At 41.9% G+C, this 120413-nt stretch overlaps 9 protein-coding genes across 14 annotated transcripts; 4 read left to right on the top strand and 5 right to left on the bottom strand.

The window, feature by feature from the left end:
- The first annotated feature begins 660 nt into the window (after positions 1-660).
- LOC125894003 (high-affinity choline transporter 1-like) lies at positions 661-12607 on the top strand. The gene is made up of 8 exons (XM_049585050.1): positions 661-931; positions 2962-3075; positions 5461-5616; positions 6089-6237; positions 7865-8008; positions 8982-9135; positions 10430-10647; positions 10733-12607. Exons 1-8 carry the CDS (start codon positions 748-750, stop codon positions 11288-11290), a joined length of 1677 nt encoding a protein of 558 aa, XP_049441007.1. The 5' UTR covers positions 661-747; the 3' UTR covers positions 11291-12607.
- Positions 12608-14346: 1739 nt separating this feature from the next.
- On the top strand, positions 14347-19530 carry ttc9c (tetratricopeptide repeat domain 9C). Its single transcript, XM_049585052.1, has 4 exons — positions 14347-14504; positions 16425-16779; positions 17060-17242; positions 18936-19530. The coding sequence occupies exons 1-4, from the start codon at positions 14496-14498 to the stop codon at positions 19091-19093; spliced, it is 705 nt and encodes a 234-aa protein (XP_049441009.1). The 5' UTR covers positions 14347-14495; the 3' UTR covers positions 19094-19530.
- A 2397-nt stretch (positions 19531-21927) lies between these two features.
- On the bottom strand, positions 21928-43601 carry si:ch211-168f7.5 (mucin-5AC). Its single transcript, XM_049585049.1, has 4 exons — positions 40065-43601; positions 28492-28711; positions 25773-26021; positions 21928-25553 (listed from the first exon to the last, which is right to left on the bottom strand). Exons 1-4 carry the CDS (start codon positions 40320-40322, stop codon positions 23002-23004), a joined length of 3279 nt encoding a protein of 1092 aa, XP_049441006.1. The 5' UTR covers positions 40323-43601; the 3' UTR covers positions 21928-23001.
- A 1257-nt stretch (positions 43602-44858) lies between these two features.
- map1lc3cl (microtubule-associated protein 1 light chain 3 gamma, like) lies at positions 44859-46378 on the top strand. Its single transcript, XM_049585053.1, has 4 exons — positions 44859-45013; positions 45100-45155; positions 45250-45356; positions 45585-46378. Exons 1-4 carry the CDS (start codon positions 44956-44958, stop codon positions 45772-45774), a joined length of 411 nt encoding a protein of 136 aa, XP_049441010.1. The 5' UTR covers positions 44859-44955; the 3' UTR covers positions 45775-46378.
- Positions 46379-49883: 3505 nt separating this feature from the next.
- ehd1a (EH-domain containing 1a) lies at positions 49884-66293 on the bottom strand. Its single transcript, XM_049585051.1, has 6 exons — positions 65493-66293; positions 60024-60121; positions 54094-54335; positions 53265-53435; positions 51417-51581; positions 49884-51064 (listed from the first exon to the last, which is right to left on the bottom strand). Exons 1-6 carry the CDS (start codon positions 65879-65881, stop codon positions 50531-50533), a joined length of 1599 nt encoding a protein of 532 aa, XP_049441008.1. The 5' UTR covers positions 65882-66293; the 3' UTR covers positions 49884-50530.
- Positions 66294-72142: 5849 nt separating this feature from the next.
- Positions 72143-78840, top strand: ubxn1 (UBX domain protein 1). Of its 3 annotated transcripts, none has more exons than XM_049586479.1 (10): positions 72143-72191; positions 72750-72814; positions 72947-73000; positions 73844-73971; positions 74725-74806; positions 75043-75234; positions 76469-76520; positions 76660-76773; positions 76963-77146; positions 78195-78840. In XM_049586479.1, the coding sequence occupies exons 2-10, from the start codon at positions 72756-72758 to the stop codon at positions 78233-78235; spliced, it is 906 nt and encodes a 301-aa protein (XP_049442436.1). In that variant the 5' UTR covers positions 72143-72191; positions 72750-72755; the 3' UTR covers positions 78236-78840. The 3 variants fall into 3 exon arrangements, with proteins under 3 accessions (XP_049442436.1, XP_049442437.1, XP_049442438.1); XM_049586480.1 differs by lacking the exon at positions 72143-72191 and adding an exon at positions 72352-72494; XM_049586481.1 differs by lacking the exon at positions 72143-72191 and adding an exon at positions 72416-72474.
- Positions 78841-81281: 2441 nt separating this feature from the next.
- Positions 81282-92323, bottom strand: si:ch211-114c17.1 (pre-mRNA-processing factor 39). The gene is made up of 15 exons (XM_049585358.1): positions 92239-92323; positions 89877-90136; positions 89547-89672; positions 89335-89453; positions 88990-89157; positions 88560-88743; positions 88343-88447; positions 87975-88092; positions 87726-87880; positions 87476-87602; positions 85260-85531; positions 84853-85037; positions 84677-84751; positions 83967-84129; positions 81282-81822 (listed from the first exon to the last, which is right to left on the bottom strand). The coding sequence occupies exons 1-15, from the start codon at positions 92297-92299 to the stop codon at positions 81751-81753; spliced, it is 2190 nt and encodes a 729-aa protein (XP_049441315.1). The 5' UTR covers positions 92300-92323; the 3' UTR covers positions 81282-81750.
- Positions 92324-95163: 2840 nt separating this feature from the next.
- On the bottom strand, positions 95164-111921 carry ganabb (glucosidase II alpha subunit b). Of its 4 annotated transcripts, none has more exons than XM_049585354.1 (25): positions 111786-111921; positions 110766-110867; positions 110548-110656; positions 110026-110153; positions 109037-109216; positions 108809-108874; positions 106134-106194; positions 105929-106010; positions 105726-105822; positions 105429-105609; positions 105154-105307; positions 103902-104137; positions 103556-103682; positions 103291-103370; positions 102265-102405; positions 101825-101921; positions 101618-101719; positions 100729-100972; positions 99998-100062; positions 99260-99336; positions 98457-98531; positions 98245-98358; positions 98031-98140; positions 97719-97819; positions 95164-97632 (listed from the first exon to the last, which is right to left on the bottom strand). In XM_049585354.1, the coding sequence occupies exons 1-25, from the start codon at positions 111875-111877 to the stop codon at positions 97523-97525; spliced, it is 2931 nt and encodes a 976-aa protein (XP_049441311.1). In that variant the 5' UTR covers positions 111878-111921; the 3' UTR covers positions 95164-97522. The 4 variants fall into 4 exon arrangements, with proteins under 4 accessions (XP_049441311.1, XP_049441312.1, XP_049441313.1 ...); XM_049585355.1 differs by having other exon boundaries at positions 106134-106191; XM_049585356.1 differs by lacking the exon at positions 108809-108874.
- A 1849-nt stretch (positions 111922-113770) lies between these two features.
- ints5 (integrator complex subunit 5) lies at positions 113771-119305 on the bottom strand. The gene is made up of 4 exons (XM_049586576.1): positions 119085-119305; positions 117295-117541; positions 115107-117083; positions 113771-114939 (listed from the first exon to the last, which is right to left on the bottom strand). The coding sequence occupies exons 1-4, from the start codon at positions 119159-119161 to the stop codon at positions 114220-114222; spliced, it is 3021 nt and encodes a 1006-aa protein (XP_049442533.1). The 5' UTR covers positions 119162-119305; the 3' UTR covers positions 113771-114219.
- Between the last annotated feature and the right edge of the window lie 1108 nt (positions 119306-120413).

Genomic DNA, 120413 nt, shown 5'->3' with positions numbered 1-120413 from the left:
ACTAGTCTGACCAGACAAGTCAGACTAGTACAAGTACAAGACGCATACAAAGTTGCAAGTGTAACAACTGAAAAATCGTCATTCAAAGGCCATGTGCCAACACACACACCCTTGGCATTCCTGTGGATGCCACTTGACACATACTATCCACCGAAACACTGTTACAGACCAAGAACACCTCCTAACTGCAACTGCACTTCCTTATGGTTGTTGGTGCCAGATGGGCTGGTCTGTCGGGAACTGCTGCTCTACTGTGATTTTCACACACAATCATCTCTAGGGTTTACAGAGTATGGTTCCAAAAAGAGAAGGTATCCGGTGAGCTGCAGTTCTCTGGGTGAAAATGTCTCGTTGATGCCAGAGGTCAGAGGAGAATGGCCAGACTGGTTTAAGTTTGCTCTGCTGTATCACAATGTCATTAATGAATGAAAGGATTTTTTTTTTCAAAAATGTAAATGAAAGTACTTTCTACAGTGTGGTTGATCTTGAAATAAACTTACATTTCGATTAGGAGGTAATTATAAAGCTGTAGGCTGCTGTGTAAAAAAAAAAAATCGACCTTCTCCACTTCTCCTGATAGGTTTGCTTTTTCCCCCTCCTCAGCTGGTTTTATTGAGTCACACCATCCTGGTCCTCCATCTGGAATCCAGTCATGCTTGTTTCAACTCGTTAACAGTGAGTTTGAGGAAGGCAGTGGGAGGCACCAGTCAGTCAGTCAGTCAGTCAGTGTCTGTCAGTCAAGGCAAGATGAGCCTCAACGTGCCAGGTCTGGTGGTGATGGTGTTCTTCTACCTGCTGGTGCTGGGCATCGGCATCTGGGCGTCTGTGAAGTCCAAGCGGCTGCACAAGAGGAGCCAGGCGGACCGGACAGAGGTGGCTCTGCTGGGCAACAGAGGGATCAGCCTGGCGGTGGGAGTCTTCACCATGACAGGTGAGTGCGGGCGTGGGGGGCTAAGGAGTCACATTTAAATCAGAGTAAGTAGAAGAGTTTCGGGGTAACATCTTTATGAACTTTTTTTTTTTTTTTTTTTTTTTTTTACATCAAAGCCATGATTGAAGTTACAGCAGAAATATATAGGACACGTTGCGCGCGGACCTGCTTGGAGCGCGTGGTTGCCTCAAGCTTTACTGTGTGTTGTTTATGTTAAATCTCAACAACGTGATTATAATTATAGTTGTACAATACCGTCACGTTGCAGCTTACACCGTTTTCAAGCAGCGTCTTCTCCGGTCTGACTCTTAATTTATTGGTTAAACCAGTAACTGCATTCAGCAACTAAAGGCTATACATACAGTCACCAAGATGAAAAGACATTTTGACTAAAACTTTTCAAGTGTTTTACTAAAATGATAAGTTTTACCCGTTTTTGCAACATTTCCCCCCTCAGTTCAGTGGCGTTCACTATGTCTTTAGTTTCTGATAATCATTATTTCCCCCCTCAGTATATAGTTTTTTTGTACCATAAGTAAAATAATAAAAAAAAAAAAGTTTCTAGTGAAATTAACACGCATGCACACTCTTGTCGGGATGGCCCACCAGCAGATGGAGACATGAAATATAACTTTTTTTCCAGTATGTTTAATATTAATTCATTGTGCAAATTAAGAAAAAGCATGTTGGCCAATTTTGATAGTTCATTTTAAAGCCGATATCGGTCAACACCGATGACGTGCCGATATTACCGTGCATCTCAAGCTGAAATAAAATATAAATCTGAAAAGCAGAGCCCTCCAGTGTAAGAGATTAGACTTCATATTCTTTAGTTTTATGTGGTGTTTCAAATGTACAATAAGTTATTAATTATAAGGGAGTGTTCTTTACTTTTTTTTTTACTTTTTTTGGTTTGTTTTTGACCCTTCTCAAAGCTCAACTCAACTCAACTTTCTTTATAGAGCACTTTAAAAACAACATCAGCCGAAACAAAGTGCTGAACATAAACATACAAACATAAGACATAAAACAAACAATTAAAAACAATAAAAACACTAAAACAGCTATACAAATATTTTTCCTCCACTCCCTTTGAAGATGAAAAAACATTTCCTCCTTCCACCAGTCAGTCCAGCCTGTGTGACTTGCAGAAAACGGCGGAAATGACTCCACTTTCTACCATGAATTATTTAATTTTTAGAATGGACCCTTTGACATTTGAAAGTTAAAAAGTAAAAGTTGAGGATGAAATCCTGGAGTTGAAAAAAGTTTGTGCAATTGTTTTATATTATATTTGGCCAAATTTAAATTTTAAATGAGACAATGTAGTTTTGTTTTGTTTGTTTTTTTAAAGATATTTTTAGGGCATTTTTGCCTTTAATTGACAGGATAGTGAAGTGTGTGTGTGTGTGGGGGGGGTGGGGGGGGGACATGTACCAGAGGGCCACAGGCTGGATTTGAACCCGGGCCGCTGCGGCAACAGCCTTGTACATGTGATGCCTGTTCTACCACTAAGCCACCAACGCCCCTGTTTTGTTTGTTTTTTTTTAATTGAAATATTACTATTTCAAGCTCAGATTGGGTTACAATCGTTTTCTGATGGTGTGTCCAAAGACTGTCGGAAATTTGAAAATCAAATGATTAGCGAAAATAAAAAGTGCGTGCCCAATACTTGATAAAAAATTAATTACATTAATTAATCAAAAAGTATTTGACATGCCCCCCCGTCCAATAAATAACAAACAGTCCCTTACTGTTGGATGATGAGTAATTAACTAGTTTATTTCTGAAGTTATGAATAAGTGGACTAATACAAACTGTATAAAAAGATTAACTGGTTAAAGGACACTTTTTTTGTATGCTACAACTTATTTTTTGGACATGTTATATTTCTCAGAGGTTTGTTTAGCTTAAACAACAGAGGATTACAGTGTGATTATTTTAGCATTACCTGGTCTGTTTCCTGTAGTTGCAATATTCATCTATACAGTAGGTGTGTTTGTGTTTATGTTTGTGCGTGCTTCCTACAGCTACATTTGTTGGAGGAGGCTACATCATCGGTATGACAGAGGCAGTGTACACTCCAACCATGGGACTGACATGGGCTGTCATACCTGTGACAGCAGCGTCGTCTTTCATCATTGGTAAGACAGTATTTCCATCATAATAAGCGTCACGTGTTTAGTTTGTTTGCTCAAATTGATATTAAATATAATTATTTTTTCCAACTTGAGACACAGTGAGGGGCATTTGTGACATCACACTGTCCTTCAGTATGATGTCACAGTTGAACAAATATGTAAAAATCTGAAATATTGAACTTTTCTCAGTCAGAGTTTGTAGCAGAGATTAAAGCTGTGCTCTGAATCACTTGCTTCTTTTTACTGTCAGTAGGTACTGCAGCTGCCCTTTCAAAGTATGTACTGCTGCAGGCAGTATGCATACAATTAAGACTTTGTTATTACAGTGCATGCTGAACTTTGCCCCTCTTGCATATACATCAATTACCATGGAGATAAAAATAAAACACCATTTGCTGAGCTTGTCAGATACAGGCTCTTCTGTTGTTACTTCAATGCATGTAGTTTTAACTTTTAAGTTATAGATTATAGATCCTGCCATATTATATCAATTAATTACATATGCATTTTTCTCCATTGTTATTTTTATAGTTATGTCCTTTTGTTGTTGTTAATCTTTATGATTCATTTGGTTCACTGAAACAGTTAATGATCCTGTTAGTATTTGACTGGTGATGGTCGGACAGGTCTGTGTAAGACATCTACCTGAGGCTATGTGCATCATTTGAATATACGTTAAAGAGGAACTTCAACAACTGACACATGAATTTACATACTACTGTATATGCTATAAGGAAAGTTAATCCTTTTGAGGCTCCTGTGTAAAGTCTGATAAATTCAAACAAGACAGAAGACTACAAATTTGGCAATGAAAAAGAAACCTGGGGGCGTAAAGTTAAAAAGAAACGGGGCGTCTGTAGCCCTTTCCTCATCTCTGCTTGAGGCTACAGTAGACGGCTGCAGGGATGATGTTTATTATAGGCCAGCATGGAAGTTAGTGTCACCCTGGTTCCCTCAACAAAAACCTTGTGGGATTTTTGCACTGGATTTTGGATTACAGAAAATATGCTCTGAGGCAAACAAACATTTAGGATACTTGCACATTTTGTTCAGCGAGATAATCCTCACAAATGGACACCACTAATATGATTTTTGAGGCCTAAATGAAATCACCAGGAAAAAAAGCCAACGTTAGGCTATAAACACATGTTTATGCTGCGGCTGAGTTCTTGGTAAAGTGATCCTATCTATCTATCTATCTATCTATCTATCTATCTATCTAAATGAACGACAGCACGGTTACATGACTTCAACTTCGCAAGCTGAGTTAAGCACAGTGAGGTGTGATGACGCTCCGTTGTCTCATGTAACCACTTGTTAGCAACCGTCCCTTTTAAAGATGGCTTCATAATTTACGAGCGGCATTTTTATTAATATATTTTATGTTGTCTCTTAAACTTCAGGCATCTAACCACAAACCCAATCAAAAAGTGGCATATTTATTGACTTATTTTATGTCCTCTCTTAAGATGTGTTAATCACAGACCTTATTTCAGGCATCTATCCACAAACCCAATCAAAAACAACAGACAGAGATAACAGAACTGGGAGTGGTAAAATGTGAACTCACTTCTTTGTTTTAGGACTCAGTTCTGGAGCAATTTATAGCATTAATTTGTAATTTGTCCTTTATCATGTAAAGATGCAGTAAAGTGGAATGGCTGGTGCTTGTGTTATGGTTTTTAAAAACTTTTCCACTGGTGGCAGAGTTGTTCGTCCGTGTGAACACATGCTTGCACCTACATTCCTGAAATGGTTGGCGTTGCAATGTTTGCACATATCCATATTACTGTCATACTCAGAATAATAGTTGAATATTAGTATACATGTAAACATAGCTGCTGTGGAGACTTATTGAATAAGAAAGTATATGCATGTCATCATGTATAATAATAGGAGTTGTATAAACGTATGATTTATCCATGGTCACACATGGGGAGAAAATAAGTAATTTATTTTAACAAAAATTCAAGAATAAACAATATAACCAAGATAATGCAAAACTAAACTATACAAAAACTAAGGAATGAAGTAAATGCAGTCAGCACAGCATGATGCCAGGGGAAAAAAGAAGAGACACCAAGTTCCCAGGAGGGCAGGTTTTAAAGGGCTGAAGACAGTGGCCAGCTGCCTCCAATCCCCGGGACCAATCAAGCCACCAGCACTCTGAAACAAAAGAACACATACGCCAACAACACCAACACCAAACCCTAGTGGAGACCCTGGGGCCGTCACAATGCAGACACGTGAAGAGGCTCCAGGTGTCTAAAGATTAAGATACTATAAGATGACCTTGTAGATATTTAGGTTTCGATGTTAAACAGATCTGTATGGCTGGTGAAATACACTACATAATGCTGAGTCATTGTTCGTGATTAAATTCTTTAGGTGGACTTTTCTTCGCCAAGAAGATGAGAGACAAAAGATATATGACAATGATGGACCCGTTCCAGACCAAGTATGGAAATGGTATAAGTGGAGTTCTGTCTGTGGCACTGCTGATCTCTGACATCATCTGGGTTACGGGAACTCTGATTGGATTAGGTAAATCACACTGACGTCGGTTTTCTCTTAAGCCCTGTTTCCACCGAGCAGTACGGTACAGTTCAGTTCGATACACTTTTTTTCTGTTTCCACAGTGAAAAGTTGTGGATGGTACCAATGGAACCGTTCTATGCTTATTGCACCGTGACGAACATTCACGATCCATTAAGTCATAAATATCATTAATCTGAAACATGTAACAAACCTGCATTTAATCACTACCAGTAAACTGACACACCCGGTGTTACGCACTTACGGGAAAGAAACAAGCGTCTTGTGTTTAGGGCAGAGATGCTGAAGCATGTTTCATGATAGGATAAAAAGATTTCACAGTTACACTGATCTCTGTCATGGAGTACTATAATATGAGTAATCAATCAATAAATGAGGTTGAACAGAATAAGCAATCATTTAGAAATGTATATAATGTGTATGTAAGTCTGCATGTATGTGGTTGTGTTATCTTTTATAGGTGCAACAATGAGTGTAATCCTGGATTTGCCCTATACGGTTTGCATTTGGATCTCTGCCGCCGTAGCCATCATCTACACACTTCTGGGAGGCCTCTACTCGGTCGCCTACACAGACATCATACAGCTAACCCTCATATTCTTCAGTTTGGTGTGTTCCTTCCTCACATTAAAGATAATTTCTTCCGACATTCAGCTAAAGCATCGTGAAGCTTGTTATAGCCTACCCTGCAGTTTACCCTAACTGCACACAATTCAAGAAAACTTTTCCTCCAATGACAACATGAATCAGGGGGCGAAAGAGGGCTTTTGATTAGAGGAAAACATCACCATGGAGTCCAGTAGAGGGTGGAGCCTGAGGGTTACAGTATTGTAACCTTCGTTCTTATATCTTATTGAATTTCTCTGTGGTGCCTCTCCAAGGTATCCAGCTAATCCCATAAACATCTGCTCATCACACCTTCGAGACAAGGCAGGTTTATAATAAATGAGAGCAACAGGAAAATTCAAAGTGCTCCAGATACAAAGGGCATTTAAATACAATTTAAAAGCGCGGAAGCGTTAAAGCGCCAAGAGAATACACAATAAAAATGAGCTGAAATAGAACAAGACAGGTGTAAAATACAGCAATAAAACACTACAGTGCAGTGTAAGAAATGACTGACAGATTGGGTCAACAAAAGGCCCTTTGAACATCACTTTTGATTTTTGAAGTTCAAATGCAATCACAAGAAGTAGAAAGCCTCAGTTCGTCAAGAATTTTATCAATTCTTTGGATTCTTTGTCGTACGAGAAAAACTTTCTTGGGGAATTCAACCGAACATGGGGGAGTGGTTGATGTATAGATGGTCGTTTTTTGGGTGAAGTATTCCTTTAAAGAGAGAATAGATTAATAGGGTGGTGGGTTAATGAATACCTTGAAGTCACGTATATAAAACATCACATTTTACTTTGATATCAATGCAGAACAACGTGATATTTTGTAGCTTAACAACTGTGGCTATTTTATATTTTGCCAAATTGTATTAAATTATCAAGGAAGAAATGACTAAAACACTACAGTGCAGTGTGAGAAACAAATAATTATTTGCTTTTGTTTCAGATCTCTTCTCCATAAAAAACTGTGCGCTGCTACCCCATGTTTAGTTTTGACGCTGGGGACAGACGATCTCAGAAAGTAAAATCTGTGGCAAACAAAAGGTTATGATACTAAAACATTCGTTCAGCAAAATAATCTTTACAAAAGAACACCAGTTTTATGATTATTGGAGCATAAATGCAGTCATAAGAAGTAAAACGTTAACTTTATAAATGAAATACACCACAGTCACATGACTTCAGTCTCAGCACCACAAGTACATAACTGTATGACTTTATTTAGGGTGGTAACACTCTGTTCAGCCACTTGTTAGCAGCTGCCTTTTTTAAAACACGCACAAGCTTAAAAATTCATGAGTGGGGTATTTACTAACATATTTTATGTCATAGAAGAAAAACATGACAATATCTTAACCACAGACTTAAAAAAAAAAAACATTGACTTCAAAACGAGGGAACCAGGAGTGCTAAAATGCTAACTCATTTCCAGGTTTTAGGATTTATTCCTGCACCACTCTATGCAGCAGAAGATCGGGCATGTATTTTAGCCCTAAACCATTCAGTTCTTTATAAACAAACAGAACATACCAGAATGGATAGTCTGACACACAACCTTGCTTTCTCAGATGAACATACATGTTTGAAATGTTAAAGTCAGTGGTTCATTGACTTTTCTGCAGTGGTTATGTGTCCCCTTCGTCCTTGTGAACCCCCATTCAACTGACATCACCAAGACTGCCTTCAACTTCACCTACCAGGCCCCCTGGATTGGTTCAGTGGATGAGGAAAGAGCATGGAGATGGATTGATAATTTCTTAATACTGGTAAGGACTACATTTTGATATGTCACAGTTTCAAACATGTGCATCAGCATTTCTATTGGCCGACAGAGCACATCCCTAGCGTGCCGTAAGGGCTTCAATAGAAATGAATGGGAAACTGAGCCAAAATTTTTAGGACAAAAGTGTGATGTGACCATACCTATCAAAAAAGCATGTGTGCCTGAATTTATTTATTTTTTTTTACATTTGAAATGCATAAAGGTGACCAAGAATAGAGAATACAATGCACCTGTGTAAACCTCTATTTGCCTAAACCTAACCTACATACCTTCCTATGCCTAAACCTATCTTACGGAACTTTACTTCCTTACACCTAACCTACGTAACCTTACTTGCCTAATCCTAGCCTATATTACTTTACTTGCCCAAACCTAACCTACATAACTTTACTTCCTCAAAACCTAACCTACATAACTTTACTTGCCCACACCTAACTGACGTAACTTTACTTAGCAAAACCTAACCTACGTAACTTTACTTGCCCAAACCTAACCTATAACCTGCACACCTTTATTTGCCTAAACCAAACCTACGTAACTTTACTTCCCTAATCCTAACCCACATAACTTTACTTGCCCACACCTAACCTACGTAACTTTACTTCCCAAAACCTAACCTACGTAACTTCAGTTCCCAAAACCTAACCTACGTAACTTTACTTGCCCAAACCTAACCTGCACAACTTTATTTGCCTAAACCAAACCTACATAACTTTACTTCCCAAAACCTAACCCACATAACTTTATTTGCCCAAACCTAACCTACGTCACTTTACTTCCCTAATCCTAACCCACATAACTTTACTTCCCTAAACCTAACCTGCTTAACTTCACTTGATGATACATTGTGGAAGATACACATCTGCTTAAGGTCAGGATGCTGCACACAGGACTTATTTCCATTGTTGTCCAGAATGTACAGAGTGTAACAGTTGCTTTTATTTATTTTTTCTAAGTCTCTGGGTAACCTTGGATATCAGGACTTCCACCAAAGGACCCTGTCAGCTGCTTCGTCAGCCACTGCCAGGATCACCTGTTTTATTGCAGCTCCCATCGTGTTCATACTCGGAATCCCATCTGCACTGATTGGAGCAGCCGCAGCATCAACAGGTACACCAGTAGAATTAAACAGAAAACCATAGAGAGACTATGCCAATTCCAGTGTTGGGTAAGGGTTACTTTAAAAGTAATCAAAGTATGTTACTGCGTTACTTTTTTAAAAAGTAACCAGTTACTTTACTGCGTTACTCCCTGAGAAAAGCAACTCAGTTGGTTTAAAAGTACTTCCAATGTTACTCCATGAGAAAAGTAACTCAAGCACTTTTAAAGTACTTTTGAGTATTCTACATTTCCTATTGGGCAATGGACCACAGGGTGCTAAGCCTACATTTTTTGTCTCCAAAATTAAAGTTATGGACCACTTGCCCTTCACTGAGATCCAATTCTCCCATCACAGCCGTCACTTTGACCAGTAGAAACACACAACGATCTGCTGCCATAGACAACTGTATGACAACAACACCCCAGCGTTTTTAATATTTCCTCTAGGGATGTTACCACACAGAGTAAAAGGGGGAAATGATGGTGTGAAACAGCAGAGGCACTGCTGACAACCCGCTGAGTTAACGTTACTGTCATTTTATTCACCACAACTGCAGAGGCTCCCAGCTTCATTTGAAACAAACTACATTATAGACGCTCCGTTATTTATTAATCCCTCTGTGTGTTTATATATTTACTTTTTATCTGCTCCGTTGTCTTTGTAAAGTTAACATATCGCACCGTCATTTCAAACTCAACACTTGTTTCAAATTAAAAGCCCCTTATAACCTCCGCTGAGAGAATCCCCCCATTTTCTAAATAGGCTTTTATTCTGAAACATTTGTCAGAACTTCCTGTGGCACATGAATAGACACAGTGACTCAAATAATAGTGAAAGTAATAAAAACAGGACAAGAATAACCCGATGACATCACAAACGCCGTGAAAGACGACCGGGGATAATTGGTGAGTACCAGCGTGTAAAGTGTACCAGGCATAATGCAAGTCCTGAGTCTGACATATGTCTGTCAGCGAGTCCTCCTCCACCTATTTAGACTCCACCGTAGACAACGGCAGCATTTCTCCGACCATGTAGCGAGCCACAAGCTCCGTGGCTTCTTTCAGACTGATAGGTTTAACGTTATCTCCGTTATTAGAACCAAACGACAGCCGTTGCTGTTTCGGAGCTGAAGAACAGCGTTATAAAAGTAACGGAAGTAACTGATGTCTTGTTTGAAAATGTACTTAAGTATTTGATTACTCAAACAGCAAACTAACGCGTTAGGTTACTTGTTACTGCAAAAAGTAATCAAAGTATGTTATACCCAACTCTGGCCAATTCATGTCACATTTTTGGTGACAGACTGGAACATGACCGGGTACGGCTCCCTGTCCCCTTATGAGCGTGGAGAGGCTGGTCAAGTTCTGCCCATTGCTCTGCAGTATCTCACCCCACAATACATCTCCATCATCGGTATCGGAGCTATCGCTGCTGCCGTGATGTCATCAACAGACTCTGCTCTGTTGTCAGCCGCCTCCATCTTCACTTCCAACATCTACAAGAACATGCTAAGGACCAAGGTAAGAGGGGACCCAAGAGGAAGAGTAGACTTGTCTTGACCTTCCTTTGATGTTTAAGCTTACAGACTTTTTTTTCCCACTGCAGGCTTCAGATAGGGAGCTCCAGTGGGTAATCCGTGTCACTGTGGTGGTAGTGGGCGTAGCTGGCACAGCGCTCACCATCCTACACAACAGCATTATGACTTTCTGGATCCTGGGCTCAGGCATAACCTACACCATCATGTTCCCTCAACTCATCTGTGTCCTCTACTTTGACATCTCCAATGGCTATGGCTCCATCATGGGCTTGCTTGTTGCCGTGTTGTTGAGAGTGCTGAGCGGTGAGCCATCAATAGGGTTGCCTATTGTTCTCCACTTCCCAGGTTGCACTCTCAAGGATGGCGTATATGTCCAGCGCGCCCCGGTTCAGACTATCTGCATGTTGTCCAACATGTTTGCCACTTTGTTGTTCTCCTACCTGGCTTCACAGCTCTTCAACAAAGGACTGATTCCTGAGAGATGGGACGTATTTAAAGTGAAAACCCACAAACCACCACAGAACCTAACGCTAATGAGCAATGGCATCACCAGAACAGACGAGGAGGATAAACCTGAGATTCAGAATGAGTCTGAATTAATGTTGAACACAAATCAGCAGGCTTGAAAGACACGATTTAATGGGATGCTAACATGTTTTGTATGGTGCTTTATTATCATATCTCTATTTATATACCAAATACTTAATCTTAAGTGTTCATCACTTTTAAAAAGTGGATGTGTTAGTGAATTTATAATAACTGCTTTGGCAGTGGTGGAAAGTAACAGGTGTTTTCACACCTGCCCTGTTTGGTTCGTTTCAATCGAACTCAAGTTCGTTTGCTCCCTAAGTGTGGTTCGTTTGGGCAGGTGTGAATACAGCAATCGCACTTGGGTGCACAACAAAACAAGCGGACCGAGACCGGTTACAAACGAACTTTTGCACAGTTTGTTTGCGGTCAGAATGTGTTCTGACCTCGATCCGAACCAACTGCAGTCACATGACACACTGTTTGGGTTAAACATGAGCATGTTACAGTCCTGGAGGATTATTAATGTGCACCTCCTCCTGTACTGCCTTAATATGCACATTCAGCACATCCAATGCATCAAAACATTGTTTTCTAGTTGGAGCTGCGCCTCGTTTTAAAACTGTATGGTTTGACTAAAATGAACAATGACAGCAATATAGTCCACGATGAGCAGCGCTAAAATCAACCTGCGTAGTTGTCCCTCCATTGTGACATTAGAAAGTGTCTCATTTATCTTGCAAATATACTCTTTTTCAGTGTTTTGTTTGCTTCCTGGATTTTTCCCGCATGGAAATTCTGAAAAATCAAGAGCAGCTTTCTCACACAAGGCATTTGATCTGGTCCACTTGTAAATGCTGTCATGAGAACACGAACCAACTCTAGGCAATTATGCAACTTTGTAAGAAAATGAGTCACTGATTCGGACCAAAGCAAGACAACTCAATGTCTGAAAGCACCCTAATTATGTTTACTTAGGTAGTTTGAGGTGCATTATTATGTATCATTAATGATTAAGATGAGAATTTATTGATCCCAAGGGGAAATTCACAAGCATCCCAGCAGTTACCAGTTGCAACATTAAAGTGATAAACACATTAATGCATCAGTAATTATAATAGAAATGCATTCCTCTAAAATGGGTCAGTCTGCATGACAACTTTTCCTTTTGGTATTTGAGGGATATTTTGATGGTAATACTTTTGTACTTTTTCTGCAATTACTTTTTTTTATTTTACTTGTAACAGAGTATTTCTTAAGGTGCAGTATTGCAACTTTTACTTTCTAAGACCACTGTGCTTCAATCTAATTTCTTTTATTCTGCCTGATGTGGGTTGAATAAATGGAGTCCACTGAATTTGTTTCTGGTACTGATGAATTTTTATGTTGAACTATAAATAAAAGCCCAAATAAGCTTGGAGGTGAATAAATGAAAATGTGAAACTGTCTATAAATGTACAGTCAAATTAGGGATGAAAGGAATTGCTGGATAAATCTATGAACCCACACCTTCCTTTCATATGGCATGTTGGGACATCTATGCACTGGGCCTGCATATAGGTGGATGGATGCACAGGTATTTGCCCTCCAGCATACCATTTATTTTAATGGAATACATTGTGCACGTCTTCACATGTTACTGCAGTAATTGTAATATTTATTAGAGGGGTTTCACACACACACACACACACACACGCGCGCGCGCGCGAAAGAAAGCATCTCTGCCATTCTCTGCCAGATAATAACCAGCATATGCAATTATAATCATAAATAAATCTTACAAATGCCATAATTACCACTGATTATACTAATACGGTGTACTGTGGTTCTGTTTGTGCAGGTGGTGCTGCCATACCCCACCAGAAGCTGTTGCTCAACCGCTGTGGGTAGGTCAAAATGTCAAGCACTGTGCTTTCTCTCCAAATGTATTAAAAAGTGCAAAACTGAATGTAATATGAGTGTTATGTATGTTATATCATTGTCGGTTGTTATAGTTTTTATAAAGTGTCACAAAAATTAGTCATAAAACAGACAAACTGTGCTCTGTGTGGTCCAATTCTAAAAAAAAAAAAAAAAAAAAATTCTCCTGGGGGGATTTTTTTTTTTTTCTCCAAACACACCTTTGCTTATTGCAGCCAGAGAGTTATATTTTAACTCCATCGGTCCACATGACTTGTTTCAGAAAGGCATCAGGCTTGTTTGGACGATCCTTTGAAAACATCTGATTCTGAATGTTATGATGAGGACACAGGAAAGGTTTTTTCTTCTGATGAGTCTTCCATGAAAGTCATATTTGTACAGGTGTTGCTGCACAATAGAACAGTGCACCACCACTCCACAGTCTGATAAATCTAAAACCTCAACTTGATCTCTACAGTTCCTGTTAACTGCCACTATTACAGACTAAGGAAACAGCTAAAGCTTTGCTATCTTCTTAATAACCTTCTCCTGCATTGTGCATCAGTTATCTTAGTTTTCAGAGTGCTGTTCATCTGTTTAGGTGAGCCCAGGGCTGCTGATTGTTGGGACAAGGTTTCAGGAGTCAGAGTATTTATAAAGCTTTGCCATTTGCATCATCTGGTCTTTTCTAATGTTGATTATGAACAAGCCATAGCCCTAATAAGTGGCTGTGGCTCAGAGGTAGAGCGGGGCTCAGTGGTTTGACCCCCGGCTCCCCCAGTCCGCATGTAGAAGTATCCTTGGGCAAGACATGGGAACCCCAAAATTGCAGCTCCATTAGTGTGTGAGAACTTGTGAAAAGTTTATTGAATAGCAGGTGGCACCATGTATCGTAGCCTGGGCCACCAGTGTGTGAATGGGTTAATGTGATACAGTGAGTGCTTTGAGTGGTCAAAAGACTAGACAGACGCTATATAAGAGCAGTTTATTTACCACTTATTAAGGTCTGAGACTGTGGTAAAAGTTGTCTGAGAGCTCAAATGTCTTGGGGTGCCAAACTTTTGCATGGTGCCCTTTTATTATTTTCACTCTAAAATATATATATTCTAAACATTAAAAACATTAATCTTGCATTAAATGTTAAAAAAAGACTGTTTCCTCTTTAACTTCATGTCTTTTGGAGATCAGTTCATCCTCTACTCACCAAACTGTCGCTGTGTTGTGTTGGTGTAATTCCTGGTTCGGCCCTGTGGTGGCAGTAGCGCTGCATGAAGTTGAAGTTTTGACCTCTTCTAAAGAAAACAAGGAAGTGTCCGTACAGCACTGTAGTACAGCAGCAGCAGCAGCAGCAGAATGGCTGTCAACCATAAGAAGAAGTAGCTGCCCTGTGATTATCTTCCACTGATGGATCAGGTGAGCATTTCATCCATCACACTGTAACATACCACACCGTTAAAATGTCTAGACATACTAAATTAAACAGTATGAGCCTTAGCTACTGTGTGAGCAGGTGAAGTTAGCATGGTAACTTTGCTAGCTCGGTTAGCTGTTAACGTTAACGTTAGCTACAAACCGCTAAAGCTCTGTTTTAACGCTAAGTAACCGTCGTTAAAGTCCGTTAAATAAACGTTACAAATGAGTTCTGCGTACTGTCACAGCCTGACTCTGCTCTGGACTCCAACATGGCGACGGAAGATAACTTTTCACCATCTGCAGTTGGTGGTACTGAATTCCTCTTACATTGCAATTTTGATATTAATAGGATACCTGTAAAACTATCTACCATAAACAAGTATTATTATACTGGTTGATTAATTATAAACACAAATTTTCTCCACATACATGTTTATGTAAGATGGTGGATGCATCACAGACAAAAAAATGTACCAGTAGTCATCTTAGGAGACTTTGCCAGATGTCCACGATTCCCCCTGCCAAGATATTTTGGTACTCTAGACTTGTAAATACTAAATGGAACTTTGACAAGAAATATTGTGTCACCAACAAAATCAGAGAGGTCTCATCTAAAATTATACATCTGATTTATCCTGAAAACCAGATTTAGAAATGATATCGATGGGAAATATGTGTTTCGTAGTTATGAATTTAAACTATTTGCCATTTATTTTATGAATGCCTATGTATACAATTATTCTGGATAGATCTTAAAGATTTTTTTTACGATGTTGACTGGTTCAATCACTTATTTAATAGTAATAATAATAATCTTTATTTATATAGTACCTTTCATACAAGAGGGCAATGAGGGCATTATAAGCACTGAAAATAGAATGAACATCAAACAGAACTGGTACATAAAATCCTAGAATTGTAAAACTATAAATCATAAAATAAAGTATGTTTTTGAAGAGTTGCAGCAGCGTGAAGGGTAAAAGGAAAGAGTTTCAGACCTGTATCGGGAAGTTCAGAGCTAGTTAAATGCCAAAGTGAACAGATAAGTTTTTAGATTTCTTTTAAAAACATTTAGCAAGCTGGCCGCCCAAATATCTATAGGTAGTGTGTTCCATATCTTTGGGGGTGTAATCGACAAAGGCTGCATCCCTGATCTTCTTCCGGCTGTTGCTGGGAACCTCCAATAAACCAGCAGCAGATGATTGCAGAGTTTTTGGAGGCAAATAGTGAACAAGGGAATTAGCAATAGCTCTGTCTCAGCCCATGTAGGGCTTTGTATACAAGGTAGAGGAGCTTAAAATCACTTCTAAATGTAACAGGAAGCCAGTGCAGAGCAGCTCAGACTGGCCTGGTGTGCTCTCTCCTCTTGGTTCTGGTTAATAGCTGAGCTGCAGAGTTTTGAACGAGCTGAAGTCTGTCTGTGGTGTTTTTTAGGAGGCCAGTAAAAAGTGCGTTACAGAAGTCGAGTCGGCTTGAAATAAAGGCATGAATCAATTTCTCGGCATCTTCTTCATTAAGAAATGGTCGTACCTTATCTATGATTCTGAGGTGGAAAAATGATGTTTTCGTCACCTTGTTAATGTGGGACTTGAAGCTTAGATCAGAATCAAGAATCACATCAAGACATATATTAGTCTCCATTTTTAACACTATCTTTCTGAGTAAGATTCAGAGTCCTGAGCCCAATCTGACATTACACAATTGATGTTTCTGGAGTGATTTTTCTGGCGTCATGTTGGCTTAAATTTTGGTGACATTCTTATGTAACACAATTGGCAGTGCTGTACGATATATGGACATGGCCATGATCATTTTTGCTGACATCAGTGAGTCGATAACGTAATTATCGTGACAGGCCTAGTGTACATTTAACAAGGTCACTTAAACCTTGTATTTTTGTGTACTTATTAATTTCAACAGCTAACTGGCTCCACTGCAGACATGGAGGCTGGAGGAGGAGATGACAGTATGGACGTGCAGGGGGCAGCAGCAGCACCAGAGCCGAGCTTTTCTGGATGCCTGACTCCTGCAAAGCCGGTGTGGACTTTACTGGAGGAAGCAGCCCAGCTGAAAACAGAAGGAAATGCTTTCTACAGAGAGAAGAACATTCGCTCAGCCATCGGGCGATACCACCGAGCTCTGCTGGTCCTCAGAGGCCTCGACTCTGATGTGATGAAGCCAGTGAAAGGGTTTGGACCTGAGAGACCTGCTCTCACACCTGAACAGGAGGCTGTACTGAGAAACACACAAGTGGACTGCTACAACAACTTAGCTGGTAGATAAAAAAAATCACAACTATGCAAAGTCATGCAAGATTAATATATCTGTTGAATCTACTACCTAAACTATTTTGAGTATCAGTAAAGTAGTTTCATGCTAGTTTAATCATTTCAATAAGAAAATGCCCAACCAACCACTACTTCTACAATTCAGTGACGCTCCAAAGAGGTGACTTTCCTCAAGAGAGAGCTTTTTCATTAATTGGCTTATGAGGGTAACTGACAGCTGGGTAAAGTACGTACAGTCATATATATGCACAAATATATCTCTTTCAGCCTGTTTGCTGCAGAGACAGAGTGTTGACTATTCTCGTGTGCGGGACTACAGCCTGCGGGTGCTGCAGTGGCGACCAGGTGATGTCAAAGCACTGTACAGGGCAGGAGTAGCTACTCTGGAGATGGGAGATGCAGAGACTGCCAAACAGTACCTTGCCGAGGCCTGCAGAGAGCAGCCCAATGGTAAGAGAAGCACACAGGGGTCATCCACAGAAAGCTTAGTCTATCATCTGTTATGTTGTGCTTTCATAGATCATTTTAGACGGATATTGAAATCAAATGAATACTTCGTTCCTGTTGGTTGTTATTTGTGATACTTCCCTCTCTTTGTACAATGCCTACTGTACACTAGAAGACTTTTGAAAGACTTAAGTCTGACACCCTCTCACATCTTAAGACAATATGAGTTTTTAGTCACACACTATAAGGTTTTGGAGAGACTTGGGATCTTGTAGAGTCACTATTTGCGAGACTACACCTAGTTTCCTTTTGAGATTATTTCCCACCCTACTCCTGGTGGAAAATATCACACCAAACTCCCTTTTAGAAATATGACATTAACAATTCTCTGTGTGTCTGCAAGAACATACAGCTATGGAAAACAATGTCAAAGGTGACGTGTCAACACTATTCTTGTTAATTTGGCATCAATATAATCCATAAACTTAAACTGTATTTCTGTAGAAACTTTGCATTTTGGATTTTGATACCTCAACTTGCATCCAGCCTCCTCTGGGTAGGTGCGGCATATCTAAGTAAAATAAGTGCTGGTTGGTGAATTAGATAAACACCAAATTAACCACCAACTCTTGCTCACTCCACAAGTTTGTCCTCTTTTTTCACAGTACAAGAGAACCAAGACTTGTTTACGTTGTTGCTCCTCCCCTGATTTGCCTCAAGGTTTGCTGCTTCCTGTTTGGTGCTGGAGAGAGCACAGCTGTTGGGTCGTTGACAGAGTTCCTTTCTCACTGGCCAGAAAACCCACTAACACCCACTAACACCTGGCTGTCGTGTGTAATGGGAAAGATTACAGTCAGCATTCACTCCTAGGCAGATTACTGCAGTAGTAACAGGTATTTATCAGCTGTAGCTCTGATTGGCAGCAAAGGAAATACGACACCAAGGTGGAGGCGCAAATTTTCAGTCCTTTTCCATGATGCAATGATTTGTTGCCACAAATTCCATCCATCTCAGTCCAAGCAATGCTCAAACATGAATGAGTGAGAAAGAGAGGAAATAGCCACTGTTAACATCTTCAATGGCCTCCATGCTGCTTTCTACTGTTTACCAGCCTGTTTCCAGTGCATTCATGGCTCTGAACATGACACACAAGTAAAAAAAAGAAACATAGCATACTTGTGTACTGGCAGTGGGACAGGAGTCTATTGTCTGTTTTAAGAGGATTTTCTACGTTTAAAAAACATGCATATACCCGCTAATATTGGTGGGAAAAAGAGTGTAAGTAACATGCAGGAAAGGCAGTCTTGTTGGCATCATTAAGGCTGAGTCAGAGGGCGCCCCAAAGACACAACTTTAAATGCATCCTGTGTCTAAGGTCTTTAAGATAAAATATTTGATGCTCTGTAAAAAGACCAGATTGCAATCTGTGTTTCTATTTCATTGACTGATTTACCCATTACTTCATTACTTTCTGTTCATTTTTAAAAGACCAACAGTGTGACTTTTTATTTGCGCTATGCTGATTTTCACTCAAAGACATTTGGCTCTTTCACAGAGTTGCTGGAAAAATCCATACGTGTAATGTCTCTAGGATAATTCAGCAGCTTCTCTCCTAGCCCTCTCCATATTTGAACACCTGTGGGATAAAGGAAAGTATGACTTTCCAAAATTAAACTTCCTCATTTTTCTGTCTCAGATGCCAACGTGAGGAAACACCTGCAGCGAGCTGAGGAGAAACTCAGTCGGGACTTGCAGAAAGAGCGGGCCATGTACCGAGGCATGTTTTCCCTCAGCCTAAAGAGCGGCTCCGGAGAAGAGATTAACCAAACCAACAGAGCCAGTGAGGGAGTCTGAGCTCGTCGGCTCAACGTGCCAAATGAAGCCTCAAACTGACAGAGACTGTGTTCAAATCAGCTGATCACAAACCAACTGAAGAATGTTCTCACATCTTGAATCATTTTATTTTGTCTCCTTTGGGTGTTTAGGAGGTGAGCATAGGAAGTAAGAATTGTAATTTATCCAGAATACTGGGAAGCGGTCAATAGGGTACTAAAGATATCGCTGCTGAAAATAGAAATGAGAGGACGGGAAAGTTAGTTTCCTAGCAACATGGAAGCAAAGCTGTAATTCAGTTTGGGTATCTCACAGAAATGCCTCTTAAAGCTAAAGTGACACTCTCCATGCACTACTCAAAGTTCTGGTTATGCCTTCATGATTGCAGTTGTCTGGTCTGTGAATGTTGATTTCATGAGTTTTCAAGTAAAATATTTTTTTATAAATAACTTCTGAGCTCCGATGTCTCTTTCACAAACTCATTTGATTGTCACAGATACTTTTCAGGCACACTGCACAGCACAAGTTGAGTCATAGGTTCCTTTTATTAATCATAAGCCATGAGAAGCCACATTTTGTCTCAAATAACTCATCAATATTTTTTAATCATTCAATATTTATTTGAAAATCCTGAGCACAATATCAAGTTAAAGAGTATTTGCTTGGTTTTGGTCATTATCTGGCCAATGTGATTGTACTTCAGAGGCCCTGTCGCCCATAAACAAAGAGGAATATCACATTCTCACAATAGCTATAATCACTGAACAAGTCACAGAGCAGCATGCAGAGGGGGGAGTGTACACATACACATTCATACTCATGGTTACAGGAGGATTCTCCTCAGAGCCAATATCATGAGTTCATATTCATTATCTTTATATTGGGCTGTTCCTCAGCCCAGAATAGTGTTCTGTTTAGATATTAAATCCTTTAAAACGGCATTCACACCATGAAAAACTCCACTGAAACCCACACTACGTTTTTTTTAAAAGGTTTGTAGTTCTTTGCAGCCTCCAAAAGGAATGATTCACTCTTAAATTAAGTTGTCACCCATGTTTCCTTCACTGACATTTCTCCGTGGGTCACGCTGCACCCTTCAGTGCTGTTGCCTGCTATTGTAGGATGCACGATAAGGTTGTCGAAGGTATCGATACGTAGAGACTTTTTCAATACGACATGTTTGAAACAATACCATTTGTTGATTATTATATTTGATAGTAACAAAAGCATCAAAGCTATAAAATTAAAACAGATCTACAATCAGATTTTCAACGCAAGGCTGCACAAATAAAACAACAGGAAAGAAAAGCATCTGGTCCTCTACCTGTGGCTGTCACGGTATTTTCTCCAGCAACTACGCGAACATGTCACGTGTTATTTTTTCTGTATCAGCACTGTGTATATTTAATTAATGTATTTTTGCCATACTATTGAGCATCTCATTTATAATAGTATTGTATCGAAGTTTAAATTCTGTATCGTGACAACCCCCGTGTACAGTTTACAAGAAAACATTGTCAGTGAGGAATGACTTTGGGAGACAGTGAGACCAATTGGCTGCAAAGCACTGTGATTATACTGCAGAACCTGTTTGGGAGAATTCTGACATTTTGCAGTTTTTTGGGGAGGCTATAAAAAGTGTCTATGTCTTTAAAAATTTACAAAAACATTACTAAGATGAATGACGTGAGCCAAGAGCAAAATTAATAGCAGGTTTTACAGACTATGTGCCTGAGAGGAGCTTCCATCGTATTAGTAGTGGATGAAAGAACTGGCAGATATCTTATGGCCAGTATTATTAAACCAGTGTATCTGTCTGATCAGTCAGAAGCTTTAAAGGAATACTTCACTTCCCCAAATGTCTATTTGTGTATCAAGTACTCACCCTGTGTTACGTTGAATACGTGAAGAAAACTTTGCCGCCGGTGAACGAAGAATCCAAAAAAGGAGAAAATTCTTGATGAATTAAAGTTATAGGGGTCCATGTTTAACAACCGCAAAACATGTATATAAAAACATCTGTTAATAAACTCTGACGCAACTCGTGGACTATAATCCAAGTCTCATTTATCCAGTCGTATGCTCAGGACCTCCAAACAATGGGTAACTTGAGTGATAGTGAAATGTATCAGTGCTCTCTTTAAAGCCAGACTCCATTGACAAAAACAGTAATTTTAAAAGAAGGAAACAAGTTTCTGGCTCCATGTGCATTTCTCTTTTATTCGGATAACATTTGGGCCCTCAGTCCTTCTCCAAAATCAGCAGTCATACTGAGGCACACTGATCTGAATAGGATAAACCCTTGTCACACAGCTGAAAGTGATTAGATAATCTTGCTGCACCTTTAGTGTGAGCAAAAAACAATCGAGAGGCCTCTAAGAGGCCGTTTACATGTTGCCGGCTATTTTCATAAACGGACATTTCACCGTCTCCGTTTTCAAAAAGATCTTTGTTTACACTTACCCGTGTATATATACACACAAGAGCATGTAGGTGGCAGTGTAACAAGAAGCTCAAGCGTTCCATGTATCCATTGTCACCATAGCAACATAGGTCGCACTTTTGACACAGGCGCAAGTTCCGGCGCATACTGTGACGTCGACTGCCTATAACTCCGTTTATCTCTGTTTATCTCAGTTTACATGCAAACGCGCAACCAGAGTTTTCCAAAATATCCACTCTGGCTGGAGTTTTTTAGAAAGACTCATTTTCAGAGGAGAAATCTCCGTTTGCGTGTAAACAAAGGGCAGAAACGAAGGAAGATGTCTCCGTTTATCAAAATCACCGTGTACATGTAAATGGTCTCTCACAAACTGCCACAGGAGCTGCTGGTCTACTGTCGCCTTAAATGGTAGTTTAAGAAAAAAAAACCCCACCAAAGTCACAAAGTAACACAAACTAACTGATCGAGGCAGCAGCTCCTGTGTTTAGTGAGGTAAAATCACTGTTTTTGTCAATGGAGTCTGGCTTTGTAGAGTACAGACATGTTTCACTCTCAGTTCAGTTCCCCATCAGGAAGGGCTGTCTGTTTAGAGAGTACTTAGCATACGACTGGAGAAATGACACTTGGATTATACTGCACAACGTGTGTGACAGTTTATAAATAGATGTTTTGATATAAGGTGTGCTTCCATCCGCCTCTTTTTATGCGCATTTTAAATTTACGACATGAGTGGAAACAGCAAATATTTAAAAAATCTCACAAAAAGCTTGGACGAGGTGAAAAGTTTGTGTATCAATAAAAGGAAAAGGCAACTAAGTGCAGTGGAAACAGACCAAGTGAATAAATGATGATGCACAGTCGTGACGTACTATCATGGCATAGGCCACTGCAAGCTGTCCTTGTTATTGCTGGAGGCTTTTAACACCCTTATGTACTCAGGACAGTTACCAGAACTCTTCCAGGAGCACATAGCTGTACTATGAGCTGTTCAAAACTCTAATTTCATTGACCAATGTGCTCTCCTTTATTATGTATACAGTATATCAACTGTTTTCTTTCGTCTTAAGTTCAACTGGCACTCTTCTTCTGCAGTGTTATTATGGCACCTGATCAGACAATTAGTGCCACCTTCTGCAAACCTCAACGAACCAGCTTCCAGTATTTAGTAGGGGATAGAAAAACGCAAAAATTCGCATTTTGTTTTGCAGATTTTTAAAAAAATCGGGTTAAAGTTTGATGGAAACCCATCTATAGTTGTGCTGTTGTTAAATGTTTTTGGATTGTTTATTCACTGTAGGCATGTGAAAAGAAAAGCTTCACAAATTTAGTGTAACACTGGGTGAGGAATTGATACATACATGGTCATTTGGGGGAGGAAGTATTGCATTAAAATGATGGCACTTCCCTTTACATGAAATATAATACCAACCGTCACTGGTGTTTTGAACGTAACACATGGAAGATGCATTTATTTATTGTACAAGCTTCACTTCTTGGATGGCTTCCGTTTGAGACTCAGGGACCTCATGGAGCCAAACACTCTCCTCCCCAAGTCCCTCAGTGATCGAGAGCGCTGGAGGGGTGCCCGCGGAGGAGGGGATGGAGAGAAGGAAGGGGAGGAGAGAGGGGAGAGGGAGTGGCAGCTGCCCTCCAGGCTCTGAGAGCGAGAGAGGTTAAAGAGGCTGGCGGTGGAGGACAGGCGTTTGTCTTCCTCCTTTGCTCTCAGCAGTCTGAGGCCTTCGTCTTTGCTGAGGCCACCTTGCCCCACATCTAATGAGGAGACCCAGTGTGCCCGCCTTGTGGGCTCCTCGCCGTGGTTACGAGGCACCAGCAGGCCTTGAGACTCGCTCCTGAACAAAGCCCTTCTGGAAAGCCTGAGGCTCGCGCTTCGTCTCTCTCCGTCTTCCTTCCCTCTCTTCTTTGAGAAGATGGGGGAGTTCTCTACTTTCGGCCTCTTGTCGTTACTGCTGGTTGAAGCCTTCATCCTTCGATGCTCTCTCCTCCAGCTCCCAACACTGTTCCTCCTCCATCCGTAGCCATACTCCGCTCTGTCCATCTCCTCCCTTTCGCTTTCGGACTCTTTGCTCCAAAGGCGTCCCTCAAAGCCCCTCCAGAGCTTGTTGGAGTTCTTCTTGGGCGTGTGGGCTGCTGACCGCTCCCTCTCCTGCTCCTCAGCCCAGACGGAGCTATAGTCCTCTCTCTTGGCGTAGCTGCTAACTGTGGCTGCCCGGATCAACTTGTGGGAGGCGTGCTTTCCTCTATAAAGCCCCTCCCCCTCTGCCCTCTTCCACCCACCGCTACCCCCACTTCCTCCCCCACTCTGCCGAAGTGATCCACCCCTGTGTTGGATGCCGCCGTGCTCCAAAGGAGAGCTCCTTGTATTGGTGCGAGGCAGGGAGCACTGGAAGGGCGCATCCCGTCGGAAAACAGTAAGCGGTGTGGCACCCAGAGGAGATGGCTGGAGAGGTCGGGGAGGGGAGCGACCCCTGGCAGTTGGGCGGGAGGCAGGGGAGGAGGCTGTAGAAGAGGGTAGATCGGATGGGGAAGGGGTCTGCTGGTAGTGGCAGTGTGAGGAGTAGTGAGAAGGGGCAATATGGATGGACTGATAAGGGTGTATGGGGCTGCTGGAGTGTGAGAGAGGAGGGGTGAGGCTGGACTGAGACTGGGGTGAATGGGTGACGCTAAGAGACAGCTGTATTGGTCTCTGGGGATTCAGGTCGGTCAGTCTAGTATAGTCATGCGACTGATCTATCTGGGGTGTCAGGTGGGTTTTACTGTGACCCCTCACCTCGCCTGCAGTATCTGTTTGGAAGCAGTCAATATCCAGCTCCACACCTTGTTCCATCAGTCCCACCACAACAGCCCGAGAGAGGCCGGAGAGGCGGGAGATCTCCCCCACCATGGGAGAATCTTCGCTTAGCTTGGGACTGGAGCTGGACTCTTGGATCAAGCTACTGCGCTGAGACCCAGGAGCTGATCCAGAATTTGTACCAAACGCTGACGGTCCAGTCTCAGGTGGAGCACCACTGCTCCAGTCTAATGAACGACAGAAGTTAGAGGACCCGAATCCAGGACTGGGTCCAGACGCTGAAGTGACCTCCAGGGAGCTGCGGTGGCTCAGGCTGCTTGGACATGTTGAAATGCGAGGGCGAGCCCTAAGTGCTGGGGTGGGTGTAGTGGTGGAGAGTGATGTAGCAGAAGCAGTGGAAGCTGAAGTGAAGTCGCTCCTCAGAGCTCCACAGCTGCCATTTTTGGGATTGTCCGCCAGTCCCTGGCTAGAATTCAAACCTGGAGTCAGGTTCAAGTTGAGGTTGAGATGCAGGTTTATGTTCAAGTCCTCTCCGGTTGCTGAAGGAAGGTTACCCAGGTTGATTGAATTCCTAGTGGCTTTTTTCCCGGTGGTGCTGAGGCTGATTCTGGCAGAGTTTCCCAGCAGTGACTTACAGGGAGTGATGCTGCCCCCCGGCAGGGTGGAGGGTGTACTGCGGCTCTCGAAGGCAGAAAGGGACTGGGTGGAACCATGGCTTTTGCCAGGGGTACAAAGGCCTCTGTGCCTGACTTGACCAGGGGTGGCAGCTGAAGGGAGATCGGAGATGGAGGAGTTTACCCGACTGTGGTACTGGCGAGCCAGTCGAGAGATGTACTGCTCCAGCTGGGTGAGAGAAGCTTGGGCAGGGGGCTGGTGAGGGTGGAGAGGCAGAGTTGGATCAGTGTTGGATTCTTGTGGTTCATCTAGTTGGAGACCCTCAGGGCTCGGAGACGCTGATTGCTCCTGGCTCTGGGAGGTAAAGAGGGGGCTCTGGAGGGCGACAGCATGCAGGGGGCTGGGGAAGGGGTACACCTCTTTGGTCCGACGGGACACCAGGTCCGTGCAGTAGCGAGGGTCCAGCTGGGGGTTTTGAGGGAGGGTGGAGGTGGAAGTGGAGGAAGAGGGGGTGGCGTCGAGAAGCTGGAGGAGGGAAGCAATCAGGGAGTCACCAAGTCCTGAGCAGAGGTCTGTCAGGAAGCTCAGACCAGTCCCTTCGATGTCACTTTGGACTGTAAGAGACAAGAGAAGAAGAAACTTTAGACAAAACATGTTTAATTATTATAGATCATCATTCCTTAAATATTTATATATTAATCTTTTTATAGCCAGAGCACTACTATGAACCATCTTCAGTTGACCTTTTTGAACCAGCTTCAGTCAACTACTGCAAATTAATAATGACACGGATGGACTAACAAGACATGGCTCTGTTGTCTGCACCAGCTCACCTGAAGCTGGTGTCTCTTCTGTTGGTTCAGCGTCTTCCTGGCTGCTCTGCAGTGCAGGCTGCTGCTGCTGCTGCTGCTGCTGCTGCACTGCAGCCTCTGACCACAGGATGTCAGTGTTGTCAGTCGACAGAGGAAGCTGCTCCCACAGTTTCAGCGGTCTGGCCAGCGGCGCCGATCCTCCCTGAGCAGCATCACTGGACACAGAGTAGCAGGAGTCCGACAGAGAGCTCCCGCTCACTGAATAGAAACCTTAACAAGAGTGAGGAGAAGAAGTTCAGTCTTGTGCTGACATCTAGGAAACAATATCCAACAATTAATTTGATTTGATGATGGCACCTAGAGTCATTTGTCCTCTCTGGTTGTGATGTAATACACTGCCCATTATTAATTCATATTTGGTGCTGTTGCTGCTTTGTTGGTTTTCTTCTTATTCTTTGTTGGCCTGCTCACATGCTTAATTTGAATTAAATTCTGTTTTAATTCTAAATTTAAACATCTGTAAACATCACCATCTAGTCCAGGGTGTCAAACGTACTGCATGTGGGCCAGAACCGGCCTGGAAAAGTGTCCGATCCGGCCCACTGGATGACTTTGCACACCTAGTATTAATGCACTAGTGAAGGCTAAGAGGTGCCAGCTTTCAGGAGAAAGTTAAACAGTGAGTAAATACTTCAGGTGAAATGCTGCTTCAGAGACTATTCATCCTAACCAGAATACAGCTCTCTGAGAAAAGAATAAATATTTATTGTGGGCATATTTAAAGATATTAAACACTGTAAAATATTGTGAATCAGCAGATGTATCAGACTTCCATCTTAAAACAATGTTGGTGAAACCCTTTTGATAAGGCACTGCCAAAATGTCAGATTTGTAAATGTTCTGTACGGCAGGGTATAACTGGTGTGGTGATGACAGCATTACTACACAGGAGTGGAAATGTATGCACATATGAGTAACAGACTCAATGAATGTGGAAAAACTGAGACATATTGCTGATTTATTTTCTTAAGATATCTCAGGCTGTCCCATCATCTGTCTTGTAAATGGATTAATGTTTTGAGAATGTATTTCTTTACACTAAAAGCACAGGAGACAATCGGAGGTGTTGTAACGTATAGATTATTCTGCAATGGTTTTAGAGGTCCAGCCCACTTGAGATCAAATTGGGCTGTATGTTGGCCGTGAAGTAGAATGACTTTGACATATTCTGCCTTTGATCTATTAATTTATTTTATTCCATTTCATTTTATTTCATGAGTGATGTATTTTTTTTTTACATGGAATAGTACAGATCTGAATATTTTGAGCTCTGTATCTGAAAATGCAAGCCACACCCTACAGCACTATAAACTGTGGTGAGCTCACAGGGGGATAATGATGGAGTGGGGTTAGTAATGGATGTTTGAGTGTAACTGGTTCAATACATAAAACCTTCTCTGTGATGCTAATTTTTCTTTTACTTTACTGTTGCACTATTGTCTTTACAAAAAACAATGGTGACAAAACACATCCAACAATATCATACATGTTGCTCACTGCTCCTTATATTCTGTGTGGTAGGTATTTCCTGGGAAGGAAATTATGTTTTATGTAGTTTGGATGTACATAAAGAGACATTGGTATTTAAGAGGTCAGTAAAAACTAGCTCAACAAAGACTTCAGCGACAGAAACTCAAACTTCAGCACTTTAAATTCCAGGAGAAAGACGTCACAGTACAGGACTCACTGTTTGACTAACATGAAGGTACCGCAGTGCAAAAACACAACAGCTGTAAACACTGACTGTAGCTCCAAAAATATCAGAAAAATCTTCACTACAAACTAAGATTTGGGATATAAACCCCTCCATCCCCCTTTTTTATATATATGTATTTTTGTTTTTTCAATTGTGAAGAAGAGAAGAACATGATTAAACCCTGAAGGGTGATTAAATTTTAACAACCTGTTGTCATATATACACGGGCAGCCAGAGCCGTTGGAGGTTTGGTGCCTTGGCAGTGCCCAGGAGGCGAGCTGGCGTCTCTCCAGCTACCAGTCAACACACCATGCTTGGTACTTGAGCTGGCAGCCCTCTGGTTCCCAACCCAAGTCCCTATGGACTGAGCTGCTGCTGCCCTGCTTATCTCTAAGTATCTGCTAACTTTTACTTGATAATACGTTTGTCAGAGTTTCTCATTTTACCAAGAACGTTTTGTTATTTGGGACGGGAGAGATGGTGTTTGTTCTGTTTATTCAAAATGAACGAAAGGCCAATAAACATAACCTAACAAAACACAGTGAAGAAAAAAGAATTTAAGATTTGGAAGAATAAAAAGTTGATCTAACTTCTTCAGGTCTTTAGGTTTGAGTTGAATCACTTGCTAAGTTTTCAGACAGTATAGAACAGTCTAAAAGAAGGTGTGTGAGTGCGCAGCAGGGAGAGGAATGTCAGCGCTGGGTGTAGTGACACAGAGACCGCAGTCACAATGAGAGTGGATAAGAGTTTAGCAACAGAGGTTGAAAAGTTGACGAGCGAGACAGAAACAAATGAGTCAGAGCCCAGTCCCAAAGCGCAGGTCAACAAAGTAACAAGAGTTCAGTTAATGTTTAATGAGACTTCTTGTACACAAGGTGAGCTGTAGTGATACCAGAAGGTGACAAACCAGTGTGTTGGTCACTGCTCGGGTCAGTGCTGCGGACCACACACTGAACAGGAGTGTGTAGGTGTGTGTGTGTTTACCTGAACTAGGTCGGGAGTCACTGTCCAGATGGACCATACCACTGGGGTCTGGTGTTGGGGGAGAGAGCAGGTCAGAGGGGGCGTCCCAGGACAGAGTGGACCAGCGTGAGTTACTCCCCCTGCCAGATGCGGAGTGGACCGTCCCGTCCCCTGAATTACTGCCACAGTCCTCTGGGCTGCTCTGACAGGGCAACACCGCAATGTCTGAGGGAGACGGAGCCTGAGAAAAAGAAAACATGTGACATGTTAGGACTGAGCAATACTGACAATCAAATATTACAACATCTTTCACCACAATATCTAACACTGTGACCATGGTTACGTGTACGTACAGCATGACTCAGTATCAGAATAAGATGTATTAACAAGAAGGTTTTCTCTTACAAGGAATTTCCCTTGGTGATTGGTGCGTAACAATAAACACACAGTAACATATCTGGAATAAATAAAAATAAAGGCAAAGCACTTTAACAGTCAAGAGCTTAAACATAGAATCACAATTTATGATAAGAAAAGGCTGCAGAGTTTCACATTTGAAAAGCTGAAATGAGGATTTGGGACATTTTTTGCTTTAAAATGAAATGAAAAGATTTTAATGAAACGGTTCCTGATCATTTTCTGTCTATCGATTAATCAACTAATTGCTGCAAGTAAAAGGGAAGCTCTGCAGCATCAAAAGTGCTTCCCCCTCTCATGTCCTGCTTTCTTCAGCGAGGACAATTATTTCTTGAACACTGAATCAGTGTTTCAACAGCTCGGCCTCGACACCCATTCTGAAGGACAGAAGAGTTTCAGAAAAGTGTGAAAAGACTAAAAATGTTACAAACAAGTTTTCTTCTAGTTTATACAACATGCAGAATATTTAATGTGGAAATTAAAGCTGGTTCTATTTATAAAACCAGACTACAACCCCAAAACTGAATTATTTATGATATTTATACATATTTCTGCAAATTAAATGAGTTGTCTTTCCACAAACAGTATTGAGGAAGCATTGTTTTCATGTGCTGGTACCTCTCACCTCTTATTGCATATCATCTTAAGCATTATGAGGTGGATCAAGGGTGCCCTGACTATAGATACTACAGGGGTCACAAGACAAAAAAGTCAGGAACCATCGATTTAATGTTTAACAAATTATTATATTTTATGAATGTACAGTATCATGTGTTTTTTTTATGTAAAATCTTAGCTGCTGTCTATATAGTTGATAGATAAAAGCAGTGGAGTGAAAAGTGCAGTATTTCCCACTGAATTGTAGTGAAGTAGAAAGTACCTAAAAACTGAACTTAAAGGGACAGTTCACCCCAAAATCAATAATACATACATTTTGTTCACCACATGTGGTGCTATGTATCAGTCTCAATTGTTTTGTTGAGTTGCAGAGTGTTGGAGATATCGGCCGTCGAGATGTCTGCCTTCTCTCTAATATAATGGAACTAGATGACACTCGGCTTGTGGTGCTCAAAGTGCCAAAAAATGTACGTTTCAAAAACTCAACAGCAATGTCTCTTTCCAGAAATCATGACCCGCTTACTCAAGATAATCCACAGACCTAGTTGTGAGCAGTTTCATGTAGGAACTATTTTCTTTCCACCAAACTACACCCACCAAATGTATCACTGTGCAGAAGGAAGTGTGCATCTACTGCTAGCTCACCTGAGCTCAGCCAAGGAGGATGACATTTGTCAGTCCCATCAGGATTTCGCAGGCTTTTTTGGGGGATTGTTGCGGCCTAAAATGCCTCATTTCATGGCAGCTTTTCTAAACCAAAAAGTGATGCATGTTCCTATGTTTTTGCAATAAAATTGTGGGAACAAGTGAAAACTGAAAAGGTAGTTCTGGTATTTGGGTGTAATTCATTTAAAATTGAAGGAAACTTGTTTCAGTAAGAATAAAACCCCAGTGTTCTGAGTTTCTTATTTATACTACACTAATGGTACCACTACCGATGTATATCTAATCTAACTCTGAATGTTCAAGCACATGTAATAGATTTGGACGCAACAGCCTTTGTCATGGTGATTTGTCTTGTTGTTGTTAATGTGTCTCATTCTCCGGCTGTGTTTTGAGCCAATGTTAGGAAAGTGTTCGTCAGTCGATGTTTCTGTTCCACCACAACATTGCACATAGTGCAAAACAGTTATTTTTGTTGTTAAATGATAGATGTTATGTTTCATATGTCTGCGTCTTCACAGTGCAGGGAGTTTGGTGACGTTATGTGGGGGAGTGCTATGACTGGTGAAACTTACAGGAAACTACGATGACTGGTCAAATTTGCAGAAAATTGTGGTGATTGGACAAAACTGCAGGGTCACACAGAATCCAAGAAGATTGGTTGAATTTGCTTTAATTGTTCTGATCACGACATCCTGGAGGAGCTGATTAATGTTCACATCTCACGCTGTCACAAGCAAGAGCCTCTCGCCCATGAGTAGATGCACACTTCCTTCTGCACAGTGATGCAGTTGGCAGGTGTAGTTCAGCAGAGAGAAAATAGTTCCTACATGAAACTGCTCACAACAAGGTCTGTGGATTATCTTGAGCAACCGGGTCATGATTTCTGAAAAGAGACATTGCTGTTGAGTGTTTTTAAATATAGAATTTGACACTTTTTTTATTCTATTATATTGGAGAGAAGGCAGACATCTCTACAGCTGATATCTCCAACACTCTGAAACTCACACCAAAACTACCTAGACTGATAAACAGGACTACAGGTTAGAGGAAACATATGTATTTTTGATTCTCGGGTGAACTGTCCCTTTGAGTACAATGTCTGGGTAAATGTACCAAGTTACTTTTCACCATTCTCAATAAGGCCACTGCTTCAACCACACAACTGCCTGGCACTGCAGGTCTTTGTCAGACTAGAGACATGGATAGACCCGTGTGAAAGACATGTAGGGATTCACATCCACGATATCATTTACCAGACACGCTCCGGTGACGTCACACCGCTTACCGGAACAGCCAGGAATGAGGCCACACACACACACAAAGCAACAACAGCAACAACAACAATCACCCTGTCAAGAAAAGCAAAGAGCCTCCATTTCCTAGATTAGTGAGCACTTGGTGGAGTAACCCCCTCCTCCTCCAATTATCCTCCAAATCTTTTACCCCTGCAGGACAGCAGCCAAGAGGAGCTCCTGCATTAGCCTGATCGAGCCCAGACAACAGGAACACTGTGAGTGGCACTGATCAATCCTCCAGTTACTGAGGAAACAATACAGGTAGTGACTCACTGCTGGGGCGACAGGAGGGAGAGAGCGAGGGGGGGGCGCAGAAAATAATGGGAGAAGACAGATGACGTAACAAAGAGCAGCCGGAGTGGCAGAAGGGAAGGGGGGAGGAGGAAAAGGGAAGGGGAGGAAAAGAAGTGGGAGAAGGAGTTACAGACTTTGACCTGTCTTGGGCTTATCTCCCCTCCTCCTATGTGAGATTAGGAGCTTTAATTCACTCCTGTCCCCTGTTTTTTTTTTTTTCATTTCCAGTGAATCTAAAATGAGTCGAAGCTGAGTGGGTGACCAATAAAAAAAAAAAATGAGTGAAAGGGACCAAAAAAAGAGACAGAGACAGAGGAAGAGTGAGTCACTGAGTGAGTGAAGGCGGTGTAGGGAGGGTGAGGTGGGGAGGGGGGGGCTGAGTGGTTGCCGGGTGAGAGAGAAGGGCATCTTGAAGGACCCCCACCTCCCCCACACTCCCCTTGACAAATAATCCCCCCTCCCCACCCGCCCCCACCCACTTCTGTAATATCCTTCGAGCCAGCCGCCCTGTGCTCACCATAGCTACAGCTGCTCGCTCTCTAACTCTCACTCGCTTCTCCTCCCACACAGAACCACAACAGCACAACAGGCCCGGCGAAAGATTTAACTCATCCTCAGCCTGAGCACGCACACAATCCAGCGTTGTTGTGACTCTCGCTCGCATGGATGAACTATTCTCTGTTGTGCCGCACAATCCCACTCACTGCAAATTCTCCTCACTGCCATGATGGAGCTTTCTGCACTTGTAAAGGCCTCAACTTAAGTTTCGCCCCTTCCCTTCCCTTCTCTGCTATGTTTAAAACGTCTCTTGAATGTGTGCAGAAATCTCCTCCATATCATCCCCCAACAATATAATGCACTGCACATTACAGGATATAATGTTACACAGAGACCAGTGCATGATCAAATCATAGGAGGCTGACAGACATGTGAGTGGGGGTCTGCTCAGAGCTGTGTAACATGATATTCCTGCATGTGAGGGAGCAGCACAGCCCCCCTGAAACAATATGAAGCACATGTACGGGTCAGCTGGACTGTAATGCCACAGTGATCGCAGCTGCACAAAGCAACACACACCTCTTCTTTAATAAGTGCTTCACTGTGAGACAAATGGCAGCGGTTGCCACGTTGAGGCAGAATAATTTGGTCAAACAGCAGCGAGCGTTTGGTGAGAAGTGCTCGCTTGTTCTACACGGTGCAGTGTTTATTGTTTCATGCATTATTAATGTGCTATTGAAATTTAAAGACAGCCCACGCTGTGCATCTTCATCTCCACCAGCCGAGCAGAATGAGATGCGCTCCGGCTTTTTTTTTTTTTTTCTGAAACATTCAGGTGAATTTTTCAGTGCACATAAAAGTATCAGCTTTACTTTTTTTTTTTTTGTTTCGGTGAGCTCAGAAGGATCCTGAGGCAAGAAGCAAAGAGACAAAAGCTGTCTCACACCACGAGTCAGGGTAATGGCTCTCCATGTAAGATGATGCTTTCCAATACTAAACCTAATTTCAAGACAGGCTGCCTTCAGTCAGAGTGCACACAGCACTGCAGACGGTTCACAGACACATACTTTGTATTATGGCTACAACACATATCTTTAACATCTGATGATTATCTCGATTGACTGATGACTTATTTGGTCTATAAAACTGAACATAATGTCATCAAGTGCTTTTACTGTCCAACCAACAGCCCAGAACCTAAAGACATTCAGTTTACTACACTGTTAAAAGGGACAGTTCACCCCAAAATCAAACCTGTAGTCATATCTATCAGTATAGATGGCTTTGGTGTGAGTTGCTGAGTGTTGGAGATATCGGCCGTAGAGATGTCTGCCTTCTCTTGAATATAATAGCATATAATGAGATGGTGCCAAAGAAATACATTTGAAAAACTCAGCAGCAAAGTCTCTTTCCTAAAATCATGACCTGGGGTCTCATTTATAAAACAATGCGTAGGATCTGTACTAAAAATATATGTACGAACAAAAGCCCAAAAATATTTGACAATTCCTAGAATCAGGCTTCCACCTACGCGTCTGCATCGCCAATTTTCCATCTCCAAAATGTTCATGAGCATGGGTCAGAGTTTCTCCCATCACGTTTTTATACATCACAACTTTTGGGAAGTGGCGCACGTCTCTTTCAGGCCTCGTTTTGTAGGTATGCAATGTCAATAAATTGAAAAATATTATCGGATTTAATGCTCTCCACCATGAGGTTTTGCTTACAATCTCTTTCCAATAAATATGTATAAAACCTTAATGTGTAAGACAGTATCAAAAATACTACCCTCCGATGGTGTCAGGTCAGATGGTCTAAAGTATTTTCCTCCTACCGAACTACACCCACCAACTGTATCACTGTGCAGAAGGAAACGTGCATCTACTCCTAGCTCACCTAGCACCACCGAGGCAGCCAACATTACAGATGTTACCGGCTCACCCTTTTTCCCCTTTAAGGACAGTGGCCTTGTGGGTAACCTGTGAGGGTGTGACGTGTACTTTATAGCGTGTGTGGAGGGAAGCAGCTCTCTCTGGGCGTTGTGGTGAAGACAGCAGGCCGCAAAGAGTGTTGTTAGCCAGCAAAATTAAGTGTCTATATAAGCTAGGGGGTACTGTTCGACCTCATGAGAAGGCAATGTTTGTTGTCTTGTGGTGAAGACTGCAATGAAGCCATTGTTGATGAACAGCACCCCAACGCTTCGCCATCCTTCCTTCTGCAGAGTGGTCCAGACCGCTAGAAGCTAGTTACCAGCTAATAACGAGCCAAGGTAGTTAATGTTAATAAGCCAGAATGTTCCCAACAATGGTTCAGAGCCGGTACGCTGTCACTGAGAGAGGTAACACAGCTCAGCTGAGGAGGACGCCATTAGGGTTATGTAACATTCAAGTTTTTACTGGTTCTGGTACTGGTATCCTATGGTACCTTTTTTCTGTACAATACTTTCTCTGTAATAAAAAATTTTTTGCAGGGGTGACGTGGTAAACTAAAATGCAAATCTGCTCCTCTGCTCGAATCACACATAGAACTAATCTTGTGTCTGCTTGTGTGTGTGTGTGTGTACTATACCAAAATAACATAAAATATAGAGTGTACTACGCTATTACTAAAATAATATAGAAAAGAAATCAGAGTAGACACGGCAACAATTGCGGTAGATTGGCACTGCGGTGAGTTTTGGCCTGCTGCTAAGTGGACAGAGTGGCTACGGCGCTCCTTGACCAGCTCCCTGGCTTTGGGGTGCTTTTTCCCTCCTGTGTAAGGTTGAACCCAGCGGCTCTGCGGTGCTCCATGGCTGGCTTCCAGGCTGTGGGGCAGTACTTTCACCTCTCGTCTAAACCCAGGGCTCTCACCCAAATACACTCTCAGTTACCAACATTAGGCGCAGTGCAAATGTAATTCGGTTGGTACCCTTAAAAGTACCAAGTTTGGTACCCATCCCTTGACCCCATTAATGTTTATGTCTCACACTATCATGAGCACAAGCCTCTTGCCCATGAGTAGATGCACTCTTCCTTCTGCACCATAATACGGTTGGTGGGTGTAGTTCAGTAGAAAGAAAATAGTTCCTACATGAAACTGCTCACAACAAGGTCTGTGGATTATCTTGAGTAACCAGATCATGATTTCTGGAAGGGGCATTGATGTTGAGTTTTTAAAATGTATTTTTTTGGCACTTTGAGCACCACAAGCTGAGTGCCATCTAGTTCCATTCTATTGGAGAGAAAGCGGACATCTCTACAGCCGATATCTCCAACACTCTCCAACACAATCTATAGCACTACAGGTAAGAGGAGTAATATGTATGTCTGATGCTGTGGTGAACTGTCCCTTCAAGACAAGAAAAGGCAACTGGGTTTCAGCATTTTTGCTTTAATTTAAACAGATGCCGATTAATTTTCTATCAGTCAATCAAATTATTGCTGCAGCTCCACTGTTTATGTGAACGAACGGAAGCTCTGCAGCATTAGGACTACTTCCCCCACTCATGTCCTGCTTTTTTCAGCGAGGACAATTTTATTTTTGAACACTGAATCAGTGTTTCAACAACTTGGCCTCGACACCCATTCTGAAGGACAGAAGAGTTGCAGCAAAGTGTGAAAAGAAAAAGCTACAAAAAGTTCTCCTCTAGTTTACACAACATGCAGAATATTACATTTGGAAATCAAAGCTGGATCTATTCACAAACAGACTGAAACCCCAGAGCTGAATTATTCATGATGCTAAAACATGTTCATGCAAATTAAATGTTTCCGTTCCATAAAAATATTAAAGCAGCATTTGTTTTTGAGGTGTTATTACTTCTTTCAAACACCTGCGTGTGTAGCAGATGCCATAGCACATCACATGGTCGTAAAGATGTCATTTTGAATTGCATTTTTCCATCACAGATGACACCACACAGCCATAATCCCAACCTGCCAAATAAGGATTTGTACAGTGATAACTCCGGCCCTCTCTGTGCTATTAGAGAGAGAAAAGGTGAATCACATTTCAAGAGTTTAATTCCAAAATGGAAAAAAACAAAGCTGGTGTTAAAGTAGAGCGCATTATGTTGTGAGTCATCTAATCCTCGGCTTACAGAATAGTTTTATTTTTAAAAGCGGAACAACCTGCGATTGTCAAAGTCATAAGTAATGAGTTCCAGGTGAAATGAATATAATGTGTTTGGGGATGAGACCTTCACACTAAGCATTATTTCTCCACATACATGGTGGTAAATAAACATCCACCCTCTCTTCCTTTATCTCTGCCCAGCTGCTGCACTGTCTAAATAAAGCTGGTCACTTTTACAACAACTATTTGTCTCCATTTATGCAAATGTTGTCTGTGTGTGTGTTGGCGGAGGTCAGCCCGGGCAGAGGGCAGAGAGCCAGCCTGCTCTGCTACACTGGCAGCTCCCTTCAGAGGTGAGAATGAGCAATGCTGCTCGGCCTCTCCGCAGGATCTCTCAGCACCGCGGGGGGAACTACAGAGGAGATGTTGAGAGGTGGGCGGCGAGGAAGGCGGCACATTACGATCCGCACTTCCATGCAGATGCCCTCAGATGGGACTGCCATTTCTGTCCCTGCACTGATAAAAACACATTTTATTATTAGAGTTGTCCTCCTCCCTTCAGTGCAGCCTGTAAGGGATGTGATTTAATATTATTTTGTCAAATAAATACACCATTCTGCGAAAGGTGACCTCAGCTGTGGCCTGATTTACACAGAACATGTACTAATGTGCTGCAGGCTGCTGACTAATACGGCTCATTAGTATCAGGCACACATATTCACAGTGTAACAACACTCTGTGCAAAGTGACCAGGATGGAGTGCCTGTTACTTTCTCAGAATAACAATCAAATGTTAATATCTCAGCCGAGGATTTAATATCTGAAAAGCTCCCAACACCAGCAGACGCTGAACACAACACAAACCTGTCATGTCACTGCTTTGTCAGATCTGGAAATTATGTCGAGATAATCCGTGACAGACAGAATAACACGCACATCCCTGTGCTCTCTGTACAATGCAGAGAATTAGGTCCATGGGAAAAACTGAGTCAGTTGTTTTTTAATGATGTTTTAGTCTTAAAGAGGAATTTCACTGCTGGAAAGACGATTGTGTCATAAAAAGAAGGATATCTGTGTGAAGAAAGGCGTAATTATTGCTGTCAATTGTGCCCTATGGTTTAAAAAATGGGGAGAAAATGTCCATCACAGTTTCCCGGTGCCTAAGGGGACAAGATTGCTCGTCTTGTCCAACTAATAGTCCAAAACTAAAACATATTCAGTTTCCTTTAAGAAAAAATGACAGAGAAAAGCTGCAAGTCCTCAAATTAATACATTGTAACTAGGGACCGTCTGCCAATTTTTGATGTGCGAAACCGCTGTCAATTTCATCCGTTTCTGCATTTTGCAAAATATATTTTTCAACCTGGACCCTATCTCCAGATGTGTTTGTTTCTAAATGATCAATGAAAATGACTATTTTTGGAACTGGTCCAATATTGAGACAAACCGCTGCAGCTGGCAGCAGCGAAACAGGCTGGAACGTAATCCCTACGGGCAACTGTGCACTGTCAACGTACGTCCACTTAAAGTGCTTGTTTTGCCACTGACAGGCTCAGATTGTTACGTTAAGTGTCTGACAACACTGCAGAAAGGACCCTGCAGAGAAATGAAACATTTTCCTTGTGTCAAAGACTGTTTCCCGTTCAATATACTGTATGTTTCCCTGTACCTAAACCTGCACCAAACCCGATCCCTAACCCTGACCACTGAAGGAGGGCACTAAAGGAAAGTACTATTCGACAGGAGAACAGACTTCGATACACCATCTGTGTGTTTTATAATGTGTGTAACCGAGTCTTGCTCAAGGGGAAGTTTTGTCCTGACATCTTGCAGACTCCACATTGCCGAAATACTCAGCCATGACATTGAAAACCTTTTGGATAACACTAAGCTACACTCTTCCCAGCACTCCTCTCTCCAAATCTTATAAACATTCCCAACGTTGTTTTCATGCAAAAAGCCACCTCTCTTGACATTTCAGAACCAGACCTGTCCTGGAGCAAAACTTGGTCACAATAATAAATTGACCAGTGAAAGGTGAGGAAAAATGTTTAATTTCTCTGATGGGTTCTTTCCTGCAGTATTGTCAGACAATCTGAGCCTGTCAGTGGCAAAAACAAGCACTGTAATGGACATAAATTGACAGTGCAGAGTTGATTATAGGGATTACATTCATGGATGGTTCACTGAACAGGCCTACCAGACACAGGCCGAGGGGCCCAAAGTATCGGGACCTCCTGGCCTTCATCTGCAAAACGCTACTCAAAAAAACAAAACAACCACAATGAGACACAAAATGACTAAAACAGACACAAAATCACCTCAAAAAAGATGCATAACGACTACAAAGAGACACCTTTCCCCCAGACACTGCAGCGCACTGTTAAACTATCATGCCAACATTAAAGGATGCCTTTTTTCGTTGGTTTCTGTCGCCGCAAGTCACTGCCCAAGTGACGGATTTTGACAACTTCAGAGTGAGACCAGGCTCATATATCACTGCAACCCTAAGATACACACACACACACACACACACACACACACACACACAAAAGGCAAAACCACCACAAAGTCTGTGTGTCTTGCTCCTGTGTAGGAGAGGTGGTGGGGCCTTTTGCATACCTGTGCCCAGGGGCCCATTGTCTCACAATCCGCCCATGGTTACACTGCAGTTTCACAGTCTCTCTCAATACTGGAACAATTTTAAAAACTGTTCTTAGTAACTTAGACACAAAAACAGGGTGAACATCACCTACATTTCCCTTTAAGCTGTCAGTCCTCCCACTGACCAGTCAACTACATTTTCAGCTCTTGATTCAGTATTTTCTTGCCAATGCCAATTTTAGAACATTTAACACGTCTCCCATCTCTAACCAAAAAAATCCTGCACTCACACTCACCTATATCCTCTCCTTTCCAACAGATTTTTGCCTTTTGATAACTTCCCACGCTCAAATATAGTTCATGCTCACAAACAACAGTCCAAAGCACCTACAGCCTCAGGACGGGACCTGCTCACATCCTGTCCTCCTGTATTACATGTCACATTCCCCTCACTCTCAACACAAAAAGACCTGTGTGTGCATTTCGGGACAGGGCTGGTGAATGGGTTACTTTATATGTGGGTGTGTTTGAAGATCACACATCCATAACCTTTCAGTCACACTCCATTGGAGCATTCAGGGTTTCACAGTGAAGGATCAAACCTGCACTTTGAGCTCAGGTAGACAGGCAGTGATGGAGACTACCTTCATATTGTCATCACATATTGTGATCTGAATGCAAACAGTGTGCCAAAGTGACCTTTACAGCTGATGAGCTTACCGGCAAGAGCCAAAAAAAAAAAAAATCTGCAGCAGTGTGTGGTTGCTGGCTCGTGCGTTAATACCTGCACCTGATTTTAGCGCCTGTGTGTATCCCACCACATCCTCCTGTCTAACCTTGAGGCAGGGCACAGAGCCAGCCAGACAGGAGCTGGTCCTGACACCCTGACCTCAATGACATTTGCTCCATGTGACGGTCACACACTGCTGCTGTGGAAAATGCTCGGGCTGCATGCTTGGATGGTCCCTGGCACCACCTCAATCAGTTGGGTGCTCAGCCCTCGGCACAGCCATGCGCCGCCAGGCAGCGATAAAATCTGCCCACTGAGCCGCAGAGGGACTGGTTTGTTGGCAGATCACCATCATCCCCGCATCCATATTTAATAACCTCGTCATGTAGAGCTCGGTGACAGACGCACTGACTGACCTGTTGCCTGCGGGATGTCGCAGAGCCATGCTCCGCTTCCGAGGCGGCGCTCTCTGGGGTCCCGCTCCCTTCCTCCTCCGCCGCCCGCGGCTCCTCAGCGGCTCGGTCCTCCAGAGCGGCGTCCACCATCTCCAGGTGTTTGCACCTGAGCAGCTCCAGCTCCATCACCCCGGCGAGGGTCGCTTTGAGGCGCTCTCCGATGCGGACTCGCTCGGTGCCCGACCACAGCGAGTTCACGCAGCCGCGGCGGCCGGCCATCCTCGTCGGGGTGCCGGGCAGGCGGAACCGGGGCGCACCGCTGACCACCGCTCAGTCTCTGCGCAACGGGTGAGAGGAACGAGCAGGCTTAAGGTGCAGCTCCAGGTAGAGCAACACAGGTCCGGACGAGCGACAGCAGCATAGTACCCGCTTGAATTAACGCGATAAAGAAAATATAATCACCATCTCTAACGTGCCATGCAGCCACAGCTTCAGGCGGCCCTGCGCACTGGCACTGAATTAATGAGTCCACCGGCACACCGAGGAAACATCAACCAGCCATGTCTCCATTTCCTGTTGACTCGATCCTTTTTCTCTCTTAAATGTCACTTATGAGCTTCCCGGTCCGGAGGAGTTACCATGGTGCTGTGCTCCTGTACGCTGCGTCCCCAATGAGACAATGCAACAGACAGACGGAGGGTGATAACGTTACATGTGGGAGCAGGCAGCGGAGAGGAGGAGCCGCTGCACCAGCGCTGCGCACCCATTGGACGGGGAAGTTTTTCGAATAGACGCATGGAAAAATCCCCCAGACTGTCCAACTTCACTGTGCAGGATGCCAGAAGACAGACACACATTCCTACAGTGTTCCCATGGAGATAGTGAGGTCAAAAGGTGACCTCATCATGATCTGTGGTGTCATCTTGAACAGGAAACTAGTATAAAAGGCAAAACTTCAACCTTTGAGAAGGGGATTCACCATTTTCAGGACATTTTGTCACAGTAGGAAAGAAAACAGGTGTAAAAATGATGGTTTTGCGCATGAATATCGTCAGTGTTATCAGTAACACCTGTACTTGTCCTGCTATGACAGGTTAAAAGGCCTGTTGCAACACAAACAAGGTGCCAGATGTAGTTTTATTAGATTAGAAAGACTTTATTGTCCATCTCAGGGGTAATTTGTCTTTGGCTTCTCTCAAACACAGCAACAATACATAAAAAAAACACTTTTAAAAAAGTACAAAGGTGCAATAGTGCAAATAGGCAGGTAGCAGCAACATCCTCCTGAGACCTGAACCTTTGTTTGGTGTGTATTTTTAATTCTTCCTAGCTTTTTGGGATCAGTAGGACCCCATCTGTTCACAAGAATACATTTCTCATCAGTATGTGCCACGCACGGCCTGATTCAGTTCAAGGTGGTACACAGACTTCATCTCGCTAAAGTCAAAATCTCACAGATGTACCCCTCAGTTGATGACTCTTGTAATAGACGTAAAAGTTCTCCTGCCACACTAGCTCATACACTCTGGTCTTGCCCAGGTCCCACAGTTTACTGGTTCTCCATTTTTGAAGCCCTTTCCAAAATATGTGGAAAAAGAATTGATCCAAATCCTCTCACAGCAATTTTTGGTTTTCATTGTGAAGACAGTCATCACATTCACCCCCCCAGAAATACGTTACAATTTTTGCAGCTAGAAAAGATATAATTTTTTGTATACATGTTTTCTTCAATGTGGAAACTAATAAATAAAGTGGGGGAGAAAAAACTCAACATAGTCAACGATTAATAAGTCCCAGTGTCTTCAAATGAGGCAATAATGAAGTCCCAGTGTCCTCACACCAGTGCTTCTTAATTAACAGCATCTTATCTCATTCCTGTTGCTAAAATTGGTCAATTTTGTTGCCATATCAAACTACAAACATTATTAATCATAAATAAATACATCCCAACCATTAAATGTGATCAGGTTTTCGACCTTGTCCATTTTTGTGTTGGAGTCAGCTGCAGCTTGACCTGGCAGAGATGGCTGCCATCTTGTTTTTAGATTGATTAGTATATTGTGGACTTACTACCACTAGATGGCACAAAAAGCATCCACAAACAAGGACAGCAGGTCTAAGTTCAGTAGAATGAAATATAAGGTCAAGTAAACCCAAAATGTGGTGTCCTCATATGAGGACACAATGTCTGAGGAGGATATGTTTTATAAATGATAAAAGAGAGCACATCTTATAAATCAACATATGCAGCTATTCTGTGTGCAGTACCTGTATGACAAAGGGAATAAAGGACTTCTAATGTTCCCGCTGGTTGTTGCGACACTAAATCAAAGGACATATGATGGCAGCTCAAATTCTGGGTGTAATGGCTGTCAGGTATCTGCAGTTATAGGCTATGTTTCATTTTATTCTTTATATTTTACTGTATTATTTGAGTTTACGTTGAGTTCAAATGGTGCATAATCCTCATTTAAGTTGTACAGACTTGAGCTGCATTTACATTCCTTTAAACACTTCATACAAGTCATGCCATTTATGAATATCAAAGTTAAAAAAAAAGGATGATTATTCAGGTTTTATCAGCTAGACTAATTCATGGTGAAGCTGCTGGGGAAAAACATCTAATATGATAATGATTGATCAGTTATGTGTGTGTATGCTGTGAGTTTGACAGGTGCAGTGCACTTTGCCCTAGTGCCACCTTTCAGCCAGCAGAGGGTGATCTTCATCCACAGCCATCTGTTCTACAGGCTGCTGGATCCTGAACTGTAACAGGAAAAAGGCTTTTACATATTTGGGTTAAATTATGTGTACAAACAGTTGTGGGTTTATTTACAGTGGAGAGGACAGCATATGAGAAAAAGCACAATGCTGCAGAGTTCAACAGCAGCCTCCAACACCATCACACTGTTAAAACAAAACTTCTTTTAAATAGTTTCAACAAAACTGATGATTGTAACTTCTTTGAAGGTCGGATCCACAGCAGAGTTGTTGTATCAGACTGCTTTAGTTTAGCTACATTTACATTTTAAACAGGCAACTGAGTGTGCAGTGGTAGACAAAGTACTCACATCTTGTAAGCTACTTAAGTAAAAGTAGTAATACCTCCATATAGAAGTACTCTGTTACATGTTGAGGTTTTGTGTTCAAAATTGTACTAATTATGCAGAATGACCCATTTCAGATTAATAGACAATCCATTAGGTATACTATTGATTGTAACTAGTCATGCATTCATGTGTCAATCACTTTAACAGCGTCTTTGAGTGCCATGAAAAGCGCTATGTAAGTATAATGTATTATTATTTCTTTATCATTAATAACATTGCAGCTAGTAAAGATAAAGTTCATTTTTATTTCTTCATACACTACTGGGCAGCTTTTGAATCGACACAGGAGCAAGACACACAGACTTCGGTGGGTTTGCACATCTTTATAGTTGTTATGCATCTTTTTGTTGTTTATGTGTTCCTTTGCGGCCATTTTGTGTGTCCTTGTGGTTGTTTTATGTCTCCTTAAGATGATTTTGTGTCTTTTTTAAGTCAATCTGTGTCTCCCTGTAGTAATTTTGTGTCTCTTTGAGGTAATTTTGTGTCTTTTTGAAGTCATTCTGTGTCTCTTTAAGGTGATTTTGTGTCTTTTTGAGGTCATTTTGTATCTTTTTGAAGTCATTTTGTGTCTCCCTGTAGTAATTTTGTGTCTTTTTTTTGTAATTTTGTGTCTCTTTAAGGTCATTTTGTATCTTTTTGAAGTCATTTTGTGTGTCCTTGTGGTTGTTTTGTGTCTTTCTGAAGTTGTTTTGTGTCTCTTTGAGGTAATTTTGTGTCTTTTTGTAGGTATTTGGGTCTCTTTTAGGTCATTTTCTATCTTATTGGAATAAATCTGAGTCTTTTTGTGTCACGTTGTAGTAGTTTTGTCTCTCTTTGTGGTTGTTTTGCCAGTTTTTGTAATTACTATGTGTCTCTTTTCAGTGCCTTTACATCTCTTTGGTCTTTTTATGTCTCTTTGTGGTCATTCGGAGTCTCTTTCTGGTCAATATGTGTTGATTTGAGTGACAATTTGCTGGTGAAGATTAGGGGGGCCTCCTGCCCCCTCGGCTTTTTCCCAGTAGGACCATTGAGTAAACCGTCCATGCCCCTGAGGATCAATAAAGTTCTAACTTAATCTACATTTTGTTGATTATATTCTGTATTATTAATCAGATCCGTACTGATTTTGTAATCTTGTATCATTTTCCTGATCATACTCACATACTTTTACGTAAGTAACATTTTAACTGCAGCGGAGTGTTTTCACAGGGTGGTATTGGTGCTTTTACATAAGTAGAGGAGCTGAATACTTCGTTCACCACTGCAGTGTGGAATAATGACTCACATCATCACTCCAGTGAGTGTAACTATTGACTATGATTGTTCTCAAATTTGATGAAACAATAGTGTGACAACTGTAATGTGGCAGTGAGGTCAAAGGTCACGTGTCATGATGAAGATGGCAGCAGGTCCGTCTGGAGTCCCTGTTTGTCTGAACATCATGTGGTGTTTATGTTCCTCACATGGTGGGCTGCCCTCATTACACTCCTGTCTTCATATTCGTACCCCCCATTACGAATGTGTACGTGACAGTGGCGCCCAATATCACCAGTATGTGTGAGAATGCCCTGTGAGATAACTAGTATGTGTGAATCTGCATCCACACACACTGCCCACCAGGACGAGGAGTGTGTCAGTGTGTGTTGGTGTCACATGTTGACTCCTCCCTGCTCCTGTCTGCTATAAAACACCAGTGGTCTCAGCAGCTCAGTGGGGTTTGCTGATTTCCACCCGAGGGGACTTCACCGTCAGCCCGGGCAAGACCGCCGCACCGCCTCCATCACCGCTGGTCTCTGCACACCGCCCAAAGCTTCAAATTAAACATGGCTCCTTATGAGAAATCAATGGAAATGATGCCCTTTAAGCAAAGGAAATGCCTCGGTAAGTCACATTTTGTTACTTGCATGACCTCATAATGTGCTGATGCTGATTTTACAAAGTGTATAAAATACTTTACTTCTTTTCAGAAACAAGAAAAGATGAAGTGTGCAGCATTCGGACTAAATTCCCCAACAAACTGCCGGTAAGTTTCCATGCACACATAAAGCCAGTTTTAAACTTTCTATGGCATGTGAACGCACCACCAGCTGACCCCTGATGAGTGTTTCTGTGTTCAGGTGATTGTTGAGCGTTACATCCGTGAAAAGACTCTCCCCCTGTTGGACAAAACAAAGTTCCTGGTTCCCTTCGAGCTCACCTTGGGTCAGTTCCTCTGCCTGCTCAGGTAAATGATTTGTGACACCATGTGCTCGTAGAATCAACAGACTTTCTCTCAGCCAGCTTGAGTTTTCTAGCTCTTTCCTTCTCACTCCAACCCTCCCTTATCTCCCCATTCTCCCCCGAAGCTGTCAGCTCTGCTATTGTTCTCTCTCTTCCTCCCTCGTACTCCTTTGTCCTAAAATCATCTGCTGTTTTCCATCCACCTCTCCAACTGTCTTTGTCTTTCTTTCAGGAATAAGATTGCCTTGGAGTCCACTCAGGCTCTGTTCCTCCTGGTGGCAGAGAAGAGCATGTCCTGCATGTCCTCCAGCATGGGGGAGGTTTACTCCCGCCACAGAGACACCGACGGCTTCCTCTACATCACCTACGCCTCCCAGGAGATGTTCGGAGCACCTCGACCAGCAGCCAGGCCGCCCTGCTGAGCCTGAAGCACATGAAATAAACTTTATCATCAGTGGAGACACCACATGACAGAGACTTTTTGTCCAGTTTTTTGAGCCCCAAACTGCATGTCAGCCTACCTCATGAGACTTCCTGGACGTTCAAACCTTGAAACAGACTGGGATGGACAAGACTCACCCCAATGATGCTGTTTTTAAGACAGATTGATCGTTTGATAGGCAATTTATTGGCTGTTGCTCCAAAATCTTAAAGTAAATGTGAGGTTTTCTGTTTATTTATGTCCTCACTGATAAAAAAGGTCCATATCTACCCTTCGGTTACCTCCGAAACATCGAGCTTCAATGCAAACACACTTGTTGTCACATTGCTGTAATGCCAGTTCAATATGAAACCACAGCAACTCTTCTCCACGCCACACAAACGGGGTCAATGTCTTGCTGGTAATCAGACTCCTTTTTAGCACTTATCTCCCTCGTCCTCCTCTCCTGTCTTTGATTCCGTCTTCATCCTCGTCTTTCCCTAAAAATGTGAATCTGTGCTTCAGGCTCTTGAGGCAGTTATTTAAAAAGAATGGATGTCAATTGATTGTTGCTCTGATTTGTTCTGTATCCAAAAAATAAACTCTTGTCCTTTTAATTTATTGACTCTCTGTGATATTATGTTGCTGCTCGAAAAAGATGAAAATGTCACCTTCTCATGTGACTGCTGCGTTTTTTAATTTGATCTCCAGATGTTTTTAGGGTCACTGAATGCAGCTTGAGCAGTTGAGAAGTTTGTCAAACCACAGACAAACTGTTTAATCCTGCATGTTTAGTTAAAACTTCAACATTAGACACTGTTTTTTATGATCCTTTAGGGGTTTTTGGGTGGTTAAAGCTCCACTGTATTAACCACAGTTGCATCTATGGGTTTGTTACACTTGAAGTGCAATGATTTCACAGTGTACTTTTACTCATATGTACTTGTACTCGCACACACAGGTGCCTCATTCCTCACCTGTCTCTGAGAGTTTGCACTCCCTCCACATGACTGCGTTATATAAGCCTGACCCAGTCAACTACCTGCAGGGGTCAGTGTGTCAGGGGGGCTGGGTGGGGTTATTTTTAGACATAGAAGTGTGTGTGAGAGAGAAGGGGGTAAAGAGAAGGAGTCGGAGGGGAGTGACAGGGAAACAGAGGAAGAACAAAGACGCAGAAAAACAGGGGAAAAGCTGCTTGCTGTAAACATGTGGAAGAAACGGAGGGAAGAGGGAAAAAGACAGTGACGTCCTAACAGAGGACGACAGGAAAAAGGAAACACTGTATAGGAGAGACATACATGCAGTGGGGGAGTGACACAGCTATCCAAACACACACAGGGACGCACAGTCACTTCACACCACTGTGGGCATTCAAGCAACTTTCTGTCAATGTATTATCAGAGCGGAACAAGAGGAACCCTGAAGCTGCTGCCAGCTGTAAATTATCTAATGCTGTCAGTAGTAATGCTCGTCACAAACTGAAGCTGCAGCACTTATTTCCACAAGATCAGACAAAAAGGGGAAAACACAGAAGTCACTGTTTGAAATGATGCAGAGAAAGATGTTGAATTATAATGTAAGTGTAGATCACATAGTCAAGAATCTTCACAAATTGCCACCCCTGCTGGACTGTAAATCGCTTATAATCTCTAAAACACTGTGTTCTTCTTCTTCTGGCTCTCTGCATTGTTTCCCTCCTAATGGATTATTTCATTTTTGTTTGTTTTTCTTTTGTTTGTTTTTTGTTGTTGTTCTTGTTATCTGTAAAGCATCTTTGAGTATCAAGAAAAGTGCCATATATTATTATTATTATTATTATTAGTTTTTAAATTTATCTTATTTTAGTTTCTATTTATATTTTTTTTAAGTATTTTAATGTATTTTTTATTTGTCGTGTGCGTGTTTGTATATTGACATAGTTGTGTATCTGTTGTTTCTTGAAATTCTATTGAAGAAAATATATTTTTGTAAAAAGTAAAACACGATGATTTTGACTACAATTCAATGCATTAGTTTACTTATTGTTTTTCTTTAAGATACCAAACATATATATTGATACTTCAACCAATTGTAAGGTTACATAACATAACATAACGTAACATAACATAACATAACATAACATAACATAAACTACAGTAAACTACAGAAATGCTTGAAAGCATATAACATGCAACAGACAGTCAGTGCTTTACAACATTTTAACAGAAACTTAAAGGATTTCTTTATTTAAGAGATTTTTTTTTTTTGCATTTTCATGCTTTATTGATTGTTAGAAACTAACATGAAAGGGGAGAGAGAGGGGAAGACCCTGGGTCAGACTCAAACCCAGTCCACTCTGGTAAGGTATCGCCCTCCAGGATTTGTTTGTTGGCTCAGGACCGATGCTTTAGTCTGGACCTCTTCTCTCGAATTTGGGGAAAAGTCTTTTGAATGGCTTTATTTCTTTGGATGGGGGAAACCTACCCTGGCACTTTGTTTCATTGATAAGCTCTGTTTTGATGCTTATTCAAAGTTTTCAAAATACCCCAGTGAGAATCAGTTTATTCTGAGAGCCATAAACTGAGCATCACCAATCTATGGTGTAGTCAGGGGCAGTGGTATAGTGGTGGTTGATGAGGTAGGCATAAATGGGCAGAATAAGAGGTGGGTATACCCATTATACCTACGTGTACCATCCACTATGACACTGCTCATAGATTAATAAAAAGTAAAGTCACCAGATTCACACAAATAGTTTTTGCATTTTTGTGTGTGTGTGTGTGTGTGTGTGTGTGTGTGTGTATCAAAATGCTGGATAATTTCACCTCTTGAGGCTTCATGAATCCTTCAAATGAAACAATCCAAGAAGAGAAATGACACTTTGATCCACAGCTGTGACACAAGGGGATCACGAAGTATCACAACAGAGAAAGGTTTGGAAATGCTGTTATAAGTGCTGCTGCTGTTTTGGCAAAGACAGTCCATAACCATACAGTGCATAATGTTACAACTGGCCCTTACATGAGTTTATCGAAACACAATACCTGCAATAACTGATCAAGACACAAGAGAGCGCCTCTGGACTTTATCAAAGATGAAATCTGCCGCAACTGTGGGGAAAAAAACCCAGCTGGTGAGCATCATGTGTGTCTGACGCTGACTGATAACCCAGTGAGTCAGTGTGCAGAATTTTAATGAGTCTCCACGCAGGGCTGAGTGTGCTGCTGCTGAGGGAGAGACGCATGACTCTGAGTGCAGCGTGGAGAATCACATTGTGTTTTACAGAGGACGACTGGTGCTGAAAACAACCAGGTGATGTTGAGACAGAGGCACAGATGTGGGAAAAATGTAAACATACATGTAGTTTAAGATACAGTATGGGAATGTGTTTACATCATTCTTGGCCTTGCATCAGTCACCTGGCTGCTGCAAGGTTCACCATCTAACATTGAGGTGCATCTGATTTGCATTTCAGTTTCTTGCACCTACGTACATTTGAATTATGCAAACAGACGTCAGAGCAGACTTGGACTTGCTCAGGTTATATAATAGTGCAGGTTAACAAGGTGAATGTAGAGTGACGTTATAAGCAGTCTGCTAGATCTCTATTCAGACTCCAGATGTGACTTTAATAAAGCTACAGCTTCCTGTCTTTCTGTTTATGATTTGTGCTCGTCTGCTTGAGCCTGGAGTGAGTTTCTGGCTCTGTAAATTGTCTCCATGTGTTCTTAAAAAAGCTCCAGAAAAAGTCACAAGTGTCTCCCTCCACTGCTGTTTTCAATTTGCCCTCAGAAATATGCAGAGGGGACTCGTGTCATGGGCAAATGGCCTTATATGTCCCGTGGCAGGGCTGACAGTGACTCTTTGTGTCCTACAGAGGGCGTCACACTTCAATGAAACTATCACAAATGAGGACATTTCAAAATAAAAGGAATAAAAGGGATGACCTCAGCGTGACACAGTCCTTGGCGTGACCCTCACTGACAAACTGTGACTACAAATTAAAGCCACAAAAGCTCTGATTGTCCCAACTTTAATTACTGTGTCTTTCCTCTGTGCGTCAAACATGTCAATCCAATTAATGTCATGTATCATTGGAAAAAATCAATAAACATCCACATACCAAATGAGTCAGATGGTACAGTACTCCTTTTTAATTATCTGGCAAAATAATAAAAAGGGAAGCATTTGGAAAGAGTCAAAGTTAACAGTCAGGAAATACAAAAATATAGATAAAACAATTCTAACAGCTGTTTCGATTTATTTCCTCTTTCTCTCTCCAAATGGAAAAAAACTATATTTCTTTGGATCAACATATAATAATATGGACTGTATACTTAGAAGACATCTTTTACACAGGATGCACAAATCCATGTTCGGCCCCGTCATGCAACCTCCATCTATCTGTTAGTTGATGATACGGTAATGTCCTTTCAGCGGTTTGCAAATCACACCCCCCCCACCCCACCCCCCACCCCCCTCCCTCACTCTCTCCATTTATTTGTAATAGATACCTAAATATTCTCTCCTACTGCACAAAGATGGACCTCCCCTCCCCTCCCTCCCACCTCCCCCCAAACCCCTCCAGTCTCTCTCTGGTGAAAAAGATCACAGCGACACCTCCTCCTGGTGTGTCAGGAAGCCTGGAGACTCACAGCTTGATGGAGGATGACGCTGTTCATGCTTGCAGTCGGACTTTTGTCTGCCGAGTCCTGAAGGTGATGTAAAGCGTTGACATGGCTCATCTCCTTGCTGCTCCCATTCCTCCTCCTCCTCCTTTAGGCCTCCATGATTGTCCCACGTTTTGACGGGGGCACAAGGTGATCAGGCAGCGCTGACGGCAGCTCGTGGCCCTCCAGCTTCACCTTGATGAGGTGGTTGGCCAGGGCGAACTCCTCCTCGTCGAGGAGGCCGTCTTTATCCACGTCTGCTAGCTTCCAGATCTTTCCCAGGACCGTGTTGGGCAGCTTGGACTTAAGCATCTCCTTCTTGGCCGCGGCGCCGGACACTTTGCCGTGGATGGGAGAGAGGGTGTAGAAGATCTCATCATATGTAGGCTTGTCGCGACCCACCACCCACTCGAGCTCGTCGATGCCTTCGCTGGCGCCCTCTCCGTAGCCGTGACCGAAGGGGCCACTCATGGTTCCCTCAAAGGCTCCGCCCTTGACAGACTGGCTGGGCATGGCGGCCTCTTCCTGGCGCACCATGGCCATGAGGCGGGCGATGTCGTTGGCGAGCATGTCCTCCACAGCCTCCAGCAGCTTGGGCTTCAGCGATGCGAACTTAGAGAAGTCCTGACCGTTCAGCTGCTCCTGAAAGTGGAGAGAAAACAGGAATTGGTGATAGAAATAGATCAGTCAATGGCTACCGATGGGTGTAGCGTACAAGAAGCAGGATTTCCTGACAAACCAGGAAAAATAAATCTCATCCCCGTCCTGGCCCATCCTGGAGGGCAAGGGCAGGAAAGAAGGGCAGAGATGTGAAGAGAGTAAAGGTCAGAAGGTCATACTACTCTGAACCTGTATCTAACACTTTATATAACACCCCAAAATAGAGTTAAAGCTGTTATTTCATCAAGTATCTAACACTCAAAGTCTGCTGTGTATGTGGCTCCATTTATCACTCAATTTATCTTTTTTTTTTTCCTTTTAAATTTATCTCTACCTGCATCCTGGCCATGTTGGGGAAGTCACCAGGAGAGATCTGTTGCTCCTTCTCGATCCTGTGATAGATCTCTCCCAGGTTGGCTATCAGCTCCTTCTTCTTGGAATCCTTTCCAAACATACTCGGCATTTCCTTCTTTAGAGAGCTGATGATGTAGGCCTGCACCTGGACACCATAAAGGAAACAGGACAGACGTATTATGAGTGATTACTGAACTGAGCTTCTGTGGAAACTACTTCATGAACTGACTGAATAAACTGAGTTTGGTGTTCGAAGGCACATATCCTCTATGGATTTGAGTCTGGAGTAAAATACCGAAGGAGAGACCTGACTAGAGTCCCCCAAAAACAGTTCACATGTCATCATCATCTCAATCAGGGGCTTTCTGATGCTACCAAAAATAAGTTTTAAGTATCCCTCCAGTCAAAAAATGTATCTTGCTTATTGTTACTTTACTTGGATGCTGAAGCTTCACTCTATTGTTATTCTGTCAAAAATAACGGTTCTGAATATTTTTACGGTTTTAATACTCATCTTCCGCAGTATCGATACACTCGCTCTTGTTCGCTCTCTCATGTGACACAAACCGCTGCAGTTCCACATAGCACTTATATCTAAAACTAAAACAAGGTGTGAACAAAACATTTTAAATAACTGAAACTGGAAAAAAAAAAACTAGACCTTAGAAAAAAACAAAAACTAACTGAAATGAAATTGTGTACCCACAAAGCTAACTAAAATAAAATAAAAAAGTATACAGGAAAAATCTGAAGTTTTAGTCTTTGTCAATTTGGTAAAATCTGTCATCACAACAAGCACATGGAGGCATTGGTGTGTATGTTTATTAAGAATGGGATGACTGGGAGTCAACTGCCCTCATAAATTGCTGTGTTTGTATTGTTAATACCTAATTTGAACTTTAAAAATCTTCGCTAACACAAGCGTGATGTGGAAACATGAAGCCTCCAGGACACAAACAGTGAGAATGAGGACCTCTCAGTTAACTGGGAGACATCTTTTGTCCAGCAGTTAAAAAGGAGGGGTTTTTCAATGAGGTAGAAGGAGTAGATGCATCACAAGATTGTTTTGTTAATGGAAAAAACCTATCGGACATAAGTTGTACTTCAAACAGTGTCTTCAAACATGTGCGGCAGGGATTTTTAAAGTTGGGAACTTATGAAATACCCAGAAATAGCCTGGTAGCAGAAATAACAGATCATCCCTCTTCCCTTCTTGTAAGTGTTACAAGGTTATCGGTTCATCACATTTCTCTAATCTTCAGACTTATGATTGTGCTCACTTCCACCTTTAGTTATTTAGAAAATTAAATACAAACAAAGCTGAAAACAGGACATTTTTTGTGCAATCCCCTTCATGTGGGGCTGAAGGACGGGGTGTAGTGCTGAGAGAATGAGAGTGAAAATAAGATGCATTGATGCAGCTTTTTAATCAGGGTTTTTTTTAGCAACTTACCTTTGTGGTTTTAAGTGGAATCCTTCAAAAAATACATAATAGATTGCTGAGACATTTGGCTGAGACATTCATGTCCCCCTCAGGATAAATTGCAGTGACCTTTCACCTAATGCCTCCATCAGGTCAAAATGTTTATTAGTCCAATACTTAACCAAATACTTGCAAAACTAATGACATCCTCATCAAAGTTGTACTTTGTGTTTAATGCTAATTAGCACATGTGAGCATGCTAAGACTCTAAAGTAAGATGGTTAACATTATATCTGTGAAAATAAGCATGTTAGCATTGTCACTGTTAGCATTAAGCTCAAAGCACTGCTGTGGCTCACAGAGCTGCTAGCTTGCCTGTAGACTCTCAGTCTTATTAATGCCTACCTTGGCAAGGCGTGCTCGTTTGATGAGGTCATTGAGTTTGCGTAAAGCTGCGTTACGTGGCAACGACTGGATGTCTAAGAACAGGTCCTGCTCCTCGGCCTCGAACAACTTCCTGTTGTCTGGCACCAATAGGGGCTGGGCCCAGAACGACCCAATGTACACGCGTACCACCTGGAATAAAGTTTGCACAAGTTAACCTCCTTTAATCATCGCTGTTCATCAGGTTACACTTCACTGCCCACACCCACACCAGAGGAAATTCTTTCACAAGTCAAATGACAAGAATGTTTAAACAGATACAAAAATACATTTTCATACTTAAAATAGACAAACAGGATGTGTGACAACGCTGTGAGGTTGACAGTGAGGCAACAACATAAATTTAAAATGTGTTCGTTGCTTCACACTCTGTAGAGAAGCTTCACAATACAATGCACTTTCAAAGTCAATGAATAATTTTCTGCATGATCCAAAGGTTTCTCTGGGATCGGTTTATGAATATTGCAGATCAAACATTAACCAAACAGTCAGGGGAAAATCATAAGACAAGCTGGGTCACATGATATCAGGTAGCACAAGTTTTTTTACACTGTCTTTTGTTACAAGACAAACTGAGAACATTAGAAAGAATAATCTTAAAATCTGTCACTATTCAATGACGGCATCCTGGGAAAAGTCATCTGACTTCTGATCAGGCTCACCTACAAGTCACATTTTCCTAAAACATTAAGATTTCAGTCCATGATCTGACTGAGATTGAAATGTTGTCCATTTAGTTAACATTGTGGATTCCACAGAGGCACAAATGTGAGGCTCTAATGGTTTTTACCTCAGGTGTGTTAATGATTTTTCCCAAAGACCACATCAGCGCTCCGTAGACCCTCATCAGCTGCTGGGTGCTGATCTGGTCCGCCTTGTTCAGCACCACGCGCATTTTGTCCTCGTGGTTCTTCAGAGCTCGGATCACCTCTGAGAACTCGTCGGAGATGTCCAGCTTGTGGGCGTCGAACAGGAGGATAATGCGGTCCACGCGCTCTGCAAACCACTCCAGCACGGCAGCAAAGTCATAACCTGCAGAGAGAAAAGGGAAAGAGGTTGTGTGTTTAAAAATGGGAACAGCACAGACACTGCTGTGCCCTAATGGCCTGCACCACTGCTCTGTTACTGGCTTTGTTTACAGTTGAATCACTGCATTTTTCCCCTCTCTGAGCTGAATGACTGACTGACATCAGGTCAGAGTAACATTTAATCTTGTATGTATTTAGACTGGAAACAACTACCTGACATTAGCTTTACAAAATAATATTAATGAAAAACTTGCTTTACATGACTGAACCAGGATCAAAACATTTTAGGATTCACGCAAATAAAATCCGGCAAATTAAAGGTCCAGTGTGTAGGATTAATTGATATCTAGCGGTGAGGGTGCGGAACTGAAACTTCTCTCGTGTGCCAAGCCTGTACAAGAACTACGGTGATGGACACAAAAACATGAATGGCCCTATCAAGAGTCAACGTTGGTTCTGACCATTCTGGGCTACTGTAGAACAACATGGTGGACTCTGTATGCAGATATTAACAGCTTATCCTACAGTAACAAAAAAAACAATGATTCTTATTTTCAGGTGAGTATAAACTAATAAAAACATAGTAAAGAATATTATACACCATTGCTGCCAATAGATGCCCCTAAATCTACACACTGGACATTTAAGTAAATGAGGAAAGTAAATGAATTTCAGAAATAAGAATAAAAAATAAGGATAAATACTAAGAATACAACAAACAAGCTATGTTGGGAATAAACTGCCTTAAAAGGATGCTGCATTACTGTTACACAATGTGAGTGAGGGCAGGGAGTATTCAGATTTAACATGCCCTGTCATGTCAACCACTCTGTTTCTTTGTTGTCTGAGTCGGACATTTCTTTTAGTAATAATTTTGCCTTTACTTGTTTTAATGCTGTCTTACCTAACACATGTGACTGCACAGTGTTCACTGATATCTTGGGCCAATACTCCAAAGTACTTGTAAAGATTATTTGTCAATGTAATATCTTTATGTCTTGTTGTTTTGGTAATCAGCTGAGTGAGATTCAATTCAGAATGGAGCCTGTAACAGAGGAACATGTACACTGACGTACCCCACCAGCATGTGCAGTAACTTAAAATTAATTGTCATCGACACTGGACTGGAACAGTAATCAATAGATACACTGATCTTTAAGGTTTGAAAAAATGTGTATTTACACAGGCAGTTTTAGTTTCGTTAGCTCTTAATATCTTTCAAGTGTTTAATTATTTTATTATGCTGTTGTAACTGACATGGCAATGTCATAAAAATGTTTTAATAAAGATGGAAAAAAATGGATTATTTGTATCATTTAGATTTCTCTTTCTTGTCAGTCTGAAAGCATGTCTCATATTTTGCATTGGTGCTGCTTTTACAAATACTACACCAGGTATGTTAGTGTGGAAAAATACAAGAGTTCAACCTACAAAGAGTTAAATGGCTCTAATCAGTCAATAACTGTATGTGGGCAGGTTTTAATTGTGGGTTCTATGTCCATATTCCAAGTCATGTTGATCCATTGATGTTTAGATAAGAGCTTTCAAGAGGCAGGACTATTTCCCCCCAAGTTACCTATTAACTAGCTTTACTGGGACAGCATGAGAGCTGTATAAAGGTTAAGACAGTTTCAAAATCTAGTTGAAAATCTAGTCTATGTATAGCATGCATCAAGAATGAAATGACCTCATATTCCAGCAATGTGCCTGATAAGAAACAAGCTCGATTTTAATGACAGACAGAACAGGAACCAACAGAGAGCACATTCGAGACAGACAGGAGAACAGGATAAAATGCTACGCAGTGTCACACAGATGACGATTACTCTAAAATGTGTCGAGCCTGAGCTGGAGTACAGAAACTTGCCCTACTACTCACTTCCTTTGGTCATTTGAGAAACAAGAGGACTAATTCAAATGACTAAGCTTCCCTTTTCCTCAAGAAACTGAGGAAGGAAGAGAGAATTATGGTTCTGATTAACGTCTGTGTGTCATCTGATCAGAGAAGAATGCAGTTGCTCCGAGAGCTCATCTCGGCTATCGCACAATCAGCGGCAGATCTGCTGCACATGCATTCCAACATAGCTGGCTTTTGTCTGTGTCTGAGCACATGTATACAAAAGAGAGATACAGAGAGATACAGTAGATGGACAGAATCCGACTGTCATATATAGATAAAACAAGAACAGAGAGTGAGAGAATGACGGGGGTTGAGTAAAAGTGAAAGAACAAAAACAAACACCAACACAGGAAAACACCTTAGACAAACAGGAGTTTGAGCCTGTTTGTGTGCATGACAAAATGTGAAAGTAGAGGGGGATAAAGGGGGAATACTTAAAGTCCAAGATCCCTGTGGGAGCCAGCTGAGTCGTTCTCTCTCAAGTCTGTTTTAAACACAAGTCAGGGAATCAGACAGAGAGACAGCTGCTCGAGCTTAGGCTTACTTATAGCACACAGCATCAACAACTGCTGTGTCTCTACCATGTGCATAGACATGTAGGGATACAGCCGAGGACTCATGACAAATTTGGACAGGCCTCATAATAATGTGCCAATCACTGACGGACAGCAGAGAAGTTGAAATACCAGGCTGTAAAGTTACTTGTCTTGTTGAGAAATCTAAAATCTGGTAATTTTAGAAGACACATTTTCTTTTAAATAATTTAGCGTATACACTCATTCACTTCCTTGGTGAGAGTAAGATGAGAGGATCAATACCATGTCATCCCATTTAAGCGCCGTAAATATGAATCAGTCCCCTGAGAGGTGCACCAAGCATTGTAGCCAATTTTTATAGTCGCCAAACAGTGGAATTACACCCTTTTCTTGATGCCATGTGGCCCGAAAAGACTTTCCCATAGACTTACATTGTGAAACAGATGTCTGGAAATCAATGGATCAGTTTTTTTTGAGCGTCACAACCCCCCCGAAATGACTTGTTTCACTGTTAGTATTTGATCCATTCGGTTCGATAACATTTTGAATGTCCAGAAGAGCTGCATGATTGAATCATTTTATCCCCATTCAAGTTAGCAGAATGCTTAACCAGAAGTTAGTCGCACAGCCGGTGGAAGTCTCTAGTGCGCCTGCTCTATGGGCCCGACAGTGTAGAGGGAGAGCCGATCATCTGGGTAATTTCATATGCAGCAGTTGAACTTTTTTGGCTGCCAGTGCCACTGAGCAACTTTCAGAGGAATGAACAGGGCCCTGCCTCCAAAGCTGTATCCAGTTCTCTTTATACATGCAGGGTATATAGTTAGCTTAGCTTAGCATTAAGACTGGAGAAAGGGGAAAAGAGCTAGTTTTGGCATGTGTGCTTGAAAAATGACATAAACAATTACCAAATATTTGTGGATTAATTTTCTGTCGATCAGCTAATCAAATAATTGACCTTTCAGCTCTGAAAGGAATAGATTGGCGCATAAAACGCAACTTGTTGTATACACACTTCAGTTTTTATTCATAGTAAACCAACAGGATATAACATGTTAATTAGTGATTTTCATGTTTACTTGATTTCTTTACCTTCAGACAGACCAGCCAGCTGTTTCCCTATTTACAGTCTATGCTAAGCTAAACTAAGCTAAGATATGCTAAGCTAAACATCTGTGAAGGTAGGCAGCTTCATATTTAGTGTACAGACATGATGCCAAAATGTCTAACTACTACAACAATGACACAGGGATACGTTACAGCCGCAAGGTCTAGAAGTTGCAACTAAGCTTCTGGCAGCATTTTTTTCTACAGGCTAAATTTGCTGAATGGCATTAACTGTATCAGCAGCAGCCGCTATGGGAAGGTGCAAACCAGTTCTGCAAATTCAGTTTCATTATAGTTTTCAACACTTGATGTTTCACAAAGGAACAAGCGCTGAGCCACACTTGCTGACCTCATCAAAAAATGAATCCAAAATCAAAGCGTTATGCAATCACAAACCGTCCATGAATGAACAACACTATTTCAGTGTATGTGATTGTAAAGCTGTCTGCACTGACACACACACACATGCACACATGCCCGTCACACCTCAGCTGCAATCCAACCTGTCTTGTTTAAATATGACACAGTGAGTACAGTATGTCTGGGTAGTACAGTAGTGTATATGTGTTTATATAGAAACAGTTAAAAGGATAACGTGTGTGTGAGGGTGTGCAGGATTGAGAAAGACGGGAAGTGCATGTCTCTCTGTTCTGGAGAGTATGAATATTAAAGTATGTATATATAGACACAAAAATGAGGTATGAGGTATAAGATTTCACCTGCTCCTCTTTTTGAATGGGTCACCTCCACATGACAGTCTTTTCATTCATACACACTTCCTCGAGCTTCTTATCAGATGGTAATTTACACTTGCATGTTTACAGACGCTTTTGTGGCCTTTTCAGTGTCTCTGCCAGCCAACCCATACTATTTCCGTCTCGTCTTCTGCTTCTTATGAGGCTGCAACTAAATTTTTTCAGTCCAAGTTAACCTGATGACTATTTTCTCCATTAACTGATTATTTGTTAAATCTATGAAAGGTCAGAAAACAAGACAAATGCCCAAAGTAATGTGTTCAAATGCTTTGTTGTGTGCTTTAAACACTCCAAACTCTTAAGATATTTAGTTAATAGTGATATAAAACAGAGAAAGTTCGTCATTCCTGCTTAAAAAATGCCTTAAAAGATGATAATTATGTGAACAACTGTCAATTAATTATGTATTGACTGACTTTCACTTAAGCTCTATGTCTTAATATTTTTTCTCTCTCCCCCTTCTTGCTGTGTGCCGTGGGAAATCCGACTCTGTAATAAAGAGCAGATTTACTGACTGTATTAGCTGTGTGAGGCAGTGGTGGAGGAGGTGGTGGGAGGGGCGCAGTCTTGGGAAACTCTCTCCTATGTTTGCCATTTTACTCCACATCCTTTCTCTAGAGTACACAAAAAAACTTGTGCGTGTGCTTCCTCTTAGAGGGGCTCAGATCAGGTAGAAAAAGCAGAAGTTGTGTTCAGCTGTGTTATCTTCTGCCTGAGTTATGTAGCATCATCAAAAGTAAAAGAAAAACTGTGTATGTGGCAATTTTGAAGTGACCCTGTAGGGCAGAGAGTTGTTGCAACATGTGGACAAATGGATAAAAATGTGAATTGGTTTATTAACACAGGGAAATGACTCAGATATAAAGTGATAAATGATACAAATAGAGGGTACACAGCTACATGGAGGAAATGTTTTTGATTATTGTTGTTAATTCTATCTTGTATTGTAAACCTGGGTACAGGCTGATCTGAAAACAGAAAGAAAAACAAAAAAGAAGGATGTGAAAGAGAATGGTGTCATAGAAAATCACAGGTACAGTGACAGGAAATGAACTTCAATGTGGTTTGCACCCGCTGTACCTGATAGGTTGGGCTCTGAACCGCGGGCCTTAGGAGTTAAATACGGGTTTGACAACACTGTGAACTAGACTGCTACAGTTGACTTTGTAGAGTACATGCCAAACAAAAATACCAGAGCGACTTGGGCAAATAAAGAGCATGTAAGTTGTCTTAGCATGCTTCCTTTTCATATCTGAAGTTGTAACTTCCTGTGATCATTTTGCGTGCATGCAAGCTCAGTATTTCAGAGTTTCCGAGCAGAGAGGGTGTGGCTCTATGTAACAGTAGTAGTACTAGAGAGTAGATGGATAAAGTGTAGATGTTTATGTTAGGCTAACCTCTGCTTATCCTCTGTTTCTCTCCGGACAGGATTCCAGGAGTATCGATGATACTGATGCTCTCCAGGACGGGGTTAGGCATCTGGGCACACATGAACCTGCCAAGAAAATACAATGATGAGAGATGGCAGTGCATGGCAGAGGAGAAAAAGAAAGTAAAAGCAAGTGGAAAGAAAGAGAAGACAAAGAGTATGAGACATAGAGGTAGAGAGGGAGGGTGGGAGAGACGCCAAAAACCAGTCAGGTGAGAGTGTTTATACATAAGCTTAGCATTAAACAGACATTATTCTGGAGCTTTTCAGTAACAACCTTCATGCTCTCATGCATTAAGTGGAGTGCCCTTCCTGGATAAGACACACAGCTGAAACACAAAGTAGCAGTAGAGGTAAAGGAAGGTTTGGGTTCAGGGTGCTGCTGCTACCCCATTTTCAGAAGTCCTTCCTGTAAAAAAATTCCACTTAGATTTCAAAATAATAATGCCAAAGTATCAGGGTTTTCCCACATTGCACATCTGACATCTGGTGAATAATTTGACTTTGACATGAAGGCTTCAGCTAACAAGAATTCTAATTACTGATTCATCTGCCTATTAAAAGGTCCAGTGTGGAGAAATTAGGGAGACATATTGGCAGAAATGTGATATGTTAAGTATGTTTCCCCTAATGAGCCGTTTATATCTACACTGGATATGGCTCTTCATCCACAGAGTACGCCATGTTTCTACAGGGGTCCAGGACAGACAAACCAAACCCTGACTCTAGAAAGGGCCGTTCACGTTTTTGCATCAACCGCCAAAGTTAGCAACCCCTTCATGACTGGCAATGTCAGAAAAACACAGATTATTTAATGTTATACTGCTTTCTTCTGTGTTTTAACCAGTTTGACCACCAGGTCTGTTTGTTTAGGAGAGAGAGAGTCCTCTGCAGATAATTAAGCTCTTGGTTAAAACCTCCTGAACATCTGAATCTTAAGATATCAGGGGGAAAAGGGGAGCACCCATTACCAGCTGCTGGGCTAACAGCCCATCTGCTACAAGCCTAACAGCATCGAAAAAGCTGAACTAGAAACTGCTTTATTCAGTGTTTTTACCAGTTTAAATCATCTGGTCTGCTTGTTTTGGAGAGGACAGGAACTCTGTGGATAATTCAGCATCTGGTAAAAACCTCCTGAACAATAAACACTGAAGGAATCCTAAGTGGGATCTCACGTTTGGCACATGGGAGAAGTTTAAGCTGGTTACCATCAGCAGTCCTCACCGTTAGATGCCGCTAAATCCTATGCAGTGTTTCTTTAATTTCCCAAGAGTGAAAGATGACAGTCACAGTTTCCTAAGTCAAGGGTGACATCTTTAAATTGCTTGTTTTCTCTGACTAAGAATAGAAAAATGTAAGATATTCAATATGCTATCAAATATGGCACACACATTTATTGGTCTGCAACAACAGTAACACAACATGATGATTCAGTCAGATTTTCCAAACAGCAGGGGGTGGTGGGTGGCGTGCTTGTAAGAGGTTACCATTGATGTAGGAATGTTCGCGAAACACTGGGACAGTACATTATAAGTTATGAACTGTAGGCCTGAGTCATTCACAGCGTAACACAATTCACTACACAATGCTTTCCTTTAAGGCCGGGACACACAGGTTTAAACTTTAAAGGGGAGTGCCGCTCTCCAAGAGAAATCCAGCCAAGGCACACACGCTCACGCAAACACAGACAGACATACACACTATGAAGCGTGGGAGGATGAGTGGTTTTGCATAAACCCACGATGTCCCACTCAGGACAAAGAAGGGGACTGTTAAGACACCCCACAGCTTAGAGTACTGCTTCTCGCTCTGTTGCTCTTTCACTCAATCTGAACCGATACTCACAACATGAGCTCAGAGGCACAGGGTCATAAGACCGGGAGAACCGTGCTTTTACATTCCTGCTGCAACCACACTGAGGGCAGACACACACACACACACATGCGCACACATACACACCACAAACCCTAACAGAGACCCCTTACCACACGTAGGGAGGAAAAAGGAAAATCCAAGGACAATGAACAAGTCAAAGATATTTGAGAGATGGCCTCCTTGCATAGTGATCCTATGCACACTATTACATTACAATAACACTGACTGCCAAAGGTAACAAACACACAGGCTTTTTTCCACTCCCTCTCATAGCTGGTGGTGTATGATATCTAGTTGGAATTTTGGCACCACTTTTCCATTTAACTATCTATCCTGACATTTTCCACAGAGAGCTTGTAGGAAAAAATGCTCCGATGAACTGGAGCTGGAATTCTTAGAAACAGAGGACCCTGACAGACAAGGGGGCCCCCGAGAGCCCTCAGCTATCTGAGATCAATCGCTGCTTGATCATGTTTCTAGAAAGTGAGAAACCCCATCTTCTCTGTGAGGCTGCGATCCTGGCAAGAAGGCGTGGGTTAATACTTCATGTCATGTGATTGGGGGTCTGGCTCCAGCTCATGAAAGAGGGCCTTCCGCTCTTGCCGCACCACCTGACCTATGACCTTCCCTCACATCATAACCTCAACTTCCTGTAGAGAAAAGGAAACAGGGTGGCTGTAGCTGGGGCTAGGGATGTGGGCAGGGAGGTTACAACTTTGTCACTTTTCCATGCTTTCTTCCTCTAAAATGTTGTGTGTGTGTGTGTGAATAAATGATCTATGTATCATACATCTGTATCTACACACATGTGCTCATGTATTTGTTTATGTGCTCTGTAAGGCTGTGCATGTGTCAGCCCCTATCTGAGTAAAGTGCAGAGTCAGTGTCCTGGACTGAAAGGCCATGAGCAGGACAGGACAGAGCGGGACAGCATAGGCCAGGGCAGGCCAGTGCGGAACTTAAACTCTGCTGACTCAGGTTTTACTGACTAATGGCTTACAGAGAGCACAAACACACCGAGGGCCTCTGACTGCGGGGGTATTTTAACCAAAAGGAAGCAGGAGCAATGAAATATGCGTGTCTATCTGGAATTACTTTTAAGGAAGCATTTAGGATTTGCAAATCAGTGCACATGCTATGAGACACAATCTGAAACAAGGCTGCTTCAAAATAGAAATAATGATAAAGCTATAAAAATTGGCAAGCTGGCAGAGTACAGCAGCCACTGGTACTTCTGGTTTTACCAAATCCAAGAGCAAACTGTAGGTGTGTGAATCACATGGCTGATTCCTGTTTACTCTCTTCATAAATAACTGATTATGTAGAGACTAAGTCCTATCTGAGGCCGGTAGTTAAAGGCTAATCTGCAGGTTGAATGACTGTGGTTAAAGAGCGACACCGTGGAGCTACCATCGCGCTGAGCAAGACCTTGTGTGCTCCTCTGACATGGTATTTTCTCCTGCACCTTAAACACGTCAATATTTAACAGTCTGATCCTTCATATCTACATCTATGAGTACAAACACATTCAGTCAACCAGCAGCTGAAGGCCAATCCAAATACTTTTGGCCTCCTCAAAGGAAAGTGGAAAACTGGCCCAGTCTGAGCCACATGCAGCCCAGTTCCAAATGTGCGTCTGGATCTGGTTCTTGACAGACTTTTAATCAACTGTCGGACGGCTCTGGTGTATGTGCCATCACAACTGATTCATTCTTTATAAGGTCTACACACACAAAGCTGTCATCATCATACACACATATTCTGTTACATATATGATCATGTGAGCTTTCCCTGAGCCAATGAAAAACCACTCGAGCCTGAATTCAAACCACAAGTCCCGTGATATCATAGGACTGCGTCCAACAGTTTGACAAATGATGCTACAATGGACAATAGCCTTTGTTTATACACAATCTTATCTGGTTTCCCCTCACGTCTGTAATAAACTCCAGAGGGGTGAATCGAGGCCCCTGAGGTCTAACACCTCCCCACTCTTCTAAACGTTTTATCTGAAATGCATGACTTCACTTTTCCCAGTTTGACTGATGCAGTTTGACACAGGCTTACACTCATGCAAGATAAAACATATTCCACATAATTCAGGGCAAGGACCTCAATGGATTACAGGAAATAGGGCTAACAGGGGAAGTGTCAACTTGAGATTTTGTTTGTACTAATACAACATAATAACAGATTAAGATTACGTCTGTCCACAAGTCAGTCATTTGTGTATTATTTGTCCATCTGTTTGGCTTGCGATTCCTGTGCAGGGTGACACCACTGGCCACCAGGAAGAGAGGGGATATACCAACATCCTCTACAGGAAGTGACACCATCAACAAATGCATGTCAGCCATCTGATGTCATCATAAATCCACAGACAATACATTGGATTAAGATGTTTTCAAAAAACGTCACGCTGGCTCTGACTCACAGTACCTGGTTTGTGCGGTCTCACCTTGGACTCTGAGTTCTCCCTCTGTTCTATTTTTGTTTCTTTCACTTTCTCTTCTGCTTTTATTTTGTTCTTTTCTACAATTTCAAAAGTTTTGCCTTCTCATCTTGCATTAGTCAGTGAAAGCCCCACCTGTGCAACACTTATGAGTCATTTGAGTTTTTGCCATGAGAACACTTTGACATCCTGCTGAATACCAGGCCTAAGTGTCATTGTGCTCTAGACGTTTCTTCATAATCACTGGTTCATCAGTCATGTGGAACAAATTCAGATAAGCCAAATGTCTCAGTGAACACCTGCTGATTCGATGAAACAAAACTACAAGAAGAGTGACTGTCACACCAAAAACCTTTAACCCTTTGCGATAAGATTTCATAAGGCCCACACACAGGTAGAGGAATTGGCTTGTCGGCTTCTAACGATGAGGGAACACTTATATGACCATGAGGTATGAAACTTGTGGTACCTCCATCCGAGGGCAGGGCAAGGTCAGCTTGTTGCTGAGCAACACTTACAACTATTTCTATGCTGGGGCCATGCTGTGACATTGGGACAAAACGATCTGTCACCGCCAGTGGCTCTGCCAGGTGCTTCGAGGAGGAGGTGCCTGAAGAGGGGCAAGGTACAATTTTAACTGGCAGGGTTTGATCCAAAGTGAAAGGACAAAAAGGAGAGAGTGGGGTCAGGTGTTGGAAAGCACCTTCCTTCCTGCTTTGCCATACACAGAGTGGCTCTTCCACATTGCTATTGACACAAAACATTTTCTCAGGATGATGGAAGAGGGAAAGTCTTTGCGCTGAGACTGCTGGTAACATTGTGCAACAGCATACTGTGAACTTACCTGAGTGGTACATGTAAGGACATGCAGGGAGGGCATTTAAATCATGGCCATGGGTGATGTGTTGTCATGATACGGTTCTTAACAAACAGCTGTTATCTAATGACATCTCAAGGCAGCCATGACATTTACCTAACATATTCATTTAAATCACCCATTAATAAATAGCTGTAGGGCTCTAATCGCTCAGTTCCTATAATCCTAGTGTATTACATTTTTCACATAGCTCAGTGTAAGCTCTTTAATGTGGTCTGAGGACCTAGTTTTACCTGTTAAGAAACGCGTTGCCAAAAGCGTTGAGTTTGCGGAAGGGCTTCTTGGGGTCGACAACCAGAGCGTTACCCGGTATCTGCCCCTCCTGCTCGCCGTGCATCACCGCGATGAAAGAGTCCGTAGTGGGCTCGGGGCCAATCCGCATACCGGGGAAGTCCTGCTCCATGAGGTGCCGGATGAAGGTGGTCTTCCCGGTGGAGTACTGACCCACCAGGAGCACCATGGGCTTGTTGTCGAAGTCGGCATCTTCGAGTGCAGGGGAGTGGAAGTCGTGGAATCGATACGTGTCCTCCAGCGGGAACAGTTTGGTCCGGTAAAGCCGCCGCAGACCCTCCGACACGTTCTGAAACAGCTCGGGATCCTTCTTCAAGTTTTTCCTGAACATGGTTACTGATTTTTTGCCCTTAGTTGACACCACTGCGTGGGTCTCCCCTTGAATAACTGTCTGGTTTAGGTGGTGTGGATCTCTCCCACCGTCAAGAGAGTAGCTGCCTGCTGGAATGAAGCAACGGCTGGGCGAGGTCTGGGGAAGTTTTTTTGTCCCCACCCTCCTCTTCGCTAGCTAGCCACACACACTACGAGTCACTCATTCAGGGAGGACTCCCTCTTCAGCTGACGTTGCCTAATGTACGAGAGCCAACTAAAGTCCACCACAAACACTGGCAGCTGGCCGCCGTCTAATACTACAGACCTGTGACTGTATAACCGCTCCAACTCCTGTTAGCAGGGAGCTAACTCGGTTAGCATTCGAACCGACTGTCAGTTAGTGAACACCTCCGGAGATAGCTGGTTGGCACGCGGACGCCGGAAATGGTACACATATTTTTCACGATAAGAGCCGCATCGGTGACAGCCTAGTGCATGTTTATTATAACCCTCAGCCACATAAAAGGGGGCACAATGGGAAGTTTGTCGTCTGTAATCATGAATATGCTATTCACATTGTTTGTAAAAAGCATTTCCTGAATAAATACAAGAAAAAGTAGCAACCAATTAAGTTTCTGACAAAATAAATTGTGTTTAACTGATGTGCCTGTAAAATATAACAAAGCAGATGCACTTTGATTTATCTCACTGTTTCTACCCATAATTTGCTTTATTTTTTGTCAGATTACTATTATTATTATAATTACTATCATATTTTTTTTTTTATTTTATATCGATCTTTTTGTTGCGTTTTGTTTTAATGTTACATGTTATATGCACTGTATAAGAATATGTGCAGGACCCCAGGAGGAATAGCTGCAGCTAACGGGGATCCTAAATACAACTAAAACCTCTTAGTATAGTAGCATAAAAAATATTTATCAATCTTTAGTTTTAACCCAAAAATACTTTCACAGATACTTTTTTTTCTACCCTGAAACTGAGAAGATAATTGTATTGCTCTGTTCTATGGTGCCATCATGATGTGCTATGTGTTGACCTATAGCCTTTGGACACAAATGCATTCATTCATTTATTCCTGTCAGTGAAACTTCCAGTAACCCTTTACCTCTGATGGGAATTCTTAGTTTCATATTTATACATGGTTTTAGTTTTAATTTCAAATGGCTGTATCTAATTGCACACAGATGTGGTCGGTAATACCCATGGTTACTTTCTGTTTCGCCTTGACTTTATGTTGTTAATATTGTCTATCTCTCAGACGGGGTGATGTGCATCCTTTGTGGTTTGAATTTTGTGCCTCGGGAAGATTTTTAGTCAGACTTTGATGTGTCCTTTAGTTTTGAAGACATCGGTAGAATAAAACACTTGACCTGACCTATTATAATAGTCGTACAATTCATTTAAATTCAACCAAAATTTCACTCTCAACCAGAAGCTGAAAAGAGTCTTCTATTTTAGTCCTTTGTGGTGTCATTATATCAGCATGAAGGTCTTGTAATGTTTTTCAGTCTTACATGTGATATACTATGTTTTTCTCTTGCCTCTGTATGTAATGCATCTTGAAAGCCTCCTGTGTTACACTTGAATAAAAGTATTGCACTCTCTATGTACTCTCCACATTGAAACTGATAATATTACCAGTATATATACTCTGGGTTGCTGTTAAGTCAGTTTGAAATCTGTTAAAGTCGTATCTGATACTGTATTATTTAAATAACAACTAATAGTGCAAATATGTTTTGATTGCTCTCCTTTTTGTTTTCTTTTGCCTCTGTGTAAAGTCAGTAGTGTCTAAAGAACAGTAATTTACTACTTTCACTAAAACATCTGGTACATTTTTACAATTTAAGTGTTGCTTATGTAGTTTTCGTTTTTCTTTTCATATCATACACACACATAATATGTAGGCTAATGATAAAGTGTGGTGTCACTCAATGTCATTTTTTGTTTTCTGTGTGCATAAAACACAATAACAAAACAGAAAGACAGTTTCACATGATTTAAAGGACCAGTTTAATTTTATTTCGTCCAGCAACCTGTACAGAAATAAGGATAAAAAAACACATACTGTATAAATAGTAAAAAGATGTTATTGCACACAACCCACTGACTTTTGAAATGTGTGAATTGTAAGCTTCAGAGTGTCCCAGCAGGTTCTCGATGACAAGAGGTGTCCCTCCACAGATAACAGCAGCTCCACTGGAAGCCAGAGTTTTTTCCATATGGAGATGCTGTTACAGCTGGTGAGACCCACAGACATAGCACAGCTGGCAGCACCATGAGAACATGGTGGTGGTGGTGGTATTCATTTCACCACAATATTGGCTTTACATCCTTCTGCTGATATCTAACATTTCACTTAGACAAATAGATGGTGGTTACTTCAAGTGTTTGGAAATATTTATGAGGAGTGAAAGTTGTTCTTTTATGTGATTATGCCTGTTTGACAATTAAAATACACATTAAAGACACTCTTCAGGCCTTTGACGGATTATATTAAAGGATTATTGTTTCAATACCCATAAAGTTACATATCCCTGCAATGATTCAAAGATAAGAATTTCACAATGCTACACACTGAGCTGCATGACACTAGTTATAAAGTACATGTGTAATAATGCTGCCCTCTTTTGGCTGTGTTGACCACATGAAATCATTTCACTGCATTTTTATTATCTGCACGCTCATGTGATAATACTAGCCACACCTAACCTAATAAAAGGTCACTAAGATATCACCCATCACAGTCCTCTGATCTTGCTCTTTACTGCGTCTAAGAAACTTGTTACCCTTATGATGCCAATAAAAATCAGGGTCATTCACTCAATGAAAGTGTGATAGGAGTCAGGAGGGAGTGCCACCCCAGCACATGAATTTTAGCCTTTAGACCATTGAAATTAATCTTTTACAAACAGACACTGATATGACTTTGAGCACAAGCAGTAAACACGAACGTGCATCATTTCCTAATTAAGTTATGCCGACTGAGCTTTGACCTTTAACCCTGTCTTTCGATGAAAAACAGGGCCATAAAGTAATTTAAGGGTGGACTAAAGAGACCTTCACCCCTGCTGACTCCTTCGACTTTGCACATCCAGCCACACATTTTACTAGATTATTCCACTGTGAATGTGTTAGTAGTGCATTCAGAGATATCAGGAATCTAAGCATTCAAATTAGCATGGATGTATTTGTGGTGAAGAGTCTGACCTGGTCCGTACTGTGACCAATTGAGAAGAAGTATCATATTTGAACAAGGCTTAACTCAACAATAGTAGACACCTTCACTCTTGCCTTTCTGACTTTTTTGATAGGAGTTACCACAGGTTAAAATCTACAAAGTTAAAGATTGCATTTCATTCCATTTTGATGGCAATATTGCTCAAAGGATGATCTGTGGTTGACATTTCCAATCACAGATCTTCCAGTGACAGGTTGCTTACAGAGTCAATCAATACAAAATTACACGATACTCTTAGTGTAAAAGCAACTAGATCTGTCCTATGTATGTGTAACGTGGCTGATATATGATAAAATAAAACAGTGTCTTTGATTACTAAGTTACAATTCACATTTAAATGTATATAAAAAGTTCATACTCACCAAGAAAATACTGCAAATGAGGCTCATTTCAGTCATTAATTCTGAGAGAAAAGTGCTAAACAGAATAAAAAGACAGATTGAGTGCGAGAGGAAAAGCAAGCCAAAGAAATAAATGGCAAACAGGAGAGAAAAACAGTGATGAGAGGAGAGAGTAGTCAGATAGGAGTGAGCAGGCTGAGGAAGGAGTCTTTTCCTGAGAAATGGCAGACTTGTGAATGATGGCTGCTTAAGACTGCGTGGGGGAGAGCGAAAAAATTAATCATTACACTCACTGTAAATATGTAACAGACCCAACCTTCCCATAAAAGTCAGCAAATTGCACTCTGTTTGAACACCCACAGACACATGAAGACAGGATAAAAATCACACAAGATGGAGAGCAGCCAACAAGAGACACCAGCGGGCCCCAAAGCACTTCAAAATCAGCCTCCTCACACTTAGGCCTCTTCATTCACTGTGTCACTGCTTCCTGCCTCGGCTGTCACATTCTCTCAACACCATACAGAGACATACCTCATATGGGGACGACCTAATTATAATTAACTGTTTAAACAACCAAGTGGAGAGAGAGTTTATTGCAGTTGATGCACCCAAGATGCGCAAGTCAAAGTTTAGTTCTTTTTCTTTCCTTCCTTCCTTCCTTCTTTGTCTCTTAAGAGTAAACAAAGTACCTGTTGAACTTGTTTTACATTGTTTACATAATTTAGACTAACTGTCCCCCAGGATCACATATCAAAATATTTATGTTACAGCGGTGGTTGAATTTGAGCCTGCAGCTTCATTTGTCACAATTGTTGTATAACACATGTAGAGACACATATAACTTTATATATTTGTATTAAGTCTACTGTGAAGAAGACGCTACACATAAAGACAAGAATTCATGCATCACTTCGTGTGGCTTTAACTGGTGTTTAGTGACTTTATAATAAAAAAATTCATAAAACAGTTAACAAAGAGGGGGGACATCTGCTCTTTTGACGCCCTCTCGTCACCTATCTGTATATAACTCAGCCCGAGAGAGTCCACTGAAGACATCTATACCCAACCTGTGTGGAAGACACTGAAAGGGTGTTCCAGTTTGTACAGATAAAGTCCAGAGGTAGCTGCACTGGTCATTCAAACAATGCCACAGGCAAGGTGTTTGTACTTTTCCAGAGTGCTTCCATTTTATGGTGTTTTACACTTCTACATCTCATACATTTCACAGGCAGGTGTTGAACTTTATACTTTATATTGCTGCACATTTTTACAGGTTTGGCTGCTCAGCAGGACAAAAAGTCATTAAGATCTCTTAATAGCTAGCTGCTCACATTCTTGCATCAATGATACTCCAAGATATCAAATATATAATGATATGGCACTTAAAAAAAATATTAAATTCAGGATTTTTTACGTAACCTATAAGAGTATTTTTGTACTGTGGTTTTACATTTAAGTTTCAAAGGATCTGCAGACTTCTTCCAACACAGGTGAATAATCTATCGTCATATTTGTCAAGTTTATTGTCAGAGTTAAAGTTAAAGTTCTTTATCTATTATAGCCTATGCACAAAAATTAGGCAGCTGCTGGTAATGAAAAGCTCAGGCTGCCTAGAAGAATGCAAATTACATATATATAGAAGAAGAAGAAGAAGAAGAAGATCACACAAGTAAAAACAAAATGAGAATCTAAACATAACATATTGGATTTTAAAATAAGGGATTACATATAAGATAAATTAAATACAGAATAAAGTAATATAAACATACATTAGAGAGTAATTACAAATTAATAAACTGAATGCAAACATGAATGTAGTAAACCTATGGATAGTTTACTGAATGGGCCCAGGCCCAGGGTCCCAAAGAGTCAGGGCCCCTCTGGCCTTTACCTGCAAAATACTAACAATAATAATAAACTTTAGTTACAAAGTGCTTTATGAGACAAATATAATAGTAGGCACCATCAAAATAAAAACAGCAATACAAACACTGAAGTTTAGTGAAGTGCAGACAAATCAGAGTGTGTAATAAACATGAATAAATAAAGGAAAGGACAAAAGAAGGACAGAAACTAGACACCTAAGTTCCTCAGATAAAGAGAATGTCACTCAAATGAACTCATACCAGCCAGGAAAAAACTCAAAAAGACCACCAAGGGCTGCAAAAGAACTGCTATGAGACTCTTATTTTTATACAGTCTATGTATGAGACACATAATGATGACAAATGTGAAACAACAACAAAAAGAGACACAAAACCGCAAAGAGATGCATAACTACAAAGAGATGCAAGAACAAGACAAAACCAAAACCTGCCTTGCTCATATGCTGCAAAGGTGGTGGGGCCCTCTGCATATCTGTGCCCAGGGGCCCATTGCCTCATTTATATATGTACAAAGAGGTGTAAACGTTTATAAAACAGTGACCTAAGTATATATAAAGTGACTGTTACAATACATATCAATATATGACAAAATGGTAGAGTGGGAAACTTCATGTTTTGCCTGAGAATATCTGACTACTGTCAAGTGTCATTAATAACGGGTATGATGGATGTAGATATATTAATGCACAAACATTATAAGAACATCATAAGAAGACTTCAGAAGATGGTTTCAGGAACAGCCGCACAGAGAGCCCGAAAAAAAATCGCTATTCTCGTGCGGTTCTGTTTGACCCATGCGTGTTCCCGTATAGTTGAAGCGGTGTTGCCTGATGTGTGAGTAGCTAACTAACGTTGTCTCCGTGAATATATTAGCTTATGTTGCCTCTGTAGGAAATAAAATAACACACATGTGTGCCTTTACATGTAACATATGAACAGACATTATCGGATGTAGTGACGGAGAGCTCGCGAGAGTTCCGGGTCGTTTTTAATCGTGCTAGCTAACGAGGCTTCTCAGCTAGCTTTCGCAATTTGAACGTTAGCCACATTAATGCTAATTTTAGCACTCAGCATAACGACAGTTATGATATTAAATGGCTGCAACTAGCGAGCTGGGGTAAACAAGTGTGTTGTGAGGTTGTATAATATGTGTTCATACAGCGTTATATTCAGACTACAGTGGTGATACAGCTCCTTTAGACAGGACTGAGCTAAAGTAAAGTCATGAGCTGTTGTATTGATTTTTAGATAGTGTTACAAGTTTACAGAATCGTATTGGTTCAATATTGTGACTTACCCTCTGTTATCAGGAGCTAACAGCAGAGTGACAGTACATCCAAATGAAACTTGAATGACTTGTTAATGTGAAGGTATGAATACAATCTGTTTCAGGTCAAAATGGCAGAGCTAACAACACTAGAGAGCCTGCTGGAGATGGGCTTTGACAGAAACAGAGCGTGAGTGACACCATATCCAAACATTCATCCTGGTTAATGTAGTTCATAGAACTGAGATTGCTTCCTGAGACGTGAAAGTAAACCTGTGTAACACTGGAGTGGACCTGACTGTCCTTTGTCACGTGTTTTCAGGGAAAAGGCTGTGGCCAACACAGGAAACCAGGGGATAGAGCAAGCCATGGACTGGTGAGTCTTACACACACACACACACACACACACACACACACACACACACACACACAGAAGTGACCATGCTACTACCATGGCATCACTTCACTGAGTAAGGACAGTACAGACTAAGTGAAACGACGATGGAGAAAAGGAGCTAGGCATTCAATACCTGAGCTGAATGCCTGGGAAACACAGCTGACCTCCACTAACTACCAGACAAACTTCCGCTGGAGAAATCCTGGTTGACCATGCCCATAGTTTTTGGTCTTGATCTTTTATTCAGATGTTCTGGAAGGAAGTAGCAACAATCATCTCAAAAACATTCATGTCCCTTTCTCTTGGACACATCCTTAACAGACTAAGTAAAGATGATATCTATCTACTAAAGATCCTGCCGACAGCAAATAAAAATGCCATTACCAAATACTGGCTCCAGAAATACCGCCCACTGCCAGTCTCTTTATTAATACTGTTAAACACTTACATCTTCTGGAACAGATGACATATTCCATACGACATCAAAAAGAATTGGGAGAAAAACAGTGGAGAAAATGATGTGTTTATTTAGCAAGTGAGACAGACTCCACATGATTATTGTATCAAACATCCCATGACCTCATATTTGTCTTTTTTCCCTGGTGTACTGCTTTTCATTTTTCTTTTTCTTTTGTTTGTTTGTATACGTATTGAACGTAAAAAGTGTTCATAAAAAAAAAAGAAGAAGTGACCGTGCTAGTGTTGAACCACCTGTGAGCTCCTCTGTCATCACTTACCTGTGCTGCTGATTCACCTGCATATTTGTCTTGTAATCAACAAAGCTGCAGCTCTCATCTTTCCCCTGTGATGTGCTCTCCTCAGGTTAATGGAACATGAGAACGACCCAGACATTGATGAGCCCTATGTGCCTCCTGTGGGGAACGTCCTGGGAGGAGAAGCAGACAGCCAGTCGACTACAGAGCAGCCGTCGCTTGCAGACACAGCTGAAGGTCAGGGCGATGGAAGCACATCAGACACCAACATAAAAGCCATCTAGGGATGTGCAATATGAAGATATATACATACTGTGGGGAAATATATATATTATTGTGATTTTTAATATGTTGTGATATGCTGAGTATTGTAGTGAAACTGATTGCGTTATATTGCGATGTATTACTTTTTTCAACTGTAAATTATATCCCCAAAGAAAAACATCAGTTTTATCTAATAAGATAAAGTTCAAAAAGTGTACAGGAATCTTCTACAAAATTAGAAAGAAAAAAACAAAACTGTAACAGGATATATATTGATATAATGATAAAAAAAATTGCACACAATGTGACAGGAATTTCTCCATATTGCCCACTCTTATAGTCACATGTTCAGTACCATGTATTTCATATCTATAAACGAGGCATAAATTCTGAATTAGTTTGAGTAAATGAGGTGGGCATTACTGTTAATTTGATCTGAACATGATACACCCTTCAGTTTTTGCTTTCTATTGTCATCACCTTGAAGTGGTCGACTCACTCTGTTTGTTTCTGTTAGTGTTTTGTTGTCGAGGTTTTCTGAGTCCACACTGGGGGTGTAAGGTTTGTGGTGTCAGGTGTGTAGGTTAGGTAACCTTATTCTGTCAGCATGCGACTTTTGCTTTGAATTGTGGTTGACAGTAAGACGTTTTAACACCACACAGTATGTCTCTCTGTCTCTCTTTTTTCCTCTTTCACTTTCTCATGTGCATTTCTTTTCGGCTGCAGGGACAGCAGGTGGAGACTTGGAGGGTGACCAGAGTGCAAAGAGGCCGATGACGGAGGAGGAGAAACTAGAGCAAGTTAAAAGGTCAGAGTGCACACACCACTGACAAAATCCTTCCAGTGCTGAATGTCCAACTCACAGCCTCTACTCCTGACATAACATCACTTTACTTCACCTAAAAATCACTGCAAATATAATCCGCCATCATCAGTTTGCTAAACATAATGTGGAAATACGTTTCTGTTCATTCATGCCTCCTCCTTCTGTTGGAAGATCTGCAGCGTGTAAAAAAAGGCACATGTGCGTGCGTGTTTTTTCAGGCTAGAGGAGCTGATGCGGGTGAAGCAGGCGGAGAGACGAGAGCGAGAGCGGGCAGAGGAGTTGGAGAGGGAGAAGCAGCGGAGGAAACAGGGCCAAGAGCTGCAGCAGATTCGCCAGAAGATGCAGGATGATGACATGAAAAAACTTGCTGATCAGCGCAGGAGAGAGAAGATGGAGGACAAACTGGCAAGGTAACGTATTCGCTATAACACAGTTATTCAGATAATAATGTCTGTGACACTGGGGCTTAGTAACAGTACTTTTCATGGACCACATTGTCATGTTTGACCAGGGCTGAAATAATAATGTACCTAAATATCCAAACATGTTTCCACTCTTCATATTTTCTGTTCCCTAAAGAAATTACTTAACTTCTCTCTGAAGACTATAAAAGGAACATTTTACCAAAAAAGGAAATTACTAAAGACTCTGTGAGCCGTGGACTGTAATTACTCTGAGCAGCAATCATGGGAACAAATTACATTCTGATATATTCAAATATAATCCTCGCTTTTTCTCTGGTAAACAGGCTGCAAAATTTGTCGCTAGTTGCTTATTAGGAAGTCACAAAGAGGGTTCTAATTTAGCAGGAAAGACGCAAGGTTGGCATCATTGAGCACACTGTGGTAAACATGTTTTTTGCAGGTTCTTAAAAAGTTTTAAAATATCTTCAATTTTATAAATAGCAGGCCTTAAAAGTCATTAAATAGTCTCAGATTTTGAATTTGTGGGGCCTTAATCACTACAAACATTTTATGTAAAGTAATGAATCTGTCTTTTAGATTCTTTTCATCAAAATGAATCAAACTCTTCTGTATGAAAGTCCACATTTCTGATGCTACAAATCTTTAAACCTCCCACTAATCCTCATCTTTTATTTGCACTTACTTGCTGGCAAAATGTAGATTAAATTCACTCTAATAACCACTTTCCTACATAAAACCGTCCAACTGCATAGGACCACACATATACTACTTAATACTCCCCTGAAATGCTTGAATAAGAAAAAACAAGGTATTTGTCCAAAAATCAGACTTATATTTGGTGAAAAAAATAATCGTGAAAAGGTGTTAAAAAGCATTCAAGTAAGTGTCTGATTACTGTAAACACCCTGGGTAAAGGAAAGAGGTGTGCTGGATTTATCACATAAGACAAAACAAGAGCGTCATTGTGGAACGGAATGCTGCACATCTCGATTATCTTGTTATGTCATAATCGTTGGAAGCTAAAATCATAATTGAAATAAAATTCAATTAACCGTTCAGCCCTGACATGTTCCGTTTTCAGTTTAAGTCAGCAGCACAGTGGTGATCCCACACTACAGCACTTAGAACTTCACATCAGACGGTCAAAATTTGAAAATTATTTTAACTACTGTACGTATGTTCTTCATGCCTCTTATTGTGCTGCTTCTCTTCCTGTCAGGCAAAGGGTTAAAGAGAAGATTGCACGAGACAGAGAGGAGAGAGCACAAAAGGTAACCCAACTGTTTATCTCGCTTCTTGTCCAATTTCAGTTTTCCCTGTCCTCTTCATATTTCTCTCTATTACCACTTCTGTTGGAACCAGTAACAATTAAGATGATTGTTTGTTTGTTTCTGTTTTTTACCCATTCAGTTTGGAGGCGGTGGACCCCCCAGCACGACTGCACCTGCCGAGCCCAGCCCCTCGTCACCCACTAGTCACGGCCCTCCACCCACTAAGAAGGAGTATGATGAGTCCAGGATACAGGTACAAGCTTCAGTGACACCCACATGCTGCTCCTCACACCACCTCAGCACACATGAATAGACTAAAAACAGAACAGACGTTTAAGACTCATCATTAGTTTTGACTTATTTTTTAATTTAAGACCTCAAATCTGAATTTAAATGATCATTTTTTCTGTTGCTCCTGTGTTAATCCATTGTTTTGTTGAAGGTACGTTTGTTGGACGGCTCGACCATCATGGCAGTCTTCAAGGCCCAGGAGCCGCTGGCGGCAGTGCGCGTCTACGTGCAGGTGAACGGCAACACACCTGAGGGTCAGGACTTCACGCTGCTGTCGCCCTACCCCCGTCACGTCTACACTGAACTGGACATGGAGAAGCCCCTTAAAGAACTGGGTGAGCGCCGGGCTGGGAACTACACTTGAATACAGAGCATGCTTACTGTAAGACACATCATGTAAAGCTGGAGTGCTGAACTTTTTGTCTTCCCCCTCTGGCAGCAAGAGTATTTACACGTGCACTGTTGACGTGTGCTCATGACGTATGCCTGCAGGTTAACTTGTTGCATCCCCCCAACGCCAGGAGCGCTCTCTTCAGGTCTTCCCATGCAAATAAGAGCAAGCAGTAATGCAGTATCTGTGTCTGCTCGTAGTTCCTTCTCTGCTTTTGCACTCTTTAACAATGAAAAGCTATAGCAATGGTGAGCTGTGTTTGTCCACACCATCAATCACTTTCTGTTTTTAATTTCAAACTTTCCTCTGAAAGTAGAGTTCACTTCAGAAACTTCTCTTGGATGCTTGTTCGGATTTTAGCGTAGCTTCTGCCATACTCAAACTGCTGCTCCGTCACTGTGGTCTCTCCTCCCTTCTGCCCCTTTAGCTCTGGCTCAGTGATGTAAAATGCATCACTTCCCTTGCGACTACACTGGAAAGTCATTACAGACACAAGTCAACACAACTCCAGTGTATGGGGGAAAAACGGAGAGCTTTCCCTGTAGCGAGAGGCTTAATCAGTATTGTATAAACTCGTTTGGCAAGAACTTAACGTAACAGATGTTTATTTAGAAGTGAAAAAGTCCTGCACTCCATCTTTAAATAATTGTCAGTGTATGTGTCTTTGTACCTGGACCTGAGACAGGTTTGCTGAGCTCAGACACTAAAGCCTAGTTTCCACCTAACACGTTCGATATGGTACCTTTGGAACCAAAAGTGACCCTGCTGATTGATTCATGTTGTCACCTCATGCATTGAGTAAAATTACAAGTTAACGTTCCACCTTAAAAGTCCCCCAACAGAGGGGTGATCAGAAATAGGGACGGTACAGAGGGGTTCCATTGGTACCATCCACAACTTTTCACAGTGGAGACGGAAAAAAAGCATACTGAGCTTGGTGGAAACCGGGCTTTACAGACTGAATCTGACATTTCTTTTCATGTCTTTTTTAGGTTTGGTGCCTTCAGCTGTGCTGGTTGTTACCAAAAAGTGAGATCAGGAGGATCTGCTCTGTGAGCCTACCTCACCACTTCCACTTCATCATCAACACAAGAGACACCACAAACAGATTGAACCGGGAACAGAGCCACCACCACCACCTTCCTAGTATCACTCTATAAGCCAGCTAACTGAACTAAAGCAGAGGGACGTCACTCAAGGCTGCGTTCAGATTGTGTGTAACTACATTTAAGAAGTTTACAGCGACAAGCGGTTTGGCTAACTGAATGACGCCTGATGCCATTCTGGGCTGACTGATTGCACTTGATGTGAATTGGTTTGTGTGCAGTGAGACTGACGTTGACTTTTACTTTTTCAAAGAGTGAAGATAGCTGGCTTCTGACGGATACTTCTTCAACAACACATTTATAAAAACGATACAGAACAGAGTCGTTAATTTTAAACCGATCTTTTCATGGCAAAGTACCACACGAGACCTACTTGATTGGTTCTGAAAGGGCCTTAAATTTAATCCCCATGATCTTCCTGTTTTTTGTGACGTTCTACTTTGCCAGTTTTTTTATAAGTTAAAATTTATCGACAGTTATGTCTGCATAATCACCAAGAATCTACTTAAAATAAAGCTGAGTCGGAGAATCAGGAGGGTGGAGTGTTGTTTTTTTGTTTTTTTAACAATTACATATGTTTTCTCCGGGTACTCCAGCTTCCTCCCACAGTCCAAAGACATGCAGGTTAACTGGTGAGTCTAAATTGGCCGTAGATGTGAATGTGAGTGTGAATGGTTGTCTGTCTGTCAGATTTAAGTCTCTCAGATTTACGTAGGAACAAATGGGCTTGGGGTTAAGGGAGAGAAGTCAGAAACTGCTGAGATTATTGCGTCGCTTGTCTTTCATATGATTCGTTGACCAAAAGAACTATGTATAACTGGAATAGGTCACAGACCAACAGGCATCTACAGTATACTTGTGTAGGATTGCCCACTGGATTTAAAAACATCTGGAATCTCAGGACACACAAAAGAAGTGAAATATTAATGGGTGTTTTTCCCAGAGGACCGTTTGATGCGTCAGGAGGAAGAACACAGGTGTAAATAATAAAGTGAGTGATGGCTGCTTCAGTTTCAAGATCCTGGTGTTGTGCGCGCTGACTCACTGGGACACTTGAATAGAGCAGAGCCATTTTTAATGTTAGTGACACCTGAGTTTTTGTCAGCTATGACAAGTCTAAGTGTGTGCTGTTATAAAAGGCCTGCTGGTGTATTCAGCCGGTGGGCTCCAGAGGCTGAAGTCTTCTCTATAAAAGTCAGATAATCAAATTAATGGGCAAAATACACTGAATTTTTTGCTGTCCTTTAGAGCAGTGACTCCCAGGTGGACATGGAAAGATTGTAGAGTAGCTCAATTAGTTTGAGAATTGGAAATTATGATCTGATTAAAAAATACAGCCACAAATCAAGTCAGCTATAACACCTGAATACCTCATGTTAGAGTTGCACGAGTAAGAGTGCGTGAAAGCTAGTTAGCAAGTGAGCACAGAAGTTTGACCAGGTAAAAGTAATGAGTAAGAAATGCATAAATGGACTGAGCAGTTCAAATGATAAACCAATCTAAATATTGACAGTTCAAAAATATATGAAAAAATATGTATTAACGTCCAATTTTATAAACTGAATGGCGTTATACATTCGGAACATACACTGGGAATCAGTGACTGGATACGTGAGTTCACTTGACAGGGCTGTGGGGGAACCTCAGAGCAAAGAAACTGGTTTTCACACTGCACTTAGCCCCAAGTAAGTGTAGCTGAACGTAGTAGTGTTCACACTGGCACAACCCTGACTAATTTTAAGTGGGCTAACCCCGACTGTAGCCCATGGGATTTCTGGCCCTGCTCTCGAGTTTACAGGTTTATTCCCTAACTTAACCTGTGGCTACAAGTTGTGAGACAAGTGTGAGACAGGACCAAGTAAACAAACAAATTTCAGACTGTTAACATAAGTTATGCATCCCAACTGACAGTTAACCCGGGGCTAGAAGAGGAGCAGTGTGAATTGTATGGCCTCGGGCTGAGGTTAACCATTGGTTAACACAGTGTGTGTGTGTGTGTGTGTGAGAGAAAATGGGCTTAGCGTGCTGACAGCCTGGAGTAAAAGGCGTTTACATTCACAGGTAAGTAAGTAAGGTGAGCTCTCACTAATTTCCCTTCACCTGAGCCTGAAACATCCATGTGTGTGGACAGACTGTGTCACTGCTGTTCTGTTGCTATGGCAATGGCTGTTTACTTCCGGTCAGGTACTGCATTAACACACACATTAAGATTGTTTATGATGTCAAGTTTGAAACAGTCTATAAGTGGACTGTTGCCAATGATCCTAGAGGAAGAAAATGTGAGAGTTTGCCCTGCTTACATTTAACTTTTGCTTTGGGCTGTAGCGCCCTATAAGGACCTCAAGAGACTTAATAAAATGGGAAGTAAAACCGGTTCCTTCCTTTGTTTCCAGACCACTAAGGTGAAGATTAAAGCCTCTGATACCTGCTGGCTGTTTGAATATCTAACTGATAAAAACTGGAAATGATACTCTCTTAATATTAGAGCTGCTTCATTCAAGTGTGTTGCTAACAGGCATGTCACCTATAGAGATGTTCTGCTCAATATTATGAGCATATCCCAAAAAAGGTTCATTTAAAATGTATTTCCTGAGTTAACCTCATTATAAAATGTAACATCTTGGTTTCACGTGCATGAAAGTAATCACTTTAAACCTGCTGCCTAACCAAATTACTTGAATGGCACTTGGTTATATTAGGATTTGCGGTTTCAGGTCGCAGCCAGTTTCAGGGTTATGCTGCAAAGCTTATTGGTCATATGTGCGGGTGGTGGGGTGGGTGGAGTTTTGCATTTCGTGGTTTTGGTTCAGGAGTGGTTCTTGAGAAAACTCTTTCCAAACCTATTAGAAAAAGTAGTAGTAGTAGTGAACAGGACTCAGGCTAAGAGTTTTAGTTTCACTATTAATGAGTGTGACGCTGATTTTTCACCCGTTATGGGAAATGTGTGCAAACAGAAACACAGACACAAAGCAGTTCAGTTGTGACACACTATAAAACACCTTTATATACATTAGAAAAAACAACATATAGCCTACTCTGGAATGGTACAAAATGTCAATCATACATCACCTGTAGAGTTGGATAATCTGGATGACGTTAAAACAGGAGCAAAGGCTGTCAAACAAATATAAAAATAGTTCTGATTAAAATGGAGAGACACTGATGAACTGAGCATGGGAGTGTCACTGTTTCCTTTTATCACCTTTGCACCTGTCCCTCAGATTTAACACTGACATAACACGACATGCTAAAAGAGCTCGACTCCTGTCCCTTATTTCAACCAATCCAGGACACTCTGAGGAAGGACGGAGAGGAAAGGATGCTGGGATGTTGTTTTAGCAGGTGGACCGGCTGGACCGGGTGGTTCAGTTTGTTGTTCAGTTGGAGAGTCATCATCCTGGGTTAAACCATTTCCTGTGGCTCTTTTGGTGTCATAGTCACTTTAGCTGGGGGGATAGTAGCCTTGGTTGTAGTTCCAGGTGTTCTGGTAGCCGTAGCTGCCGTACTGCGGTTGCTGGAAAACAAACACCACAAACAGGTCATAAGGTAAACAGGTGAACATCTCAAACTGTACCCTGAGGTCCCCCATCAGACAGAGCGTGTTTTAGCAGCCTGGGACAGCCGTTTACAATTGTTTTCAATGACAGTGAAGCACTTGGCTCGCTGCTTTTGCGCTGCTGTGGGCTTTACATTTTTCCACTATTCACAATTCTGTAGGAGCAAACTTGGGGAAAAAAACTTGCCCAATTTCATCGGAGCTTAAACTGAGAGCAGGGTGTCTACAGGTCCTTAAAAAGTCTTAAAGTGTCTTAAACTCAACAATAAGGACTTTAAAGTCACTTAATAGTCTTAAATTTTAATTTGTGAGGTCATAACTACTGCAAACATGATTTCCTTATGTGATAATGAGTGAAGCCTTTCTATGTAAAAGTCCAAATTTCTAATGTTACAAATCTTTAAAAAAAAAAAAAAAAACTTAATACTTCATACTTGCACTTATCTGTTGGCAAAATGTAGACTGACTCAACTCACTCTAATGACCATATTCCTACATAACACTTACCTCTGCACAAGACCACATACATACTACTTCCCTGCAATGCTTACCTGTGATGTTTGAATAAGTACAACATGATTGGTCCAAAACGCTGTCCTAAACTTGGTTAAAAGGTGACTTGATCGGGTCTTAAAAGGCATTAAATTTAACTGTCTGGTACCTGTGGACACTTTGTAAGGGGCAAACCTTCGTAGCGTACATGGTCTGCGTTAAGATAACATTAGCTCACTTTCATCTGCTGCAAGCTGCAAGACTTATCTGGACAAACTGTTGCCTCAGCTACTTTGTAACATTTCACCAATAATAATTAGACCCGATGATTGACAGCAGATTGTCAACCTGTCACCAACTTATCCTAAAATAGGCCTTGAACCAACGCTCATCCAGACGAAGCTCCTTGACCAGCCGGTGGTACTCTCTGTGATTTCTCTTCTTTCTGAGGTTCTAATGTACCCACACAGATCTGTTTCCCTCCGCCCTCCAACTGTCCAATTTTCATGCAGATTATAAGGTACAGTTCTGTTAGTTTACTTCACAGCTAAATAGCAGTTAAGCTAACAACAGGGGATTCAGCGGTTGCTTAGGAACAATTAAAAAAAAATGCAGCAAGCTGCAAACTGTCTGATTGTGGCTAAACCCTTCTATGGAGTCGTTCTACTTCAACTTAAACCATTTTAATTTTATTAGTCCCTGCAGCATACTCTATGTCTGTAACATTCTTGTTCATTTTCATTGGTGGATTCTACTGGAACATGAAAAAGTGAGAATCACAACCACAAAACAAGTTTACACTTAACAACACAGTATTTATCCAAACTGGGCGATTGCACCCACGTGGGCTTTAACAGCTGGTTGGACCTTTTTATGTCATATGGGATTCATTTGGAAAAACAAAGAGCACTGAGTCATTTGCTCCTGTTTCTGGTTTCTTTGACCACATTTTACTTTGTGTGGGCGGAGATGTGGACATGCAGAGTTTTAGGCATTCTTGGTGTTTAGTGGGTGGCATTTCAAATGGTGAAGGTGCTGCTACCTTTTGTGGCACTGGGTTTTGCTGCATTACTGGAGATAACGATTGTTTGTTCAGCATCTTCCCTACGATATCCAAACCACTGCAAGTGAATGGATCCAGTGCTGTTTCTTATCAGAACCAGTTCATCCACTTCCATTTTCAACGCTTTCCATTTCTTTTGCTCTCCCTAGGCTCCTTCTCTGTTTCCTGCTTCCCCCAAATACAAAACAGGCAACTACGTCTAGACTATGTGAGTTTTTCTTTTTGTGTCTATAAAAGGGAGAGAGCCATAGGAAAGCGCAAGAGAAGCAAAACGCTGAAGGAAATGTCATGCCAGTGGCTTTAAAAAAAATTGCGTGACACTTATAGTTGATGTTCGCAATATAGTCACTGACTACATCTCACAATACATTGAGTATATTCAATATATTGCCCACCCCACACGTGATATATGTATTTCATGGGCTTTATTGTCCTGCACCTGAATAAAGCTCACTGTGCAAATGTTTCTTTAGATTTACCTAATGGTTTTTCACCTAAACAATCATCTACTATTTTGTCTCTGACTTTGATATAATCTAAATCCTACCTGGTACCAGCTGCCATATCCCCCGTAGGCGGCCTGTGAGGTGGCGTCTGTGCCCATCACAGGAGGAGGGGGCGTGGTGATAGGGACATGCGGCATGGTGGGTGCAGACACGGCAACAGCGGTGCCGTCCTCACTTTTGCTCAGCTTCTCCGGGTCCTCATCCCTAAAAAGTATCATTAAAATTATTAAAAATGATGTAATTATTAGTAACAATAAAGAAAGTTCTTATTTACACACACAAAAAATTCCAATCACTATCATTCTCATATGCAGAATTCAAATCTTATTTGTCTTAAACTGATTCCCCCAGTTGGTTGAGATAAATCATCAAAAGAGCAGCTAGAACAAATCAATACATCACTTGAGTCAAGACAATTTGTGCAACAAGTCGATGTGCATCAGAAAAAGTAAACTCATAAGACACTGCTGTCAGATTTAGTTTTGCTTTTTATAAAGAAAAAAAAACCAGGGACTCAATAATAAGACAAAGTCTTCTTAAGACTGAGATTTTCTTTAGATAAAGCCCTAAACTGGGTAATTATGACACTTAAATTCTAAAGCATGCATGATTTTCCAAGTCAGTACTGAAGTTACAAAGCTAACATATGAACAAACTTCAGTTTTATATGTAATGCATTAATTTGGCAACTTGAAACCAGCCAAATAAGCAACTATTTATGACGCTATTTACTGCCAGCTGCAACATTTACCCATTCTCTGCTTCTCTCTTCGTTCCACCGAGCTCTTTCAGCAGCTTCTGGTGTTCCTCATAGACGGACAGCACACTGCAGATGACACAGAAACAATAATGAACAACAATCAAGTAAAAGACGATAGTTTGTTAGTTACCATCAGGGTTTACATCAGACCTATGTCGAACTCTGACCTCTGGATAGAGTTGCTGTAGTCCTCGGCGAACTGCAGGCCTCTCTGTGAGAAGAGGATCTTGGTGTGTGGGGCGAGGGGAGCTGCCAGGGCTCGTGTCACACACTCCTGCACCGCCTCAGCTGACGCCCAGGGGTCGCCTGACACCTCCAGCTCCAGCAGGTTCAGGTGCAGCTTATCGTTATCCTGAGGAGGGATACACGGTCATGAGGAGGAAGACGGCAGCAATTAAGAGCTTCAGTTACTACTATATGTGTCTTAGGCTACATCCACACTAAAACTTCCTTAAATTTAAACTCAGCTTTAAAATAAAAAGATCTCTGTACAACAACAAAATTCTGAGAGGAGACTGGTCAAAATCCTGCGATGGTGCTACTGGCTGAATATTACTGAGCGTTGATATCTCACCGGACTGATCTCCAGCGCCTCCTGTAAAACCGTGCGGGCTCTGCTGGGGTTCCTGCCCAGCTTCAGCAGCAGACGAGCCAGCTTGATGGAATAAAAAGCGTGTAACGTGGGCTTCTCTTTGGATTCGGCCACCGCCTCCTGCAGCAGGGCCTCTGATTGGTCCAGCTGGCCCGCTCGCCTCTCTAAAGCCGCCCTGCGAAGACGGACCACTGCCAACCCTGGTAGGGTTTTCTCCAGGGCCTCCAACACCCGGCGGGCCTCGGTTAAGTCACCTGACAGGGAAGATGAGGGAGTTTTCATGATACAATTGTCTATAATAGCTCCATTATCACTTCATCATCATCATCACTTTGCATCAGACGGCTTTATTCCTGGGCACCAACATAAACTCTCTGGTTAAGAAGGGACAGTGGTTCAACTTCCTCAGGAACACTCAGGAAGTCAACCTGCCACAACAGCTGCTGGTGTCCTTCTACTGCTACCCACTGAGTGTCCTGACACATGGGATCCTAATGTAGTATGGCAACAGCTCTGCGGCTGACAGGGAGGTCATTAACATATATCTGCCTGCCCTGGAAGACATCTATAGCTCCTGTTGGTTGCAGAAAGCATCTGGCATTTTAAAGGATCCATCTCACCCCACCCTGCACTTGTTTGTCCCTCTGCCCTCAGAAGAGTGCTACAGGTTCATCAAACCACACAGCATAAGATTGACCAACGGTTTGTATCCTCGGGCCATCACCACAATGATCTTTGGACCCAAAGTAAACCTTACCATGGACAATGTTTATACTGTACAATACCTAACTCTGTGTAATACTGATGTCTCTTAATTTTATAATATGCACCAGTACAATGACAATGAAGAAATTATATTATATTAGAAAGAGGTGTTTCTACTCATTTAAATATTAGGTTGATGCACAAGTGTTGACTGTTGCAGGCACCCTGTGGAGTTTGGTGGAAAATATTACACCAAACTACCTTAAAGAAATAACATATTAACAATTCCTTATGTATCTGCAAAAACACATTACTTTAATAACACAAGATAAAAGGCGACATATGTCGACAGTATTCTTATTAATTCGGCATCAATATAATCCATTAAGATAAACTGCATTTGTGTATAAGCTTTACATTTTGGATTTTGCTGCCTCAACTGGTTAGCTGCGCTATTTTAGTGGGAGAAGACCATGGGAATGAGAAGCAAGTCATTTCAAAATTCAGGATTTTCTCACTTGAATAATGCCAGAGTTTCTCACACATTCATTTATTTGTGGCGGCCCTCCACATTAAAACATCTGCCGCCACATTTTGATTTTCTATTTTTGGAGCCAGATCGTTTATTAGGTGTGCTGTTGGAATATAAATACGCTTTGATTGCTCCACAATCCCACAGCACAGAGCATTCTCTGGGCCAGTGGTTCCCAACTGGTGGGTCGTGGTCCAAAAGTGGGTAGCAGGTCCATTCTGAATGGACCGCAAGTGACTCATAAACGTGTCAAATGTGTAAAAAACACTTTTTTTTTAAGTACAGTGAATTGCCAGCATAGAGCTTTTATTTTTAAGTTTAAGTTTAAGTTTATTCACTTTATTAATCCCCCTGAGGGGAAATTCAGTGTTTTAACTCTTGCTTTTTGAAGTGCCTTTTCTTGCTGTAAAGTTAGTGACTAATGGGCAGCTACTTGACAGAGACAGCAAACTAGCTCGATGACTTGGCCAAACACAAGTATGACGCTGAATATATTTAACCGTGTGGATCTTCAACTAATGACTAAGGAGGAATCTGGTCCCTGTGGCTGCACCAGTTGGGAACTACAGCTCTAGGCACAGTCTGAGCAGCAGAATGTCACATGCCGTAAAAGTGAATATTGACTCTGCATTGCGCTGGGGCTAAAAGTCTGCTTTCATTCACAAACAGCTGCTCCTCTCATTCATCGATCTGATCTGATCAGCTCTGAACAGATCGACTGATCAATTGTCCACACTACTCCTCAGCTACCACCACACAGAGATTACAATTCTGTGGGAAACACTGCAAACAAAGACTCTCTTTCACTCCACCAGTTTCTCCTTCTTTTCCCCAGAACAAGAGAACTGAGACTTGTTCACATTCTTGCGCCTCCCTGGAGTCCCCTCCATGTTTACTGTCTACACTGTTTGCTGCTGTGTCTGTACAGTGTGTGTTGGTGTGCGTTCATGTTTTCTCGTACCGTGTCTCTCCTCGAAGGTGGCCCACTGCATGTGGATGTTTGGTTTGTATATCAGGTGGATCTCACAGGCTCGTTTGAAAACAGCCCGCGCCTCATCCACACTTTGCGGCTCCAGGTACTGAGTATACTGGACGACATGTACAGGAACACGTTAAACAGAGATCACAGCTTTACACACACCAGTGATCATACACTGTTTTAATCTGTGTATGCCCTCTTGTGCTTTCTTCAACACGCTTTTCCTCCTTACCCTGGTCCAGAACTCCTCATACAGAGCGCAGGCAATGAGGCAGCGCTCGAAGAGGATGCGAACCCTGTGATCATCAGTGGCAACTGCAGTGTCCTCTGATTGTTCTTGAGGCTGAGCTGTGACCTCTGACCCCTCTGCGGCTGCCTGGTTTGGATCTAGTGGCATGAAAACACTTTCAGATGTTAACAGAAACTTGTAGAATCGCTCAGACTGTATATACATGTGACAGTATGTTTATCATGTAGTCACCTTGTTGGGGGTCTTTGGTGTCATTGCTCAGCTGAGCGATTTCCCAGTCCAGGTAGGAGTGCCAGCTCCGCAGCTGGTGGCGATCGAGAGGCTTGACGTGGAAGTAGGGACGTTTGATCTAGGGGCCACAGAAGAATAAATCAGCATGTAATCAAAGTGTGTAACGTGTCCAGAAAGAAAAAAATGAAATCAAAATACTTTGCTCATCCCTAGATTCATAACGTTTCAGAACAAAGTGCCTATAAATTAATTTTGTTTTCTTGGTTTTGAGTTTCAAAAAAATAGAAAAGGTGACTGAATGACAAAGGAAGGAAGATGAGGAAAATAATAAAATAACAGAGTGAAGAAGAAAGTATCAAAAAACTCACAGCGTCTTCATAGTGCCATCTCTTGCGGACTTCTCCCTCGTTGTCCTGGTAAACTTTGTCCCTTCGAATCAGCACTTGTTCCCTTATCTTCTGCATTAACTCCTCCTAAACACACACACACACACAGAACCAATCACCTATGTGACCATCTCTTTCACTCACGTCTCACTAGCAGACATGTTTGAAACCAAGTGCGAGGCAGTCAGAGGTTACTCACAGAGTCTGTGCCCTCAGGTGTGGCGGGCTCTTCCTCCCCCGGCGGCCTCTCTTCCTCTTCCTCCTCCTGTGCCCGTTCTGCACGTTCTGCCTTCTGACTCTGGCGACACAACGCCCTCAGCTCCTCGTACTCCTCTGAGGAGAGCACCTCCTTGGGCTCGTGGCCGTTCAGGTGCTCCTTGAACCTGACGGAGGGCAGGAGGGGAAAAACAGAGCAGGATGTAAATTTGATTAATGGTGCTGAAGTCAGAGGAGAGTATTTGACAGATCATTATAGTATGTTGACTTAACATTTCCCTAAAAAAGCCTATGGTGACTGAATCATATATACCATTTATCATTACAATAGTAAACCTGGTACAGACAATAATGCATCACTATGTTTATTTTAAAAATGAAGTTTGGCTTGGCTCATGTCTGTGTGGTCTTACTTGTCGTAGTGGGTGTTGTAAAGCTGTGTGGGGACTTTGAGGACTCTGTCCAGGACGGCTGCTGCGTTCTTCATGTTCCCCTGCTCCTTCTCCCACTCCACATATAGATCCCAAAGCCGGTCTGAGTGGAAGTCCAGACCTGCTGCCACAACCGCGTCCTCCAACACACTGAGTGTTGAGGTCAGAGAACAATTAAAACATGAGAACATTAAGCTTTCTGCGGCATTCATGAATCCAGAGTGGGTTTTTAGTACCAACGTTGTTTCTGTGGAAATCTATTCACAGATTTACTAACACTTCATGAATGAGACCCAACGAGTCTTATGTGTATGTATGTGAGAGTACCTGCGAATCCGTGTGGGCGACTCAGGCAGGTTCATGTCCAGTGTTCCCAGCAGCAGATTGATGTAGTGGATCCACAGATCTACACTCAGGGGGATCGCCTGGAGACCCTGAACACACACCTGACAAAACACACCACAACCATTTAGTGAAAAACACTGTCTAAATGCCCTTCAATGTATTCATGGTATGGGAAAGAAGAAACACCTCCTTACCTCCTCTGCCTTATTGTTGTATCCAGCGCGGCGCTCCAGATCAGCAAATTTCTTCCAGTAGCCGTAGCAGAGCGGGTAGCGAACGAGGAAAGCCTCTAGCGCTCTGCGTGACGCTGTGACATGACTCTGAACAGATGAAAGAAAATTTTGATCCAAATGAGGCTGCAACAAGCCTTCAGACCAAACATGTTTTGTGGCCTCTTGGGGACACTGAAGGTCAGTATTTCAACCTTATCATTACTGAGAGACAAGATGATGGTGTCCTACATTTTTTATCTGAGCCCATCAGTTTTCCTCCGTCTCTCTTAGGTCAAAATAACAAACACACACCTCTTGCTCGCAATACTGCAGCAGGTCGGTCCAGCTGGTGAAGTCTTGAGGATTGTCGTGGGCAGCCTTCCACAGGCGCTCAAAGTCCGCAGGTAGTTCTCCCTCCTCTTCTTCTGCAGCTTGGGGCATGGTGAAGGTCGCAGGGTCAGAGCCTACAGGGGCCTCAGGGGCCTCAGGGGCCACAGCAAGACTGCCGTTCTCTTCTGAATTTACTGCCATCTCAGTCGAAGACAAGGCAGGATCGTCAGAAGCCTCCATGGCTAAAGAGGGGGTGAAGATGAAAGGGTAATAAATCAGTCGGTCTTTATTTACATAATTAAAGGCTTTTACAGATGAGCCCCTCTTGTTCATTTATTTCATAACTTGAAACATCTTTCGTGAAGCTTTTACAGTAAGAACATAGGCTACTTTTTACTAGACAAGCGTGGCCCTGAATTTGGCTCCAGAATGTCCTTTGAACTGATCAGTCACACATTACTAAGGTGAAGTTTTCACCACTGACCATGGATATCTAGTGTGTTAGTCAGCCATTTCAACAACCCGTCAAGTCCCGAAAGGTGAATTTTTTTTCAGCTTGTGCACACAAGGTAAATTATACTGAGGGAAAAAGTTAAAAGTAATTTGTGTGCACAAGATAAATAAGTTGTTCCCAAAAGAGAAACAGGTCTCTTTTTTTATATCTTGAGCACACAATGTAAAAAATTTCCCCTTTCAAGACTTTCAAGGCTCCGTAATTTTCACTCATTAACACATGACTGAGAAGTCAACAATGACTTTGCTGCAACATTGTTGCAGTGGCTTAAGTTGGTTGTGATGGACCCTTATTTACTAGTTATAAGGCGCAAACACACACTAATGGCAAAGGAGTCTAATTTAGCGAGCGTTGATTCGCTGTCCTTCTATTAGTTTCTCTCTTGTCCTTTCTTACTGCTGCTTTTATACTCAAAAGGCATGACTGCATGCTGGGGCTTGCAGATGAGCTCAGCTTGTCAGTCTTGACAGATTTTGCACCTAAACTACCTACTGTATCGTATCATCTTGTCAGATGATCAAATACAGACTTGACCTTGGACAACATTAATATACGCTACCCAACAATCCTCATTGCATACCTGTATATGACAAAAATATCAAAGAGAATAAGACATTTTTCATTAAAGTGAGTAGTTTTTTGTAGGTATTTATAGTCTACTCAGAGTGTTTATATTTTTGAAGAATAAGCATTAAATATAGTTATAGATTGCTACTGACTATTTTACTCAAAAAGAAAAGAAAATTATGACGGAGATGGGTTAGCATGTTATAGCAAATGGCACCATTTTTAACTTAATGTGTGTTTTTGTATAAACACAGGGGGAGTTCCAAGGTGGCTGTCTGAATCATTCACACCCCCACAGGCCCCATTGTAACACACCTGCCTGCACTGTCTATATTTACGCTCCTGGGTTGTACTCTCACTGCACAATGAAACATCTTCAATCTTTCAACACCTTGTCTTCCCATTCTCCTTACTTGTTTGTTTGTTTGTTTAAGGTGTGGTGGCTTCAGAAACAAACCTTTGAGTGCTTCTGTTTTTTCTCTGTTACATGGTAAAAGAGAAGAAGCACTGAACATACTCTCACAATTTCTGAATGAAATGTGATGTAACTCATTAAGTTTCGTCTGTTTCCTGGATAGTTTTGTGACAAAGGGGCCAACAAGTGCTCCTATAATGTAACAAGGTGAGAATGACCAATGCATGAGCACATGCTACAATAATTATTACAAACTGGAAGTAAATCAATCAAACATATTTTAAGCAGATATAACATTGTGGTCAAATCCAAACATGGTGCGGTGCGACTGATTTCATGAAAGCTCAACATTTTATAAGATTACATTGGGCAGCTAAACCAGTTATACCGCTAACTACTACAAAAAAAACCAACAAAGCAAAACCTAAATGAGTAGTTTAAGGCTATTATTCCTGAAACGCCCCCAGGTTGCTCCTGCAGAGGGATGTTTCATTCATTTGAAGCACTGACTTTAAACCGGTCTGTTCTCCACTACAGTGCTAACTCCAGTACTGTTAGGTTGTTGTGGACATCATTTAACTAACCTGTGACAAAAGGCTAACGTTACAAGCATCCGCATAGCACCTTGTTAAACACGGGAAGGTGAGTAAGTTAAAGTTGGTGTACAGAACACTGTGCTCTGTCGCGGTGTGTGTTACGTTAGCCTAGCCTAGCTTGTCATGCCTGTGCCTAAAAGAGCTCCGGTCTGAGCCTTTAATTTAAACACCTGCAGCTGAAACTAAAGCTCGTTCATATCTCCGAAACTACGCAGCTCTTTATTTCACATTCATTAACGTTAATTAAACTACCTGAAGACTCCTCGAGCTCCCCGTTGCCGCTCATCTCCTCCTCACAGCCTTCCGCCGCCATGATGGGAAACGACTTGCTGACGTCATCGACGCGCGCGGCCTGTGTGCACAGTTAATGCGCGCGACAAGATGAAGGGAGCTATAAATATGTATTGGACTGTGTGATTGATTTATGGTCAATTATATATATGTTTATTAGATAATTTAAACCTGGATAACCCAAGGTCATTGTGTGGCTGTTAGTTTGTGGTCAATGGTTTATGTGGGTGTGAAAATATACATCACTTAAACACAATAAAAAGCTAAAATGCACTGTAAAAAAGAATCCACTAGTTCAACTTAAAAAAATTAAGGTAACAATTTGCATCATTTTAGGTAGATCCAACTGGCAAACTCAATTCACTTAGCACAACCAACATGATTTGGGAGCGTGCCTATGTTCCCACAGCCCTATGTTCCCACATTTCCTTATTCATAAATTTGTATCAGATTTTATCCTCCTTTCTCCCAATTCGGTAGCCAATTACACCCAACCTATTATCCAGTAGCAATGGACTACAGATGGAATGTAGCTTTTAGCTAAATCTTTGTTTATTGCAAACATTTAATGTAAATGCACATTGTCCTTTTAAATAAACAAACTAAGTAGCACAGAGGCCTTGCATTGTCTAGCTTCTGGTCAGATCAGTCGAATACAAACCATAGTTTGCAGTGCATCCTACCTCTGGAAAGCCAGGTTGGCATAGAGGGGGGGTGCTCCTGGGATGCTTGGAGTCACTTTCCAGCCCTCTGGAGGCATCATAGGCTCATGGAGGAAACGTTAAGGAAGGAGGATGCCTATTTGAAAACTCCTCTGTGTTACCGTGTCAGTGTCATCAAGGCTACTGCGCTACTCTCTTGGTAAGTGTTTTTGGAAATGTAGGAACACAAGACCTGAAAATGTTCTAGAAATGTGGGAACATAGGGTTTAATTTTGAGAAAAATCTTAGAAATGTGGGAAATGTGGGAACATAGGGCCTAATTTCAAGAAAAATCTTAGAAATGTAGGAACATAGGGCTGTGGGAACATAGGGCCTAATTTCAAGAAAGAATCTTAGAAATGTGAAACCAACTTAATATTTCCCCAGAAGCTGTAGTGATATTTAGTGGTCACATTATTAAAGATATTCCAGCTTTTTTATTTTGATTCCACCCTACTCTAAAATGTCAAAATCTTAAGTGTCTTAAAATATGGTGTCAACTTTCAATTTTTAATTTAATTTTAATAAAAATTTATAAAGCCCATTATCACAAATCAGGACGGACAGACGTGCAATAGATGTCGTACAGAACAGAGCCGACTAACATAATATATTTACAGTGATCCAGGATCCAGGTGTAGCTGCAATTTGAGGGAACCTGCACAACAGTGGAGCATCAGAGAAACCAACTTCTCAGAATCTGAGAGAGAGCGAAGGGACTAAGTGTATCATAGGAGGTCCCCTGGCAGACAAGGCCTATATCAGCCTAAGTGACTAAAACAAGTTAATAACACAAACACTATTTTTTTTATGCTGAAAAACGTGTTAAAGTCTTATCCAATAAAGCCATGTATCATTCTTTAGGGTGTGGTCCTGTATTTACTTTATCTAACTGCCTCAGTTTGTTTACAAAGATGTCACAGTCCAGTTTTATTACCTTTATTATTTAAGATGATATTCCGCTTACATTGCATGTTCCTTCCTAAATACATATATGGTTATACTCATATTACCACAAACCTAATGATGCAAGCTTGAAACAGGATAGTATGTCAGGATAGAAGCACTGACCAGTTTCTGGGGTTCAAGGCCAAATATAATGAAACTGCCCAGTGTTTGTGCTGAGTGCACTGAAACTCGTGTCCACCTAAACACAACTACATACACACTATAAGTATATATATATACATATATACATATATATATATATATATATATATATATATATATATATATATATATATATATACACTGCAGAGTGAGAGGGAGGAACCTGGGCACCAACAAGGGCCCAGAGCTCAGTTTTAGTCCAAAGGGCCTGACCCAGGGGAAATGGCAGGAGTAATGCATCCTAAGTTTACCTTTATGGAGTCAGTGGGACATTTTTTTAAAGGTCAAAAACAAAGTTTTAACATTTTACAGCGACAAGATCTGGGTAAAACGGTATTAACATTGGAGCGTCTATGTGCCCCTATCTAACATATCAGATGTCTTTTCCTAAGTCTTTGAAGTCCTTTTTTTCCCAATAGTACACTCTTTAGGGGAGGGTGCTGTCGCTTCACAGCAGCATGTGCATACTCACATAGTCAATTAGTATTTAAAACTTTAAAAATACAGGCTCTGATAAAATGACACTGTGTCAAACCTCCCTCATTCAATGCAAAGTTTTATTGTACGAGTGAGCTGGGACCTTAGTCTAAAGGAGATCCACTGATCTGTTAATTCACACACTACACTGGTTAAGCTTAAAATCTTTTACATTCCCTAACCCTAACCCTAACCCTAGTCCAACATTTCACTACATAATCATTTCTATGTCTAGAAAACACAGTGCAGAATTTCAGTGAAAAAAAAATTGGTGGATTTGGTCTTATTGAACATTGCTCCAACATTAATCCTTGATGATCACTTCATTCCACCACTTACTTTATCAGGGTAATTTCAGCACAGCTGGCTATGGTTAGTGTGTATGCTGCATCTTATTTTATTGTGACACTACAGTGACACTCTACCCAAAATCTCTCTGAAAACAAACCTGCTTTTAAACAATGTCAAAGAGACCCAAACAAATATGAATACAATCCAGTCCCGTCAAAAAAAAAGTCTCCATAAATTACAGGCATGTGGTCAGGAAGGAATAAACCAAAAAAAAAAAAAGAACAGGGACTTCTTTTACATTTGGTCAACTTTATTTTCACTTGGTCTTATCTTTTAGATTACATCTGACAACTTTGATTGACAGTCTGTTCCTTCACTTCCATTTCCACCAGTTCAAGCCATCACCAACAAAACTGCAGCAACATGTACATTAATGATCATAAAAACAATCAAGGAGACAAACTCAGAACAACAAAGTCCCTAAAAAAAAAAAAAAGGTCCAATGATTTGACTAGACAGGACACGGTCCAGAGTCTCCAGAGAGTCACTTGAATATTTCTAAGTACTCAGTGTGCATTCAAGATTGTTGTGTAAATCAACAGGCTTTAAATGAACATTTACCAGTGAGACACCTTTGAAAGTTAAAATCTGACCCGTTCATTATGATTGAAGTGACACACTGGAAATCCTGGACGGTCCCGACACCTAGTAACACAAGAAAATCTAAACAACTTTTTAAGTTCTCACTCTTCGTCAAGTGCATTAAAAATAATCTAGTAAACAACGTTGGGAAAAGAAGTTGATAAAACAAATAAAGCACATCAACGGGATGATCCGCAAACATCAGTGGTTCAGTCCCCTGAAGCGATTCCCACTGCCAAGCTTGTTCAAGAGAAAAGCCGAAAACGACCTGACGTGCTCAGTTCCATAGTGAAGCGGTGATACTGAATCATTTCCATGCACACAAGTTCATCAGACGAGCTCGGGGAGGGGCTAACGAGAGTGGACAGGATTGGTAAGAGACATAATCAATTATTTCCATTTTGTGGTGAGATTAAATATTGCAGGATGAAAGGAAAAGGGATAGGTCTTTTTTTTTTTTTTAAGTAAGGTTGTATGAGATATTTAAGCATAGTCAGCCTATTAGCTACAGTACACGTCTGTCAGCACACCCCCAGTTTGGAGAAACAGGCAGGATTAAGCAGACATAAGCAACAAAATGTATTTCAGCCATCTTGGAAAAAAAACAACTCAGTTTCAGTAAGCTAAATTAAAAATATTTCCACAGCCTTACCTTGCTGTCAGACAGCTCTTTCCAAAGGGACACTGAAGCTGCTACATCTATATATTGTGTCTCTTTAAAGCCACCTGACTCCATTGACAAAAACAGTAATTTAAGCTCACTGGACAACAGTTGCTGCTGGTCTACCGCTGCCTCAATCAGTTCACTTTTATGTTGTTTTTTTTTTTTTGACTTTAGCGTTTAAAGTTTTAGTTCAGATTCCCCAAAGTCACACAATAACCCAAACAAACTAATAAATCGAGGCAGCAGTCGACCAGCAGCTCCCGTGTCCTTACAGCTAAAATTACTGTTTTTGTCAATGGAGTCTGGTGGCTTTGAAGAAAGCAATTAATAGCTGTAGTTCCCTGTCTTAAAAGGCTGTCTAATGGCGAGTTAAAGTGGTGAAATATTCAAAATACAGCATACATTTAACCGTTATTGATTCTGTTTAGGTGGCTAAAATACGCTTTGCTGCCACTGCACACTAATGAGGTTCTGTGGCGGTATTCCTGTCTGCTTATCCAGTCATGAGGGCATGCCGACCACCATCTACTCTATGTGATACACCGACTATGGATAAGTACCTTAAAATATCCAACCTATCCCTTTAAGTGTGGAGCCATACAGCTGATTGTTGGCAAGCCCTCCCCAAGACATATGAAATGTGGCACGAGTGCAGAAGGCTGAGCTCTGAGCTGATCTGAACGCTTGGCTTAAACAAGGGCTGGAATGAATTTTTTTCCGAAGAGCATCAAGTCAAAAAGAGATATGAGGGAATCACCAGCAGGTGGAGCGTGTGCTTTGAATGCGAACCTTCATTTTAAATGGCAAGCGATCCTCCAGAGCAGCGATCTTTCTTCTGAGGCAGACTGGATGGATACAAGTGGACGATATTAAAAAAAAAAAAGAAGAAAAACGAAAAAGAAGAGTGCCTGAATGTTTTCTTTCTTTACCCCAGAGATTCATTTCAATGACATGATTTTTCTCAGTTGTTTCTCTATTTGAAAAATGTGACAAACAGAATTATCTATCTAGTAGTAGCCTCTTTTTGTTAGGTTTTACAGTGTGACTGAACACAAGAGAGACATGGCAGAGACGTTACATGGCTCAGTTCAACTGACAGGTCTACATGAGTGTGTGTGTGTGTGTGTGTGTGTGTGTGTAGGGATGTAAACTGTGTGTATTTATGTGTCGTGTGTGTGTGTGTGTGTGTGTGTGTGCATTTATGTCCTTTATTTCCCATTATGGCTATCCTGCTGTCTCGCTGTAGTTAGTCATGGGCATCAGCGCCTTGTGTCTGTTCCCTCCTCTCCCTCTCTTTCTCCACGTGTTCAGTCCATTTCAGTCAGTTTCTCCTCCTGCTCCTCCTCTCCTGTCTCCATGGTTACTGGAGCACCACGTTCCAATCTAACCCTGCGTTCATGCCGGGCTTGCGAAGCGTCAACACCGACATGGAGGCGTCAAAGTCGAACTCTAGCTGGCTCTCCTGACCATCTGCAAAACAGAAGAAAAGAGACGGAGTTAGAGAAAGAAGACCTTCAGGGGGAAAATGAGAGCACTGCGAGGAATATGGCACGCACCTGCAGTCTTCAGAGTAACCTTACTGGGCTTACTGGCCCCCAGTATGACAATACGTTCAATCCAGGAGCGGGTGGAAAACTGGGCGTCTGGAACCAGGTCACTGTGAGCCAAGCAGGGACATGGATTCAATACTTAATATAATACTACAATACAAACATAAGAAAGTAACAGCTGTAATACAGATCATAAATGGTTTCTACTTTCAGGTTTGTGACACAACAAAGATCTGAAGGGAACTGAAATATCTAAGAGCCCATCTGAGGGTGTGTTTTCACTTAAAGAGAAGCAGGTAGAAAATGTTGACCACTCACACAGAGGAGAGGATGTTGTTGGCGAAGGAAAGCCTCCTGTGAATGAACTCCTTCTTGTCATAGTTGAAGGTGTGGCCATCGTCAATGTAGAGCTCACCCTCTGCAGTTCTCTGTCAGACAGAAGGTCATAAGTGTGACGATGCAGTATGTCAAAACAGCGGTGACTGACAGCTGTATTGTGCAGCTGTCATCGCGGTGTGTACCACTGAGTTACCTGGGGGTTAAGAGCCACATATAGAGTGTAGGGATCGTGTGTCATGCAGGAGGAGGACCTGCGAACTCGGTTCTTCCTGGGAATAATGGAGCCGCCACGCTGGAACACAGGAATCTGAGAAGAAGACAGAAAGCTCAGGATTAAAACCAGAGGAAATTAGGAAAATATAAACTCTGAAAGATGTCGAAATGTAGAAATTGTGTGCATCTTACGGAGCTTATAGTGACAGGGATGTAAAGGTTCTGGGCCCCGTTGTGCTTCTGGAAGGTGTGGACGTCAAACCAAACCTGAGGAACACACACACACACACACACACACACACACACACACACACACACACACACACACACAAGTTAAGACAAGGAGACCTCAATATGAATCACCTTTAAGGCAGAATCATTCAAGTTCAACACTGACGTTCACTCTGACATCAGAAAGACTCAGCAAGATGTGTTAAAGGGAACTGCACCCATTTTCAGGATTCATACATGTTATTCCTACAGTCTAAGACAGACCATAAACAGTAGTAAAAATGAACAACTCTTTCCAAAGTACAAGGTTGGAGTGCCAAAACTCAAATTTATGAAAGACAAATGCTTTATCTGTGAATGCTGTTATAAGTTATAATGAAGCTGATTTGTGTTCTTGTCTTTGAAACTGTCTCTGCCATGTTTAATGTGTGTTTAAAGTGAGTTTTGGGTGTGTTTTGAATCAACTAAACTTTACAGAAACCCTGACACCAACTTGTGGTTTGGAGGTGTAACTGCAGAGTGACACAGACACACCACCAAACAAGCATAAATGCTCACAACGGTGCAGGCCACATGCGTAAGCTCTGCATAGAGCTGATGCAAGAGTGTAAATCCTGCTTTACTTCTCTTGTCTCCAGCTTTGAGAGAGAGCAGCTCATGCTCACAAATACTGATTGATCTTTCCTAGGCCATGGGAAGAACATGTTGGAATTCATAATTTAGGTGGTGTTCCCCTTTGATGCCTCTGTGCATCTTCGTCTTACCTCGTCTTTGCCAGGTAGGTAGGCGGTGACTCCCCTGGCTCCCTCCTCAGTAACTGGGTGCACCAACAGATCTCTTCCTGCAGCAGAGTTAAGTAACATCAGTGGATCTGATAAATATGTCAAACCTTGTCTGCCTTACTCTAATAACTGATACGCAAGTTTTCATTCTATCATAGTTTGTCCTCTAGTATTAGGGCTGCGCAATATGAGGAAAATATGATGTGACTTGCAAATAAACAGACACATTTACAAATTGGTTGTTGAATAAAAAAATTAAAAGGATATTATTCCTAACATATTTTACTGAAAAATTTGAACACTGAACTGAACACAAAGGCACCAAGAAAAAAGAATGATAGTGAGATTTTAAATTGCAGTTTTCTACTGAAACTAACAACTAACTCAAAAAATATTGCTGTCTTTCACAATGTGCTTATCTTGTAAGTTGATATTGCAATGATGATAAAATAACAATATACTGTGCAGCAACATCTTGTACCTCGGCTGTTTGCACACTTCACAGACGTGATCCACACCCAACACATGCTATCATGAAGTTACAACACCACATTAGGTTTGTGCAACTGAGCAGCACAGACTCTGTATTTAATTTGACCCATTATTGAAAGCGACAGATGATCAGACATGATTTTGAAGGGAAACTAAAATTATAAACAGATCTCTTGTATGGATCTATTCAAACAGGAAACATTAAAGTTTAGGTGTTCTGTGTCTCACCGATCAAGAACTCGTCATCCAGAGCGAAGGTAGCAGGATCCTGAGGATACTCCACCCACAGAGGTCTGCAACAGAGACACAGGTGGGCAGAGATGAGTAACACGACTTCAAAAGATTTTCAGCTGCATCAAAGCAAATGACTGAAATCTGCAGAGAATTCAAACCAACAACACACTGGATTTTGTGCACTGGGATATTATATGGGGTATTATTTTGTCCACTGCCCAGGACAACAGATGCAAATTAGCTGTTAGCTAACTTTGTTGCAATTATTTTTGATAGTGCACTATCCCTGCAAATATAACATTGAAATAAATAATAAATGCACAGCTCCATTACGTAGTACACTGCAGTAATGTGACATCTTAACACACTGGTATTTACACTCTGTTCTGTCAGATTTAAATCACTGAAGAGATCTGTGTGTTGTCCGGCACAAAGTTATAAAGTAGCCAAGTTATTTTATGTAAATGATACTGGTTATTAGATTGTGAATGATTACTTTTCATTTGCAAATAATACAATGGAGCCTTAGGATTTACTGGCAAAGGCTTAATTATTTTCTAACAGGAAGTAGTTTAGTTGTGTATTGTTACTTCAAAAAGCCAGAGCGATATGATCTCTAGTTGGACACCAAAGACAAGCAGGTGCTGATATATGAGCTCACCATTACGGTGAAGATGACTTGACAAAGACACAAACACCAACAAAGCTTGCTGCTCCGCCCTCACCTCATGATGGGCTCTCCAGTGCGATGTGCTTGGTAGAACTGCTGGTACCAATAGGGCAGGAGGGTGTAGCGCTGGCGCACCGCTTCCCGGATCAGCGCTGTGTTTTCAGGACCAAACAGCCAAGGCTCGCGGCGGGGGGTGTCCAGGTGGGCGTGGGCCCTGAAGAACGGCTGGTACGCCCCCGTCTGGTACCAACGCACCAGCAGCTCAGTGCTGGGAGACTTGAAGAAACCACCAACGTCAGCTGTGAGACAGATGGGGGTCACTGTTAGTGTCAGGTCTAGGCTGTTCACAGGATGGTATAAATAAACTGTCTTGGGAAAACAAAACAGGCAGACACAACATCCTCCTAAGAGCTTCTAGTTTTAGCAGCATATGGCTGGAATGAGACATGAATGAGTGTGTTCTTGTACTAATTTATCTTTATTTAATGCGGGTGTGATGACATAAAAACCGTGAACACTAGCTTCATACACACAGCCAGCATGACTGATTCATCTAACTGCAGTTAGATTACCCAGGGAACCTGCGCTCTCACCATGGTGACACCTCATGCAATTTATGTGGCCATGTTTCCATGACAACATTAAAAAACACTGTTGGGAGATCCAAGTCAAATTATTTTCAGAATATTGATTTCAATGGATTAATTTCTTTCCTTAGAAAATAAATAAATAAATTACGTTGTAGTGCTTGTGCTGATTTATCTACAGCAACATGAGTTAAACTCCACATGCTATAAACACAAACACTGACAAACTCTTTTTAAAAGTCAGCCACAAAACCTTTCAGCAGTCCTCTGAATATTTTGTTCATCTAGCATGTTTCTGCTGACCAAATGGACAAACCACCAGAGTAACAGCAGACAGTGAAGCTTGATGATACTCACCACCACAGAAAGAGATTCCAACCAGGCCCAGGCTCAGACACATGGGGATAGAGATCTTCAGATGGTCCCATTCAGCAGCATTATCTCCGGTCCATACAGCACCTACAGACAAAAACACACTTAAACACTTAGGGCCCTGGGATAAAATAACCTGACAAAAGGTTTTCTAGCAGGTGGAATAAGAAGTAAAAGCAGTAAGGGGCTTACCGTAGCGCTGTGACCCAGCAAAGAAGGCTCTGGTCAGCACAAATGGTCGCTCAACTCCGCCTGACCTCTGGATCTGACCCTCCGCTGTAGCCATTTGCTGCAGAATGTTTTAAAATCACAACGTCACTCATTTCATTCCCACTGCTGGAAAATAAACGTCATCAAAGTATGAGGATATTTTCCCCTGCCCAAAGCTGCCCACGTCTGATGGCCACAGGTCATTTTATTTTGCTAAAACTTTAAATTGTGTCTCATTCAACATGTTCTACATGCTTCGATAGTCAATTCTCAAATAACTCAACCACAGCAGCCTAATAGTTACTTTCATGCGTGAATACTCAACAAGACTAAGAAACATAAAGAGGATGAAATGCAAAGAAATAATTAAGAGAGAGGTCCAGTCTTTGACACAAAGCCACAGTCAGATCTTGTGCACTCACCACATAGAAGCCATATAAGTTGTGCACATCACGGTGCTCCCAGACTCCGTGCATCGCGTCCTTGTGCATGGTGACCTCTGGTCCATTGAAGACTGACGGCTCATTCATGTCGTTCCAGGTATACAGGTTCTCCATTGAACCCTGGAGGGTGGGCAGAAGTTGTGGATATACGTTTTCAGGACAGATAAACCTTAAAAAAAGTGCCATTTTTAAGTGGCAGTCTTGAGGATTTCAGTCCTGGTTGATTTAGCGACACCTGTCATTACTAGAGATGATAAATATGATTTAAAACTACAGGTTACAGAGCTCTGGGTGCAGCAAAACAAACTACTGTTGTTTTAATAAACAAGTCCAGCAATAACTGGCCTTTCTCCAACATTCTGTGAGCAACCGTCATCTGATTTTATGCTGCACACAGCGTGAGTCTACAAACAGCAGGACACAATGAAAGGAGTTGGCTACCTCGCTGAGCTGGAGGTGTGCAGCCTGTCGCCTGCAGCTCTTCATCTAACAGCTCAGTGTGGCTGCTCCTTTTTGTTCCATTACTCACTGCAGTTTTTCAAACTGATTCACTGCTGAATGATTGTTGTTTTGTTCTGTAGACCCATTTTGATGAATGTTAGCGGTAAGTGCTACGCTCACTGAAAAACAACTGCATTTCCTGTGAATGAATATGTAAATATTGCAATGCTTTCATCAGTGGGCCAAAGGCGTAATCATCATTGTGTTACCTTATCTGGTGATAGAGACTTAGAAAAAAACATTAAATCTTTGAGATTTATTCTTTAATGGGAAAGACTGCTAATGATACTGAGTGTTGTGGAAAAAGAGCCTGTGACGGTTTAACAAAGGTTTCCAAAAACAAAACGCAAAAAGGATCTAGTGTCGTGCTGTATTAATGTGAGAGTTCTTCAATTACTTTCCTTTCTTATAGCAGGCTGTCACATAGCAACAGCCAACATGACAAATCTTTAGTATCTCACTCATGCATGTAGTTGCAAATTTGTAACTGACAAATGTCCTCACCTCATACTGATCGTAGGCGAACATGCTGGCCCACCACTCCCTCATATCCGTACGGGTGAAGTCCGGATAGCCGGCACTACCTGAAGGACATTAACCGTCCCAAGGACAAAGAGGCTTGTGAGAAAAATATTCACTGTAATAATCTCTGAGAAACACGTCACTATGACTGTCATGTTTCTCAGTAATAATCCAGTTCATGAAGCTTATTTACAAATGTGTTTTCTATCTATTTGCTGGTGACTGTTATGAGTTGTCAGTCTCTTACCAGGCCAGCACCAGCCCTCGTAGTCTCCACCATCTTTATTCTTGATATAGAAACCTCGATTGCGGATTTCATTGTGGATCTTGTAGTTGCTGTCTACTTTGATATGAGGGTCCACAATGGCCACCATCTAGAACAAAACAGAAGAAGAAGAATAAGCAGAAGGTCTTGAAAGTGTAAGTCATGTCAAGAAGGTGGCTGCAGGTGATTTACTTTACTGAGATTTCAGGTAAAGTTTAATAGAAAGTAGAATAGATACTGGAGAATTTTTGGCCAGAAAACCCACAGAACTATGAATCCTCACATTCATAACAACGTACGGTAATGTTGGATTATTTGTCGTATGTACCTGGCGTTTCTTGTCTGAGAGACCCTGCAGCATTTCCTTTGGTGTTGCAAACTTGTGAGGATCCCAGGTGAAGTAGCGCTTGCCATCCGTGTGCTCGATATCGAGCCAGATAAAGTCATAGGGGATGTCGTGCTCATCGAAGCCAGCATCCACCGCCTGCACGTCTTCCTGGTCATTGTAGTTCCAGCGGCACTGGTGGTAACCCACAGCTGACAGGGGAGGGAAGGACTGGGTGCCTGATGGACCACAGCAGGAAGAGGTAAGAAGACGAGAGGAGGTCAGTCAAATGATGACAGATACCCACACTGGTATCAAGTAGTAAATTAGTGTCGGGCAATTTGATGAATATAAAGAGTATTAGCAACAGGCTGAGTAAATTGACAGTTTTTTTGTATTTTGAGCAATTTTCAAATGATTTTATTTTGCTAATTTAATGGTCTGCCTCCAAAGAATGACTGAGAGTCACTGCTCAAATCACGCATGGAGATAGGTCTGGCTATGGAGGATGACACAGCAACAGACTCTCATTCAATAAGCACAAAGAGGCCAGCAATGGCAGAGAGAGACAGCGTAAAAAGCCAGCAAACTTTCATATCTAACTCAGTGAATCAAAGTTTTATTTCAACCTAACCAGATGGGTGATTGTTGGAGCAATATAAAGACAAACCGAAGACTGTCAAGTTTGAATGTAGTGTGCTTTACAGTCAGTCAACAAGGTCATCAGTTTAAAAAGTGTATGGTTGTGTTTTTCTGTTTAATAAGGAAAATAATTAAAAAAGAAATTTCCTTTGACATTTTGTGAGTTTTTAAAATTATTTAATAGATTAAAAAAAGCTAATAGAGCTTCTGGAAGACAGCAAACTCGCTGCTTGAACACACCTGCTTGCACAAATATATTGTCAGTTGTTGGGCTGCCAGTTAAACATTTTTAACATATCTCCTAAACTTACATGAAGGTGACATTGTCCTTTGTCAAAATGAACAAGCTTGCATTATGTCACCAACCAGCTGGAGCGTTTATTGGTCCAGTGTGGCACACTGCATTCTGGTAGTTGTAGCTTTTTTACTTTTTAAGCAAAGCAAACACCACAGCCCCTTTCCTCTGTTTTCTCTGGTCATGTAACATCAATTTCAAAAGTACTTGGATCTGTCTACTGCATAGACAGCCCAGTTGGATAAAAAAGACCATCGTGCCAGCAGTGAAATACTCCTTTAAGTGTTCGTGCAAATGGCTGGTCATCCATCTTCCTACCTGTGAGGGAGGCATACTGAGAGAAGACATCTTTGGGTGTTGGTCCAAGCATAATGAAGACATCGATGATGCCGCTTTCAGAGATCCAGCGCACGTCTGTCTGTGGAGTCTCACTGGAGCCTTGAACGTAATCCAGCATTTTTCCAAACACGGTCTGGAAAGAGACCAAAGTGAGTGAGTGAAGCTCTAGGCTTTGGTGCAGCAGACATTTACCACTGGCTATTTTTGACAACAACACTTCCAGGAACTACGGAGAAAGGAAAAAAGGGACATACCTTTCCAGCTGTGTTGGAGCTGATATCTACCCACGTCTCAGCAGCATTGAGCCAGAAGATGCCTGTGGTCCGCTGGGCGTTGTGGGCCAACATGACCGGGACAGCGCCGTAAAGGGCCATAGGGTTATACAGCTCGTACTGGAACACATCCAGGTTATAGAGCCGATACGGATCTCCATTACTGAAACAGAAAAACACACGCTCAGGCTTGATCCAATCCTGTGAAGACTACGCTGAACACAAAGGCAACTCAACCTCCATCTTGTATATGTAATATGACTAGTTGATGATACTCACTCTGTTGTTTTAAGTCTGAGCGTATCTGCGTGTTCTGGGATACCGTAGACGTGCTCCACACCTGGCAACGAAAAGTCTAAACTAATAGAGGATGGACCTGTGAGGCGAGAGCAACCAATTATCAGAGGAGACATCATCATCATTTACAAGCGAGACTTATTTCAGATATAATAGGAAAACGTGAACATATAAGCAGGACTTACCACTAGGTTTGCTGTCTGAATGCGATTTAAATGTTTCCTCCCACATCCCGTCTTCTGCTTTCTCGTCCTCTTCTTTAGCTGTCTGGCAGGCGAACAGAGACACAGTAATGTCATTTACAAGAGAAGATCCAGACTGAGATACAGCATTTAAGTGCAGTGTTTAAAATAATGAGAGGAAGAGTAAACCCATTTTAGACAGTAGTACCTCAGCCTGGTTTGCCGGATCAGCCTCCTCTTTCTTCTCGGCCTCTGGGTCTGCCTGACTGCTTCACAGTACAAAGAGTGCAGGGAGGGGTGAGGAAGGGGATATGGGAAGAAGAAAGATGTACCACATAAGTAAAGCCATGATATCTTGAGACGAGTGACAATATATGGGAGTTTAATTATACTCTGATAAAAAGGAAAAGGACATACAAACAGGGAGGTTGGTGAATACTCCCTGACTCCACAATGATGACATCTAACAGATACTCTACAAGGTCTTCATTGACTTAACTTTAATGACAAAGGGGACTGAGCAACTCCCTACCTTGTGGCTATTTAAGCTCAACACTATGGGACAGGACCTCTAGAGGCTGCTGCACGTAACACCCACAAGGCTCCTTACAGAACCTGCTAGTACCCAGTGGATCCCCAGTATAACAGGGTGTGATTGAGGCCAAGGCATTGCACCAAAGACCCATCAAACAAGGCAGTCACTGCGAAGGTGCATACAAGAGGCACTGGTGCCAAAATGTGCTTTGAAAAGTCTCACGCCATGTTCACACTGCAGCGGAAAACAAGGCTCTTGACGAACAAACCTGGTGCCTACCCACAATGCAACTTGACTACAGTTAAGCCGAAGTTTTGGGTGTTTTATGCTAGTAGCAGCTAATGTTTGCATGATATCAGGAAGAATTGCCACGTTGTTAAATATATTTCCATCTTCAGTTTGACATCTACTCTAATCTCTTTCGGCTGAGGAAAGGGATTCGATTTTCCCGAACCAATCACAACCACTGATGTGTAGCCATGCCAACATAATCATTTTGCCTGGGTTTTCAGGTTGGAGCAAACCAAAGTAAAACAAACAATGATGTTGGGCAATACTGAGAAGATATGACGATTCTAACTTTGATACAATACCTTGAAAGACAAATATGCGATACCAAAGTAAATATTGACACTGGCGGCATACGGATTACATTATTTATTAAAAAATAAATATAACAAGGCTATTATATGACATCACCAACTTTTCTTTTCTTGGTCAGTAGCAGAAAACATCTGAATGACTGTGGTGAACACTGGCAATAAGTAATGTACTGATACTGTGGAATATAAGTACTGAAACAGTTTCAAATATTCAGGATCTATATGTATCGATTAATCAATATTTTGGACAACACTAGCGTCTACCTTGTATATAGCTGTAACCTTTGTCGTTATTACTCCTCTTTGATTCCAGCGCACTGCTCTACAACAGCTTGACAACACGTTAGTCCCCCCACGGCACTCACTGGATTGATGGATTGTCAACCAAGAAACCACTGCTCCATGTCATGATGCCAGAAGCGTCAGTCAACTTGGTGGAGTGGGCAGATTCAAAGGTCTAGACCCAAGCAAACTAATGTAGCCTTGAGTCTGTGGCCTTAAGATAAGGAGCTACAGAGCTTTCCCTTCTTTAACTACACATCCCTGTATTTATTTTTCATTTTCAAATTCATTTTCAAAGACATTAACCCCAGTTGGCTCAATGTCTCAGACTTCGCACAGCTCCCTCTGAAGCCACATAAGGCTTTATATAACCTTTTTACATTAGGCAATAATACTTGGTAGTAACTCCCGCTACATCTTGGTAGTGCTCAGACTCAAACTGCATTTTTGTATCAAACACAGTAACAAAATCTTAAGATTGATATTTCCTCAAACGTTTTCAGTTTGATCTCAATTTGATGATCACACTCTGTAACACTCCTCATGAATTTAGCCTCCATCTTAAATTGCAGCCACGCTGCATACATTAGTACGGGGCTGTCACACCACAAACACAACAATGATGGAGGCGCCTACAAAGAGCTGTTTCCCGCAGTAATGAGAAAATGGCTTTAGAACTCTAAAGCAGTGCTGCCCCAGAAAAACTGCAGAAAATGTCCCAGTATAGAAAACTCTGACCCCTTAAACTGAGGTATAACCACAAAGAGAGAGGTTGCTGCTGGGTTTGGGAACTGGGCCGCAGTACCTGAAAATGAGACACTAACCACGGTGGGATTCAGGCTACATGTGTGTGACGATAGAGAAGCTTTGCTCTATGTGCCTTCTAAACTGGTCCGTGCCTGCTACCATTAGCATTAGTTTCCATCTATCGCAGTTAGCTCTCACCATCAGCTGAGCAAGCGTGAAAACTAGTTTCAGGCAACATAACTGGAAACACAGTCAGTCATGCAGTTGCAGTGTTAGATCTGCTGGAGTGACACTATGTGTACGTCTATGTGGACGATTTTGTTAAAACAGACAAAACAGTAAAATTACTGGTTGGCAGAGCAGAGCCTACATCATTCAGGTGAATGTGTTTTTTCATGATCAGGATGATTTTTTCTTTGTTTCATGAAATAAGACAAAAAAAATCAACTTCCTAAGTGGCATTTCTTTTATTATTAGTTTAAATTATCCTTTAATATATGAGGATGGTAACAGGGGGCTGAGCTGACCTCTTAATTCTGGATCAAATTAAACACCGACATGCACACGCTCACCCACACCCCTTTCTCACTCTCAGTCACAATTATTGGAGGATACACACTGTATTTGGTGTGATGGGAGTCCCTACGATTTTTGTCACTATTGGCAGCATTAGCACAAGGAACAGAATACACACTCACAAATCTTAAGGGTCTTTACCTAGAGAATACCCTCTTGATATTATCCCACACGCTAGCCACTGTGCTAGTTACTTTATAGGAGAAACTAGGATGATAGGGAGAAGAGGACAGAACAACGAGTCAGAGACAATACTCAAAAACAAACCATTTCATGGGAACAAAAATAGAAATCATCCACTCAGTGAGGACGTGGATTAAAAGAAAGGGCTGGCATTTGTCAACGTGTGTGCATGCGTGGTTTTCTCACGTGTCCTTGCGCATCCTCAGGTGCTCAAACGCCAGCAGGCCACGCGAGTTCAGCGACATCAGCACGTCTCGCCCTTCCATGATGTCCAAGCGGAAGGGCCGGACGCTGACGATGACCCTCTGAGACTCCGCCCCCAGGGAGAGCACTACCCCGTTCTCGTCCTGAGACAAGAGGGACAGGCTGAGGCAGCGAGAAAGAGAAAGGGAGAGAGGAAGTTAAGTTAGAGAGGATTTGGTTAAGAAAAAAAAAAACCGAGTGTGTCTACATGCTGTAGGTGTGACCTATTAGATCCTGGTGATGCAAAACTAAACTAAAGCCTGAAGGCAATTATCTGAAATGACTGGCTCTTTTGCGTCACTGGAAGAATTTCAATCAGGTTATGCACCGTGGGTGCAAGCCTCAACCTGCTGAACAACACAAGGATGTTTTGTTTTCATGAAATATTCAAAGTCATACAAACTGTTTCTGATTTTTTTTAGTTATGAGATGTTACCCAATTCAGGCACACCTATGAGTCACTTCTTTGGAAACATGAAGTTACTTACTTAACCCCTCTTTTCAAAGCAGTCAGTCTGATTTTGAAAAGCATGGGTTTTAATTACATTAGCGATGGCTCTGTTCTACTCAGATGTCCCAGTACGCCATGACAGTGAGCCAACATGCACAACCCCAGGACCCTGACACTGAAGCAGCTCAATGGAATTCAAACATCATTATTTTTATCTGTGCTTTCCCTACTATGACATGTCAAAATGTCCTCTGTAAAACAGGTCTATATTCTCTTTTCAAATCTTCTGTTACTCTGCATATTTTAATCTTTATCTTTTGTTAATCGATCTATCCTGGAAGAGGCATCCTATCACAGCAGTTTTGGGATTTGGGAGGTGTTAATTTTGCCTTTTCACTTTGATGATCTTAAATCAAAGCCTCCATCCACGCACCCACTCAACGCCACACCACACAGTGAGTAACCCCCTCTGGGGACTTACGGCTCAGTAGGCGGCTCCCTGACGAGCACGTCTGGGACCTCATAGCGAGGCTTCAGCGGCTTCAGCTCGTTAATCTTCACCCTTGTTATGTTTCCCTGGAGACGGTAGAGCTCAAGCAGCAGACGCACCTGAGAGAGGGAGACGAATGAGAAGGAAAGGGGTGATATAGAGGAACAGCAAAAGAGGGTATTATTATTATCTTGTGAGCACTGCAGCAGAGGTCTGCAAATGGGTTCAGCCAAGGGCCAGTTTATTTCAGCACTACACTTGGTTTGCCTTATTAGGCATTTGGTTTTGATACCACAAAGAAGGGGAACTTGTAACCTGTGCCTTTATAATAGTATACCAATTTCCTGATCTGGGAACAGGCTTAACATTAGGCTATATCTGGCATTCTAGTCAGATGTTTGATTGTGGTACTTTAAAGTGCACCTGCAAATCCTGATGTTGAGCAGTTAGAGCCATATGCCTCTTGCAGCCATAATGTTCACTTTGTCAGCAGCTTCTGTATGTGTGATTTACCTTATTGTTGTCATTGATGAGCTGCAGCGTGAGTCTGGTGTTGGTCAGCTCCATGGTCTCCAGCAGGGCTCGATAGGGAGACTCACCAGGCTTCAATGCTCGCTGACGTCTGTTTGAAATTTAATAAAAAAGACAGCGGACACCGGTGATAAATCAGCGACTGAGTGCTTTTCTGTCTTTAATTGAATAAATGGATTATTCTTCTGTCTTGCACTCACTTGCAAAAGGCACTCTGGTCACAGGTCTTGAAATTGCCCCTGTCCACAGCCCATGTCCCACTGAAGCACACGGCCAGCCACAGCACCAAGACAGGCGCCATCCTTCAGAGAAAATCAAGGAGGCAACTTAAACTTAAGATGATCACCTTTGGTTTAACAATGCTCAAGTGACTACCCATGAGGGCAAGAGCCAAAGTGTAGCACTTATACAGAAGCTAAGTGTGTACAGAAGACAACCAGACAGACAGACAGACAGGCAGGCAGGCAGGCAGGAGGCAGACACACACACACACACACACACACACACACACACACACACACACACACACACAGACTTTGATCTCTATGATGGTAAATGTGTGTTCACGTGAAAAACAGCGCCTGAAAATGTCACAAGCAGCTAACCCATTTCCCGTTTCCTCATCCTGCTGCAGCTGCACAGTCTGCATATATTAACATCTAAACCGTTAACCAAAATCTAGTTTTTCATGTCAGACCCCGGGCGTGCATGTTGAGACTCATTTCCAGTCGCCATCCTCCTGTCAAAACCGGGTGATGTGATGTACTTGAAATAATGCCAACAGACAGTATTAGCGAACGTATCAGCTAATGTGTGCTAACGTTAGCTAGCACGCACTCGGATATCTGAATAAAATACATCAGAAAACAGGCTCAAGTTATTAATTTGAGAAGGATAATGCACCAGAGTTTTACAGCCAGACTAACACCTGATTGTCTGACAGCAGTGTTGCTGTTAATCACCTCTCCGGGTCATGATATCGTGCTAACCTTGCTAACAGCGGCACAGTCAGCCTGTCAATCCGTTAATTCAATTGAGGGTGGTTCGAGACCTTTCCACTATGGCTTCCCTTCACGGTCGTTAAACCCCAGAACTGTGAGTAATGCTCACACGTCTGGTTAGTGTGTACCCACAGCGATAAACCCCGGCATGGGACGTGCTGATAACATATCAAAATAGCGATAAATTCGCGATGAAACGGCGGACCTGCTTTGTCTTACCTTTCAGTGAAGGTGGCCATCTTGGTTATGCTTCCGCTTGGCTCCGCCCATTTCAGTCCGCAACAAAGATCGTTAAAAAGTAAGATTCTCATGAAATGACTGAAATATTTATGTTTATTTTCGTTGAAATAGTGAATTTAATGTGAATTGAATTGTTATATTACAACATTTACTTTTGGAAATTATCTTTTTATGATATTGGTGATAAAAGGAGGATGTACGTGGGCCTCGTTTGCATATTCCTCCTCTCAGACGCGGACACGTCACCTTCAGGCTCCATTCAGTGAAGTGCACACATTGGTTCTGGATTTGTCCCACTGCTTGAACGGGATTGATTTCCAACCAGTGCAATGAACAAGCGGTGGAAACACGTGTACAGTCTAATGCAGTCCAAAAAAAAAAAAAAAAAAAAAAAAAAGATGGGGCAATACATCTGTCCCAGTGAATTACTTCCTCATATTTGAAATGGCTTTAATTTTGGATTAAGATCTTCTTTATCATATAAACACAGAATAATGCGCATTATATATATATATATATATATATATATATATATATATATATATATATATTCAAGCTTGCTAAGCTATTTTCTTTGGTACATGTGCTTGATTTTACCATGTCCCCAAAGCAGGTTATCAACCTCTACAAGAAATATGAAATACTCCAAATATTTTAATTGTTTCATAGGCAATGTTAAAGGTCCAGTATGTAGGATTTAGTGGCATCTAGCAGTAATTGAATAGGATAGAAGAGAGAGAGAAAATAGAAGAGAATAGAAAGAACTTTATTCATCCCCTCAGAGAAATTCAACTGTCCAACAGCTTAAAAAAAAAACAAAACTAACAACCACACTTCCCCTCATCAACAGCAACACAGTGGTATTGAAATAGACATAAAATAAGTTAAAATAAGTGCATAAATAGAAATTAAAAATCAAATTAAAATTGCCCATTCCACAGTAAAATGCGATGTGTGTAAGGACGCATTCACACTGGTGCTATTTGGTCTGCTTTAAACAAACCCTAGTCCACTTCGGATAGTTCGGTTTGTTTGGAGTGGTGTAAACGCTCTTTCGAACTGTGGTGCAGACCAAAACATAATTCTTATTTTCAGGTGATTATAGACAAATGACAAACATAGTTATGAATATTATATATCAGATGCCCCTAAATCCCACACACTGGACCTTTAAACTCTCTCTGACTATATATGTACACATGACTTTGAGCCATCTTCCAGCCTGTTAGGTAATAGTTTCACGCCCTCCAAAAGACCACAATTCCACTGAGACCATATTAGACACTTTTTTTTTTTTTTGGTGGAACTAAGCATTAACTTTCACTCAGTCACTTCAGTTTGACACCATTAATAGTGTTAAAAGCACATATCCATCACATTATAGATCCATACTGTTCACCAGTTTTTGGCACTGTATATATTTTTGAATTTGCTCCTTATTGTTTACAGTTGCACTTTTTCCATAACTGCTACATGGCAATTTTCCTTTGGATAAACTTATTTTAAGGGGTCACAAAAAAATTGTGAAAAGAGAATGTTGATTTAACTCTATGGTGATTTTCAAGGCCACAGTTTATGGTGTTACATAATGTTATAAAATGTTATTTTGTTCTCCGGAAGTACAACCCCTATTCAGTTCACAACCTGGGGGTCACAAGATTATTAATGAGATATAAAATAAGAACTAACTAAATTCTGAGTCACAGCTATGTTTATTTTTCAAAATTTCTCCAGTGTTTGCTTTTTCTTGTGAAATATAGTTTTTTATTCAATTGAAACAGTCTCAGACAGAAGAACCACTTCCTGTGATTTGATGCTTCGTATTAGGCAGTCACAAACAACAAAGGTTAGAAACCACTGGCGTAGAGAATCTAAAGGGTATAGAGAACATGGTAATACGACTTTAGGTGATCACTGACGAAACATTTCAGCATTAACAAGGACGCTCAATTCAAAACACACTCTAAGATCAAAATGATTTATTTTGTAAAGTGGTTGAAACAACAGTTTTGGCGAAATACGAGATGCACAGCTGTTTGTAGCCACAATTTTTGAACGTGAGCAAATCTGAAAATGATACAAAACAATCTATAAATTATTTATGTCGTATTTTCCACAGAAAATGACACATTAAGGCTGCATACCGTGTGGAGCAAAGTCTGTATTAACACAATATACATGTGTGCCATTTTAACTGTCCCCTCGTCTTTGTCACAGAATCAAATCAAGTCTAAAAATATGGTACAAAAGGTACACACACACACACACGCACACAGCTATACTTGAAATTGAAGTACAGTGACAGTAACTTTGCAGTCCACTCTTTGAGCAATGTAACACAGTATTCCCTCTATTTTACAGTCTCTATTTATTCCTTGTCACCTGCTCTATACTGTTTGCTCTCCACTATCCATTAGAGCTGGAACCGCCAGCACAGGTGTCCCAATCTGTCAATGTTTTTATGCAGGACGCTGTGAATCGGTGCCACGTATCTCGCCACGTCACCGTCCCGTGAGAAATCCCTGCAGAACAGCGCCTTCTCTGGGTTAAACACAAACTTCTGGGGCATGGGCCCGTTGCCTCTGATGTACTCCCACACAGCCAGCAGCAGCAGCCTCACCTCGAAAGGAGTGAGGTGGGGGAAAGCTTCGTGGACGTTGGCTAGCACAGGAGGCAGGAGCTGACCCTCTCCCATGCAGGACACCAGGAGGCAAGAGGCTTGGAGGTGCCACGGGGAGTCTGTGGACAGCATCTCGCGTGACGCCTCCCAGTGGGCCAGCAGAGTGGCCAGAAGGCCTCTGAGCACGGCTGAGCAGTAGCAGAGAGCCGGGCGTCCAGCTGCCACCACCTGCAGCAGAGGGAAGAGCACCGGGTGGGCCTCGAAGCAACGACGAATGTGTATATCTCGCTCCACCGTGGTGCGGGCGTGCTCCTCTGGGGGCCAAGACAGCTCACCGTTGGCCACATCTGGGCAGACATTCTCTACCAACGTAACGGCAACAACTTTAGCTGCCTCTGCGTTGATGGGCAGCGGCTCATCGGGATCAGATGGTGGTCGTGAGCCATTGATAGAGCCGTTAAGACCAGAGGAGCTGCAGCACTGGACTACGACAGCCAGCAGAGTCTGGATGTTCTGCAGAGAGAAGAAGATGATGGTGATCATCAAACACAAACTACATATAATTACACTTTTTAAACAAATGCTGGTACCTTAAATCATTTTCAGGTGTAGTTGAGATAACAGTTAGATACAGGGTGCAAAGCTGTGATAAACTATACTTCTTAAATTGTGCAACTCACCTGCATGACCCCCGATGGATCAGGCATCTGTGTCTCAGTGCGGACCTTCAGCCCCTTGCCAATCACCCCGGCATGAAACACAGACCAAACGCTCCCAGAAAAGTTGACGGTGGTACCGAACCGACAGTTGATGTCCAGCAGAGAGGCTCCGATGTCAGGAGACACAGATGGCAGAGGCAAGGGTGCACCCGACATGTCTGCGATCTGCCCTCCAAACAGGCTAGCGTTGCCTTTGTGTAGCGCTCCTTCAACCAGCTGTTGAAGCACCGCTTTGAGGGTGAGCGAAGAATATGCCGCGAAACGGGACAGGAGCAGGACTGAGCAGTTCACCGCCTCGCCTGCCTGTCCCCCATCTCTCCCCACTTTCCCTGCTTCCCCTCGTCTCCGCAGCGCCAGAAAGAAATGAGTAACGGCAGCACGAGAGAGCAGGAGCAGGTGTGCTGGGGAGGAGGTGCGAGGGAGTGGGCTGCAGGACAGGAGGCGCACTGCAGCATGAGATACAGCCGGGTCACCGTGGAGAAGGAGCGGGCCAAAATCATGGAGGTGTCCTGAGACTGCTGAGCCCACCTGGATGGCCATGGAGGACTGAGCGCCGGCTGCTCCTCTTCTTTCCTCATCCTGACTCTGGATGGCTGCGGCCAGATTGAGCAACAGCTGCCTCAGCTGCCGGGGGCCCAGAGTGTGTGTGTGGATCTGGGCCACACAGCGAGCTACAGCAGCAGGAATGAGTCCGGCCATGCAAGAGGAGAGCGTGGTGTGGAGCTGCCAGGCCAGAGCCAGCTCCTCTGGGTTGTGGGCCTGGGTGAGCAGCTGGCAGAGGGCCTCAGTGGCCACGCTGGGACCCCCATACACCGACAGCAGACACAGTAACTGGTGCAGCCAGAGGTGACGCTTCCTTTCCAGTCTCAGTGTCTCAGCACAGAGCTCTCCTACGTGAGACTGCAGCTCCTCCAAGAAGGGGATGACCCTCTGGGGCTGAAAGGAAGCAGAGTGATGGGGGATGACTTCAGCTCCATCTGAGCGGTTGAAGACCAGCTTGTGGAGATGCAGAAGCAGCATCTGGAGAAGGCGATCGCAACCTTCTCTGACTCCCTCGTGAGGGGAGGGTGTAGGGCCGGAGATAATGACTGAAGCCGGGGTCGCTGTGTCTGCCAAAAAACGGAGGACCCTGGACCCTCCTGATGGGCTCTGGCTAATAAGGTGGACAGCAAGCCCCAGCATATTATCCAGTTCCTCTCTGGGGAGGCCCTGCAGCAAGGCCTGCAGCTGGAGCAGGACAGGAGGACGCAGCAGCTCCACCAGCTCCGCAGACACCGCACCAAAGAGGTTGGGAGACATTGCAGCCAGCTGTAGCAGAAATGGTACTGCAGCACGGCGGAGTTGAGGGGAACCCTCCCAAGATGTTGAGGATGAGGTGGGAGACAGAGGGCTTGACGGACACAGGCTTTCCTGAAACATCCTGAGCAGCTCCTTCCTGATGCTGTCTGAGTGGTGCGCTGCGAGGTGTCCGAGGATTCCCACCACTGAGCCAATCTTTGGCACTCTGCTGCCTTTGTCCACTCCCATCACCATTAGCCCTTGGTCCTTAGCGCCGTGAGAGCAGAAGTCCTTGAGTCCACATGCCAACACTCGGCTGATGATAGTACCGGGGAAGGCGGAGCCGATGTGAGCCACCACCCAGTCAAAATGCGGAGAGTGCTGCACTGAAGTGTCCAAAAGTGCATCCACACAAGCGTCAGGACACCAGGCCAGCATAGCAGCCAGACACTGGGAGTAGGCCTCCATGAGGGATCGGGTGGCGGCACAGGACATCCAGAGTTGGAGCAGCTCATTGAGGCTGGAGGAGTGGGGGGCCACCCTGCGGCCGGCGTGCTTACTGCTCAGCTGGCCCAACAAGTCCACAGCCCAGGCGGATACCAGAGGGGCCCAGGCCCGAGGGTTGAGACGAATGAACTCTGACAGCACGCCATGGACCTCCTACAGACAGAAACAGGAATACTTAAAACAATTTTCTGGGGAATTTTCCAACCATTATGTTATTATGGATAAAGGAAAATATTTAGGTCAGCAAGACTGGACAGGGTTTGGATCTGGTACTCTGGTGGGCCAATAAACCTTTAAATATTTTCATCCCTTCAAGACAAGGCACCAGTTTTATTATAAGTGCTGTGTGTCCTTGTCAGCGCACCTGTATGATGTCCTCCAGGTTGGCGCTGGAGCTGGCATCACCCTCCGTCTCCAGGTTGTGCAGGAAGGCGGAGACATGCTCATCATAAACACCCCTCAGATGCTCCAGCACCGCCCCCCGACAGGCCGGGACTGAGCGCAGCAGGCGTACAGCACAGCGGGCATGTTCACGGACGCTGAGCTTTCGGCCCTGGACGGTGTCAACGCCACTGATGAAGGACTTGATCTCCTGGGAGAGTTCCTGGGCGCTACAGGAGAAGAAGAGACATGACGACATTTTAGAAACACAAGCAGAAAATGATGAGGGGAAGGAACGAAAAAAAGTGTGTGCCTGTGTGTGTGAGAGGTTCTTTACCTATAAAGATCAATTTATACACCTCTACTAACAAGAAAGAGAATGATATATTTTAGGGCTGCAACTAACAATATCTTTAATTATCGATTAACATGTTGACTGACCAGACACTGTAGCTCTAAAATATTTCTATACTTGTGTTAAAATTATAGTCAGTTAATTAATCAGTTTATCAAGAGAAAAATTAATGCTTTAACAATTTGGTATCTGATTAATAATTTAAATCATTTATCAAACAAATATGACAAAACATGTGCTATATCCAACTTGACAAGCATTGTTTCTCTGTTTTTTATCTTTGGAAACTGAATATGTTTAAGTTCTGACTATAAAGTCAGACAAAGCAAGCAATTTAAGGAAGTTACATTGAGCTCTGGGAAATTGCAGAAGCGATTTTTCACAATGTCTGAAATCTGAAAAACTAGATGACTGACTGATTAATGGAAAAAAAAACAGAAAAAAGCAGCAGTTTAAAAATCATTTTTCTTCATGTATTGATTAATTGCTCAGTCCAAGCAAATGTCTTAAAGATGTTGTCGTGTTTATCACATAAGACAAACAGAGCAAATCCTTATAATTAAGAGGGTGTTACTCTGTAAAGTGGCCATTTCTCAATTGAAAAATAAATAAATAAATAAATCAATTACTAAAAAAATTACACAACTAATTGATTAATCAACTCATAAACTCTACAAAAAATATTTATCATCAACATAGCAGCCCTGACATATAACTCTATAAATTAAAACAAACAAAACAAAAAATAAAAAATAAAATTGCTAAACATGACTGTACAAATACTCCTACTAATACAAAAATAATAATTACAATATAATATAGAATGAAAAATAAATAATATCATTAAAAATAATTGTAATTTGTAAAACACTTTAAAAAAATAAAAGCGCTTTATGGGACAGATAAAATATCAAACACCATCAAGATAAAAACAGCAAGAAAATAAAAATAATAATGAAATTGAACACAGGTTAAAGCCAGATAAAACAAAGTGTAATAAAAATAGATAAATAAATAATAACATCGATAAAAGAGGGATAGAAAAAGCTGTGAAAGTGAGTTTTGATCCAACTGATATCATTTTAAAGTGTGTTCAGTCGTTAATTTGGACATATAATCACTGTAAAACAACATTTGGGGCTCTAACATCTTGTCATGTGCATCTTTCAGATCCTTCACAGAGTAACGTTACATGAATAATCCACTAACTGACAAGTAACGTCCGTCTGACGTCTTTATACACGAGCAGGCTCTACAGAACAGTGTGGGAACACAAAAAGGTCTGACCCGCTGAGCTCTGTAAAGTTAACTCAAATATAAAGTGTATTAAACTGAGTTAATAGAGTGAAGTGTATCTGTAGTGTGAGAGCAGCCGCTTCCTCTCCTCCTCCAGCAGCAGCAGCAGCAGCAGCACTCACCTCAGGGCAGTCTGCGGTGTGTGAGTGTGTGAGCTCTGCATCGCTTTCAGCGGACTCCCGTCAAACACCACAGACATCGTTTGGTCCTTTAATATTAGAGCGTCACATTAAATCCTCCTCTCGGCCGCGGGGCTTCGACGGGAGCGGCTGTGACAGCTTTTAGTGGGTTTCTCTGTCCAATATCAGGAGTAAAATACACAGAAAGGGCGCTCCAAAGCCGGAAGTACGGACTTCTTTGTGGTTGGTAAAACGAAAAGCGACACTGACAGCTGACGTCACTGGCGACACCTAGCGGCACAGACTGGAATTATTCATTTATTCATCAAGATAAAGGCGTTTTTTTTAAATTATTTGATAAATTTCATTATTTTATTCGCAATTTTTTTTATTCATAAACGGAAATTTTCTAAATTAATGCTTAAGTTTTTCTAACGAATTCTATATAAAATCACATAGTTTATTAAACATCAAAGTATATATATAGTTGTGTACATATGATCTCCTGTTTTCATTTTAATATTTTTCTTAATATTATCATTTTGTGTTCTTCATGTGTATTTGTATCATATGTGACGCTATTATTTACCTGAATTTGTATTTTATCTTTTTTTCATTAGAGAAAAAAAACCCATAAACTAATTAATGAATTTATTTCTTTGTCTATTTATTTATCCATGACATTCATTCATTTATGTATTTATCTGTTTGTTTATTTAGTTATTATGGTGTCAAAGTCCTGTCACCTCGGTATGGACTGAAACACTATTACAATACAGTCAATATAGCATAACAATAGAAAACACATTACTGAGGTTAACTTATTTAAAAATCAAAAACAGGTAGTATATTGCCAAGTCTTTTTTCATATGCGGAATTTACCTTGGTGTTGTCATGGTACATAATGGTCAATAAAATGAAAGCTTTTTTTTCCTGTAAGTGATGCAGTGATGAACACCATTCATTCATTCAGGGTCACGGGGGTGCTGGAGCCTATCCCAGCTGACATCGGGCGAGAGGCAGGGTACACCCTGTGTCAGGTCGCTGACACATAGAGACAGTCTTTGGACTGTGGGAGGAAGCCGGAGTGCCCGGAGAGAACCCACGCTGACACGGGGAGAACATGCAAACTCCGCACAGAAGGGCTCCCACGCCCGGGATCGAACCAGCAACCCTCTTGCTGTGAGGCGAGAGTGCTAACCACCAGACCACTGTGCCGCCCTGATGAACACCATGTAAAACAAAAAATAAAACCTTTTTTTAATTTGACAAGTAACATGTAATTTTAAAAATGGAATTGCAGCATAACATTTGATAAGGCTATTAAATTTT

Source organism: Epinephelus fuscoguttatus, linkage group LG9 (assembly GCF_011397635.1).
Source record: "Epinephelus fuscoguttatus linkage group LG9, E.fuscoguttatus.final_Chr_v1".
Taxonomy (NCBI): domain Eukaryota; kingdom Metazoa; phylum Chordata; class Actinopteri; order Perciformes; family Serranidae; genus Epinephelus; species Epinephelus fuscoguttatus.
Note: the sequence above shows the minus strand (reverse complement) of the source record. Positions and strands in the feature narration are given on the sequence as shown.

Bases quoted from the DNA above. Each gene is read 5' to 3' on its own strand.
- LOC125894003 (XM_049585050.1), top strand. From the start codon at position 748: ATGAGCCTCAACGTGCCAGGTCTGGTGGTGATGGTGTTCTTCTACCTG. The intron at 932-2,961 runs GTGAGTGCGGGC...TGCTTCCTACAG, and splicing joins GGGAGTCTTCACCATGACAG to CTACATTTGTTGGAGGAGGC. The intron at 9,136-10,429 runs GTACACCAGTAG...TTTTGGTGACAG, and splicing joins AGCAGCCGCAGCATCAACAG to ACTGGAACATGACCGGGTAC.
- ttc9c (XM_049585052.1), top strand. The intron at 16,780-17,059 runs GTAGATAAAAAA...TATCTCTTTCAG, and splicing joins CTGCTACAACAACTTAGCTG to CCTGTTTGCTGCAGAGACAG. The intron at 17,243-18,935 runs GTAAGAGAAGCA...TTTCTGTCTCAG, and splicing joins CTGCAGAGAGCAGCCCAATG to ATGCCAACGTGAGGAAACAC.
- si:ch211-168f7.5 (XM_049585049.1), bottom strand. From the start codon at position 40,322: ATGGCCGGCCGCCGCGGCTGCGTGAACTCGCTGTGGTCGGGCACCGAG. The intron at 28,712-40,064 runs GTCAGTCAGTGC...TCTTTTTCTCAG, and splicing joins CGACATCCCGCAGGCAACAG to GCTCCGTCTCCCTCAGACAT. The intron at 26,022-28,491 runs GTAAACACACAC...ACTCTTGTTAAG, and splicing joins TGACTCCCGACCTAGTTCAG to GTTTCTATTCAGTGAGCGGG.
- map1lc3cl (XM_049585053.1), top strand. From the start codon at position 44,956: ATGGCTCCTTATGAGAAATCAATGGAAATGATGCCCTTTAAGCAAAGG. The intron at 45,014-45,099 runs GTAAGTCACATT...ACTTCTTTTCAG, and splicing joins TAAGCAAAGGAAATGCCTCG to AAACAAGAAAAGATGAAGTG. The intron at 45,357-45,584 runs GTAAATGATTTG...TCTTTCTTTCAG, and splicing joins CAGTTCCTCTGCCTGCTCAG to GAATAAGATTGCCTTGGAGT.
- ehd1a (XM_049585051.1), bottom strand. From the start codon at position 65,881: ATGTTCAGGAAAAACTTGAAGAAGGATCCCGAGCTGTTTCAGAACGTG. The intron at 51,582-53,264 runs GTAGGCATTAAT...TATGGTGTCCAG, and splicing joins AACGAGCACGCCTTGCCAAG to GTGCAGGCCTACATCATCAG. The intron at 51,065-51,416 runs GTAGAGATAAAT...CTCCACTTTCAG, and splicing joins CCAACATGGCCAGGATGCAG to GAGCAGCTGAACGGTCAGGA.
- ubxn1 (XM_049586479.1), top strand. From the start codon at position 72,756: ATGGCAGAGCTAACAACACTAGAGAGCCTGCTGGAGATGGGCTTTGAC. The intron at 75,235-76,468 runs GTAACGTATTCG...TCTTCCTGTCAG, and splicing joins ATGGAGGACAAACTGGCAAG to GCAAAGGGTTAAAGAGAAGA. The intron at 76,774-76,962 runs GTACAAGCTTCA...GTTTTGTTGAAG, and splicing joins ATGATGAGTCCAGGATACAG to GTACGTTTGTTGGACGGCTC.
- si:ch211-114c17.1 (XM_049585358.1), bottom strand. From the start codon at position 92,299: ATGGCGGCGGAAGGCTGTGAGGAGGAGATGAGCGGCAACGGGGAGCTC. The intron at 85,532-87,475 runs GTACGAGAAAAC...CTTCCCTGTCAG, and splicing joins CACCTTCGAGGAGAGACACG to GTGACTTAACCGAGGCCCGC. The intron at 84,130-84,676 runs GTAAATGTTGCA...GATACTTTTTAG, and splicing joins AAGAGAGAAGCAGAGAATGG to GGATGAGGACCCGGAGAAGC.
- ganabb (XM_049585354.1), bottom strand. From the start codon at position 111,877: ATGAGAATCTTACTTTTTAACGATCTTTGTTGCGGACTGAAATGGGCG. The intron at 98,359-98,456 runs GTAAGATGCACA...TCTTCTTCTCAG, and splicing joins TCCCTGTCACTATAAGCTCC to ATTCCTGTGTTCCAGCGTGG. The intron at 98,141-98,244 runs GTAACTCAGTGG...TCTGTCTGACAG, and splicing joins ATGTGGCTCTTAACCCCCAG to AGAACTGCAGAGGGTGAGCT.
- ints5 (XM_049586576.1), bottom strand. From the start codon at position 119,161: ATGTCTGTGGTGTTTGACGGGAGTCCGCTGAAAGCGATGCAGAGCTCA. The intron at 117,542-119,084 runs GTGAGTGCTGCT...CTTCTCCTGTAG, and splicing joins ACACCGCAGACTGCCCTGAG to CGCCCAGGAACTCTCCCAGG. The intron at 114,940-115,106 runs GTGAGTTGCACA...TTCTCTCTGCAG, and splicing joins ATCCATCGGGGGTCATGCAG to AACATCCAGACTCTGCTGGC.